Source organism: Nelumbo nucifera, chromosome 1, assembly GCF_055504915.1.
Source record: "Nelumbo nucifera cultivar China Antique chromosome 1, China Antique-T2T, whole genome shotgun sequence".
Lineage (NCBI taxonomy): Eukaryota > Viridiplantae > Streptophyta > Magnoliopsida > Proteales > Nelumbonaceae > Nelumbo > Nelumbo nucifera.
Genome location: NC_142649.1, coordinates 101,042,405 through 101,186,583, shown reverse-complemented (window position 1 = coordinate 101,186,583; position 144,179 = coordinate 101,042,405). Strand labels below are relative to the sequence as shown.

At 38.9% G+C, this 144,179-nt stretch overlaps 2 protein-coding genes and 1 long non-coding RNA gene across 10 annotated transcripts; 2 read left to right on the top strand and 1 right to left on the bottom strand.

Moving 5' to 3' along the window:
* The first annotated feature begins 38,392 nt into the window (after positions 1 to 38,392).
* LOC104588459 (MADS-box transcription factor 23-like) lies at positions 38,393 to 84,463 on the top strand. Of its 7 annotated transcripts, none has more exons than XM_088890336.1 (9): positions 38,393 to 38,678; positions 38,798 to 39,022; positions 47,728 to 47,803; positions 81,264 to 81,325; positions 83,496 to 83,631; positions 83,717 to 83,758; positions 83,856 to 83,939; positions 84,094 to 84,248; positions 84,328 to 84,459. In XM_088890336.1, the coding sequence occupies exons 2-9, from the start codon at positions 38,841 to 38,843 to the stop codon at positions 84,344 to 84,346; spliced, it is 756 nt and encodes a 251-aa protein (XP_088746462.1). In that variant the 5' UTR covers positions 38,393 to 38,678; positions 38,798 to 38,840; the 3' UTR covers positions 84,347 to 84,459. The 7 variants fall into 7 exon arrangements, with proteins under 7 accessions (XP_088746462.1, XP_088746465.1, XP_088746459.1 ...); XM_088890339.1 differs by having other exon boundaries at positions 38,394 to 38,607; positions 84,331 to 84,463; XM_088890333.1 differs by having other exon boundaries at positions 38,394 to 38,607; positions 38,793 to 39,022.
* On the bottom strand, positions 82,807 to 130,574 carry LOC104588457 (uncharacterized). Of its 2 annotated transcripts, none has more exons than XR_016077676.1 (3): positions 130,225 to 130,574; positions 84,173 to 84,337; positions 82,807 to 83,004 (listed from the first exon to the last, which is right to left on the bottom strand). It is a non-coding gene; the product is annotated as an uncharacterized LOC104588457 (long non-coding RNA). The 2 variants fall into 2 exon arrangements; XR_016077675.1 differs by lacking the exon at positions 130,225 to 130,574 and adding an exon at positions 92,445 to 92,551 and having other exon boundaries at positions 84,173 to 92,403.
* An 11,170-nt stretch (positions 130,575 to 141,744) lies between these two features.
* LOC148803634 (uncharacterized) lies at positions 141,745 to 142,170 on the top strand. The gene has a single exon (XM_088896926.1). It carries the CDS (start codon positions 141,745 to 141,747, stop codon positions 142,168 to 142,170), a length of 426 nt encoding a protein of 141 aa, XP_088753052.1.
* The last annotated feature ends 2,009 nt before the right edge of the window (positions 142,171 to 144,179 follow it).

Here is a 144,179-nt window from a genome sequence, read left to right as displayed (position 1 = left end):
CCAGGTCGGTTTTTCTTAACACTGTATCGGTTTCGGTTTCTATGTCAGGTAACCCGACCAGGTCAGGTCAATTGGAAAAACCGCAATAAACCGACCCAACCCGATCCGTGAACAGCTCTAGTCCCAATAATGGAGACTTAAAGTTAAGAAATTACCCTTACATGCAATTTATTAAGACATTTTTCAATATAATTAAAAATGTCACTTTTGCCTTTCTAGACTTCACTATAGACCTAATGTTTTTGGGTATTTTAGTAAATTTCCATATGATTTGATAGGTATAAGAGTAAAGTTGGTACTCTTGAAGAATTAATATATTTGACCAGCATTTTCCATCCAAGACAATAAAAAGAAGTAACTGTAGGGTTTTTCAATGCTACAAGACCTTTTTGTGAAAACGAAACCTTAGGAGAGGTTTTCATGATTGTCAAAAACCTCAGGAGGGCCTGAGGTTTTTATATTTTACCAAAAAAGAGAAATTTGAGCCACCTTTTTTTAGTATATATGGTAAAAACGCACTCAACACCCTCTCAAGGAGAATCTTCCCCGCATCGGCAGGCATAAGTATGATAGATCATTATCCTTATGAGAATCTGTTGCCAAGATGATTTTGTTACCCTTCTTAGCAAGGTAGTCGGCTATAAAGTAGTTCCCTTATAAAGTGGAGTTCGGATCTATTCCTCACAAAATGCATTCACACCCATCTCACAACCTGTATTTATTATTCATAGGCGATGTTCTCAATACACTTTGTGTTCTTGAATTTCATCGTGACCTCATGAGTTTCTCGAGCTGCCCACATTTCTACTTCATTGATGGTGTAGAGAGCCACCTTTTTTTAAATTTTTAGGGTAAAATATCAAAACCTCCCCCGAAGTTTTTGACAATCATAAAAACTTTTCCTTTAACAAAAACATCCCCTGAATTTTTAAAGAATTGGACAAAAACCTCCCTTTCATCACTGACCTAGACAGTAAACACATAAAGTTACGAATTTGCCCCTAACTAATCGTCAGGGCTTCATTTAAAATATTTTAAAATGCCAGAATTACCCCTATTTGATTAATCTCTCTTTTACGCTTTGTTATGGTGCTTTTTTAGAGAGAAAAAAAAAAACTAACACCACTTGCAGTGACACCATTTCTAAGAATATTCCATTCGCCGGAGAATAGTTTCTGTTTTCCTACAATTGTTCTTCAACGGTGATTGTTCTATGGGAACAGATTGTGGGTAGATCCTGAGTACTAAAATAGTGTATTGTGTCCAATTCCCATTCCGATGACAATAACACTCACTCTTGATACACTAAGTACTAAAACAGTGTATTGTGCTAGCAATCCAAAAGCCATACCAGCCCTAAGCCCCGCACTGACTTCTCTCCTTTCACTTGCTCATCGTCCACATCCTCATCCTCTGCCTCACCTTCACTTTCTTCTTCCCTTCTCGATGTTAAGTTTGCCTCAGTTTGCACGATACACTGTTTTGGTTCATGTTAAGTTTGCCTCAGTTTGCGTAAGTGTGCTGTTTTTCGATGGAAGATCATATTGCACAAGTTTGGCAAAGCCACTGGAAGATCAGATTGAGTTGTTTACAAGCTATGTAAAAAGAAACTTCTTTCATCACTCTTTCACATCAAATTGACCGTAAGTACTTTTGTCAAAATGAAGTCATTGTTGAATATTGATAAGATTTATGAGTTAGTTAATTGGAATCCCAAAGAGATCCAATGTCACCTTTTTAAACAATTTCCTCCTTGTGACTCCATTTCGGATAATGAACTTGTGAATCGTGTTAAAATGCTACCAACCTGAAATGATTTAATTCCATGCAATTTCATACCATTATTGTGCCTCTTATTATGTTCCTGGAAATTTTCCTATAAAATTGGTTGGGATTTTGGAGACTAAGGATTGGGAATAGGCTTGAGAAAGTATTTCCTTATTTATGGTTAAATTATTCACAGATCGACTGCCAATTGAGTGACAAATTTACAACGGTGGTGGCGGCAACATCGAGAAGGGAAGAAAGTGAAGGTGAGGTAGAGACTGAGAATGTTGACGGAGAGTAGGCAAAAGGAGAAAAGTCGGTGTGGGATTTTTTGGAAGGTGAACATGCTCTACTTTCTCACTCTTGCTCTCTTTGTCTTTCTTTGCCATTATTGTTACCTCAAATTCTATTTCCTTTGAAGGGAGTTGCCGAGAAAGAAGCACGAAAGAGAAGCAGAGAAGGGGTGGGGGGGAGAGAAATGTTGAGGGAGGATGAAGATACAAGAGGTATGTTGACAAGGTGTGGTGGAATTGAATGAATGTGTAAGAAAGAATTAGTCAAGAGTGAGTGTTGTTGTCATTGGATTGGGATTTGGACACAGTACACTATTTTAGTACTTAGTCAAGGGTAATTTTGACATTATAAAATATTCAAATGAAGCCCTAATTCCAGTATTGTCTTGAACCTTGGAGATAGATGGGCAAAACTGGAATGTTACACCTGACCCCTAGACTCGATTATGATACTACACTAGGTGTTGAATTGGTCTATCTTTGATATGTCAATCAGTGAGATCTTTAGAGGGGGTCAAAACCAGGTTATGTTGGGACAGTCCGAGAATTCATCTGAGTGAGTGATCATAGTGACAAGATCAGCCCCTTTCTCGGACAAAGTGAATGATTGGGGACGTACTCTCTCTGATGAAAACCAAAACTGTCGGCAGTCGATTTCAACCATTGAAATTTGTTTTGCAAAATATATTTATATAGAAATATACATATATATATATATATATATATATTATGGTTTCAAAATGTTTATAAAAGGTTTTAATCCCCAAAATCCATGTGAGTAGAGAGTGCAACACTGTACTTTGCAACCGAGGGAGAGGTCCTCTCTTGTCGGACATTGTTTGATCATTATGGGTTGAGAGGTTAAGTATAAGACCATTGAGAGTAATACCTGATGGGCTAATCTTGCATCTGCCCACAATCCTTGGGTTTTTATAAGGTGGCTTGACCTTGGGACCATTTAGTGTAAATGTTGGGCCCATTAAGAGCCCATGGTGATGGACTCAGGGGTTCACTATGAAGGGATGAGAGATACATCGTATGGACGCCCAAATCTTGCGGAATAAGGTGGGTGAATTTCAAAAATTTCTCTCCCTTTCAACTGGGAATCGAATTCCCTATTTAGAAAATCATATTTTCAAGGATCAATCTTGAACCATAAACTGAACCAGATCTGAACCAAAAGGAGTAGGAGAGAGGTATACCTGATATAAAGAAATATTATCTCTCAATGAAGGTGTTCACGCCCAAGGAAGGATCCAAAGACTGCTCCCACTGAAAATGGCGCAGTGTAGGATGGAGTAGAATCAGCAGTGTTCTTCTCCAAGAACTCTGTCCTTCGCAAGAAACAGTAGGATGGCACGTGAGCACAGCTTCCTATCAATCATTTCACAAAGAACTGATGTCAAGATCGAATCTTGACTTCTCCCACAACTGGAGATCGAACTGGCAAACTGGGCGGCAAGAACAAGGAGGCGGCAAGAAAGAATTCTGCAGGGTTGCTTAATTCTTCCTTCTGTGTATTCAGCTCTGAAGAAGATGTGATTATCTGTTCTCCTAAAGGCTGCCGCCCTCTCCTTCTTTTGTAACCCCAAAGGATCAGCTCCTAATCTAATTAGGAGTTGTTGACCCAAATCATATTTGGATCAGACATCCCTTTAGGTGATAAGGATAAACCCTAATCTCATTAGGAGGTTTCTAGATCTGAATATAATTCAGATCTGGACTCTCTGATTGGATAGGGTCTTAACCCTATCCTATCTGCTGATCCATCTCAGAATTCGCCCATATTTAACTTATTAAATAAGTCTAGTTCGAAATGGGCTTTAGGCCCATTAAGCTTATGTGCTCACTTACCCTAAGGCATTTGTTACAAGGCCTGGCCGAATACACTGCTAAGGAAAGTGCACCCCCTGAAACCCATCAAATGGGCTCTATGGGCTCAACACTTACCCTAAGTGGTCCCTGGGCCAAGCCACCTTGTAACACCCAGGAACTGTGGGCAGATGCAAGATTAGCCCATCAGGCATTACCCTTAATGGTCTGACACTTAACCTCTCAGCCCATAATGATCAAACACTGCCCGACAAGAGAGGACCTCTCCCTCGGCTGCAAGGAACAGTGTTTCACTCTCTGCTTATATGGATCCCGGGAATTAAAACCTTTTGCAAACATTTTAGAAACCATAATATGTATACTTTTATATCTCATATAAAATATACTTTGCAAAAACAAATCTCAACGATTGAAATCGTCTGCCATCTGTCTTGGTTTCCATCAGTGAGAGTGCATCCCCGATCATTACCTTTGTCCGACAAAGGTGCTGATCCTGTCACTATGATCACCCACTCAAATGAATTCTCAGACAGTCCCAACATACCCAGGTTTTGACCCTGCTAAGGATCTCACTGATTGGTACATCAAAGACAGCCCAATCCGACACCTAGCGCAGTATCATAATCAAGTCTAGGGGTCGGGTGTAATTTTTCAGTTTTGCCCATTAATCTCCAAGGTCCAGGGCAATACTGGAAATCTGGTCTAATCGAAAAATTCAATTAATCCTACACTGTATGTGCCTAGGGTCTCACCCTGGCAGCTGAGACAGGCCACCCCAACCGACTTGGTGGCACAATAGTGTCAGCCTTATCAGGATAGGTCTCCCCAGACCGACCCACTGGCTGTGAACATTCTAAACTAACACGAGTCTCATTAAGTGTTCAGTTTAAGGGTATTACACAGAAACATACCAATGGAACATGAATCAAATATGTACTTTTATTCATTTACCATAAACTCATAATGTACATCATTCTGATTGAAGCTAAGAGCATACAAAACTGTCTAACACACTATCTCCTACAGTGAATTCGGCCAGGCCTTGTAACAGAGGCTGAGCTGAACCCATGTGGCTGATGTGTAGATCAATGTTTGGGTCCCACGCCATACAAGGATATCCAACTGGGCAGCAATTTGGAGGGTAAGTGAGTAGATGGACTTAATGGGCCTAAAGCCCAATTCGAACTGGCTTAATGAGATTAATTAAAAGAGGGTGGTTCTAGGATTTAGATCAGCAGATAGGATAAATGATTATCCCTATCCACTCAAAGAGTCCATATCCAAATAAAGATTTGGATCAGGAAACTCCTAATTAGATTAGGAGGGCTGATCTTTATCTGCAGATAAGATAAGGGATTATCCTTATCTCTTAAAGAGAGTGCAGATCCAAATACAAGATTTGGATTAGGAAACTCCTAATGGGATTAGGAGAACCTCTCTTTAAGGCTATAAATAGAAGAGCAGGGCAAAACCTTCATAACACAATTCTCAATTCAGAGGTTAAAAGTAGAGAAGAATTTGCAGTTCGACTGCTCCTGTCTTCTGCTGTTTCTTGCTCTTGCCGCCATACCAGCTCTCTCTCCACCTATGGGAGCGATCAAGAAGAGTTCTTGATATTAACTTTTGGCAGAAAAGGTAATCTAAAGGTGTACTCACTAGCCCTCCATCAGATTCTTGCTGAAGAATTCGGTTCTTGCTGAAGAACCATCATGCTGATTGTGCTTCATCTTGCACCGTGTCATCTTCGGTGGAAGTAGTCTTTGGATCTTTCCTTGGCCGTGAATACTTTCATTGGAGGTTATTACTATTTTGTATCAGGTATATCCCTCGACTCCCTTTTGGTTTCAGATCTGGTCTGGTTTAGGTTCAAGATTGATCATTAAAAATGTGGTTTTCTAAAATAGGGAATGTGATTATCACATCGAAGAGAGAAAAATTTTTGAAATTTCGCCCAACCTTCCTACAGGGTTTGGCCATCCATATGATGGATCTCTCATCCCTTCAAGGCAAACCTATAACTCTGTCCATCATCATTCTAGAGAGCACGTTAGTACACACAATGAAAAGGTATGGCGATAGGGGGCAACCTCTTGACTGAGGCCTCTCCCAAGCATGAAACTCCCCCTAGGTGGCCATTAAGAAGAATACGAAAAGAAGTTGTGAAAATATAGCAATGGATCAACTTACAAAACTGGGGAGAGAAGCCACGTTGTAATAAGACCTAATCCAAGAAATTCCACTCTATGTGGTCATAAGCCTTTGCTAGGTCGACTTTGAGGAGGAAATGACCAGATGGACCTTTCATTAATTCTTGAGAAGGAGTAAACCATTTCTGATGCAATTACCCGCGATTGTCTTGAATTTGTCTTCCTGGGTTGAAAGCATTCTGATAAGGGGTGATCATCCTACTTGGTAGTAGTGGTTTAAGTCTGTTAGTAATAATTTTGACCACTACTTTGTAGGGGACGTTGGTCAGTCCAATTGGTCGCAGATCCTTGGTCGATTCCACAGCTTCTTTCTTTGGCAGCAAAATTAAAGTGGTGTCATTTACCTTAGCCAATTATGGGTTCCTGAAAACATTTTGGATGAAATGCACAAACTTCGGTTGTATGTCCTTCCAACCTTTTTGATATAAAACTGCATGGATGCCATCAGGGCCTAGTTCCTTCGAAGGACCAATACTATTAAGTGCATTTAAAATCTCCTCTGTGCTCGGAACTGCACATAATTTTTGATTATATTCAAAAGAAACATCACTAGGTAGCACTATATCCTGAAGAGACGAAAGATCGGGGTGTTGAGAAGAGAAGAGTTGTTTACAGTGTAAGTGCAATATGAACGAGTCTATCGTTCAGACTTGGAGGAAAAGATCAGAGAAGCCTTATCTGAAGAGGAGAAAACGTCTTTATGCAAGTACCTCAAAACTAACTATTCTGATGCGTTGAGAAGTGATCCACCATTTTTCAATCAACGATAGGGGTGCAAGTCGGGCAGGTTGGGCCGGGTTTGTGGTCAACCCAGGCCCAGCCCTAAATTTTGGGCTTAAGGCCTGAGCCCAAGGTCAAGCCTGATTTTCCCAAACCAAGCCCAGCTCGCCCTATAATTTGATGCATTTGGGTTGGGCTTGGGTTCGACAATGAACCCACTCTAAAATTATACATATATAAATGTATTCATGAATATATATATATATATACATATATATATATATGTATGCAAATATGTATGCACCATTTACATATATACATATATATGTATAAATGTATACAATTGAACCGGGTTCAGGCTACCAAAGGGTTAGGCCCGAGCCTGGCCTGAAAAATAAAAAAAGCCTGACTTCTTGGGCCCGAGCCCAGCCTGAGGACCGAAAATCCAAGCCCAACTTGTGTAAAATTCCAGGTTGGGCTGGTTCGGGCTCGGGCTAGGCTTGCCCAAGTTGCACCCCTAATTAATGACCTTTAAAGTCTACATAAGGCAACACAGTGAAAAGAGTAGAGGATAGTTAAAACAAAAAGAAATAGAGAAAATAAGATAATAAATGAAGAAGGAACTCTAGGATTCAGTACGTATTTCAACTGATCCTAGGTATGTTTTTATATTGATTAGATTTAGAGTTTGATTACAATTATGATTGTACAGGATAAGGGAGATGTAACAACAAGTAGGATAGACTAGGGCTCTAAGTAGAGTGATTATCCTAGTCTTATCCTAATCCTGATAGAGGTTAACTCAGGATTATCTTAATCATGATCTAATACTGCGAACATGCCCCCTTAAGCTGAACGGGGCAATGTGAAGCTTGGACCGAAGTAGCTCAAACTAGGAAGATAAGAGTGGCTTTGTGAATACATCAGCAACCTGATTAGAAGTAGGAATTTATCGAATTTGAAACTACTTCTTGGTAGACAAGTCCCAGAGAAAGTGATAATCGACCTCTACATGTTTAGTGCGAGTATGAAAGATAGGATTAGCAGCCAAATAGGTAGCTCCAATGTTGTCACACCAAGCAACAGGAGTTGATATAGAATACCCAAATCAGCAAGGAGAGATTGAATCCATACTACTTCAGTGATGGAGTTAGCTAGAGCACAAAACTTAGATTCCGTGCTTGAACAAGCAATGGTAGCTTGCTTCTTTGAACTCCATGAAATGAGATTAGATCCAAGATAAACTAAATACCCGCCAGTAGAACACTAATCATTAAGACAGCTTGCCCAATGGCACCAGAGTAACTAGTGAGAACAATTGGACAATGGAGGAATTGGCAGACTTTGTTCACTGCAAAGGAGATGTCCGACCTTGTCAAAGTGTCGTATTTGAGAGCACCAACCACACTTTGATATTTTGTAGGATCAAAAAGAGGCGTGCTAGAGAACTTCGATTGTTTCACTAAAGTAGCCATAGAAGTATAGACAAGTTTGATGCCATCAAGATGAGTGCGATAAAGTAATTCAGCAATGTACTTCCATTGAGATAAATGTAAACTAGAAGAATTGTATTGAGCCTCAATGCCAAGAAAATAGTGTAGGGTACCCAAATCTTTCAATGGAAAGATAATAGATAAAGAGGCCAAAAAATGATCAATCGTAGTAGATGAGTTCTCGATGAGAATAATGTCATCAACATAAATGAGAATAAATAATTTAGTGCCACCACGATAAAAAATAAATAGAGAGGGATCAATAATAGAACTCTGAAAACCCATATGCAGAAGAGTGGTATTGAATCGAGAATACCAGGCTTTGGGAGCCTACTTGAGACCATACAGAGCCTTACGAAGTTTGCAGACATGATTAGGGCAGGAAGTGAAGGGATGAGAGATCCATCATATGGATGGCTGAACCCTACAAGAAGGTAGGGCAAATTTTCAAAAATTTCTCTCTCCCATCTGGGAATCACATTCCCTATTTTAGAAAAACTGCATTTTTCAAGGATCAATCTTGAACCAAGAACCGAACCAGATCTGAACCAAAACAATAGGAGAGGGATATACCTGATACGAAGAAACAATATCCTCCAATGAAGGTGTTCACGCCCAAAGAAGTCTCCAAAGGCTGCTCCCACTGAAGATGACACAATGTAGGGTGGAGCAGAATCAGTAGTGTTCTTCCCAAGAACCGAATACTTCAGCAAGAATTCGATGGAGGCTGTGAGTACGACTTCAGATAAGCCTTTCTCCAAAGACTGATATCAAGAACTATTTTTGATCGCTCCTACGAAACTGGAGATCGAACTGGCAGTAGGCGGCAACTGGAAGAGAACGCAGGGAGTAGATGGCGCAGTCACACTGTTGTTGTCTTCTCTCTAGGTGATCTAAGATTTGATGTCTAGATTTGGGATGAGATGTTGGGATGAACTGAATGGTTCTTCCCCTCCTCCTTTTATAGACTTAAAGTGATGAGCTCCTAATCCGATTAGGAGTTTCCTAATTCAAATCCTTATTTGAATCTAGATTCTCTTTAAGTGATAAGGATAAATCCTTATCTTATCTGTAGATTAGATCAGCTCTCTCCTAATCTCATTAGGTGGTTTCTAGATTCAAATTCAGATCTGGACTCTCTGAGTGGATAGGGATAACTCCCTATCCTATCTACTGATCCAATCCCAGATCCGCCCCTCTCTTTAATTAGTCTAACTAAACCAGTTCAAAATGGGCTTTAGGCCCAATAAGTCTATCTGCTCATTAACCTTCCAAAATGCTGCCCAGTTGGGCTTCTTTGTATGGTGTGGGACCCAAACATTGATCTACACATCAACCACATGGGTTCAGCCCAGCCTCTATTACAAGGCCTGGCCGAATTTACTGAAAAGACAGTAAACCCCCTGAAGCCCATCACATGGGATCCTAATGGGCCCAACACTTACACTAAGTGATCCCTGTGCCAAACTACCTTATAAAAACCCAGGGACTGTGGGCAGATGCAAGATTAGCCCAACAGGTATTACCCTCAATGGTCTTACACTTAACCTCTCAGCCCATAATGATCAAACATTATCCGACAAGAGAAGACCTCTCCCTCGGCTGCAAGGAACAGTTTTGCACTCTCTACTCACATGGATCCCGGGAATTAAAACCTTTTGCAAACATTTTGAAACCATAATATTTATGTATATCTTTATATAAATTTATTTTGCAAAACAAATTTCAACGATTGAAATCGGCTGCTGGCAGTCTTGGTTTTCATCAGAGAGAGTGCATCCCCGATCATTACCTTTGTCTGACAAAGGGGCTGATCCTGTCACTATGATCACCCACTCAGATGAATTCTCGGACTGTCCCAACATACCCAGGTTTTGACCCCCTCTAAGGATCTCACTGATTGGCCTGTCAAAGATAGCCCAATCCAACACCTAGTGCAATATCATAATCGAGTCTAGGGGTCAGGTGTAACTCTCCAGTTTTGCCCATCAATCTCCAAGGTCCAGGGCAATACTGGAAATCTAGCCTGGTTCAGGGTTTCAAGTAAACCTACACTACATGTACCTTGGGTCTCACCCTGGCAGTTGAGATAGGCTACCCAACACTTGGCAGCACATCAATGTCAATCTTGGTAGGATAAATCTCCCCAGACTTATCCAACGGCTGTGAACATTCTAAACTAACACGAGTCTCATAAGTGTCCAATTTAAGGGTATTACATAGAAACACACCACTATAACATGAATCAAATATGTACTTTATTCATTTACAATAAATGTCATAATGTACATCATTCTGATTGGAGCTAAGGGCATACACTGTCTAACAGGAAGGATCTTCAAACCCTTTGGGTTGTCGAACATAGATGTCCTCATTTAGAAGGCCATTCAAGAAAGCATTATTGATATCCAGTTGGCGAACTGACCAATTGTGAAAGAGAGGAAGGCAAGTATGGTACGAATAGTTATCGATTTAATGACCAGACTAAACATGTCAAAATAATCAAGACCTGGGATCTAATTAAAGCCTTGTGCTACAAGGTGAGATTTATAGTAGTTGAGGGTACCATTTGAATGTCTCTTTGTTTTAAATACCCACTTAGTGTTGACGACATTCATATTATAATTGTAAGGAACAAGTTCCCAAGCCTCGTTACTAATTAGAGCACTATATTCTTTCTGCATAGCATCACGCCAATGAGGGGATCTCATGGCCTCAATGTGAGAACGAGGTTCTACCTCTCGGGAAGTGAGAAAATAGATAATGGAGTTGGGGAGAGGGTACCTTGAGAAGACCTAATGAGAACATACTAGTAATGTGTCATCCACGAATCGTATGATCATAGAGTGGGAACAAGTCGAAGCCTGTGCATTATCAAGAATATCCTGAATATTGTGAAATCAAACTGGAGTAGTAGCAGAAGTGACAGATTGCTGAGTCGGAACAGATTCAGCCATGCTAGAAGGAGTCGGAGAAGAATTGAAAGATGCAATATGTTTAGAAAGTGGCAGATCGGCGGATGCTAGTGGGGGAGAAATATTTATAGAATGCTGGGGTGGTGCTGAAATAAAAGTCTCAGTGGAGAAAGGGACCTCCCGAGCAAAAGACGATGTTAAAATACCCAAAAATAAGGATTGATCAAAGATAACATGTCTTGGAATAAATAATTTACCAAAGGCCAGATAAAAACATTGATACCCCTTATGAGTGTGATTGTACCCAAGAAATAGGCACTGAAGTGATTGGAACAGAAACTTGTGGTTGTTGTAGGACCGGAGAAAGGGATAGCAAGCACATATCAAACATTTTAGCATAGAGTAATTCGGTGATCATTGAAAAAGCACCTCATAAGGAGATAGACCATGAAGAGGCATTAGGAAGCCTATTAATAAGATAAACTGTAGTTTCGACCACATCTACCTAGAAGGAAAATGAGAGTTTTGAGGAGGTCAATAGAGAGAGCGTCAATTCGATGATGTGGCGATGCTTCCATTGAACCGTTCTATTCTATTCATGAGTGTGGGGACAGGTGACACGATGAGTGATACCTTGCGAGTCCTAATATTTGGATAATTTGTGATATTCTCCTCCCTAGTCAGATTGAAAGGATCAAATTTTGGCATTAAATAACTCACTTCCGCATGCCACTTAAATTTTAGAAAAATATTAAACACTTTTGACTTTTGACTCATAGGATAAATCCATGAAAATTTTGAATAATCATCAAAAAACAAAACATAATAGAAATGTCCACTATTTGATTTAATTGGGGTTGGTTCCCATACATCTTAAAAAATCAATTCTAAAGGACTCCTAGACTGAAAAGAAGAAGACTGCAAGGATAACCTATGATTTTTACCCTTTTGACATGATTCACAAACTGAACTAAGTCACCTATCTGAACTGTAAGGAAGACCAAACTGAGGAATAACCTGTCGTACGATCCGAAGAGCTGCATGTCCTAACCGTTAATGCTAGCCTTGAACTACGGTTCGCTCCCCAATCAAAGCATGTGGAGATGATGTGGAGATGGTGGCAGCAGATAGAAAGCAGTATAGACCATCACTATTGACCCCTCGTAGGAGAATTCTCCCCATATAATCACGATGGAATTCAAAATACACACCATTATCTCTCGTGAAACAACTGACAGAGAGCAGATCTTTGTAGATAGCAAGAATATGAAAAATATCATTTAAACTAAAAGCAAACTGATTGAATTGAAGAGAAGAATTGTTAGTATGAAGTATGTGCAAACCTTGCCCATTACCAACTTTAGCACCTGGATTCGGATACCAAGTTGGGTCAAAAGTCAAATTCCCATTATGGTGAGTGACAAACTGGTATTGAGGAGCCTGCAAACCTCCATTGAATGCTGAAGGATCATTAGATGAATTATCATTCTAGAAACCAAATGCATACTTGGCTTTCCAACATTGTAGTGCACCATGACCATTTTTATTGCAAATTTGGCAAACAATAGTAGAACTTTTATTGAATGGGAAGGGTCCTCGATCCCTACCTTTGTCGTGGCCACTATTAAAATTAGGAAATTGTTGATTGGGCTTTCCTTGCTGCATGTGAGAAATTTTTATTTTTTGTACTAGCAAAATTAGCATTAATAGATCCATCACTCAGAGAACGAAATTGTTCATCGAGCCAATTTTCATGGTTGAGTAACGATCCCATAATGTCTTGGATACCAAGACTATCAGCATCAGGACGATTGGTAAGTGCAATAACAACCGGCTATTTGGAGACAGTGGAGAGAGACTATCTGCAATTGATTTTGCTCGCTGAATGTATGTAGAGATTGATAGAGATCCCTTTTTTAGACTCTGAAGTTGTCTTCTCAACTGTAGAATCCTTGACCTAGAGTAGGTCGAATAGCTTTTCGCCAGAGTTCTCCAAACTTTTGCTGACGTTGAGAGTCCGATTACTTGCACCATCACACCTTCAGTGAGTGATGAAATTAACCAACACAACCCGAGCTGATCAAGATCACACCATCATTCGAACTCTGTATTTGGAATGGTTCCAGTTCCATTTGGATTTTCAATCTCTTGAGGTGGTGGTTTCTTCTTGCCTTCTACCATCTCCATCAGTTGATGATGTTTGAAAATAGGTAGAAATTGTGCTCTTCAGAGTAGGTAATTATCACTTCCTAATTTAATTGGGAGATAATGTAGAACATTTTGAATTGAAGGGACTAAAGAGCTTCCATTTGGTGTAACTCCATTGCTACCCATATTGGAGGTCGCATTCCTCGCTTCTGGATCGGTGGCCATAGGCTCTGATACCAAGTTAAAACAAAAAGAAATAGATAAAAACAAGATAATAAATGAAGAAAGAATTCTAGGATTCAGTGTGTATTTGGATTGATCCGAGCTATGTATTTATATTGATTAGATTTAGAGTTTGATTACAAATATAATTGTACACGACAAGGGAGATGTAACAACAAGTAGGATAGACTAAGACTCTAAGGAGAGTGATTATCCTAGTCTTGATAGAAGTTAACTCAGGATTATCCTAATCCTAATCTAATACTGCTAACATGGATATCCGGCAGGATTTCTCCGGGGACCAACCGGAATTCATAAATCACTTGAGATGCTGTGAAGATTACCCATATCTAGGCCAGATACGCAGCACTTTAGTTTATGAAGACCATGTCGACATAGATGAACAGTTACTTATATGGGGCGTGTTTCTCAACAATCCGGATGAGCGAGAGACAAAATCATACACACCCGACTGAACAACCTATCACAGTTGAACATGCCAGTGCTCACTGTGGGCCCATCTGGGACCCAGCTATACTAAACATTGACGTGTTCAGCCGTGATAGGTTCAGCCGGGTGTATATATTTTTGTCTCCAGCTAATCCGCTCCGGTTTCTCAAAATGGACAGCCAGTGGATGAAGATGAAAATAGTAATAGTAATCCCGAGGAAACAACGAGATTGTTGGATGTTTTGTCTCTAGAGATTTAATGCACGTGACCAACCCTCTTAAGGAAAGTCTGTTGCGACAGACTTAGGAAGACATGACATGCCCAACACTAGACTTATAGTAAGTCCAGCTTTGCACCCAAGACCATTATTGATCATGACCTTGTTTCTCCATTGCACGTGGATAGCGACAGCATGCAAAACCCCGGAGATGCATGTCGGACGCGGAAAGCTGTCAGTGGACTCGATGCGGAATCTAATTTCACTTTCACCAGAATGTATGAGCTGAGGTGGCAGGCCCCAACGTGCCACCAAGAGCACCATGACCATTTTATCTTGGAACTGCCGGGGAGGAGGTGATCGTCCGGCAGTTCAACTTTGCACCTTTTAAGGACCATCAAACCAACGCTTTTATTTATTTTTGAAAATAGGTGTGAGAAAAATCTCTCTCTATATATATATATATAAATTAAAATTGGTTTGTCAACGTCACTATACCTCTCCTTCCTTCAAACCTGGCTTCTTAATTTTTTGTTTTTTTTTTAATTTTTAATTTTTTAATTCCACATAATTACCCATTAAACCAATAAAGAAATTACATATACTTAACTATTTTTAACAACCATAAAGAAAGAGGTATTTGCTTATCTAATGTTTAGCCAAGTGGAACCACTTTCCCCCACTTCCTCCTAAATTGTCTCTAATTCATATTTATCTCCTAAATTATCTCTAACTCCTATTTATCTCTTAAATTATCTATAATTTAGTAGAGAGATTCTCTCCTAAACTATCTCTGATTCCTATTTATCCTCTCCCCCACTTTTTATCCATATCTATCTAAAGAAAGTTTCAATTAAAAAAATTCAGAACTATTTAAATGTTATAACGAAATTACATACTAATTTAAAATATTTATTCAAAAAGAAAAAAATTAATAGATTTAATAATCATCATATTATTAGTAATTCGATATTTTACAAAATTCATCATGAAATTATGTAGTAACAATATAAATTATAATTTTACGAATTATTCAATTTAAATGTTATTCAAATAATAAAAGTTTAACATTAAATAATAAAACATTATTTAAATATTTCAATAACTAAAAATCTTAAATAAAAAACATCAAAAATAGATAAATAATATAAAAAAATATTTAATATTACGTAATAACATTAAAATAAATAAAATTCAAATAATGACAAATTTTAAATATTTTACATATTATTTAAATATTTAAATAACAAAATATTTAACATGACAAAATTTTAAATAGTTAAAATAACGAAGTTATGTAATAAATTTAAAAAAATTCTTAAAAGTAGAAAAATAATTACAATAGAATCCATAATATTCATATTAATAATAATTTAATATTTTACAAAATTAATAATGAATTATGTAATAATAGTACAAATATAATTTTATGGATTATTAAATTCAATAAATAATTACACTTATACCAATTAATAATTATAGAAAATAACTATCAATAAAATTATATTTATTAGTAATAATTTTACAATAATAGTGTATTTTCATTATATATGTATATATACTATGATTAATACTTATTTTTTTTAGTAGTTATTTATTGTTTTTTTATAAATATGCTTCCAATAATTATTTATAAATGTATTTTTATTTTTGTTATTTAATAGAAAATTAGCAATAATTATTGAAGATTAAACAACTATTATTTAAGTTTTGAAAATTAATTTGTCGTATTTATTGTATTTTTGTTATAAATTTTTTTTTAGTAATTATATATTTTTTATAATTTATAGATTAATTATTAGAGATTAAACTATTATTTAAGATTACAATATCTATTGTATTTTCATTATAAACTTATTTATTAGAGATTAGACTATAAATTTAGTTGAAATTAGGAGTGTTCAATTATTGGTTCAGTTCAGTTGCATGTTGTTTCACCAACAAAATTGATCTGGTGAAGTTTGTAGTTTGTCACTCGAAACTGATTGACCATTAGCGAAAACCCACCAACTCGGGTTGTATCGATTTGGGTCTATTTTCGGTTTAGTTTGTTAGTTCAAAAGATTTAAACTTAAAAAGTAACTTTAAATTTCATAAATTACAATGATATTATTAAAAAATAAATTACAAAAATTAAATCTATGATATAGACTAACAAATATGAGAATTTTCCTAATTTCCCGTATTAAAAAATTAAATTTAAAATATAAAATATTAATATATATTTATTAAACCAAAGTCAATCTGATGTACTAGAAAACCAACCAACTCATATTGAGTTTGATTGGATTGTTTATTAAAAAGTTAAAATATAAAACAATATATAAAATATTAATATATATTTATTCGATTGAGTTTGATTGAATTTTCCTGTACTTGCTTCATTATCCACACCCTGCATTTTCTTTGACTTTCTCTCCTCTCCCCTTCCCACCACTCCTATAAAGCCATGCCACCCAACTACCTAAAAATATTCCTATAATCTCTCTCCTAAGGTATCTCATTTAAACCAATAAGAAAGTATCATGTTGCCCCACTCCCTAATCAATTCCTTAAATGCATCCCCCCAATCTATATCCACTCTCCCTCATTTAAAATATTCATATTAATTAATAAATAGTTAAATATGGTTAATATTTAATCCAACCCATATTCAATGAATATTAAATAGTGTTATTACCAAAAGTTAATAAATACGGTTAGTAAATTACCAAAAATTAATAAATATTGTTATTAATTAACTCATTAACAACATTTTATAGAAATTGAAAACTCTTCAACTAATTTCTATAAAATTGAGAATTATATTTAACAATTATAAAAAAGTATAAAATTTTAGTTATTGTTATTATTATAATTAATAACCAAATACAAATGGGGGAACAAAATATTATAGTGTTAGAAAACGAAATTATTAATTAAGTTATATTGAAAAATAAAAGATGAATTAGTGTAATTTTGTTAGTAAACTACAAAAAAAAGTATATTTAATAACAATTTAAAAAATTTTCAATAAATCCCCATAGTTACACAAATGTAATAAATTTTCAAAAATTTTCATGAAACTACATTTTTGAAATTAAAAGATATAAAGTATTTGAAAGTTTATTTAAAATGCATTAAATAATTATTGAAAACTATTAGAATATTTTGAAAATTTTAGGAAAATTTATTACATTTGATAGATTTTTGAAAACCATTGAAAAATTATGTAATTTTCATTGCAAATTATTGAAAATTATTATAACAAATGACTATGGAAAATGGAAAACTATAATTTGAACAAATAATTAAACAAATTATTAAGATAAATTAGTATAATATTGGAAAAAGGAAATTATTGGTTAGTTTATATTAGAAATTATAAGATAAATTAGTATAATTCTATAAGTAAACCATTTAAAAAGAAAATAAATTGTTTAATAAAAATTTAAATAAATTTGAATAAATTTTCAAAATTACACAAGTACAATAAATTTTCCAAAATTGTCACAAAATTACATTTTTTAATATTAAAGATAATTTAGTGTAGTTTTAGAAATTTACCATGTGGTTGATACTCAATATATCATTTTGATCATTTCTATCATCAAATTGAATATTGGGTTGACAGGGACAGTGTTTTCAAAACTTGATCAAAGCAGATGGTTAGACCGGAAAAATTGGGATTTGGACACCGTTTCACGTAAAAACCGCTTTTTGTCCAAAAACCGTTTATTTGTTTAGCAAACGGCTAGCCTAGGCGGTCGAACCATCAACCCGGACAATAGTTATTACCTTTTATAACCATGAGTGCTTGGGCTCAAATCTTCACATCCTTAAAAATATTTTGGGGTTTATTTCAAAGAAGGTTTGGTTCCAAGGCCAGTTCCACCAAGGCCAACCAAGGCTGGTCCATTGGGTTGGTTTGAGTAAGGTAAACCTCTAGACCTTAGAACCGACTTGGGTGGGGGTCGGTTACAAGAATTTGGAGCCAGACCCTATCTTATAACAGATCGGGTAGGGTCGGTTCAAGGCTGATTTGAGGTTGGTTCCATTCGATTCCGGGTAGAACCTACCCATTTGCTCACCCATAATAGAGGTAGAGGAAAGACGTAAACAAATGGAACAAATTAAATAAAGAATGTTTTCCATAAGGCTTGGTTTGGAAAGAGTGTAAATACAAATATGTATGGTACAAAAGCCTTGTATTTTGTATTTCTAAACCAGTATTTGCACTTTACATATTGGTATTTACACTCTTTCCAAATTGAATCAAGGTTCAGTTTGGAAGGAGTATGATGTAGGGTGATTTGGCCCGACTTAGTAATAGGGGGACACATGGACACGACCTGACTAGTAGGATGACAACTCATTCCAACACGCCAAGTCTGCAACAAATCGAGCTCGGATAAGCAAACCACCTTGGGACAAGTCCACCTCGGGATGAGTTCACCTTGGTGCATGGTCACATCAGGACCACCTCGGTCCCAAGGCACATCAGCGTTATACCAGGTCGGATCTAAAGGGCACTAGCTCGGGTAATACTGACCGACCACTGCATGGCAATCCCGAAGATCTCGCCACCAGATTCCGCGCCTCACGGGATCACGCCTTGTAACAGCTAACAGTACCTCCCCCGTCCGATTCGGGTAGAAGTGATGAACTTTATCAGTTGGGAGCATTAGCCCCAATTAACGCGGAAACAGACCTCATCGTGACGATGATCCCAGAACTACTCCGCGAAACTCACGAGGACTCCACTATATAAAAGCTCCATCCCCCGAGGGTGAAAGGTACGCGTAATCTCTGCTCTCTAGCTCTCTTGCATTCTACACTATTATCAGCTCGCAACCAAGTACTAACTTAAGCATCGGAGTGACCTCGCCGGGTAAGCAACCCCGGGTTCTCTGATTCACTTTTTGCAGATCAACCAAGTCCGTCGTCTACTGGTAGCCAAATCATCTCCAGCAAGGAGCATCCGGATTGCGCAATATCATTTGGCGCCGTCTGTGGCAAACGCTACTAAAAGCTTCTTTCCACCAAAAGTTTCAAGCTCAAAATCAATGGCATCCTCCAACAATGCTAGACAGAACGGTGAAATGAACGTCTCCGGGGGGCAACCTCAGGTCCCAGCCGTGTGCATCGGTCAGTTCACCATGCCTCTCTCTGCAGATGGGGTTCCAATATTGAACATACCTCGAGTTATAGCACCAGTGAGTGCCCCACTCCCTCCTACGGTGGGTGCAACCTTTACTGAGCCCTTTGTGGTTCCCCTACAGTCGGGCAGAATCAACTTGACGACCTGGTACATTGCATGCGGACTATTCAGGTCCAAATGCAACAGGTCCAACAATTCCAGCAATACTAGCAGTAGGTCCTGCACCACTTTTACCAGTAGTAGTATCAGCAGCAGTTCCCTCCACTGCCGCAGAATCAACAGCCGGTTCCACCTCAGAATCCGACTCCATAGCAAAGCAGATCTCATCATTAGAACACTCGCCCTCCTCGCCGAGGACAGACTTCCCAGGTTCCACATCCCCTTAGGAGACAAGTCTCGTCTCGCGGCAGGAGGGACAGACAGATTACTCCTCCTACTTCGGAGAACATCAACAAATTGGGAGACACTCAGCCCTTTCACCTAGGTCATCGCATCAAGAAGGTCCACTCGCGGGGAATTGGTTCGGGGTTCTGCCCGCGGACTCTAGGCGAGGCCCCTCCATCCACAGTAGCTAGCACCAGCAGTCCGAACTGCCCCGTGCCCGCACCGTAAGGCATGCCGAGCTACAGTTCCAAGCCAGCTCGCCACTCCTGGTCAGACCGAGCAACCTAAAGTTAAAGAGGAGGCGAGTTCGAAAGCCACGAAGACAGCTCCCCTCCTCTTTGTGCCATCTCCTTTGTCCTCTGACTCCTGGCCACCCCGATGCCGAAGGACTTCAAAGTACCTTCGCTGGATAAATATGACAGGTCATTTGACGCGAATGATCATGTAGACTCCTTCCAGTCCCAAATGCACCTAGCTGGGGCTGATGAATCTTGCATGTGCATTGCTTTCTCTACGACCTTCAAAGGAGTAGCTCGCACGTGGTACAGGAATGTCACGCCTGGGATGATAAAGAGTTGGGCATAGTTCGTCCAGATGTTCACCTTGCACTTCATCACCAGCAAGAAGTGCCCGAAGTCACAAGAAAGCCTCCTCAACATAGTCCAGAGGGAAGGGGAGTCAATTCGAAGCTACATCAAACACTTCAACGACACATGTCTACAAATTCCCGATCTGGATCTCGCAGTAATACTCACGACAACGAAGAAATGTATCACTCACAGGGAGTTCAAGTGGCACGTGGTAGCCAACAAGCCCAAAGATATTACCGAGTTTCTCAAGCTCGCCGATCAGTTCATCAGGACAGAAAAGGAGATGAACCAGAAAAGTGAGAATCCAGTGGAGAAGAGGAAAGGAGAAGGTGACACCTTGAATAACGAGGACAACAAGCGAAGAAAGAGCAAGTCGCCAACCAGGGGAGGGAACAAGTCAGATCAACGTTCCCGAACTCCTCTGGTCGAAAGGACGAGCTATACGCCCCTCAATGCAAAGCAAGGAGAGATTCTCATGAAGATCAATGACTCCTCTTATGTGAAGTGGCCACCTCGGTTGAGGGGAGATCCCACCACTAAGAACAAAAATGCATACTGTCATTTCCATAGAGATCACAGTCACAGTACCGAAAATTGTAGAAATCTCCATGACGAGATAGAAGAACTCATCCGTCGCAGATACTTGAAAAATTTTGTACAAAAAGATAATAAAAACCAGACAGATCTGCAGGCCTAGCAAAGGAGAGATGCTCCTGAGTCCAGCCGCAGAGATAGCTGCCCGAAGAGAGACCGATCCGCGGAGTAATCAATATGATTACTGGCGGGTCTATTGTCGCGGGCTGCACCTCGGCAGTGGGGAAGACCTCGGTTCGCGAACTGGAATGAAAAGAGCAAAATCCTCCTAAGCAACCAAGGCTCGAAGATTCCATTTTCTTTACAGAGGATGATGCACGCGGGGTTCAGTATCCCCATGATGATGCCTTAGTTATAAAAATGAGGATCAACGACTTTGAAGTGAAGCATGTCCTGGTCGATTCAGGTAGTTTAGCGGACATCCTATTCAATGACGCATTCATCAAGCTCCAGCTCCAAGAAGGTGATCTCAAGCCAGCAGATACTCCCCTGGTGGGCTTCAGCGGAGAAGAGGTTAGACCACTAGGTCAAGTCTCAGTACTCGTAGAGGTCGGCACATAGCCTAGCATCACGAGGTTCGAGCATACATTCTTGGTCGCGACTCCCTCCTCATACAACGCTATAGTAGGTCGGCCTATTACCCATGCACTCCGCGCAGTGGTTTCCACCTACTATTTGTCTATGAAATTCCCAACGGACTTCGGAGTAGGGGTAGCGCGAGGCGACCAGCTCGAGTCTCGCAAATGCTATGTCGCCGCCCTTAAGGGGAAAGCCAAGTTAGCGGACACCGTCGAGCTAGAGCGACCTACAGAGTACACCGAGGAGCGAGCTACACTGACATAGGAGACAAACTATGTCCCTGTTTCAACAAAAGATCTAGTTAGAACTCTCTAGATCGGTGCATCGATCAAAGAACCTCTCCGTTCTCAGCTGGTAAGTTTTTTATTTAAAAATTTAGATATATTTGCATGGTCTGCGGCAAAAATGCCTAGTATAGATGCAAAGATAATAATTCATAAGTTAAATACTGATCTTGTAGTCATGCCCATTAGATAGAAGAAACGCAACATCGCCCCGGAGCGCTGGAGGATAGTTGACGAGGAGGTCGGGAAGCTCCTCGTAGCTGATTTCATAAGGGAGGTCCATTACCCGAGCTGGGTAGCTAACCCCGTTCTGGTAAAAAAGGCCAACAGTAAATGGCGCATATGTGCGTTGATTATACCGACCTGAATCGAGCTTGCCCGAAGGATTGTTTCCCACTCCCTAAGATCGACCGTCTAGTGGATGCGACCTCAGGGCACGAGTTGCTGAGTTTCCTGCACACGTACTCAGGATATAATCAGATCAAGATGGACCCTGCCGATGAGGAAAAAACGACATTCATAACCGAACTAGGATTGTACTGTTACAAGGTCATGCCCTTTGGGCTAAAAAATGCCGGGGCGACCTTACAAAGACTTGTAAACAGAATCTTTGAGCCGTTGATCGGAAACAATGTTGAGTGCTATGTAGACGACTTGGTCGTCAAAACCCATTTTTCAAATTGTTTAATAAATGATTTACATTGTGTCTTTGAAATTTTGCGCAAGTATAATATGAAGTTAAACCCTAACAAGTGTGTCTTCGGTGTCACATCGGGTAAATTCCGGGGTTACATAGTTAACCGACGTGGCATTGAAGCCAACCTTGAAAAAATAAAGGCCATCCTAGATATGAGGCCACCTTGTGAATTGAAGGAGGTTCAGAGGCTGAACAGTCGTATAGCCGCTCTGAGCCTATTCATGTCCAAGTCAGCAGATCGCTGCTTGCTTTTTTTTCAAGGCAATTAAGAAAAGTAAAGATTTTGAATGGACCGAAGAATGCCAGCTCGCCTTCGACGAGCTGAAAAAATACTTAGCTAGCATCCAGTTCTGACCCGACCTGAGGAGGGAGATGTTTTGAAGTTGTACCTCTCAGCGAGTGATGAGGTAGTCAGTTCGGTACTGATAATTGAAGTAGATCGGGTCCAATGACCTATCTACTACGTCATCAAAGTTTTATTGGACGCCGAAACTAGATACCCACAGATCGAGAAACTGGCATATGCGCTGGTCATTGCAGCTCGGAAGCTTCATCCGTACTTCAAAGCCCACACCGTTGTCATCCTCACCAACAAACCTCTGAGGCAAATCTTACTCAAGCCCGAGGTATCTGGAAGACTGACGAAGTGGGCCGTCGAACTCAGCGAGTACGACATCCGGTCTGAGCCTCGGACGGCGATTAAGGCCCAAGCCTTGGCAGACTTCGTTGCAGAATGCACCTTCAGCACCGTAGTCCTTGAGTTGATTGAGCTCGAGCACAGAGAGGAAGCTTCAACCAGTGCGGCACCAGTCCCAATTAGAGCAAGGCCAACTTGGGACGAGGAGCCCTAGATCCTCCATGTAGACAGTTCATCTAATCAACAAGGAAGTGGAGCCGGCGTTATTCTGTACGGGCCAAGCGGGGTGAAACTAAAGTATGCACTTCGGTTCGAGTTCATAGCATCTAATAACAAAGTGGAGTACAAAGCACTGATAGCCGGGCTCACTCTAGCGAATGAAGTACAAGAGAAACATGTTGTCATCTACAGCGACTCCCAGCTCGTGGTCAACCAGGTCACCGGCGATTACGAAGCTCGTGACCCCACCATGGCTTCCTATCTAGCCAAGGTAAGGGAAGTTTTGCACAACTTCCAATCATACTTCATCAAGCAGATCTGAAAACAGAAGCAGGAGAGGGATATTCCTGATACGGAGAAACAATATCTCCCAAAGGAGGTGTTCACGCCCAAGGTAGGAACCAAAGACTGTTCCCACTGAAGATGGCGTAGTGTAGGATGGAGCAAAATCAGCAGTGTTCTTCCAAAGAACTAGATCCTTCACAAGAATCAGCTGGACGGCACGTGAGTATGACTTCCAATAAGCCCTTTCACAAAGGACTGATATCAAGATCCAATCTTGATCACTCCTACTGTCGTGGAGATGCACTGGCAATGGCGGCGGTGGCAGGAAGAAGGCGGAAGGGAGAAATCAGCTCAGTCTTACTGAAAGTTGTTTTCTCTCTTTTGTAATCTCTTCTCTGTAGGTGAGAATGTGATCTTCTAATAGCTGCCGCCCCTTTCTTCTTTTATAACCTTAAAGGGATCAGCTCCTAATCCCATTAGGAGTTGTTGATCCAAATCATATTTGGATCTGAATTCCCCTTAAGTGATAAAGATAGGCCCTTATCTTATCTGCAGATTAGATCAACCCTCTACTAATCTTATTAGGAGGTTTCCAGATCTGAATCTGTATTCAGATTTGGACTCTCTGAGTGGATAGGGTAAGACCCTATCCTATCTGCTAATCTAATCTCAGATTAATTTGACTAATCAAATCAGCCCAGTTTGAAATGGGCTTTAGGCCTAATAAGTATATATGCTCACTTAGCCTTCCAACCTGTTGTCCAGTTGGGCTTCCTTGTATGGTGTGGGACCCAAGCATTGATCTACACATCATCCACAAGGGTTCAGCCCAGCCTTTGTTACAAGGCCTAGCCGAATTCACTAGAAAGTCCAGTGAACCCCCTGAGCCCATCACATGGACTCTATGGGCCCGACACTTACACTAAGTGGTCCCTTGGCCAAGCCACCTTGTAACACCCAGGGACTGTGGGCAGATGCAAGATTAGCCCATTAGGTATTACCCTCAATGGTCTTACATTTGACCTCTCAGCCCATAATGATCAACACTGCCCGACAAGAGAGGACCTCTTCCTCAGCTACAAGGAACAGTGTTGCACTCTCTACTCACATGGATCCCGGGAATTAAAACCTTTTTGCAAACAATTTGAAACCATAACATATATATTTATATCCGTATATAAAATATATTTTGCAAAAAAAATCTCAACGATTGAAATCTACTGTCGGCAGTCTTGGTTTCCATCAGAGAGAGTGCATCCCCGATCATTACCTTTGTCCGACAAAGGGGTTGATCCTGTCACTATGATCACCCACTCAGATGAATTCTCAGATTGTCCCAAATACCCAGGTTTTGACCCCCTCTAAGGATCTCACTAATTGGCATATCAAAAAGAGCCCAATCCGACACATAGTGTAGTATCATAATCGAGTCTAGGGGTTAGGTGTACTTTTCTAGTTTTGCCCACTAATCACCAAGGTCCAGGGAAATTCTGGAAATCTGGTCTGGTTCAGGGTTTCAAGTAAACCTACACTGCATGTACCTCGGCTCTCACCCTGGCAGTTGAGACAGGCCACCCCAATAGTTGACGACACATCAGTGTCAGCCTTAGCAGGATAAATCTCCCCAGACTTATCCAACGGTTGTGAACGTTCTAAACTAACACGAGTCTCATTAAGTGTCCAGTTTAAGGGTATTACACAGAAACACACCACTATAACACAAATCAAATATGTACTTTATTCATTTATAATAAATGTCATAATGTACATTAATCTGATTAGAGCTAAGGGCATACACTATCTAACAGTAAGTACATTTAAAAAATTGATAAGGAAATAAAATGTAAAGTAAGACACTTACCACCATGCAATAATTGGCAGCTTGGCCTCCGAGCCGGGCTGTAAACATGTCAGCCCACTTTGTGACCTCGTTACGAAAGACGGCATCCCTGCTCTTGCGCATCCTGAGCCAAAGTCATTATGCTTTCTTTGGAGGATTTGGGCCCCGGTGTAGAAGTGGTCTCTAGCTCGTGAGGCTGGACGCCTTCCTGCTCGGGTATAGAAGTGCTCCCTGGTTCATGAGCCTGAGCACCTTTCTCCTGGTCGTCATCCAGGTCCACTACAGGGGGTTGAGGACAGAGCTCCTCCTCTGGGAGCTCGGCAAAGATCGACTCCATGACAAGGACTTCAGATGGGGTGGGGGTGGAAGGACCGGCCTCCTAGCGAGGCTTCTTCGAAGCCTTCCTCTTTTTTCCTCTCTGAAAGCTTTTGAGAAGGTTCCTGGCATCAACCTCCGGCATGGTAACTGCAAGGGTAAAAGGTTAGCTGCGAACTAAACATAACCTTAAAGTAAAAAACCAAGGTGGAAACCTACTAGGAGGGCTCAGACCAGCTCGCACAAGCTTCTCCTCGGCCAAGAAATCTTTCATCTCGAGGTCGAGGTCCCTCAACGAGTTGATAACTGCCCTAGTTTCCACATCTAAGCTCACCCCGGGATCCTTGATAGCCACCCTCCAGTGAGTTGGAAAAGACCATCCTTCAGGATTTCGAACAATGAAATACTTCCTCTTCCAGGCCGGAACCTTGTTCAGACTGCCGAATAAGATTTTGAACCCAGGCCGAGGAGAGATGTAATAGCTTTGTCTGACGTTCCCACACAGACAAGCGAAGTTCTTCTTGATCGAATAGATCGAGCTGAAGATATCTAGGGACAGAGGTCGGTTATACGTGCAGAATAAGGAGATGGTGCCAACTATGTTTCGAATAGAGTTCGGGTGTTGTTGGTCGATGGTGATGTTAAAAAAATTGACTACCTTTATGATGAAGGGGTGAATCGGGAAGTGCAGCCTAACAGCAAGCTGCTCCTCAAAGACTGCGAGCTCATGGTGATCGTGAGCCCAAGGATATTGACCGAGAGGAAGACTAAAAACTAAGCTATTAGGAAGACGATAGCGAGCTACTAAGTACATTAGCCTATCTGAGGTCAAAGTAGAAGGACCGAAGTCATCTGGATCCCAACCCCGGGAAGAAGACCGGGCCTCCGTTCTAGAGGATGGTCCCTCTTTCTGAACCTCGGTCTCCCCAAGCCGAGATGGCTCAACTTCGGGCACCGAAGTTCCCTCCAAAGACCGAAGAGGGGAGTCGCCCAACAATGAGTTGACCTCCCCCGCAGGGGCCGCGGATTGCACCTCGGCACCCTCGACCTCACTAGAATCACCTAAAAGCCTATCTATGCTAGAGCTAGACATGATTAAAAACAAAGGAAGAACAAACTTGGGAAAACAGGAACTCACCGAAAGAAGAGTGACCTCGGGACAAGTCCACCTCGGAATGGGTTCACCTCGGTGCAAGGTCACATCAGGACCACCTCGGTCCCAAGGCACTTCGATGTTCATACCAGGTTGGATCTAAAGGGTACTAGCTCGGGTAATACTGACCGACCACTACATGGCAACCCCGAAGATCTCGCCACTAGATTCCACGCCTCACGGGTTCACGCCTCGTAACAGCTAACATTACCTCCCCTGTCTAATTCGGGTGAAAGTGATGAACGTTATCAGTTGGGAGCATTATCCCCAATTAATGCGGAAATGGACCTCATCGTGACGATGATCTCGAAACTATTCCGTGAAACTCACGAGGACTCCACTATACAAAGGCTCCACCCCCCGAGGGTGAAAAGTATGCGTAATCTTTGCTCTCTAGCTCTCTTGCATTCTACACTATTATCAGCTCGCAACCAAGTACTAACTTAAGCATCAGAGTGACCTCGCCGGTAAGCAACCCTGGGTTCTCTGATTCGCTTTTTGCAGATCAACCATGTCCGTCGTCTACTGGAAACCAAATCATCTCCAATAGGGAGCAACCGGATTGCACAATATCATAGTACAAATACAAATTTATTTAATACAAATATATAGGCTCAAATGCTCAATTTGGAAAGAATACAAATACAAATATAAAGACATAGAGTGCAAAACCTTATATTTTATATTATTTTGTATCTATTATAAATACATATATTTACAGTGCAATACCTAAGATTTAAATGACTCTTCTCGTTTCTATACAATAGGTTGGTTCTCTTTACACTACCCTAGTATATATGGAGCAAATCAGGACCTTCAACTAATACAGCTTCCAACATGATTTATAGCCATACATCTCAAACATGATTGCTATCTCAAAATTATGATCCCGTCAATGACAAATTTAGATCCGATCCCAACATCCATTGCAATGATACATCAAGAACATTTCACCAAAGACAAGGGAGATATTCCCTTACACTGCAATGGCTGTACATGTTTGAGATGTGCTGATATATTTTATTTTGCAAATTTTGTTGGTAGCATAGTTGAAACCTTTGATGTGACAAATAACACTTATTAAAGTACCCCTTTAATTTGGAACCTATTCAAATCCAAATGTGCCCTTGATTATAGTTCCGTGTTAAGCACGAAACCTTCATGTTATGAGCATGTTATCATGTACTATTCGTTTTGATTGATTTAATTTTGGGTTACCAGCTTAACAAGTTGTCTTTTTAGGAATTAATTAAGTTTTCAAAAACTACTGTCCCTTAATTAATTATAATTATAAAATAAGGCATAACTTCGAACCTGAACATGATTATCATCTGAATCTTGTAGATCTAGGAAAGGAATCCTGCCTTGTAATAAAGCTCTAATTTTAAAGACATCACTTATGATTGTTAAATATTAAAGGACACATGAATTTAATGAGGTTGCATAATTAATTAAAAAGTTGGCATTACTCACTTTAGACGTGTTAATTAGTTATAAGCCGGATCCATTACTAGATCTCCGATGGGAAGACACCTTCAAGCATGCAAGTACAGACTGTCGCATAAATACACGTGGTGATGCATCCCGCTAATACTGCTGATATACAACTTAAGTATGCTTTGTTTATGGTCAAAATCAAAGAGAAAAGTGGTTTTTAATCTTTTTCAAGTTAGATTGAAGGTGTTTCAAGCCTTTAAGGGATAGGTGTCAAAAAGTTTTTTAAGTGTTCAATGAACCTGCTAACAACGTTGTGCTTACCTGACAGAGTGATGGTTTATAATTTTTCTCTTCTTTTTCTAAGATATCAGGAATGCAATTCATTTTTTCAAGAGAAAATCTATAATATATTCTAAAATGCAGTTGTCTACATCAGAATCTTTGTATTGCTTCCCAACTCCTTCAGAATTTTGTGAATTTTATGAATTTGTAGAATTAAAAGAAATTAAATATGAGATTAATTAAGTTCACCCACCACCAATTCAATTAAGAAACTGAATGTCACATGGCTGTCCTTTTAACGGTACTTTGTAAATATTCTAACAACTATTAAAAGTTGTCTTTAATATTTTTTAAGGATAGATTGGGGGTATTTCATGGGATAGGTGTTAAAAAATTTTGAAAATATTCATTTAATGTGCTTACAATGACATGCCTACCTGATCCAAACTCCCTTTTAACACCTGTCTACCGTGTATAACGCATTGATATCTTCCAGTAATAGCTAATAAGGGGTAAGAATAAATCCTATACATCTCAAAACTAGCTTAAAAGTGTAAAACAGTGAACACATCAAACATAAGAATATGTTCTTCCCGTTCATCCATAAAATCCATGCAAACCCTAAATAAAATTTTATGGAACAACACGTAGTAGATGTACAACTTTCCATTTCATGCTCATGTAGTTGGACTGTAGAGGCATCGAAGAAGAACATGCCTCTCCTCAGCCTCCTCCCAAACAAAATAAAGCCAAATCTCCTTTCTTTGGGTGGGGGAATGGGAGCCATGATAAAGCTAAATTTTTTCTCATATTATATGACTTACTATTGAAATCAAGACTGCAAAAGAATCAATTTTCAAAAGCTGGTGACTCAGTGAAGGGACATTTCTATGGTTGGGATTTTAAATTAATGTAAATCTTTTATGGGCTTCACTTTTCTTCTCGATCTATGCACTAACATGATTTGGCGATGATTGACACTTGGCCAGGTGCTTAGTTGGGGGCATAAAAGCCCACTTATTATTTTAATCCTGGGCCTTGATTTGGGGGTTCTCCATAATCCTAGGGGCCTATTTTTTTTTGTTGATGTTGAGGTAAAGTGGAATCTCATTGGTCGACCGAATCCGTTCACGTGGGCTGGGCCAATTGAAGGGCAGGCTCACATGCAATCACCAAACCCAAGTTAGACCAATTTCCAAGCAATACCTTAATCTAGTTGAGATGCTTAATAAAATAATCGGGTTAGTGGGTCTCGAACTCTCAATAAGTGATAACGAGACCTACATGTTTACATATAAAAATGAGTCGTCTTTCAGGTGGCTTACTCGTTTTGGCCATCGCCAGATTGAGAGAGGGTCTGTGGAGTTGTGTTTGGTATTGGGCAAAGGTCGACAGAAGTGTGCCCAACACTGCCCTCGATCGGTGGATGCTATTGGTCTCTTCACGTGAGTGTCGGGCAACCGGGTATGGACACGTGGATCTGCATTCCCATGCGAAGTTTCATTGGAACTTTAATCCGATTCCCATGTTTCCACTTCTATACATAGGTCAAAGACAGAGAAGACATAATAGTCTATTAGTCTCCCCATTAGACATATAGCTTATTGCTTTATAGTATATATAGTACTCTTTGGAATTGGATGCCTGTGTGTGAATTGGGTCAGTCGCTTTTCATGGTTTCCCATGTAAATGCCTGAAGATGACCCACTGAAGGACACTAGGACAGGTTGAGTTGAACTCATCAAACAACACAGCTATCTAGGGTTTGTCTTTTCATCTCTTGTTTAGGTTTACTTAAAATGGAAGGGTAGCCCCTCTACCTAACAAACATCTGGCGTTGTCCCCCTTTCAATTCTAATTGTTTGACCTAGTGCCCTCCCATAATTCCTTGACCAAAGTTAATTCAAAAAACGAGTGATTTGGGAAATTAATTAAAGCACTAGTTGCTTTCAAGCACTAGAGTAATGACAGCATTACTGGGTAATTGTCTACCTCTTTTTTTTTTTTTTTTTTAATTTTTGTTTTTGTCCCTTAGTCAATGGTTGGTTATTGAGCCATATATATAATTAATATTGAATTCCGGTTGTGGATAGAATAGAACAATATAATATGTTGAACAACCTAAATCTCATACTCTCATTAAGGTTAATATTGATAATAAGTTCGTAAAATAGCTTTATTAAGATGGTATACTTTGTTTAGTTATTCTAGGTCCTAGGTTTGAAATGCATATCAAAATTCTATCTAAGGTATAGAAAGACCAAATTTCCACAGCTTCTCACATTTGCATCCAATAGACTAAAAAATAAATAAATAAATAGTGTTTAACAGGTGTATCTACCTATATATATATATATATATCCGAAATGTATGGCCCATGAACTATTGGTACCTTAATGTCAATGATAATTTAATTTTGTCCAATGTTTTGTGGTTTGACATTTTGAAGACCATTTGTTAGTATTATTTCGTTTTGTCTGATTCTCTTTTAGACTTTAGGTTGCTTCTGTCGAATCGGTAGGGGTTTGGTTACTGGGTCAAACAGTCGGTTCGTTCTGACAAAAAATAAAAAAATGGTCAAAATCGTTCGAACAGTTAACCACCTGGATCAGCAGTTTGTTGATCAAAATCAATGGTTTTTTGAGGAATCCTAATTTTTTCAGTCCGACCGTCCGGTCCAATCCAGTTTTAAAAACCATCATCTGTATTTACATAGAAACCAATCAAGTCCTTTCAGATTTCAAGTATAACCAAAACAGAAATTTCATACTCTATCATTAAAATGGATCAACTTATCTTTATTTTTGATCTATTGACAATGTTGAATATTACAAAGATCAATATAACAGTGGTATAACAGTTGTAATAACAGCATTGATAGCAGTTTCCATAATGGCAATTGGCATTATAGTGGACATAAAATCAAATTTAATACAAAAGTGACATTTTACTATGATGGGGTAATGTTTCTCACTTTTTTACTTGAATTCATTTCGTAGGTGTTCTACAACATCAGTGTTTTTTGTTTTCATTTGTTTTTGCAGTGTAGAAATTATATGATTTATGGAAAATAAATGTTATTAAACAACCAGGTGAAAACATGTTTTTGAAATCAGAAATTCAAAAACATGTTTTTTGTTTCAATTTTAATAATAGAAATACATACACAACCAAGAGCATTTTTTTTTTTGTTTTTAGAAAACAATTTGTTTTCAAAACAGATGGTTTTGATTTGTTTTTGAAACCAGCAACAAAAAAAAAATCATGTTGTAAAAGTTCCCTTAATTTGTTCATGTTTTATGAATTTTTGTTTCAAATTGTATAACATTTTAGGGGTTCTTTCTAACATATGGCATGATGTTGTTTTCAATTAGACAAAACATTGCCACGAAGAAGAAAAACAATTATATTGTATTATTGTTTCTTCTGACATGCCAAATTGCCAATTGCCTAATTTCAAAAAACAAAACCATACATATTGCAAACAGTTCCTTAATCATTTTTAAGCATAAACCACACAAATTGATCAAAAACAAAGTTGGAAAAGTATGTTGTTCTAATTACTGTTTAAAGTTTGAACTGTCAATAGTGAGAGGGGGTCATAGGTTATTGGCTAGCTGCTTGACTCTTATTTCTAGAGCCAAGTCTCTTGTTATGGTCTATATATGTGCTCACATGATACGATAAAAGATGATCTAGATCAATATATATAATAATGTATTTGAGTTCCAAAGTATAATGAACCACTTTCCACGGCATTAGTTAATGGTTAGTAGGTGACTGGAATGTGGTGAGCTCTGAGCTCTGCTTTGTCTGACCAATTCTAAAAAAAGAATGTAGAGAGGCTACTATTGACATGTGTCCTTTATGCAGTTGTATATATCAATATAGGTTAAAATAAGCTAATAATAGACATCAATTTACCATATCAAGTATGTATAGGAGAGATCGAATCAGTCCCCCACAACGTTCCATAGCACATTCCCGCCGTGTATTGAGAACATCTTCTGATGATGATATTATTATTCGTGATATTATTATTGGGAGATATTCACAATATACGACGAGAATGTATTGTGGAAAGTTGTGGGGGGCTGATTTGAACTCTGTATAGAAAGATTAATTAATTTTGGTTTCCTCTTTGATTCTTGTGCTTGACTTCATCTCCTTTGATATTTAAGACAATATTCCAAAAAGTTTTATGGCAAAAATTAGGGTTTAATTTGTTTGGTTTCATAAAAAGTAAGAGAGAAATAAAAATTTGAGGGATAGTTGTTAAAGGAATTTAATAAAATTTGTTAAGAACTTTCCACAACTTTTTATTTCTCTTCTCTTTTATATCAAACCAAATGCAGCCTGACAAGGTTTAATGCATCGATATACCCGATATACTACAAGGATTGATAATTTGAATCATGCACCCACCTTTTATTTTAGTTTTTTTTTTTTTTAATTTTTCAAAGATAGGTCAGGGGGTATGTTTCAGGCCTGTCTACGCCTGAAATACGTCAAAAACCCGAAACACCTATATTTTGTATATTGGTGACCCATTGATACAATACATATTTTTTATAAAAAACCTGCAGGCTAATTCATTGATTCAATCTCTGATATGATACATATTTACCAATACGAACTAATACATGACGGCGTTGATGCCAAAAATAAATCCCAAGTTTAAATTTGTCATTCGAATAGATTTACCAAATCTTAGATTGGTACATGCAGAATCCCATTTAAAAAGGAACTCACACAAGTGGATCCTTGATGGATCAGCCAAATTTGGAAGTCAAATTTAGCCAAATAAATCAAGAATTGCATGGATCCAACTCCTCTTTGCCAAGTGGCATTTGTCTTTAAATAGAAAAAGGGACAAATCCAACCCATTTCCCAATTAACTTCTAAATATGATCATAAATTGATCACAAGAGGATTGATTAATCAGCCAAGTTTGGAAGTCAAGTATAGTCAAATAAATTATTAGTTGCATGGGCCCAACCCCTTTTTGCCAAGTGGCATATGTCTTTAAATGGGAGGGGGCAAATCCAATTCCTTTCTTAATAAGCCTTTAAATCAGATCACAAATTAAAATCTTGTAGGTCATCCAAATTAAATGCTTGATCCCCAATCGGATCCGAATTGGGCAAACTCTTTGGCTATAAAAGGGGATGGGAGGTCTTCTTGTTCGGATGGTCTTTCTCCTATTCGGCTCTCCCCTTTCAACCACTACTTCCGTTCATTTCCGACTGCTTCCATTGCTTTTGAAAAAGGAAAGGAAATAAGTTGTACTAGGATCAAGAAAAAAGATTCTAACTCTTCAACTGCCGATGCACTGAAGTTGCTACAACTTCGTACCACATCAATAGGGGAAATTTCAATCTTCAAATTCCCATGATCCAAAAGGTTCCTGTCAATTATACAAGCGAGAATATTGCTTTCAGCCATTCACATCCTAATCATTGATTGAGTGTGAATAAATTTTCGTTCACACAAGATTGGGAGTTACTTGCTTCTCATAATTCCAAGTTTCAGTCGCGATTTCGGATTTTGTTCAAGACAAGAGAATTGAAGGGTTTTCTTTGCCAAAAAAAGAGTTTGTATCCCACTTAAATTTAAAAAAAAAAAGAATAAATTCCTTTGAATTTATCTGCATTAATTTCTGTGCTTCAAATTTAACACAAAATTTGTGTAAACAGAATTTTGAACCTTGATATAACCTTATTAAAGTCTTTTCATGATTAGAGACTAACCTCAGTTTTCAATTTGTTGGGGGTTTCATATAGGAGTTTATCTTTGCTCATTTCAGGAAAGCCACTTGTGATTTGTGAACACCTAACATCAGCCTTGAAAAGAACAAGAAAAACAATGCTGGGTATGTGTATCCATCATTAGAATGCTCGCCTTGAAAGAGAAATTTATTTTCCTCTTCAGATAGGGACTGCCATCCATCAGCAGGGCTGATTTGCACGAATCAGATAATCTATTTTTCCGGTTCCTTGTTGTGTCGATTCAACTCAATAATCCATCCAATATTGAACTTGATTTAACACAATGCGCTAAGGTTGTAAGGATTTATTCAAATTTAAAAAGAATAAAATACTGGAAACAAGTATATGGATCAAAAATACTTGGGGGGTGTTCTTTTTTTGGAATTTGAGAGTGGGGAAAGTTGGTCAATGGGATTTTGGTTCCCATTGACCAAGAATTTCTTGTTATTTTTTCAGATTTATGTAGGGACCAGGGAAAGTTTATTTTCCTGAGTACCACTTACCCGGGTAAGTGATACTCATCTCCTAGGTGAATAAATAACTTTTTCACTTAGGGGGAAATTTGAATACTTGAATGGGACAAAAATACCCCTTTTAATAATGGATTTTTATGACTAAAATGGTCATTGTCTTATTTATATGAGAAATAAAAGAACATGGGTAAATGCAGTTACCTGGGTAAGGAAATACTTACCCAGGTAACTGTATTTACCCGGATAAGTAACTTACAGAAAAGCGAATAAGGCCTTAAGTTTAGTTTGGAAAGAGTATAAATATAAATATGTATAATATAAAACCCTGTATTTTATATTATTTTGTATGTATTTGCATGATACATATTTACACTAGTTTTTTATATGAATTCATTTTTGTTATAACATACATTTGCACCCCACTCAGCATGCCCTATAAAAATCTCAAGTGCACATCTTAACATGCATTGGGAACATTTCTCTATTTACCATAGGAAAATGCTTCCAATACACGATTGAGATATGCTGTGGGGCACACTGTGTGGGGTGCCAATAATATCTCCTTTTAATATAGGGTGTTAAGTATGATATTTGATGTATTACTGTGGCTCCACCACAATTTAATTAAGATTGAGATACAGAAATGCATGGAAGGATTTGATTTCTGGTGAATTTTAACATTTAACATTGTTCTAAGTGATGACACCATATATGAACCATATATATCAAATAATGATGAGGATACAGAAAGAGCAAGAAATAGCTTAAAGAATGAAAGCTTGGAAAAATAAACAATTCCCACTTGCATATATATCTTATAGCCCATGATTTGCTGTCTCCGTCATGCTGAAAACAGTGCTTTTCATTGCCTCCTCCAAGAAGAGTGGATGATATTTAAATAGAAAGAGTTATGATGGGATACGAGTCTCATCTATGAATTGGACCTTGAAACGGGAAGGGGGAGTCCGGATTGAAAGCAGTTGATGGCTGGGCTCTTTAACCAATAAAAAAGCTCCACGTCAATCACATACAAAGTGAGGAATTGGAGTGACTGTAGAGAATATATATTTTATGGCTGACGTGGAGCGTTGTTATTGGTTAAAGAGTGTCTGACACAACCATCCATTGCCGCTAATACAGACTCGCGTCAATTCCGGGTTCGCTTTGGTAGTGGCGAGTTTTACACATTTTGATTTGTATGCGCGAATCGCGATCTACTCTTGCCTGCGAAACAATCGATCAATTGTTTTCACATGCCACGTGGCAGACCCACATTCCTGATGCATACATGATCCCCCACGAGCAGAAACTCGTATTTCTGACCTGGGAAAATCCGAAAGGCCACTCAGAGTCTGGCTTCCGTCAGGGTAAAGCCCCCCTGTTCCAACAACCTGCCTTACGTTGGGAATATCTCCGTATTTATGTAATTCATATGATGGAGATATATGCAAGGTTATAAGAAGCTACTCGAACGTTGCCCTGACAGAATACCCAGTCGCCTTCACACGCAATTCCCATCACAACCTCTTTCTTTCCCCTAAATGACTACTATCCCAGCTTGATGTGATTTTATGTGAAGCATTGAGAATCGATGTGGTAACCCTAGGTGGGTTAGGCCATCTTGACTCTTCACAGAAAAGGGAAAAAAAAGAAAAGTAATAATAAAAGGCTCTCACCTCTATGTATACGGTAGAATATTTGGCACGTATAATCCGTTATTTCACATGGATATTCTTGGGAGTGTATGATGAACTGTGTAGGCATCCTTTGGAAGAATATGCTCTTTAGGTTTTCATCTTTGGATGGTTCTTGATATCTAAGGTAGTGTTTGGTTTTATTGTTTTTTAAAAAGCGTTTTATATGGAAATTTTCCTGAAAAGTGGGTAAATGGGTGTATCCTACGCATAACCCAGTGCGCATGACAGTTAGGAGCCACTTAAGGTGATGTTTGGCATCGATGCTGATTCTTTTTATCTATATTTTCAAAAGTTGATTTTTGATAAAATTAATATCTTTTTTTTTAAATCGATAAAAAATTTGTTATTTGGTATTATTTCTGCCATGTAAGCTGATTTTTGAGAAATCAGCTTTGAATTTGTTTGGTGCTGATTCTCATGGGGTGATTCTTTTCTTTCTTTTTTTTTTGTATTAGAGTTATTATTCAGTGCCATGTTGGATCATATCATCCTCAAAAAATTAGAATCAGCTACAAGCCTACAAATCAGGAACTCACCTTAAGAGGTGATCCTTGAAAATGATTAATTTCAAGAATCGATTTTTGGTGATTTTTTTTGGCCGATTTCTTAAAAATCACCAAAATCGGCCAACCAAATAAAAATTTCAACACTGGATCCTCAAACGCTGACATGTCTTTGATATGGTAGTGATTTTCAAACAATCATCATGATGCCAAATATCACCTAAGTCAACAAGGAAAAAACGTTTTGTCATTTTAAGAAATATCATTTTGATGTTTTCTCTATAAAAGGATTTACGTAGGTCTTTGATTACATTGTTGTTTTCTCAAAACATAGCACTATATCGGAACCACATCAAAGATTCTCAAAAATGGCAAAAAATGCATCACAATCTGCTGTTTGGTTAGTCATTTTTCAAAAATCAATAAAAAGTGTCGATTCTCAAAAATTGGCTACACTTTTGGAAATGTCATTTTGACGTTATTTTTTGCTTTTTCCAAACATGGTAAGGGGTGGTCATTATTTTCATTGTTTCGAACATTGTTGTTTAGGCTCCATTTGGAAGGAGTACAAATATAAATATGTAAAGTGCAAAACATTGTATTTTGTATATATTTACACTGTACATATTTATATTTATACTCCTTCCAAACGAAGCCTTACCTGAAAAAACAATAAACCTTTGCATTATTATTTTTGGCAGTGGAACCAACACCACCCTAACCGAAGACAAATGTTTTGCTGATAAACAACTCAACCAAAAAAAAAGTAATGGAAGAAATAACTACATAATACTGGAGTGATTAAGAATAGTTTTTTGATAAATAATAATGGTACCAAACACGGCCTCTGTTATTGTCAAACGCCGAGTAGATGGATAGATTTATTATTTATTTATTTTGAAAGATAGATTTGTTATTTGTTTAATGCCAAATTCTCGTCTGGCCAAAAACTAAATAAAAATAATGCCCACTTGCAATTGGCCAATTCTCGTACCGTCCTAAACTGGAAAAAAGAAAGAAAACAATAATGTCATAGCGGCTAACTGCCGATGCCTGTTAGGGACAAGTTCGCCATTTCAAAAAAGGAGTAACTTTGTTGGGAAACAGGAGGTACGGAAAACCTGCTATTCCACACGTGTCAGTGTTCTATAAGGCAGACGGCGCGAATAGAAAAACTACGGAAATAAAAAAACTCCTGCAGCCCCTGATTCTGCCTCGGACCAACTTCGCTTTTGTTTCCTTCCCATTTTGAGACTTGAACAGGAAAACCACTAGCAGTTTAAGGAACCGAACTGGTCTTGTTTCACAAAATAAGTGGTTTCGAGCTCCTAAAACCGCTTTTGTAGCGTTCTTTGTAAAGCTGTTGATGCGAATAAAAGGACATTTAAGACATCTCAGGCCTACGACCTCCTCTATCTCTCTCTCTATCTCTGGTTTCCGCCATTAAACGTCGACGAGCTAAAGGTTTTCTTCGAATCTCTTCTCTTTCTGTTCTCCGATCTCTCACTTGATCTTCGTGGTTTCAAGTATTCTTCGTATGTTTGCTGATTATCGTTCGGCTTTCTTAGTTTTCTACCTTCTTAAGATTTTCTAGATCTTAAAACTTTGAGCTCAAGTTCACTAATTCACTCTCTTTCTGTCTCCGCAAGTTTAGGATAGAAGCCGGAGAAGAAACCCTAACACCCGAAGTAGTAAGGATGGGTAGAGGGAAGATCGTGATCCGAAGGATCGACAATTCGACCAGCAGGCAAGTCACTTTCTCGAAGCGGAGGAACGGGTTGCTGAAGAAGGCCAGGGAGCTCGCGATCCTGTGCGACGCGGAAGTAGGTTTGATGATCTTCTCCAGCACCGGAAAGCTCTATGATTTCGCAAGTACCAGGTCGGATCAAATATCTTCTTACATCTCTCTCTCTCTCTCTCTCTCTCCCTCTCCCTCTCTCTCTCTCTCTCTCTCGGTTATCTATTACCTGAAAATCTGAGTAGCTAGAGTCTATATTCTCAATAGTAATGGCGCTGCATCTGTAGGTTGGAATCTCTATATCGAATTATCATGTCTCATATAGTTCTATTGTTCTCCACTTTGTTTTTTCCTGAAATACGAGACTGATGTTGTTCAAGGAATACGATGAGTGAGTGACTGACGATTGACTAGTGTATGACTGTGCTAATTATTGGTATGCAAGATGTTTACAGTGAGATTGATACATAAGGTATATTGCATGGGAATGACCTAACGTAGTCTTCGCTCCTTTCGGACTTTGATATGTACTTGTTTCTGTTTTTTTTTTTGTTGTTTCATGGCTTGCACTTTGATTAATCGTCTCTATGATCACGCTGTGATTTCCTATAGAAGAATACTTCCGAAACCTTGAAGGATTCCACGGCTAGGATACAACTGTTAACGATGGCTTGAATTGTGAGCATGGTTAAGGGAATTTGCTCAACGTTTTGTCAGTCTTGAGACGTTAGAGGTTTCAGACTTTTCAGTGTTAGAGTCGCAGGCTCAATCCATTGGCTAGGTTCCTTGGAAAATAATAGCGGACTTTTTGAAGATGGGATTTTTTTTTCTTTGAGAGAAATAACAAGGTGTTATACTACTTCAAAAGATGAAGTAATATCAGCCCAAACAAAAACCAAGGCAAAGAATTACTGATATACAAAGAAGATCTATGCACACCTGATTTATCCAGAATCAGCAGTCGAGTTTAGCTCCTTAGGAATCCATTTGATTGAAACATGTAAGCAGCAATCAAGTCAGTAGCTTCGACCAAAAACTGATCCAGCCACCAAGGTCCTCCCTGGTTTACATTCAGCCACTTAACAGTGTTGTAGGAGTCACACTCAGCTAAAAATTAAAGAAGATGGGATTAACACTAGCGCTTCAACAGCAATTGTTTAAAGAGATTATATCTTATTATATATGTATCTAAAGAGTTGTATTTCTTCTTCTTTGGAAATTTCTTTTTCCAACGCTACTTATGAATCTCCCCCAAGTCTAGGAGGAATTCTGAGCTTAAAGTATCTTGAGCTTGTGTTTACTCCTAGGATGCTTATATGAGGCAACGAACTTTCCAATATTTGGAAAGATAAAAGCAGAAGATATTGTTGATCTTCCAGAGGAGGAAAAAGGGGGGGAGAGAGAGAGAGAACCTATTAACTAGGTTTATATTTTTCCTGGTAAAAACACATATATAGGTTGATTTTCTGGATGACGAAGGGCTCTATGCACCAAGGAATAGTTTGTGATGTCTGTTCGACTCGTGTGTGTGTTTGTGCGCTCGTAAGTTTTAACTCCACATAGAGTTAGGAGCGAAAGTCATGACCCTTGTTTCTTGGTATGTTATTTGAGCAAACTACTCACCCAACCCTATTTCATTATTTCGTGTCGAGATACCATGAAACTTGGAAGGATGAAAATTATATGACCAAAAAAAATGAAGGATGAATATTTTAACTGGTGTTAGGATTACTGAAAATTTCACTCCAAGTAAAATTAAATAATAAAAATATTGTTTTTAATTGTAAGAGAGGAGTGTCATCATGTCAGAAATGTTTATGTGCATACATACAGATGCAGATATGTATACTATACACTCTCTCAGTCAGAGGAACCGTTGCAATTCCAGCAGGAAACTTGGGCAAAGTTCAGTGTCAACCATTTTTTTTTCTGGTAGTGCCTACCATGCTGATCCCTAAAAATTGAACAATTAACACATAATTTGAAAAATTGAGGCATAGATAATGGTTTCTGCGGCTCCATGAAGTGTATTGGACACAACCTATCGGTTTGGATCCACAATTCATATTTGGAACCAACTCTTATTTCAACATTGGGAAGAGTTTTTTTTTTCCTCCTGTGGGATGACACCATGTTCTCCGAAAACTCAATGATTTTCTTCTTGGTAAAATGCCATACAGTTTTTACTTTTGTCCTTAAATAGTAATTGTAAATAAAGGGATCTCGCGAGTTCTATCTAGGTTAGATGAAGAAATTATAAGCACTTAGGCTATATTTGATTTGAAGGAAGAAGTAGGGAAAGGAAGGGAAATGTAAGGAGACCTATACAAGGTTTGTAAAGGTTTCCCTGCCTTTCCCTTCATAGCCGCAACCCTTAACACTCGCCCCTAGCCGCCGACTGGTTGTCTGCCAGACTTTTCCATCTATCTAAACAACAGAAGTGCTGATTGGGGCGGATCAAACACAAGCTATGATGCTTGCATCTACCCTAGGTTAATTTTTACTTTAACATGGTAGAATTTTAGTCTGGACAAACAACCTGCACCCTTGACAGAGTACATGACTCTACTTTTATGTTTATGCCCCTTACTTTGCGGGTGATGGTTGTGCACCTTATCATGTTGCTGCTACAACTATTAATGTTGGTTGGAATTGATGCCTTCCTTTGATTTGTAATGGCTTTGAAAGCGAAGTAGATGCTAAATACTGTGAAGTCTATGACTCCATATGTTAAATGCAATCACTTGGTGGTTAAATCCATTATATTTCTTTATTGAGAAAGGAAGTAGGGCAGCTGCTCCTTTGGTCCTAAAGCAGATCATAGTAATTCCAGACCGCCTGATGCATTAGGTAATATGTCATCGCTTAGAGCATGTTCTTAAGATTAATAGTCATTTTCCGTGTTTATAGTATAGAACCAATCATTATATTCTTTACTTTATCATAGTACTGTTTTAAATTGTTGTAATATAAAGGTAACTTTTTTAATCAACGCAAGACAAGCTATGACCGTATAATTAAAGATGAATGTTAAACTTCTGATTTAATAATAACATTCAATTTGAGTATTCTTTGCGATTAAATGTTAAATTTCTGATCTGACCATTATATTAAAGCCAAAACTACTAAGTTAGCTATCTAAAAATTACTGATTAATGTTAAAGACACAATGAAAAAGATTAATAATAAATGCAGAACATGCAAGCTCAAAAACATATATTCAACACTGACAACAATGCTCAAGCTCCAAACCAGAGATTAATTAATATAACAAAGAGAGGACCACAAAATCCAAATAATGGTTGGATTGTTTTTTACCATTTGCTATATATATCTGTGTGTGTGTGTAACCACCTGACCCATCATATAATCTCATCCAAGTTACAATTTATGTTGATGGTTTTGGGCCTGACCCAACACCAAACATCAGACAAGGACACATCAAAATAATTCAGAAGAGGACTATTTAAGCCCAACCTATCCAGCACTGAAATGCTTCTGAGCTCTCTTGGCAGTCTTATGTTCAGACTAAATATCAAAGACCTGTCTATCATCTTTATTTTTAGAAAGTTTGGTTTCCCTTTCTGAAGTAATATCATATAGTGTTTTCTTATTATCAATAATCTCAAAATGGATCTGCACCTTTTCTGGATCAACCATGGAAGTTCCTTTCCTCTTTTTAAGACATTCACTATGAGCTAAGAGTTGCTCTTAATAATCAGATGCCCAACTTGCAATATCAGACTACTATTATTTTGGTGAAATTATTCTCGTGGGGGCCCATTTAAATGTGTCCTCATAATATTTTTGAAACATCTATGTTTTAAAGCTAAAGGAAAATTTCCCTTATTTTACCTCAAGCTTTTTGCAACATTACTATAAAATTTTCTACATAAGATTTTTCATATTAAAATCGTTAATGATACTTGTTACGTATTTTAAAATAAAGTCCATGAACAGTTTATGTTTCGAATGCATATAATAAATCTAAACAAAACCAATAACTCAAACAGTCAAAAAAACCTCTAACAAATTACATCAACATTTTACAGATTTTAATAATTAATTAATAATTTCTTGTAATTTTTGAAGTTTAAAGATATTCAATACGTGGTAATTTATATAGATACAATTTAATAAATCAATGCAAATAGGTACGCATATCATGAATAGAAGGTTCGCAACTTGTTCAGATTTCTTTTTTGTAATTTTGAATATTTAAACACTATTCACATGTTGAAAAAAACATCAATTGAATTTTAAAAATATAAGAAATAAATGCAAAGTATAACTATTGAATGGAGTAAGAGAAACTCTTCCTAAAATATTCTCCAATTGCTATAAAATAACCAAATTGAGAAAAAAAAAACATTTTGGATGACTATTATAATATGAGGTATACTTTATGAAACAAAAAATTGGATGGCCAAGGCATGGTATGTTCTCATAATGGATAAGAATGATAAAAGATAGTATAGTATTGATGAATAGGTGTCTAGACCAGTAAAGGTGAAATTAAAAATAAATCTGTTTGAAGGTGGTTAAGGGGTTCAATACCACCACTGATTGATAATATGATAGTTAATGGAATGCTCTAATAATGTGCGACTGATGATTACACCATTTTTTTAAGCTGAAGGCATTAGATGAAAAGAGAACCCACTTAGACTCTACCAACTTAGTGAGAGACGCCAAATGGTTGGGATTAGGATTTATTGATCTCATGAGAACCTATAAACCTTCAGTATTAATGATTACACAAATTGGTTATCCCATCTTTTGCACAAAATTAAGGTGCATAACACAATCATCTTGTATAGACAACTTTTGAACTATATCATATGATTGATTCTGCTCTTCAACATTACTTATTGACTGTCAAACCTACTTGCTTACCATAAGGATTCAGCCATGCCATTTACCTAAATATGTGACTCGTAAGAAAGACCAACATGCTTAAATGTTCATTTCATGGGGCATGGCTTGAATATTCCTTGGATTATCAAGGGATTTACTGCAGCTCCTTTCAATCTCATTGAGTGATTAAAGTAAGGCCTGTATGTTTGATTAAGCATAAATTAAAATGAAAAAAAAAAGTTAAAAAAGCACCATTTTGGTTTCCTTAATACACTTTTGAAACATTTTTTATTTATTTTTTGTTATAAAATCCATCAGCTTAAGTATCTTCTATTAAGTCCATCATTCATAACATCATTAAAGAAAAAAAAAAATCAAATGTTCAATTTTTTATGTTATTATATCTTTTGGACTAGTATGTTAAAAGGTATTCATTCCAATTGATAGACTAAACTGATCTATTTCAAAGTATCCAATATAGAGTTTTAGATTATTTGTATGACCTGTCATAATCAAAAGGCTTGTTCAAGTATCTAAAAATATTTCATATGTTTAAACTTTTGTTTTAGTTTGTCAATATTTAAATATACTTGATTTTAACCTTTCTCTCTCTCAAAAAAAATAATAAAATAAAGAGAGAAGAACTTATTGGGTATTTAAAATACTTGAACAATAGATCTATTCACTTTTATATGATTTATGCAAAAATTTAAGTTATTAATAATTATTAAAATGTTATGTATATTTACTTTTTCTTTAATGTTAGTAGGTTAACTGTTACATTTGGACCTATAACGTATGAGTATGGAAATAGCAATTTTGCATAATGTCAACTAAACACAGTATATAAGATTCATATTATATATAAAGGTAGGACATGATTCCTTAACTTGATCCATGACTCCTCACTTACTCCACTTCTAGGTCATATAAGTCTAGATTAGCTACTAAGCCAGCAAGCAATGCTTTAAGAGCATACCAGTTTTTTCTTTTTTTCTTCTTCAAAATAATCTATCTCATTGCCTCATCATGATCTTTGGTTGTCTTGTAGCAATAATACCAGAAAGAGAAAGCAGTTACCTTACCCAACAACCAAATCATACCAATATCCTAAGGCTATGTTTGGTTTGAAGGAAAATGTAGGGAAAGGAAGGGAAAGGTGGGGAAACCTATACAAGATTTGTAAAGGTTTCCCCACCTTTCCCTTCCTTTCCCTACTTTTTCCTTCAAACCAAACATAGCCTAAAGTTTTACTTTGATGATCCAATATAGGATTTGAAATGTCATTTTTTTTCAATGCAAACAAAGAAGGGATTTCCTGGAAGTACTTGGAGGTTGTTTAAGATTGAGGGTCTGTTGATCTGCCCATCTTTTCACAAGCCCATCAGCAACCTCATTACACCCTGTGACTTCATGAACCGCCTGAAAGTTTGTACCTCTCATTAGCCGCCTTACTTTTCTCCGCCAATATCTGAAATTCCAGTAAATCCTTTCTTTCCAATGATGAAAGATACTACTTTCAAATTACTACTAATCATAGAGTCGGTTATTGAAGTGCAGTGCTATCTAATGTTTAAGCCCATGTCAAGCAATGACTAGACCTCTTCCTGATTATTCATATATTCATATCTGTGGCAAAATCCAAGTACAAGATCACCTTCATCATTCCTGATGCAAACGCCTACGCTTTCTCTCGAAGCTCAGCTATGTTTAATTAGATGTGACTAGTTGTGACTTGTGATTTGGCCTAGTGTTAATATGAGTTCTCGGTCTGCTCATCACAGAGTGCACCTCACACCATCCTCACATCGCATCGCATTGCAGCTGTGCCTTGGGAACATCTTCCCATAAATGATAACATTATGTACACGGGATGTTCTCAATCCTGCAATGCTCTGCGAAATTGGTGTGAGGAGCAAATTCAATGTCGTGTTAATATACAAATTGTTGTTGGGTGATTCTTATGATTAAAGGAATCCATATGACAAAAGAGAACTCAATTCATTGTTCCATTTTGGTCTAGGCTCTGCTTGCTTGCAGTGCAAATTTGAACTGGATGCATTTGCACCCAATTCAGATTAGCATATGTTTATTTGTGAGTATTGTTTGTACTCTTACCTGATGCAAAAATTGTACTATCTTAATTAGTTGTATCACCTTCTTCCTACTTGGATTTCTTCTCATAGAGTAGAGATCACATAATTCGTATTTTGTTTCTCCTAAATAAATAACCTTCCTATTACTTTCTTCTCTTTCATATAAGGTGGGGACCAAATCATTTTACTTCCCATTTTACTCGAGAAAAACATAACGTGATATCAAAATCAAACAAAAATAATAATAATAATAATAATCATAATCATAAAGAAAAAAGTAAACCAGAATTTGAACCAGCTCATTTGTATTCCCACACATTTACACCAATGTAAATTTCATTTTTCCCTGCAGTCTAGGAATGACATAGCCATGAGAATTATTTTTTTAACAAGCATATATCCTCGTATATTGTTATTATTATTATTATTATTGGAAAATAGAAGTGTATGATAATTTTTTTAACAAGTCATCGTCTTTTTATCTATCAAAAAGTCATATTCCTTTTGATAATTCAATAAAAGGTAAAAAGAGAAAACGTTCACAAGTCATAATTTGACAAAGGAAATGGCCGTTGATAAAGTAGAATGACAAAACAGAATTTGTGTAGTTAACCATGATAAGACTTTGGGGGGGGGGGGGATGTATGTAGCTTACTGCAACTCTCTCTATCATATTTTGTTAGCAAACTGGATGTACTTCTGAGACATCTGACAAACTTCCATACTAAAAGATGCTTCTCCCATGAATGCGTCCATTTTAAATGTTTCTGGCTATCTAAGAATCGGATTCGAAACGTTTGGTAACAGCTGAAATTGCTGAACTGAATAACTTATGCTTTGTCGTTTAGCTGATATGTTTTTATTGTGAACTCCATTTTTTTTCAAGGAAAAGAAAGTTTTATTTATGCAAATAAATAAGGTTGTGAAGATGAAATTTGGTTGATTTATATATGCTTAAATATTTTTTACTGAAATATTTTATTCATTAAAAGACAAATTAATAAGTTATTCAATTCAGCCACTTCAGCTGTCATCAAACATAAATAATAAGTCATTTAGTTCATGTACTTCAGCTGTCATCAAACATCCTTCCTAGGAAGATAGTAATGCCATTTTTTACTTGCATGGACAAATAATGACTCAAATAAGTACAATTTTATTTACCTCTATCATCACATTAAGTAGCAATATACAATTAACTTGAACTGCAAATGTTAGAAGAAATTAAGAATGGGTGGGGAAGGGGTTTACATATAATTCCCCAAAACCTGCATCAAACCTGGTGGTAAATTATGAAGATGTACCTAGGTTTAATATTAATTGCTAGAATACCTCTGAATTTCCCCCAAATTCCAAAAACCCCTAGGATCTTATGATCCGGATTCTAAAATGCCCCCAAATCTCCATAACTCATCTCTAAAATATCCCAGATTCCCATAATCCTATTTCTAAAATAACCATAAATATGTTGTAGGTACTAGGTAATTGTCTTAGGATAGAGAAAATTAGGGGATTCCCCCCGTCCTCAATAAGGAGGAAGTGCCCCCCAAATCCGCCCCAGGGAGGGGGTGCCCCGCCCCATTGCCATGTTACCTTGTATAAGAAATTCCATTTTTTACTTGTGTTCTCAACTTTCATAGAATAGCATGCAACAGTGTAGGGTTGAAAAAGATGGCTAATAATTAATAAAGGTAGAATATTTAGGATAGTTAAAATTAACAAAGGTAGAAAATTAGGATGGTTTGATATGCTTTGCTTGACATCTTCCTTTCTCACTGTGATGCCAATACCTTTTTTGTTGAATTTCCTTTTATGATGAAACATTTAACAATATATAATGAAATGTTCATAAATACAACATGAAGCTAACAGTTTTACCACTGCTGTTAACAGCATGAGATCAATAATTGAACGATATAACAAATTAAAGGAGGAGCATCAACTGCTGAATCCAACCTCAGAAGTCAAGGTATTCATTTGACAAGCATTTTCACATTTTTTTTTTCCACTGCGTATTCTTGCAATAATAGAAGTATGCTTGAAAAATAGCTATTGTTTCATCAATTTGCTCCAAGTGCTGAAAGGATACAAATGGAATTGTAAATACCTTGTAATAGGGAAATCTAAAACTTTTGCAATCAGATTCTTTTGGAACTGTTAAAAAATAATGGTGAAAAGTTAATAGAAAAAGCAAAAAGTAAAACAAGGAAAAAGTATATGATTGGAGGATGAAGACTATCCAGTCCATAAAAATCATATAAAAATGCCAAAAGGTGTAGGTAAAACAGCTATAAAATATGATAAGTGCCACAGGTTTGACAGTATCTGACTATCTGGCTAAAACCTACACCATTTATAGGTATAACATTTCTCAAACTTCATATAAAACCAATGTCATTTCACAAAGAAAAGCTGAGAACTAGAGTGTCCAAAAAGAACATGCTTGATCACTAAAAAGTTCTGTGCAGAGCCTTTATAGCCTGGTGGTCTACCCATGTTAGTCTAGTATTCCAATTAAATTCCACTTATTTGGTGAAGAAAAGTCACTCTAAGTTGATTATCCTCTGGTTTTTTCGTTATATTGCTGCTATTTTTATCACGAATCATCATCTAGCTGCTAAAATTAATGTGGAACATTCTAAAGCAAGAAATTCTGTAGAATGGGACATAGAAATGGAGAATCGTACAATTGATTGACAAAAGCAGAGAGGAATGGGGCTAAAGATGTTTCCAACTTATGGATATTGCTCGGTAAGAGGCTGAAATGGAAGTTTGTAGAGTAAGGCCAATAACATGGCAATTCATTCATGGAATAGGAGGTGAAAGAAATAATAAGGTGTTAAAGGGTTAGGCTTTGGAAGGAGTAAATAAATTTTCTAAAGATCTCAAGAAGTTTTCTTTCAAACTTGAGAGAGGAAATTGCGTCAGATTTCGGAGGAATCGAAGTGTAATGTACTAACGTGAGCACCCTTTACTGCCTAGCCATTGATCACAGATACTGAGAATCGCCACAGAACCGGATGGCTGCTAGGTACATTGGTGTGGGTCCCTTGATTTGCAAGAAGGTGAAAAGCTGCGAAGTTAAATACCTAGGATATACATGCCTTTGCATAGGATATAAATATAATGAAGAAAATACATGATACGGAAGACCAAATCATGGGCTTTCTTTGAATAGGGTATCTATTGTTATTAAATTTATTTAGAATCCCATATCCATATCAAAACAAGGTTCATAATCATAGCATCGGTAACATAAAGAGTAGAAGTCAAAGATATGAGTGGATATGGTAGGGAAATTCATATAAATCTGACATAGTATAAATATATACGAACACATTGTTGGGAGGAGGTATTGGACTGGATTAGGAGTGGTTTCTCCTCAAAAGAGGAAGGAGAGTCTCCGAAGGGAGCAAAAAGCCTTTTAGTATGGGGCTAGAAGAAGAATGAGAGAGTTGTAGGGGCTTGAGGGTATCGGTAGTGAAATGCTTGGGATTTGACGACCTCTAACGTGAGGGAGGTCCTCTATTTATCAAGAAGATCCCGGGATCTTAAAGGGTAGGAGGTGAGGATCTTTTCTCCGTATCGGGAAGGAAGTACATTCTTTATTGGCAATCACTGGATGTGTTATTGGGCATCGCCATGTGTCTCATGAAGATCTTCTCAGGGATCGACTTTCCTTATCCTCAAGATTCTTCATTACTCGCGTGTGTTACTACCTTTTTGCGCATCGTGACCAATCCTACGTGGTCAATGGTGACGTCACCCTTCAGAAACTGATGAGGCTCGGCCTACTGTCCTCTCTGACTCGTTATCCGAAGTGGGTTCGCAGGCTATGGGTTTATCGTGGTTTTGCTTAGCATGTTATGGGTTCATCACTATTTGTGATTGCTTCTATGGTGTTACTCTTGGTATATGAGTGTTCTTTGAGGGTCTGAATGAGGTGTATATCCCTACACTCTTGGTATATGATTGTACTTGTCAAAGAGCACATTGTCTTCTGTCTTTCCAATGTTTGGTCTGGTATTTTTGCTTGTCTTGGGCTTATGTGAAAATTGCATGCTTCCTATGCTCGCGCTTGGTGATTCATGATGATTGAAGGTTCAACCTCCCTGTCTTTTGATGATTTGATTTCTAATGGTAGTCAATGTTGCCTGTGTGGTTTAGCCCCCGCCTCCTTCTTATTGCTGTCAAGAAGGAAAATCATCAAAAGACAACGAGACGCCAGATGGGGAAGAAGGTGTTGGACGATGGGATCAGGGAGTATGTAGTAGCTAAGCTGCGGTCGTAATCATCATAGCTTCCAGTTGGATGTAAGGAGTGACACATGTGACATTGGGGTTTTGAAAGTTTGAACAACGGCATTGGGTACATAATTAAATCTCAATAGGTGTTGCGCGACGCTCCGTCTCCCTTTAGGTTTTATTTATGAGTCGTCATTATTTGAGACGATCCGTTTGAACATGCTTGTTTGGCTCCCCTTGTCACTTGGTCGTGGTAGTTTATAAAAGGGTTTCTTATGCCCTATCCGCGACATTATCAAAGTTCGGTTTGCGCTTGATAGCTCGATTGTCCCTTTGCTATGTTTCTATACTTCGAAGTTGGGAATGGCTCTTAACCATCACGATGCTCAATTGGTTGTCAACGAATTAGTGGGTTCCAATTCACCATCTCTGGAGGGGCCGGTACTGACATCAGAGTATGCCATAGTCCATCAAAGGCTCATGCAATATTTCGAGCAGAATGTGATAGCCTCTTTGGGGTATGAAGTCGTTGACGGCATTTATGTTCGGGGTGTGCGTTCGGGGGACTGATATTTGGTAACACGGAAAATAGTGACTTTTGCACAAACGATTGTCCAATTTGGTTGGCTGCCCCCAGTTGAACTGTTTGCTTGCATCATCAGTCCAACGTTGAACACGCTCGCGGCAATGATGTCTGAGATAATGAACCTCCCCCACGATCAGATTTCATGGAGTGTCCTAGCGCGGTGGTTGAAGACCTGTGAAAGCTTTGCTACGGTCGGCTTTCAAGTCATAGAAGTTGAGGATCGTGTCATTCGACTGGCGCACGTATTTTAGAGGGTGGGTCTCGGGGACTCTTCGTTGGTTTATAGGCGATCCATAGCGGATGTGCACCATCATGTGGAGGCAACGGAGGTCAGTTTGGAGGAGGCTACCAGGTGTCTTGCAGACCTCGAGGCATAGTGTGCTTATCAGTGTCGTATGGTGGCAGAGTGTGAGGTAGAGATCGGTGAGCTAACGACATATGTATCTTGGGACATCTGCTTGGGGGTATAGAAGCGACTCGGGAGGAGTGGATTGCATTGTAAATTCTTATATTATATGCTTTTTGCTTTTTGTTTTCTTTTTTGTTTTGATAATGTACACCGATTTTGAATGAACCCCAACGAAGTGTTATGTATTTAATGTTATTGAGTAGTCGTGTTGTGTGTTTACCCAAATCCGGATGGTTCGCAGCTAGCTCCGACAGCGATTTCAAACTGTTATCGTGGTCAAGGCCTCGCTGGCCGCTCTGTGTATGGTGGGCGTACTACTAGTTGTTTTCAAACTACCGGTGTGGGCGGTAGGCTTTCATGAGCAACGACTAGCTTAGTATTGCGTGTCTTTTTTGTATAGTGCATGCAATTTGATTGGTTGTCATCGTATCTTCGAGGGCTAGGAACAAAAGTTCTTTTTTGCGAGGAAAATCCATGTGGCATCCGGTAATGATTTACTCCCCATCGCCAACCCAAGATTACTGCGATTTAGTCACATGTGTGGGTTGGGATTGAAATATGATAGGATATGGTGACCATTACCGTCCATCGCTGTTACGGTACGGGGCAACGAATTTGCATTAAATGCGCCTTTGGTCTCGCCTCCGAAAGGGACCTTTGGGTAATTTCATGAGTTTAGTTGTTATAAAAGGGGCAGACGGGCTACTCCCATATTATATATAGTTGTTGCCATTATCTCCTCCATTCGACCTTTGGAAGGTTGTTCGCTAGGTGAGAAGAAACTCTTCTGCTTTGTACTGCTTTCAGGTCACTCAATCTATCCTCATAGCTACTCGAATCATTGGTGTTCACGCATGCATACTTTCTTGGGTGTGTTTGGCGAATTTACTATTACAGTGGAGGATGTGGTGGCGTTATTAGCATTGCCAGTTGGGGGTGCGGTGTCTACAAAGCACTTGCAACATATCGAGTCCATCCTGCCGAAGTTGAAGGAGTTGTGTGATGAGCTTATTGGGGAGGTTGCCCCTTACAAGGCGTTGGTGGACCGATCCTCTTCATGGGGAAAAATGCCACTGGATCAATGGATGGCTTACTGGTTCGAGTGTCGTGGCGATGGGAATGTCATGGTACGAGGTGCAGGTTCTTAGTACCACCTTGTTGCCTATATTCGGTATGTGGCCTCTCGCTTCTTGTTGTTAGGGATGTTGGATTATGGTCTCCGCACCGTTATGATCCCCTTGGCTGTATTTGCTACTAGCAGGTATCAACTCCCCTTGGCATCGATGTTTCTTGGCTACCTATACGAACAGCTGGACGACACTGTTCAACAGCAGAACGACCCTAGTTGTAGGAGGCGTGTGAGCTACGTCTTCGCTTTGTTTATTTGGATGTTCATATGTGAATGCTTTGAGCTCAATGTGAAGCCTTGAACCCTTCATCCTCTCTGACTTCAGATTGCTACTCTCAATGGTGATGAATCTAAGGAGAAGGTTGTGGAAGTGTGTAGGGGGAAATGGTGGCCTCACGCAAAGAGGCACAAAAATTTTTAAATTTATGAGATTAGTCTGAAATTGGCCTCTTTGGATGGATATATATGGAGACCATATGCTCGTATAGTCCGCTATGTTGTGCCGTTCTACATTGGCGTGCTTGTCCCGGAGGGTGGAGATAACCAGTGTGCTCTTGAGATGGGAAGTGCTGTTGTGAGAATGGTGCGAGTAATTTTGTGGCCTGGGGTGATCGCATATTTGGACCGTTCAGGTGAATCGCAACTCTCTATCTATCGTTCAAACCAAGTGCTCCGACAATTTGGGTACGACAACATAGGTGCCTAGTTTTTGAGAAACCTCGAAGAAGATGTATTTTGGGTTTGTCATCATAATCGAGTGTTCCTAGGATGCACTCGGTTTCGAATTGCTGGTTATGGCAGAACGCAAGTGTGTAAATCGCTCCATTTGTCGTACCTCTACTCATTGCTCGTCGGGTTCCAGGAATTATTGTGGGTGAACTCACAAGCCCGCCATGTGTTGGCCCCTCCCCCACCGCTCTAACTCATCGGAGAGATCGTCATCCAAACGTGCTGGAAAATGACCGGTTATCGAGGGTACAAATTGTAGTCACACTCCTCTGGTGAAGAGGGCTAAGTTTGCGAGGGTGCCATGCCCCTTTCATTCTGGCAATGCACCGTTGCCTTCTGATGTGTCTCCGGTACAGGGTCGTGAATGTGGTCATAGTTTTTTGGCCTCAGCTATCACAAGTGAGTCTGTAGCCATCCAGGATGTTTCGGCGGCAGCCCTCAGGAGTAGTATTGGTTCGGTGTTGGAGCATGCGGGGCTTGCAGATGAGTCGCCCTCCCCGGGTGGTGTTATGATTCACTTTTCAAGTGAATGATTGAAGAAAAGGGATTCCCATCGGCCAAGGTGGGGTCTGAAGAATGACGAGTCAGTAAATTTTGTTGAATGTCTATATGATTACTGAACTATGATTAGATGGAGTTATGTTACCTTTGTTGAGCGTGAATCCTATCACAGCCTTTTGTGAGTGAATGCAATCAAGCCGTCATAGGCGATCAAATAGTTTGTGTGGAACCGTCTGTTGGAGTTCCTATAATGACTCCCGGTGGGCGAGGTTTGGTAAGTGTATTGGCTTGTATTTTAGTTATAGCTTTCTACATCTATCTTATATTGTGATGATTGATTGTGAGACAGTCCTTCACTTTGAGGCGGGTTGATCACAATGAGGCAAATCCTGACGAGGGCGAGGTGGACTTAGAGGTGAGAAATGATTTGAGACTCATTGGTTTGTGTATGGTTCTGGTGTTCTAATTGCTTGGGTATGTCTTTATCGTAGAATCTCATATCTAAGTTCCCCCTTGGGGAGTCCTACACACCGTTCTTTTGGTGTATGGTTGAGGAATTGAGGGCGATGCAGCCCCCCATAATCGGGCCTGTGGTGATTGGAGACTTGGATAGTATTGTCAAGAGTACCAATGCAAATGCAGCCCCCCACACTGCTTCTCAAGCGTCCAACAACCAAGATTTATCGCATTTCTATTCCATTGAAGTAGGCAGCAACACATTGTGAAGACGCGTGCGGGCAGGCTTCTATGGAATCCATGTCTCCTAACGATGCTGGTATCCCCCCTGGGGGTGTTTGCCCATAGTCTGGATGCGATGATGTGCCAATAACTAGCTTTTCCATCGACGAGAGATACAACTCAGGGAATGAAGACACGGAGGGGGGGGTTTGCTTCCCCTCGGAGGTATCGTACGAGGAGGATTTGGACCAAATATGACAGCAACTATTGGGATACCGCAAGAATCATGATATCCCATTAATGCACTTCCTAGTGACAGATCCTGTGTATGTTCAAGGTGGGGAGGTGCGTTACAGCGTCTCCAGTATAGTTGCCCAATTTTCTTCTGCCACGATTCATTCGAATTGGTTGCCAGAAGGAAGACTGCATCCAAACGTGGTAGGTCCTGCCTTGAATGACGTTGCTACATTGATGAGCCTCGTGATGTGTTGCCCGCTAGAAGAGTTGTCATGGGCGGACTTCGCCTGCTGGTTGGAGGTTTGTCATGTTTTTTCGTCGATGGGCTTCTTTATGAATGAAGTTGAATGAGTCGTAATCTTGGCACATGCTTTTTGGAAAGCGAACAAAGATATACCACAAAATCATTTGTTTTGCTCCATGAACGATATTCGTAGGTGCCACAGGGTTGTTGAAGAGGGTGTCGCCCGAGTATCGAACAAACTCAAGAGTCTGAGAGAGGAGTGTGCATGGCAAGAGTGGATACTTGATGACTACACTTCTGAGCTAGAGAGTTTGAAGAAGTTTAAGGAAACTAGCAGGGTTGCAGAGTCTGTAGTCGCGATTCAGGAGGAGTGGAAGAAATGAAGAGTTTGTATTTAGAATTAATACTATCAGGGTTATTCCCCTACTTTAAATGTCGCTATTTTGTGTTGTGTTGTTTTCATTTTTTACCTGCAATATAGCTACATATCATAACGAGGGAAAATTGTTTGAATATCTTATCCATGTATTTTTGTAAGGGGTGCAGTGGTGTAGTGGGAAGAGTAATGCTGATTTTACCTTAAGCCTGTTGTCACTAGTAATGCAGGTGAATTGCATTAGGCGTAGTTGTTTGATGCGCAACTTTAATACAGTGCAATACGTTTATAGAGGCTAATCCCACGAGGGAGAGTATCTGTGTTGCACAGATTTGGCTAGGGCTGCCAGGAATGATCAAGTTACTGACTCGGTGGGCATAGCCCCCCTGTAGCTTTGATAGAATGCCCTTTGTCGAGAAAGTAGTGACATGCGAAATTTGTTTTGGCTTGTCGATATCAAATGGTGAGAAAAGAAAGATAGTAATAAGGATTAGTCGTAATTAAACATTGCTGCAAACGTAAGCGACTCTTAGTTGTAAACTACTATAAAAGGAAATTGTGTATGCCTCTTAGTTGAGACGCTCGACACTTGTGTACTCTGTCGGTCGCTCGTTGGGCATTACCGCAATCGGCACAGTCATGATCAACCTTATCGCAGATCGAATAGTGTTTTCTAACACGTGAGGTATTATCAGGTGCAATGATGTTATATATAAAATGAAATGTTCGAGATGAGTGTTATTGTCAATGAGTAAGATTTTCTTTTCTTAATCCATCGTGGAGTATCCGTGTTTATGAAGCGGACAGGGATCGTGTAAAGATTCCTAGGGTGTCGGGGCTTATCGTTGAGGTGCCCGGGGTGTCCAGGGCTTTGTGCTCGAGGTGGCAAATTGCTTAGGGTGTCCAGAGCTTTATAGAGATGCTTGGGGTGTTAGGGCTTATCGCTGAGGGGCCCGGGGTGTCCAGGGCTTTGTGCCCGGGGTGCTAGATTGTCTGGGTGTCCGAGGCTTTGTAGAGATGCCTGGGGTGCCGAGGCTTATTGTTGAGGTGCCCGAGGTGTCTAGGTCTTTGTGCTCAGGGTGCCAAATTGCCTGGGGTGTTCGGGGCTTTGTGTGGATGAGAGGTACATGTATGCAGTTGTATAAGCGAGACAAGCATATGTTCTCTTAATTAATAAAAGGTATTTGTCATGATAAGAAACCGTAAGGGAGAGAATCTGAAGTACACATCATAGATTTATTCAAACAAAGGATGTACATGCATACAAAACATGGTTACTCAAAGTAAGGTTTCAACCAGTAGCCATTTATGATTTCATCGTCGTCACCTGTCTATAGTTTTAAGCACATAATAACCCATCTTGTGAGCCTTTTTTATCAAGTATAGTCCTTTCCATGTCAGTGCAAACTTTCCTGCGGATCTGCTTTGTCTAACGCTGAGGGTTGTTTTCAACACTTTGTCCCCCTCATTGAAACTTTTGGGCCTTAGGTGTCTGTTGAAGTTAATTGCTAAAGCTTGTTTATATTTGTCTTGTCTTTCTGCCGCTCTGTCTCTAATTTCATCCACCACCTCAAGTTTGTTTGCGAGCAAATCATCCAGATCCTCTGGTCTAATCTTTTTATCCATTATCACAGCTATCCTAGCAGATACAACCTTAATCTCTTCTGGTAGTATTGCTTCCTGCCCATAAACTAAAGAATAGGGTGTCACTTGTGTGCTTTTCCTGATCGTCGTGCGATAAGCCCACAAGGTCTCTGATAGCTTTTCTGCCCAATCTGTCTAGTTGTCAGCTACTGTTTTGCTTAGCATTTTTAATAACGTCTTGTTCGTAGCTTCCGCTTGGCCATTACCTTGAGGGTAATATGTTGTTGATGTCCCTAATGTAGCCCCATATTGCCCTAAAAGGTCATGAACCTCATGGTTTTTGATGGACATGTCGTTGTCGGTCAGTATCCGCATTGGTACCCCGAACCTGTGGATGATGTTTTGTCTTAGAAAGTTTGCTATGTTAGCGGCGCAGACTCGTCACAATGGAACAGCCTCCGTCTACTTAGTGAAATAATCTATCGCCACGATGATGAAACAATACCCTTTAGAGGGTGGGTGTATCTTTTCTTTAAGGTCTACCCCCAAGTGTGAAAGGACCAGGGTGTGACAACAGGATGCAAGGCATTAGTAGGTTTGTGAATCCTTTCCCCATGAACATGGCATTTGTAATAGCTGCGCACGTACCATTACGTGTCCTCCATCATGGTTGGCCAATAAAAACCGAGGTGCAAGATGTGGTTATGTAAGGCGAGTTGCCGCACCTCTCTCTCTCTCTTAGATGTTGAAGTTGGTCGCGGCACCACCACCACCACCCTCTCTCTTACCACTCAATCTCTAATTTGAATTAGCCACCACATAGCCTGGGTCCTTTGGTTCGCAATTGGAATCGAAATCAAAATCCTTTGGAGTTGGAATTGGAATGGTCCATTCCCATAGTCTGTTTGGTTCAAACAGGAATAGGAATGGGAATTGAAATCAGTAGGAATGAGATTTCATTCCAAAGGGAGGGGCAGGAAATGGTCATTCCCTCAAATGGGGGAATGCCATCCCATCAGAAATGGGAATGGGATTCTGATTCCATCCAACCAAACAGTTGGAATCGGAATAGCTTATTCTAATTCCATTTCCAAACCCCTATTCCCACAAACCAAACAGGGCCTCAAATCTCCAAATTGAAGATTCAAATTTTCAAGATTAGAAATTCTAGCCACTAGTGTTTTTGAAATTGTAAATTTTGCAATTTGAATTTCGAAGTATATTTTACATCATTTATGCAAAAATATTTTTCTAAGCTTTTATCTTATTGACCGAGAAAATTTTCTTCAATCTTCGTTGGATGCAATGTTTTTTTTTTTGAAAAATTTTACCATTTTATTAGTTTATCTGTAATTTTTTCATCTTTTCTAATAGGTATTTTTTGTAGTTTCTAATTTTATCCGAAATATTTTTTTGATAAATTTATCATTTTCTTGTTCTTCTACATTTCATTTCATTTTTTGCAATAATATATAAATTTGATCATTCTATCATTTTATGTATTTTGAAAACTTCTATTTAATCCAAATTTTATATTTTTTTTAGTTTTTTTGTCTTTTCCATTTTTCTTGTTTTATTTTTTGCAATTCTTCATGTGTTATAGATCATTTTTCTGTGTTTTTATGTATTTTATTATTTTATATTTAAAATAATTTTGAACTTTTTATCTTTTCTTGTATCTGTTTAGTTGAAATATATATGTATATATGTATGTGCATATTTACATTTTCCTGCAATTTTCTACAAAATTTTACATTTTCTAAATTTTTATAATTTTGCTGTATTTTTTTTCAGTTTCTAGTATTTTACATGAAAAAAATTTTATTTACCATTTTCTGTGCTTTTTATAGGTTTTTATTTTTTACTTGAAAAATTGAAACCTTTTATATTCTTTTATTCTATGTTTTTATGCAATCAAAATAGAGAAAAAAAAAACTTAATTTAAATTAGAGGGTGAGTCAAGGTCAGAGTGGGTTGCGACCCACTTTGACCCACAAACATGGGTGGCAAATGAGTTTGCAGGTCAATATGGGTCGGCTGGTACTCAACCCACACCCAACCCAACCCAACCCACACATTTGCCACTCCTAATTGCTATTTCACAATTCGGTTTTGACCAGGTTACACATGGTGGTATATCTACCCTGCTTACACTACTAAGAGTGTCAATGGACCGGTTTTGGATTGAACCCTGTTCAAATTAACCAAAATCATCAATTTGAATGGATTGGATGAACCAATAAAACATATTAAATTGGACCAATCCAGACTTAATGGTCCAAAGTATTTATTGGATTGAACTGGACCTGATCCGTCCGTTTGGGTTTAGGTTGAATTCAATCTAAATTAAAATGAACTTGAACTGATTGAACAATCCAAATATTAAATTGAACCGGTCCAAAATATTCATTGGATTAGATTGGACCTGATCTCACATTGGACTGGACCAGATTAGACCAAATTCAGTCCAATTGGCAACCCTATACACTACCAAGATCTTCTAACATTGTGAAATATTAAAAGAATTTCATAAAACTGTTTTAAAAGTTAAAACTCAAAGGTCATCTCATGTTGTGATGTTAAAAATGTAATGTGATGGGAGAGAGTTGAATTAAAAAATTAAGATATAGGAGTAAATATAACACCGGAGTAATATAAGAGTTGCGATTTAATAGGAATTAATAGAAGGTTGCGATTTAATAGGAGTTAATAGAAGAGTTGTGATTTGATAGGAGTGAAGGGGTGGAATGATTTGAATAGGAACTTGTTCGGTCTTGGAAGCTGAGGCATCGGCTTTTATAGAGGAGATTAAGCTTGTTCTCTTCACGGCTACTCGATGTTAATTGTGGAAGGAGATCCAAGAAGTGTCACTCCTTGTTATTTTTTGGTGCTTCTTCCATCCTTTGTAGGCATTGTTCGTTTTCGGTAAATAGAGGGACAAAGTTGGAAAATGGGATTCTAGTTTTACTAACAATTCAATGTTTTTTTTTTATTGGTTTTACAATAAGTTTTTTTTTTTTTTTTTTTCTTATAAGTAACTTTCTTACTAGGTGAAAAATTGATAAAACGTAAAGGAAGAAAATTGTCTATCTTACTTAGGAAATACCTTTTGTACAAAAGAAATATGGGTAAGTGCATTTATTTGAGTGTTTCTTAGGTAGTGTTTGGAACTGTGGGTGTTTTTTCAATAAACACTATCACATTGGTACCATCTCAGTGTTTGGTTCGATAAACGTTATTAGAATTTAAGGCGGTGTTCAGCACAGTGTTTCTTAGGTAGTGCCGTGGATGAGAAATTTCGGTCCCATCCATGGGATGAACACCTGTTCTATAGGCTTTGGATGGGACCGGTTCATGCTATATCATGGACCAGTCCTGTCCACACCCCAATTTCTCATCCACGGCAAAATCCCATGGTTAGGGACCGTCCACACTTGATTTTTGATACCCCACTTCACACTTCCCTTGAAAGGCTGAAATCCTATTTTTTAAATTTTTAGTTATTTTACTATTATTTTTATAAAAAATTAATATTTATTGGTTAATATTAATTCATTGACGCATTTTTCAATATATTTATCATATATAATGCAAAAAATTAAATATTTATGATTAACTGTGTAGATCAAGGTTTCCAAACCGCCATTGACTTAGACGGTCGGACCGTTTGGCCCGAAAATCGTCTAGGCAAGCGGTTCCATTTTACCCCAAACCCGGTTTTTGGCCAAAAAACCGTTAAAAAAAGTCAACAACCCGTTGACCTAAGTGGTCAAACCATCGACCCGTTCAACGGTTTTTTATCGTTTTTTATTTTTAATTATTTTTTTTAATTTGTTTGTCAGAACAGGTTGTCCATTCGAACCGAACAGTCGAACTGTTGACCCCAAAACCAATGGCTAGAGCGGTTCCGTTTCCAGGTCATTTTTTAAAATGTTGGTGTAGATCATTCATAAATGTATATGAGATACATGGAATCAAAAAGTGTGGTGTAGAGTGCTCCACACCACGCCTACAGAACGCCACTGTGGGTATAGACTGGTCCAATCCACACAAATTATCCACAGTTCAAAACAGCTATGGACTGTGGTGTGGTGTAGATTGGTCCCTACCATTAGGATGTGGTATAGACCAATCCATACCTACCAATTTTTCATCCACACTATAAAACACATCCTAAATGGCTATTTGATGTGATCGTTTATTGAGAAAAACATCAATAAATGAAAATGGGTGGATTTTCATGCAAGGAGCTATTAGGGGAAGCAATAATGGCTTCGCGTTTCATGAAATGCGCATCTAATGCTTTGAAGATCATTGAAATTTTACAAAAAACACCCTGCCCCAAACCCTAACCACTGTGCGAGAGGGACTTTCGCAAAGATAGCTGTAGAGAGGGATAGACGCATAGAAGGACTTGCACTGGGAGATTGCTTCTCATACTGACCAAAGGGTGTGATGCCGATAAGTTTGCCACAGAGAGGGATAGTCACAAAGAGAGACTTGCATAGGGAGATTGCTTCTCGCATTGACCAAAGGGTGTGACACCGGTAAGTTTACTGTTGACAGCGTCAAATCCCCTGTCATTTTAGCCGTTGGATATGATTTTCATCCAAAATCAACCGTTGGATCTCAAAAATATGCAAGCAAGGGTAGTTTGGACCATTGGATCGATTCAGTGGCACTCAAATATCAAGGAAAGGTGCCACACCGAATCACGCATATGGCGCCCTTCCAAAAAAGCACAAGATAGGAAAAGTTTCTCATTGCTGAGTTGGCAAGTGCCTTTAAATGCTATTTCTTGAAACGCCCACAAATTAGCCCAACCAAACAACGAAGAGAGAAAATGTTTAAAAAAGTGGCGTTAAACAGATAAACGTTTATCCGATAAATGCCCCCTAAGTTAGAATAAGTAATTTGCTATTGGCATACCCAATGCTATGGGTTTATCAAAGTATCTTGTGAAGATCCTGAGAATGCGAAACCCTTGTTTGGTCTATGACGACCAGCAAAGCTATAATGCGTTAGCACTACTCAGCACATGTAAATGTAACTATAGAAACAAGGCCCAAGGTGGCAACTGGACCGGTTCATGGGCCTTGTTTATTTCTTCTAAAACACATTTTAGCTTTGCTGTATGGGCAAATTTATTTCTTCTAAACATGGGCCTTGTTTATTTCTTCTAAATGTATGTCCAGTCCCGACATACCCCATACTTGCTAATTTATTTCTTCTAAAACACATGCATCACATAGACGGCATACAAGTACAAGAAACGAAATATGAATGGATTTCTCTTAAAACATTGTTGGTTCGTATCCCTGAATTGAAAAGCTTGACTTATATTTTTTAGTGTTTAGATTTTAAGGAAAAAACTACTTTGGTAAGATTCTAACTAATATAAGGTTCAAAGTATTGATATGGTACATCTCATATTGGGCATATTGTATCATATCTTTAAGGGTATTAATACTCCTTTTTAAGCTATTTTTTAAAAATTCTTCTTTAATAATTAAATAACATAAAACTAACCTTACTATGAAATTTTGAAACAAAAAGCAAAAAAAAAAAAAAAAAAACAGATGTATATGGTTCAAAGTGTCAATACTCATGTACCCCTTGCAGCATATCGGTGTGTACCAATACATTGAACCATGAACATATGTCAAACTTATAAAAAAAGCCATATAAGATCTTAATTTTATGTTTTTCATGTCTCTATTTTTATCCTTTTCTTTCTGCTTAGACTCAACTGCCTCGCCTCCACCTTTAGGCTTTTAAAACCTTGCTTGGTGAAACCGGCCTTGGAGCCAAAATTGCCTAAAATAAATCCAAAAGACTTTGAGGATGAGAAGATTTTCCCAAGTACTCATATTTACAATGACCATGGTCTCACTTGACCACTGAGCCACTTAAATTGATAATTTTCTTCAATTTAACGTTTGAACATGTATCATCAAGATAATCACAGGTTCTATGTTGACATAATTTGTTGCAATTTTTATTACATTTTCTTTTATGTAGCAACTCTTGTCAAAAGAACGTGCATGGTTTGTATGATGGTATAGTTCAAGGTCATAAAACGTTAAATAATGAGTTAAACCCTCATAATAGTTTGGGAAAAGTATGAACCAACCCAATTCTGAATTTTGAATTCCAGCCCAGCCATAGAAGAATCGAGAAAGACACATAAATCCACTTTTTGTAAAGTTAGGATAGATTCCACCCTACGTAAGAATTATTGTCTTGACTGATTTGGTGTTAGGACAGCATTGCTTCTATGTCAATCTCCCATTTTCCCTTGAAAAGAGAAAAACTAAAATGCCCTTATCACAAAACATGACTCAAAAATGTTTGAAGAAAATGCAATCTCATCCTAGTAAATGTTTACTAGGTTGGCATTGTGGTCCCATATCTGCCAAATGGCCATTAAGGAGATAGTATATACATAATAACTAATACTATTATATTGCCTTTAGTTAATTGTGATGAAACAATATTACACCTTTGTGATAGTTTTTGCATCTTCTCAAATTTGAAATTAACCCCTTAATCCCTTATTGGTAAAATTTTACTAAGTTAACACATATGACCCATAATTGCCAAATAGCCATTAAGGGGATAGTGCACATAATAACGAATGCTATTATGTCCCTATATTTGAGTTAATTGTAATGAAACATGTTATCAAAATGAGGATGACCAAGTTCTCCCCAATGAACTTAACCAACACCCTAGACCCATCTTGATAAAATTTTACCAAACTATCAATTAGGGAATATAATGCCATTATAGGTAAATAACCAAAATATAATACCACCTTATATGCCTAATATATCTTTCTTTCATTATCAAATAATATTATGTATTTATAGTAGCTTTTGCATGTCTTTAGATTTAAAATTAACCTATTAATTCCATCCTGATAAAGTTTTACCAAGTTGGCTAATATAGCCCCATATCGCCAAATGGCCATTAAGGAGAAGCGAGCACACCTACTATCCAAGTGGCGATGGTCCTATCCTTTCCAATGAATTTAGCTAACATTTTGAATCTATTTTAGTAAATTTTTGCCATGATAATACTAAATTCATAGACGGTCATTATGGAAGAGCAATCAAAGTGTAACTAACACAATTATGTCTAGTATATGTTTGATTTATTATTAAACAAAATTAAACATTTGTTATGACCTCCACATGTCCTCGCACTTCTAATTAGTCCCATAGTTCCAATTTGGTAAAGTTCTAAGTTGGAAAATATAGCCTCTTGTTGCCAAATGAAATGTAAAGAGGAGTTAGCAAATGGGGCATTCAAGGCTAATGTGAATAGACAATAATCATCACTTTATATGATAAAAAACAAACCATTATGTTACAAAAAGAAATTAAAATGAGAATAGAAATTACTAATACCAATGGAATTGGCCAATGTTTTAGATCCATCTTTGTAAATGTCTACTTGATTCAAAATTTGGGCATTCAAGACTTCAAGGCTAATGTTATAAAGTAATTAATATGCAACTGATAATATAAAACATCACATAATAAAAATCAAGTAAATCTCTTCTATTTTGCTAAATTGGTAAATGCGTACTAAGATAGGTTAGTATAAATTGGTACATGTGTCCTCACTTATACCAATATTTGTAAATGTGTACTAAGATAGGTTGCAATATGACTTCACTATTGAAATCAGCTTCAACCTCAACCATTTCATTAACTAAGATAGATTGAACTTTCGTACAAAACATTTGACAAACACCTATTAGTCATACTTTTTAATATAGAGGCTAAGGTACAATTTATTACCAAAAGTTCTCTCATGCATATTCTCCTTATTCAAACATGGAAAATTCTCTTTAGAACTTTAAAAAGCTGTCTTCCGGTTCTTTCTTCTTTCAATATTTGTATTCAATGAAAATGTTTTGACGCCTATATTAGAACTACCTTTAATCAAGTAGGAGGACTAGAGGAAACTCCAGTGTAAATGTGTAATGAAAATGAGGGACAAAAAGGGAATGAAGGACAAGAGAGTTGAGATGTTGGTTAAATAAAGGGATAAAATTTGTCTCTAACAATAATAAGAAGGTGAAGGTGAAGTTAAAAGAAGAGAGAGCACTTGGTTGAGATTTTTGTGAGTTTAATCTGCAAGAGAGAGAGAGAGAGAGAGATTTGAATGAGTCATGTTTTGTAATAAGGGCATTTTAGTCTTTTTCTCTTCAAGGGGAAATTGGGTTTTGAAAAGGTTTATTTTGAAGAGTTCAGAACTCTTAATGGCCATTTGGTAGATATGGAGCATGTTTTGTAATAAACATTTACCAGGATGAGATTGCATTTTCTTTAAACTTTTTCTTCGAATAAGTCATGTTTTGTAATAAGGGCATTTTAGTCATTATCTTTTCAAGAAAAAATGGGAGACTAGCATGGTAGCAATGTTGTGCTAACACCAAATCGGTCAAGACAATAAATTCCTATGTGGTGTGGGAATCTATCCTAACTTTTTAAAAGGTGGATTTATGTCTTTCCCGATTTTGCTATGACGGCTAGAATTCAGAATTCTAAATTGGGCCTGTCCATACTTTTCCCTAAAGCTATGTTTGGTTTGAAGGAAAAAGTAGGGAAAGGAAAGGAAAGTTAGGAAAGCCTTCACAAATCTTATATAGGTTTCCCTACCTTTCCTTTCTTTTCCCTACTTTTTCCTTCAAACCAAACATAGCCTAAGGGTCATTTAATAAAGCACATCCCATATTTTCACAGATTTACTTAAACCTACCTATACTTTTCATTTTACTAGAATACCCACCCCTATAGTTTGCAACCTATTAACTTAATCAACCTTTCAGTAAGAAGTGTTTGCTTTTCCATCTAGAAATAGTAACATAATCACCTAAACTGAGTAGAAAATGTGGGGCCCATTATTGTTTACTCCAAAAGTACCCCTAATTTTCTTCCTATCAGAAAATAAAGTTGACCAAATAGAGCCCAATAGAGTGGTTGTTTGTATATTTATTAGAGGCAAAATCAGTGTTTTCTTTTTTATTTTCTTTTGATTAAATTTATTCAAATGGATATTAGGGTTAACGCTATCACTTTGCACTATCATCTAGTAAACCATTGCAAAGGGGGTGTTTTAATCAAAAGAGTCCAGATGTAGTGTAAGAGCTACAGATTTTCTTAAGTATTGCTATGGGAGTTGTGTTGGCCGAAATATGTTTGCTGAAGGCGTTTGTCCTACATTGTTCTGCTGAAGGCGTTTGTCCTACATTCCTGGTTCTCAGATTTATTTACAATTTAGACGAGTATCGGGGTATATACCATTGATTAGGGCTGTTCTTGGGTCGGGTTGGGTCGGTTTATTGGCGTTTTTTCAATCGATCCGACATGGTCGGTTTATCCAGAAATGAAACCGAAACCGACCCAGTACTAAGTAAAACTGACCTGACCAGTTTGAATCGGTTTGGGTCGGTTTGTGTCAGTTCCGTGAATGAGTCTCTTGGTGTAAACGATAAAGGATTCAAGTCTAAAAAAGCAAAGGCTGGATGCCTGAAAATTAGGCGAATATTGGGGTATATACCATTCGGGTAGTTTACCATTCACCTTTGTTTGGATTTTCTTATATTGGTTTGTGTTATGTTGTTTGTTCACCGTTTTGTAATGTTGTTTGTATTCTGGTATGTTGAGTATTATTCAATGAAGTTTTGTCATTTGGCTTAAAAACATCTTTACTCTATTCCCAAGCCAATGGGCTTTGGTAACTCAATTTGGGCAGAAATATGGGCAATGACATTTTATGGATCAAAGATGGGAAAATCTCTCAATTTCAGATTCAGAGATATAATTATTGGAGTCACACATAGTAGTAAGATGGACAAGAAAGAAATATACTGAGCCATGAAATACAGATAACATGATAAGCTGGCCATGAAATTGAGAACAGTCAGAAAACGGATACCATATACCAAGATCTTTCATCAATTTAGCTGACGTGCTACAGTGTTAACAAACCAAGGGGCTGACAAAGTCAGATGTATTGGTGATTAGTCCCATTTGGTGGAAATTCGTAGTTGGAAGAAAAATGTAATAGATATTTTTTTTCGGTAGAAAATGTAATTGAGTAGGTGGCTAGCCAAGGCTATCTGTAAGGGTGTGCCTGGCATATTACAGTATACAATTTTAACTTACACCAGTAAGATTTTAATTATTAGAGATCATATAATCTATACCATATAATGTTGACATTTGCTTTGATTTCTAGGTCGAAAAAGTTAAGCCAGAGTATTTTAAACATCATATCATATAAGATTAATACTTATATGCAGCAGTTGTCCAAATATTTTAATCTTTAAATCCTAGATGAGTTAAAACATTTAAACCAGTTAAAAAAATTGAAATCTGAATGTCATTTCATCTGTTTGTTTTTTTTTTTTTTACCCTTTTTTAACTTGTATTTGTTGCATGTCTTTGTGCCTTGTACTGGTAATCAAAGTGCACCAATCAAATTGACCAACTTTGAACCACACCATTCAGCCTCTATGGAAAGAACCCAATCCACAAACAAGGCTCAAAACCAGAGTAACTATCCAGCACTCCTGCAAACATCACGGGATAATCTCAAACACAACCTCAAGATGGGGTTGAACACCTATTCTCCTACTTTGTTGATTAGCCCCTGCTGTCTTCACCTTCTCATTGAATTGAGAGATTGTCCTCCCAATGTGATTAACTTTCCATTTCACATCCACAGTCTGCTTACCAATTTGCTTATTTCTAATTTCGGGCTTCCAATTTAACTCATTAGATTCTTGATCTGAACTTTGTCTCTCCTCTATCATCATCTTGCCTCATTCTGTTTCGTATAAAACTCAAGTAATCTTTGGTACCTCCCTGGCCCATCCTTCCCACCACTAACAACTAAAAACAAAGGAAAAAGTCCTCGTGAGTCATGAATTTTCTATTAAACTCAAATATATTTTTAACTGCCATCTAAGTCTACCATCTAAATTCTAAGGCCCCATTTGCATTTTGGTGAGTTACTTATCCATGTTCTATTTCACAGATAAGTAAGATAATGACCAATTTAACCATAAAAATCTATTATTTAAAGGGGCATTTTTGTCCCATTCAAGTTTGTCAACTTTCCTCAGGTGGAAAAGTTATTTATCCATTTCTCACTTACCCAGGTAAGTGATTCCCAGAAAAATAAATTTTCCATGTTCCCCACATAAATCTTAAAAAAGAGCATTGATTTTTTGGTCAATGGGAACCAAAATCCCATTGACCAACTTTCCCCCCTCTCAAAATCCAAAAAAGGAACACCCCCTAAAAAAACCTGCTGTCCCATTGACAAGGAATTTGATTTCTACCCACTATGATCATCACCAGCATCTAACTCAACATTTATGAGTTACCATAATCAATGCATCAGAAGGAATGAGCCTATTTACCCATTAGGCCACATTCATGGATATGAATTTACCACTGTAGGCAGGGATTGCATGCTGTAGCTCTCCCATAGCATCATGACCTACATCTCCAAAGCCCAAAGGAGATGAAGTACCTTGGATCACACTCAGCTGTATTTTGATCAAAATAACGTGATATAAGTTTGGTAGTAAGTAGAGAGAAAATGCCATAAATACAAGGTTAAAGCCTACTTGGATGTTAGGACTTAGGAGCAACTCCTTGTGCATAATCTGAGACTCTAAATAGCCTTTTCCTTTTTGTTGACAAGCCTGAGTAACCTTCAGTACAAGTGTATAACCCAAACTACCCACGACGACTCCCTTCTCAGTGCCAGAAGGTCCACAAGATTTTCTGCTTTAATGCCAAAACATACTCCTACCCCTACTGTCAAGGGTTACTTGTAGAAACCCTGATATATACAATCTGGTACTTGAGAATAGAAAAACATTCGGCTTAAGCAGATATGAATAATCGGATGTGCACCCATATAACAAATTAGGTGTGCTTATTTTTCCATTGGTTGTTGGTTATCTCACTTGTCAGGATAGGAATAATCAAGTGTCATGTGGTATCAATATTTATCAAACACCAATAAAAACATTCTGAAATGCAGATTCACAATATTTTTAAATCAACTTTTTTTATACAGATTCAAAAAATACAGTACAATAATGTGCCAAGCACCCCTAAGTCCTTGGCTAGACACCATGATCATTTTTCTTTTACACCTACCCCTATTGGGGGATTAAACCCTAGTACAACTGGATTCTGTTTGCCCCTTCTTGGCTAATCTAGCAGCCAAGTTGTTGGCTGATCATGATACCTGTAGATTGTTTTAGCTCCATCGTCAGCTTCTCGATCTCCCTCAGACTGCATCTATAGTTCCACGGCCGAGCGAAATTCCTTCTCAACCACCCAATAATCACTATAATCTAGAGACTTTTCCGGCCATAATCCTTGTAATACTGCACACAATTCTGCTCATGTTGAATCCATCATCCCAACAGAAGCAGGCCCAGAGTATAGAGCTAATATGTTTCCATCTCCTTCCCTAAATAACTCAGATTCACAATTCAAGAACCAGGCTCTTACAATGAGCTAATATCTAGAACAAATGCTACTTCGAGGGGTGCAACTAGGGCGATATCTGGATGGGCTTTTGTCAAAAACTCAAAATTCGAATAGGCCTGGCCGATAGCCCAAGCAAGTAGAGTGTAAAATAACAACTCGGGCCAACTTGAGTTGCGCCTCTATTCTTCCCCCCACAACAATCAGTAAGGAATTAATATTAGAAAAGTTGCAGCATTTCTGGAAACTACTCATCCAACGTTGACCAATCAATGGTAGGACAAAGCCAACTTTACATGTGAAGGGCATTGTGGAAATGGTTTCTCATTACCAAGCTTCTGCTGTAAAATATGCTAGTACAGAGATATCTATTTTTCGTTATTTCAGAGTCCAGGTATCTAAATAGGAACTAACTAGACAACATAACCAACCCAACCAGCAAGGGCGAAACACCTTAAAGAACTTCTAAGTGCAACATAGTTTCATGAGTATTTTGGCTCTTCTACAGTAATTCTCATCCTCAAAAGGCACAATCTAAGAATAGAAATCTTCCAACCAACCTGCAGTATTGCTTATTTGTGAGTTTGAGATCAGGCAAATGTAAAGTCACTGGTCACTACACAAAAGTTGCAGAAAGAACGATGAGGTTCCACAGAAGACGTCATTATCTTAAAGTGAAAGCTAGATTAGCAGGAAGGAAAAGCCTTTCAATATATGAAAGGGATTCAACTGATTCCCAGCTGTTACAAAAAATGCTGTAGGTAGTATACCAAAGTAGGGAATCTCTATTTATTTCTCCAGCCTGCTATAAGAGACTAATCCATGTACTATTATGGAAGATCTGCTAAGAAATTTTCTTCCCATGACACCATTTTCTTGAGTTCAATACAACTTGCAACAACTAAGGACCACCAAAGGACTACTGAATTTACTTGTGGCACTGAACCATTGTGCCAGAATAGGACCATGTAGCCAAACCTCATTTAATTGGAAAAAGGCTTGGTTAAATTGAGTTGATTTTTGCCAAGATGTGTTCAGAAGTACGACATAATTTGGCATTATGGTCCCTTCTGTGGTAAATCCTCATCCACAAGAGTATTTATATGGTAAGAAAATCTTCCAAGGACATCCGACCCATATTGACAGGTTCAGAAACACAGTATCCTCCTATGCAAGTTGAACTCTGGTGATTAAAATCCATCTCTAGGTATGCTGCAGTTATAGATAAATACCAGAACCTCCATTCTTCCTAACTCACACCTTTCACTTACATGATGGTTCATGACGCTTCTGCAGGTTCTGGTCTATCAGTGGATCGAGAATTGCTAGTTATCCACGGATCATTGCTTTAGATTCAAAGCTTCCACCATCAGCTATTGAATTTAAATCTAAGAGCCACAGATTCATTCCGTCGAGACATTCCACTCAACCATCTGCTATCTGTATTAGGTAGGTGCCTCCTCCCTTGTGACTCATTTTACCAAGTAACATTAGGTTGTTTCCCACAAAAAAGGGTCTAAAATGTTATCTTTGTTGCCAAAACATTTGATATGAAAAATAACATTCATCCTGTTCATTAGCTGTTCATTTGTATTAAAAAAGCTAGGAGACAAAAGAAAATGTTACAAAAAAGTGTCCTCAAGAATCCATGGGGTGTTGAAATCTAACATGTCCAAAAAGGACAAATCTATTTATGAGAGTCCATGTAATACTTAAGACCTTGTTTGGTTCGCAAGAATAGGGGTCTGGAATTGGAATCGGAATGGACTATTCCAATTCTAACTGTTTGATTGAGTGGAATCAGAATCCCATTTCCATTCCTGCTGGAATGACATTCTCCTATTTGAGGGAATGGCCATTCCTTGCCTCTCCCTTGGAAATGAAATCCCATTACTACTAATTTCACTTCTCATTCCCATTCCTGTCTGAACCAAACAGACTATGGAAATAGAAGATTCTGATTTTGATTCCGATTCCAGATGCAAACCAAACGGACCCTTATTAAACTAAGAATACAATTTAGACATGTTATCCTTGACAAAAACAATAAGAATACATCAAAAAGCTCAAAATTCTATGCGTGGTTACACAGATGGCTAAACAGACGTTGTGTTCAGCCAATCCCGATTCCCTTTATCCAGGCTTGGGACCAGCCATGTGGGTGTCAATGCTCTACATGTAAAATATTATTATTGGGTCAAAATGAAAATTATTAATTACACAAATTAATATGGAATAACAAATTTAATTGCAACACATTCTTCACCTCACTTTGACTGCTGAATCTATTGGCTTAACCCAATGCAATTATAACATTTCAATTACTGTGATAGTAAATAAAATATAATAAAGGACGAAACTAGGTATTGAGTTTTATGGAAATGATACAAATTTTTTTATTTGAACCCAATAATTTAGACCATGTGCCGGAGCAATACTTGAGCAAAAGGAGTTTGAATTAATGACACTATAACCATAAAAACAAAACATCAATTAATATATAAACTATTAATTATTTATGGATTTTGACTAAATTAGTGTCAAAATATTATAAATTATAACCATAAAAACAAAACATCAAAACAAAACATTATAACCATAAAAACAAAACATCAAAATATGTTGCATATTTTTGTGCGTTAAATAATTCCCAATTGCTCAAAACGAAGTCTAATTGTTATTTTGCATTGAAAAGTTGAGATCCCATACTTTTGCTCTTGAAAATTTCCACACTAGTCAAATTGGTATCAGGAAAAAATATTATAAATTACATATAGATAGCATGTCTATAAGGTAGGCAAAAACATTGAGCCTAGTTTTACAGGCTTAACAAGAAAATCATAGTATCTTGACAAATAGACCTGGAAGGAGACTAAACCAATGCAAAGCAACCGTCCAAATGGTCTATGAACAACAATTAAACTAGAGGGAAAGTTCCAACAAGTAGGACTGAGAGGAAGCATACTTGTCAAGGAACCAAGGCCAGGCTAGGCAACAAGGGGCACTTAGGCGATGGATTTTTTTTTAAGTAAACCATATATTCTAGGGTAGTTCCCTAGGTTTTATAACCATCTTTCCTTAATAATTATCCATAAATTTCATGTTTTTAGTTTATAAAATCAACATTTTATGAGAAGAAAATGAATAAATGAAAGAAAATTCAAAAAATATAGGGGCAGAACCCCTACTTGTGTTACAGGAAAAGAAGAAAAAAAAAGGTGGAAGAAGAAGAAGATCTGTAAGAAGAAAATATGTTGATTAGACAAAATTTTAAGTTCTTCCCTTGCTTATTGGTTCAGGTTCTGAAATCTTTGAGGATTCAATCAAGGATCAAAACTTCGATACGATAAGCCCTGTATCGGGTGTATTGTATTATATCTTTGGCACCCCAATACATGTTTATAGGTGTTTTTGGGAACCCATTTTTTAAAATAATATATATATATATATATATAATTTAAAAATGAAATTGAAAACCAAAGAAATAAAAAAAATAAGGGGAGTATCGTTATAAGTACTGATACACCTCTGTCGTTAGTAATGTTTGTGTGGATTAAACCCTAACAAATAAGAAAATAATAAAAAGAAATTAGTACATAAACACGTAAAATGAGTATTCTAGTTTAATAATGCCTATTTTATAATTATAATGTCAAAAAATTAAAAATATAGAAGTATTTTATAACATAGTGTACAAAACTGCTTGGCGACTGGGCGAGGCGAGCCTTCAAGGGTGCCTTGTCGCCTAGGCATTGCCTTGACAACTATGGAGCTGAAGGCAGTTTCCACCGACTTGTTTGTTGATCAAACCCAAATCAACAAGAAACTAATAAAAACAACTAGTATATGAAAATATTATAAACCCACAAAATGAATTATTTAATGTAACATCATCATCTAAGCCTTATCCAACTATATGGGGTCAGCAACATGAATCCTATTTCACCATTCTATTCTATTTATGAGTGCTAAAATCATCTATTACTAAATTGACCCATGTCCTTTTTGTTCTACCCTAGCCCTTCTAGCCCCTTAAACTTGCAACGGATCGATTTTTCTTATGGGTGCTATCAATGATCTTCAATGCACATGACCAAACCATCTTAATCTACTTTCTCTCATTTTACCACCTACTAGAGCTACTCTTATGTTGACTTCCTTTACGACCCTATCCTTTCTAGTTTTTTCACTCATCGATCTAAGCAAGCTCATTTATACTACACTCAACTCTTAGACATGTTCTTTCATGATTGCCCAACACTTTACTCTACACAACTTAGCTGACCTTACAACTGTTTTCCAAAATTTTGCTTCTAATCTATATTGTGCTCACATATCAAATAAGACTTTGGATGCATCACTTGCACATCCTGCTCTAATTCTATCGATGCCATCCCCAATCCCTCTTTTGTTAAGAATTATTGAACCAAGATACCTAAGTGGATTACATTAAGTTATCTCTTGGTTTCTAATCCTATGTTTACCCTGATTTGCACTCCTATTATTGTTAAATTTATGTAGCCCATATTCTATTTTAGTCCTTATTTTAAAACTTCTACTTTTAAGGTATTTGTCCATATACTTAATTTTGCTTTTAATTTTACATTAGTTTCATCAATTAAAATAATGTCATCAGCAAACAACAAGCACCACGGGATCCCCTCTTGAATATATTTAGTCGATTCATCTATTATTAGTGCAACTGCAAATAAATAAGGGCAAAGTGCTAAACCTTGATGACAATCCATCATAACTATAGAATCTATTGTCTATCCCATAGGTATTCTAGCATTGGTGTTGCATCCTCATACATATTCTTAATTATGCATGCATACCTATTTGAAACCCATTTCTTTTCCAAGAGTCACCTTATAAACTCTTTAGGGATTTTATCATATGCTTTCTCTAGATCAATGAACACCATATGAAGATTTCACTTCATCTCTCAAAATTTCCTCACCAATTGTCCCAAAAGAAAGATAGCATCCATGGTTGATCTCACTAGCATAAACCAAAATTGGTTCATTGAAATACCTGTATAATGTAATAACCTTTGCTCAATTATTCTCTCCCAAAGTTTTTATAGTGTAGTTCATGAATTTAATCCTTCCAATTGTCAATAGTCATTACAATTTTATATATCACATTTGTTCTTAAACAAATACAAAAACCATACTATTTTTTTTCCAATCATCAAGAATCTTCTTTTCTTTCATCATCTTATTAAATAGGTTAATTAGTCATAATGAGCCTACCTCTCCCAAGCCTTTTGCACACTCCTATTGGAAATACCAACAAATTCTAATGTCTTTCTCTTCATATTATTTAGCACCTCCTTTACTTAAATAATTCTAAGTTTACAAAGATAAGTGTGATTTCTAACACTATTATAGTTATTGATCTCTCCTTCATTTGCACCCTCTACATGTTCAATAATTTTTCAAAATAGTTTTCCCATCTTTCCTTGATAATCAAGTTGGGATTTTGAACTGACAATCTGGGTAAGTCGAATTAGAGTATCCGATTGGATATGTAATACAATGATTCAAATTTGATTTGAAATTTGAGAAATTATCAGATATTTGATGATAAATCCATTTCGATTCGTTTAATTTGATTGAAATTAAAAAAAAATAAAGAAAAAATCAAAGGAAAAAAAAAAAGAAAAGATGTTAGTTAGGGTTCGATGCATAACTTGCTCTTGTAATACCTTATATTTGGATCAATTCTCGTTGTTCATGTTTTGCAACCAAAACCCATTGTTATTCAAGATTTTTTGCAATGGTTAAGGAATGGACAATGAAAAATTTAGGTGAAATCCGCAACAATCCACTGAATGTTGGATTGAGTCAATTGGACAAGGTAGACAGTCAAGATGTCAATACCCGGCTTCCTCTCCTTGTTAATGAGGAGATAAAGCTTAACTCCATATTTTCTAAGCTCTTTGACATGGATCAAGCCATCAAGGGTGAGGAGAATTTTTTGGCAAAAACCTACCATACATAAACTTCCTTGTCAACATTTCCGCTTGAGTTCAAGAATTGATTTAGATTCAACATCTAAATCGTACAACTTGTCTGCTTCTGTCCAAGATTGAACGCCATTGTCATCCTTACCAAAGATTTCTAATGGTTGGAATTTCTTGCACTTCGCTGCAACGAGATTTCAAAGCTTTTCTTCTACTATTTATTTTAGATCTGGATTTCGATTTCTTTATTTGCTTGGTTTCTTTTTCATTGTGGATAAGAAGGAAAAAAAACAAAGAACAAAGATGAATGCTCTTTGTTTTGTCGCATTAGCTAAGGGTAGGGAAACCTAGCAACTTAGGGAATAGGGAATTATTAGGTTAGGGTTTCTTGTTTAGCCACTTAGGACCTGTTTGGCAATGTTCTGCAAGAGTGTTTCTCTCGTTCCCGATGCTCCCGTGGAACAAAAACATGTTTGGCAAAAAAAAAAACACGAGAAACGAGTCATTCACAAGTGAGAACAATGCCCAAAAAATGTGTTCTTTGGGAGTGACAAATCAACACTCCCGGAAAACACATTCTCAAGGAACATGTAGTTCCCACATCATCCCAGTTTATTTACAAACATGTATTCGCTCTTCCCACGTGAGAGAAGGGGTAATGTCATCATTTTGCATTGACGACATATACTCTCCATCCCTCCAAGCCCTAGTCTTTGAGCAATCTTCATTTGTTCTCGGTGCTCCCACTGTAAACCCACTATGCGTCAAAGACCAACAGCTAACGACCAGTTTATCATCTCTGACGACCATTTTCTAATCAAAATCTCATACATGGGTAAAGTTTTCTTTATTGTTGGCGTTTCTAACTTTGTATGCTTTGTTTTTTCATCCTAAAACTTTTTCCATGCTCTATTTTCTTCCTAAATGCATATCCTTTGTTGTTATCTTCACGATCTCATGCTACTACATGCCGGTTAGGTGAAACATCTACTATTGCACAGATCTTGTCTCAGGAAGTAGGTAAAATCGATGTGAGGATCATGATTGGAGTGCTAATTTAGATCCCCAGGCCTCCAACCCCCCTATACTCAAAATAACAAGGAATAGTTTTGCTATGAAACGCTATTTCTGTTTTTGTAAAACAAAAATCCGTTTTCAAAAAATAGTTTGCCAAACACCTCTGCTGCTTCCGAGGAACAAGAAATAAAATTCTTGTTCTAGATTAGGAATTTCTAAAAGAATAGGAACATGTGAGAAAATTGCCAAATAGGACCTTAGGAAAAAGGTAATTACTAGGCTAGATTTCTTTTGTCTTATCACCAAACAAAAACAGGTAAAGTTTATACGTGTATCTTATGGTTATACATACATATGTGTAAATATATAATGTAATATATCACGTATTAATCAAATCAAATCAGATTTTTTCACATTGAATCGGGGATATATTTGAATTCAATCCAATAAGTAAACGAATCGAATTTATTGATTTGATCCAATTCGATAGTCCGATTAGGTATATTCGAATCCGACATAATTAGATCAAAATCCAATCCATTTTCACCCCTATATAAGTTCCATTATCCCCCTCTTTAGTGCCTAATTTATGATAGATCTCATTGAATTCCTTAAACTAAACTTCACTTTCTTCCTAACTTCCTTTCTTATGGTTTTAATTTTTCAAGTGCTCTCTATTTTTAGTCTTGCCAATCTTTATGACATGCTCGTTTTAACATGACTATATTTTGAACCTCTTCATTCAACCAACCTCTTCCCTTTGGATCACCCTAAAATGTCCTTTCCTACTTTATATCTTCAATCACCTATCATTAGTTTTTCCATCTAACTCCACTTTCCTTCTACTAACAAGCTAACTCTAAATTGTGCTAGCTTTTTTTTCTTTTAGGTTTCCCCACCCAATTCTTCGACACCTACTTTCTTCCTTATTTCCCTTCCATTTCCTGATGCGCACATCTACCACCGCTATTCTATGTTGTGTTACTAAGCTTTCCCCTAGAATAACTTTAGATTCCTTATACACCATTCATTTTGTTCTCCTGGTAACGAAAAATCTATTTTACATATGTTTGGTCCACTTTTAAATGTTATTCAGTGTTCATCCTTCTTTTTAAAATATGTTTACTATTGCCATATCATACTATTACAAATTTAAAAATTGTATCTCATGTTTCATTCCTCTATCCAAGCACAAATCCTTTGTGCACCGTATTATATCCTACACTTCTTTTCCCGACAATCCCATTTAGGTCTCCTCCTATAAGAATCTTCTCTTCATTTGAAATTTCTTGAATTAATCCTTCTAATTTCCCCAAAATACTCTTAATCTTCTAAACCCACTTGTGGTGCATAATGTAACAATGTCTATTGTAATATAATAAACTCATAAAAATATAAATACAGTACCTTTTATAAAAACAAGCCATCACTATAGGTTCCTACCTAGGCATTGCCCTGACAACTAGGATTAGTCTCTGCAAGGCTAAAGATAGTACATAAAAATGAAGTTATATATCTAAAAACAAAGTAAACAAGGTAAAGCTCTAAGCACAACAATAGACTTGTGCCTTTCCATAGTAAGTGACCATGATTAAGGTAAAACTCAAGCACCTTGTCACATCTTGCTTGAGCAAAGGATAAAAGGAACTTGTAGCTAAAGGTTTATTGGCAATGGAGGAAGGTTCTAGTCAAGGATAGTGTTTTAAAAGCGCAAGGTGCAAAAATGGTGCAAGGGCCAATTTGCACCCGAGGCGCAAGGCGCAAGGCGAGGCACACACCTTTTTGAAGCAAGGCGCAAAACTACAAAAATTTGCTAAAAATAAAAAAAAAGGCCAAAATTTTTCAAAAAATGCAAAAAATAAAAAAAAAATATATTAAGCATAATATTAATAAGAAATCTAAACTTAAATTTTAAAATTAATGGTTTACAAACCTATTGTCTAAAATTAAAATACATAAACATGACATGTAAAGCATATTTAAATGAAAATTTAAAAATAAAACCACATATTAAACATTTTCTAGCATGTAAAGCCCATAATCTCTTTTTTTCCTCAATTGCATTACTTAAAGTAGCTAATGTGATATAAAACATATTATATTCTTAATTCTACGAGTCGCCTTTGTGCCACGCCCCTCGAGGCAAGCCCAAACAAGTCCATGTAAAACATATTACATTCTTGTTTGGGCTTGCGTCAAGGGGTGTGATTGAGGTTCAAGGGCGAAGCCCTCGGCCCAACCACTAGATTCAGAAAAGCGTACAATTTTCAAAAGGAACATATTTGGGCCAATGCGTATTAGGCTGGGTGAGGCGCCTATCCTAAAATGTGCCCTGCCTATGCGCTTCAGTGCACCTTTTAAATCACTGGTCAAGGCCAAAGTTTTTGGAGCCTTCTAGAGTGTTCTTCAATAGTCTAGAGTTCTCTAGAACTTTCTAGTCTTGTGGAGTAACATGGAGGGTTCTATGGCCTAGACCTAGAGATATCTAGAAGTATCTAGGCATGCTCTAGAGAATTCTATAAATAGGGACCCCTCCCTCGTTTGTAGCCATCCAAAGAGTGATCCAAAAGTCGTATGCCTTTGTAAAGCTTTGTGAGTGTAATACAAAGTTTATTTCCAACATCCCTTGTCCTGAATGTTAGTGTTCCTTAGTGTTCTCTTAACATTTGATCTCACCAAGAAAAGTAATCTTAAGTGGTTGTAATTCCGACTTGCTTGTGGGGACAAGTAACTTCCACATGACTTAGGTGAGGCAAGGTCAGGTTGTGACAACCACCTCTAAATCTCTTCTTTTCTCAAAAAATAACATATATTGTGAGACCATTTTGGAAAACACTCATGTTTTCTTAGAAAGAGCTTTTCCATATGACAAGATGTGAAACATGACTATTCGTTTTAATGCAAGATCAGCTATGTAATTTGACTTGTGCTCCTAAGGCATAAACTTAAGTTTTGATACATGTTCCCTGGATAACTAAGGCACCATAAAAGTTAGAGGGTCACCGAGGGATAGTGGGATCTACTAAACTCACCAATTCTGCTTATGGGTAAGGAACATTCATCCAAACAAGACTCTCTTTCTTTCAACATCTCTATATTGTTCCAATTTTACCGAATGTCTCCGAAGAGACATCCAATAAAATTTATAAATCAACTATGATTAAGTATTTTATGAAAAAATAAGCAATTGGAGATCTCTTACATTAGAAGTAGAACATTTTCTAATCAAAAATGAAAAATTTTTCCTATGCATCTAGAAGGAAGAACTTGTTTACTAGAGGCTGACTTTATTTCAAAGCCTAGCCGACTCCCTAGCAAATGACAAGCCTTGGGAAGCTAACTGTTTTGTGGGACACCTATACCATCTTGGCCCCCATTTCTTTGTCATATATGTATCCATATTGGGGATGATGACAGATAAATAATAGAAAGGAAAAAGGAGAAGATAAAAGGAAGTCCTCGTAATTAATGCTCCTAACAACACTGGATTTGGCTAAAGAATTCATCAAGCCTTTTCCCAAGCATGAAGCCAAGAGAACGAGATGTTCAACCTAGAAGCTGTAGTAAAGATCAACTTAATCAATCACCAAGTGGCATACTTCCTCCTCTTGGTTAGCCGAAAGATGGTACTCAAATGCTCAAACTATGATATGCTATTAATACAAGAAATACAAAGACAAGGAAGATTGAAGCCAACAAAAAGAAAATTGCTTTAGACCTATTAGGCTCCCCAATTTCTCTTTGTACAAAGAATTTTGTATATGACTTGCCTACTTTTACCAAACTCCCCAAATAATGCAAGGTCCTTGACTATCAAAAGAAAGCCCATGTAAGTAAACTTAATCCAAGCACAAGGGGAGGTATCAATAGCAACGTAACCGCTCAACACCAATACATAGAAACTCATGGGAATTAGTGCTACTGGGGATGAGGGGAATACTGAAACCTGTAGGTCTATTTTAAAACTAGAGAAATTGGAATCAGCTATTGTTATTTAAAAGAAGAGGAAAAAGGAGTAAATGTGGTCATAGAAGTAAAGAAAATGTGACAAGATGAAGGAAAAGGTATATGGGGGGAGAGCAACTGCTTGATCATCTGCATCTATTTAAGTACTTTGTTTGGACCATTTGTTTTGGAGGGAGGAGTTTCCAGATTTTGAAAGTGTCATTGCTAATGCTGATACATGTTATTGGCACGAATTCTAGCAGCATCAAGTTGGACTTTCAGGGGTTTCTTTTGGGTTTCTTCTATTGGGAATTCTTCTTGGTCAAGATAGTGAAGTGTTGAAACACTTTTTTTATTTTATATAAAACATAGGTGCATTCTAATATCTAAGGGGAGAATGGGGCTAAGGGATTTTCTTAATTTCCCTTGAATCCTTATCCTACTGTATACATTTGTATCTTCTTTGATGCAGGAGCTGATGAATCAAAATTGGAAATTTTGAATTTCTGTGTTTTTGGAGAATAGGGGTATTTTTGTCATTTTGATTATTGTATGTAGGGTGGTCCAGCCTATTGGTTTGATTTGTCGGTCATAGTTTAGTCATGTTTAAATTTTCAGTCATTGGTGAAGTAGTTTAAGAATTACTTAGTTTTCATAACTTGGTGTGGTAGAATGGTAATTTGAGTTCAATCCAATTGCAAACAAGTTCAGATCACTATAAGCAGATCACACCCAAATAAGAATTCAGACAAACAGATGCCATTTGCAACCCCAGAAAGAAAAATATGAACACATAAATTTACAAGTTACCCAAATATCCTGCATGGTAAAAATTATGCATAAAATGGCAACTGCAAACCAAGAAAATTTACACAGCTCATTAACAGAAACATCTACAGAGGAAATCTATGCATAATAAGAAATCCATTAATTAAAAGTTTTACAGAAAATGCAGACTTGACTTGACTCGACTTCCAGATCTTATTATGCTTTATTATCTGTATGTTATTAATTTGAATGGTACAAGGACAAGGTTACTAGGGGTCCACATTTGTTTCTAACTTGACTTCCAGATTCTAAAGCTTTAGGGATAAACCTAGGAATTACATTTTTCACTATATCATCTCGTGGGTATTCAAGTTTAGTTATATTCATGGCAATGGTTTAGATTAATTAAGAACTTTTCTTCCCCTATTCCACAGTGATGCTCAAATACATGCATGGACCTAATGTTTTCCTTCTTACATGCTAGTTCTGGCAAAGGGAGGCAGCAAACTTGAGGCAGCAGTTGCACAAGTTGCAAGAAAATCACCGGTACCATCTTCTCAGACTTTGAATTGACTGGATTTAACCATACAAAAAGCATGCCTAAAATGTTAGTCTATGAATGCAAGATCTAGAAGTAAGTTTTTGTTTACAATGTGTCTTCGTAATCCAATGAGAACATTGGCCTAAGCTATATTGTGGCCCCTCAAAAATAAGAACATATTGTAGTTAACAGGAATATAAATAACGGTAAGAAAACAGTAAAAAATCATTGGAAAGTTATAAGAACCCCATGGACATTAAAAAAAGGAGAAAATGAACATGAAAATGCAGTAATATTTTTGAAAATGAAAAAAAAAAACAAACAAGAAAGTAAAACTCATTTTACTACTATAAGCAAATCCTTTGGAAGATCCCTTGGTCAGACATTTGAATAGGAACTAGGGATAAGTAGTATTAGGGGGTAGGTGATGGTGATCATGCAAGCCTGGGATATTGCAGGTAGGCAGTTGCTGGTTTCTCTCAGCCCACCAACTGTATTTTCATGTATTCCTTCTTTCAATCCCATATTAAATAAAATTGCACTGACTTGTTTCCAATCAAAAACAAAAGTTGGGATTGACTTCACCTTACGGTGAAGCACACCAGTCGATGTCAAAAAACAATCTATACAAAGGATCAGGGCACAATCTATAGAAATTGCCACATTAGGAAATCAAACCCCAGAATAACTTAGCTCTAATTGCAACTTGTTTGGATAACCCATCTGCTAAACTTGTATATTCATCTTCCAAATGTTTAATTCCCCTTATGAAGTGCCTATATCCAGGAAGCAGTGCAATTGTCTCTTAGCCAATCCAGTACCTTATCCAGTATCAATCCTTGCAATACCAAGAGTACTTCTGCCCTAGTAAAATCACCAATACCAATATGTCCAGAAAACAAAGCAATTATATTCCTTTCACTGTTTCAAAAAGCTCCCCCTATGACTGAATTGCATGGCTTCCCCAAGTTGCAATTGTCAAGGTTTGAAAAATAAAATTAGGGATTGGCAGATGCCAAAGGGAATTAGAAATATTCCTTGCCAAAGAAATTGCTGCATCACATGCTGCCAAGTACTGATCATGTCATCTACAGAAAAAAGAGCGAAAAAAAAAATTATAGCCTTCACTTAATGTGAAACCTTTATGACATTGTTTTCAATTACATCTCCCTTACTTGAGTCTTTTCTTTAAGGTTTCTAGTATCTTCCCTATTTTGGATGGAGGGAAAACAAAAGAGGTATCAAATAACCTAGAGATGCCAAATAGGTGGTCTCCAGGTGGCAGTGAACAAATAATGCATGAGGTGTCCCAATATGGTCACAAAGTGCATGGGACAGAAACAACTGGTTTCATCATGATCCCTACATGGGCAGAAGGATAGAAGTCAGATGTTCCTTGTAAGCTGCAATAACTCACAAATGTTAACTCTCTGATGACATACAACAAAAGGCTCCAATTTTATGAAGGGTGGACCGTGGACCCAAATCCAAGAAAAGTCACTCCTTTCCCTTTATGATTCATAATGAAATATTCTCTATCAACCAAAGGAAAAAAAAAAAAAAACATGTTTTGCACATTGTAACAAAAAAGGAATGTTTGAACATTTTCAAAACAGAAATAGTCACTGCTGAGGCTACTAGGTTGCAGGTGAACCAATCCAATTGTTTGCGATGACCACTCAAGCTGCCCAAAGAAAAAATGAAAAACAAACTAAATCGAATTAAAAAATAGTAAAAAATCATAAGTCACGTTTTAAATCTATTTCATGTCAGTACAATTGTAAAGCAATAAATGTGGCACCTATAAATACAGTTATTGATGAAATCTTTAACCAAATAAATAGTTTGGGATTCAAAACCCAATTTTGGGATTGGTTTGTGAATCAACCAACCCATCAACTCCACTCCTGGTCCCAGAACACCGATTCCCAATTATTATCTACCAAAGATATGTTTTTAACCTGTTAGGAAACCTTAACGGATACACTGAAAGACTATAATTGTTGAAGAATCCACCTATTTCTCATAAATAAGCTCAAATCAAATCTGCCTTAACCCAAACTACTTGTATCTGGATTACAATAAATATAGTATATTTTCATGTAAATTATTTATAAATATATAACCAAAGATGTAGATGGTGTCTGTCTATATAAACCAAAGGTGTACATCAAGATGGTGTTTCCTACAACTCCACTATCTTACATGCAGGCAACTGATGGGAGAACAACTTTCTGGTTTGACTGTGAAAGATCTACAACATCTAGAGAACCAACTGGAAATGAGTTTGCGTGGTGTCCGTATGAGAAAGGTCAACAAATGCTAGTCTTCAATGCTTACTCAATAATCTTGCAATATTATCATATAAGAATTTAAATGGATTTTGCCTTCTACAGGACCAACTTTTAACTGATGAAATACAAGAACTGAACCGAAAGGTCTTCCCAGAAACAATAACCACCACATATCCCTTTTATTTGGCTTAACATTGGTTTCACTTGTAGGCTGTAGCTAACTTTATTGAGTTCATTGCAGGGAAACCTCATTCATCAAGAAAACATGGAACTTTACAAGAAGGTAAACCTCATTCGTCAAGAAAACATGGAATTGTATAAGAAGGTACTTGTTTCGATAATGAATAAAAACTACAAAAAAAAAAACTTATGAAACGTATATATCAAACTTATCCATTCGTTGGTATTTACAATCATCAAGTCCATGATAGAAAGAAAAGTTAACTAGATGAACCTGAGAATTAAGTTTCGGGTATCAGGTTTATGGAACACGGGATATCAATGGAGCAGACAAAAACACCATTATTCCAAGTGGTTTTAGAATTGGAGAGGACTTACATGTGCCCATCCATCTCCAGCTAAGCCAGCCACAGCAACAAAATTACGGCACACCAGCAAGTCCTACAAAGTTGGGGTAAAGTCTTCTCTTTGTTACTTTTGCAATAACTTCTCATTTTTATCTTGATCCCAATTACATTTCTCAAATATTGCAGCAGCTTACAACTGCAATAGGGAAGCAGAATGGTGAACTGTGGATGAATATTACAGGAATCTCCATCAACAGCATGCCCCATAGCTATGAAGTCATGCTTCTTCCAAAGAAATGTGGTATATGAGCAAGAAAGTTTATATTTCCATGGAAAGCATTAGAGTTCTGTGAAACTTGACCAGCAAGCAATCTATGTAAACTTCCATAACAATAAAAGTTCTTTGTGTGCTTGGTGTTCTCAGTTATCACTAACGTCTACTTGCATTTGGTATTAAGCGGTTTGAAACATGAACTGAACCATATAATGGTCACATGAACAACATTAACTAAAAATCTAGTAGAAACATAACCAACGGTGAAGCATCTGACACAGGAAAATCTTCACGTGTTAATCAAAACAAGTGAAGAAAGACAATACATCCACAATAAGATACTATATCAGAAACGACTTTGCAAGTAATCAATTGACAGGAAACTTTACCCAATGTTGGTTCTGGCCATCTGGGTTGAGGGCTGAACTGGACATGGACCTACCTTTTGCATTTTTTTTGCATAAAGTGACCACTCTCAGACTCAAACCCGCATTCTCGCCCTTGTCAGCCTTAACCTTTGTACCAAGCTATCGCCCCTAGAAGTCATCAATTGATACTAGCTAAAAATATGAAAAGATTTAGTTGTAGGGGCGATTACTTGGTTAATGGTAACACCTCAGGCCAGCAAGCGTGAGAATCTGGGTTCAAGTTTGAGAGCAACCACTTTGTGCAAAAAATGCCATGGTTAGGACCATATTCAGTCTACCCCTCCCAACACCCCAGATAGCTGGAACCAACATGGTGTAATGGCCTTTTATTTAGTTTTGAGTTTGTCTCAACTAAACACATTACGAACTTCAGAGGATTCTGATATGCAAAGTGCATCTCAAAGGAGTTACAGGTAAATAGATTAGAGGGAAAGCACAATATCTACTTTACTAGTTAGTATCCAGCTTAATTGATTATCCATCCATGCTGTAATATAACATCTTGGCATGTGCAGTCATGTAAACTGTGACCTTTCACAGAGAAACTGCATTTTTATTATAAATAAATGGAAGGAAATTTCTCCTAAAAAGAAACAAAAACTATTCTAAAAGCAGCAATTTCTCCATTTTAATGGAGAAAGTTAACATAGGTCTCTTATCTTATGTGGGTAATACTTGAATAGATTTCAGAGGTGAAGATTACCATGCTTTATGGTAAATTTTTATAATGCAGATTCATACGAGTAAACAATGAAACTTTCAATAGCCTTTCAAAATGCCAAGATAATTGATTAATTAGCATACTTCCCCAAATTGGAAATCATGCATATACATTTCCAGATGTTAACATAAATGGAAGAATTGACTTAGTAAAAGTGCCAAGAGCTCAGAGCAATTGGTACATAACATTTACCATCAAACCAGGAAGTTGATCAATGAAATTACAAAATCTGACTGCATAGTCAACATTTCAAGTGCTAAAAGGGGTAATCATAACTAACTAATGTTTCTTATAATACAATAACAAAAATTATACTATACACTTAAAAAAGGCCAATTGCGGGAGAAATGCACCAAATGCTAGACAACTTAATGAAAAATCTGTTGTCTGAGCAGGCTTAAGGGCATTTCATGATGTGATGGTAAAACTCAGGCTGACAAGAATAAATGCTAGCATTTCAACTATGGAACAGCCACTTTGTGAAAAAAAAAATGCTATCATTTAGGTTCATATCCAGCCCAGCCCTCCTAAGACTCCAGATAGCTAGGGCTGGCATGGGTAATGGACTTTTTTTTTGAGTGTGAACAGGCATAACAATGAGGAACAAACATTTAGACAATTCAACCTAGAAAATCTCCAAAATCCTATAGTGTTCCTTGGGGAAAAAAGTTCCTGTAGTGTTCCTTGGGGAAAAAAGTTCTTTAAATTATTAATGTACTTTTCATCACTGATCAAGAACAATAGAAATTATTAAATTATTAATGTACTTTTCATCTCCAAAGATTTGTCAGTGTAAAGGCACCTGAGTTTAAATCATTGACACGATTCACATCATTGACTGTCAATGCACATGCAGTACAGGAAACAGCAGTTACTATTTTTCTGGTAATCTCAAGTAGTTTTCTACATTAATAGAGATCCTCCATGGCAGATATAAAAGAAGAAAAAAACAGTACCATATTCCAATCTAAAGAATTTACCCCAGAATCAGCTTATCTATATATGTCTTTGTTCAGTAATACCTTAGCAATACTACATTTAAATTTGTACCCAAGAGGAAAAAGGAAAGACGGAATGAAAAAAAGAAAGAAAATCCCGAATTAATTTTTCCCACCTACCCAGACATGTCATGAAAGATATCGATCAGAAAAATCTAAATTAGGATGTAAAATTCTAAAAGAAGAAGGCAATCTTTGGGTCAAATGCTCAGAAACATGTATAAAGATCAACTTTATTTGAAACCCTAGATGATATAAATGCTTTATGGGCCAGGAGGGGAATTATATATTATAAAACATATCAGGAGAAAGGTCTAGTTTGGTAAGTCAGCAAGGGTGACAATAAATTCTTGACTGAGCCACAAACACAACCATCGAAGAGAGGATCCAAAACAGGGACTGGTTAACTGAAAATCTAGAGTTTAAAGTAGCCAATTAAAAAACCCACATAAAAAAATGTCAAACCTAAATACGACAGCAATTGATACCAACATCCATTCTAAAAGAAATTATGGCCAGACCTATCCCAAAGGAAAACAAAGATGATTATACCGGGGTCACTAATGTCAGGAAAACGATGATTCCACCTGATGATGCGCGATCCGGTCTGTCCTAGCTGCCGGTTACCTCGCTTCTGACGAGATCGGAGGTGCCTGAAACAAGGAAGAAAATGGAGGCTTCCGGGGAGGAACCCGGTTGGAATACTCCGAAGCTCAAGTTAGTGTTCTTCAGAAGGCAAGGGAAATGAGGAATTCTAAGACCAGAAAACGCAAGAATCACATGTCATCTTCTTTGTGAGATGGGGGCCTTTTATAATCACCCTGTGTGCTCACTTCCATGCCTCTGCCAGTTCGGGCATCATTACCTCTGCCAGATCGAGTCACTTCCTTCTGTCAACTACTAGTTCGGGTGTCATAACCTCCACTGCCAGTTGCCAGGGCCGCCTCTATCCGTCTAGGATGGCGGTGGCAGGTGGCCGTTGGATGGCGGCTGTCATGTGTCAGTCCTCTGATCAGTCAGGTGCGCCGCCTCCGTGTACGGTCTCCTAGGCATCAGGTACGGTTGCTCAGTCAGGTGATTTGGAGCCGAAGTGGTCTTTTAATGTGAAGTCTCAAGTTCGGAAAGGAGTATGGCCCCGAACTGCCCCTAGGTCGGTAGTTCGGGTTTTCTGCCTTTGGTGCTCCTTGTAAGGCTCAGGACCTCGAAGGGAGAGCTCGGGACTCTTTAGTTCGGAGCTCGGTTTGTAGGTTCCTTCGAGGGAGCTCGGTTCTCTTTAGTTTGGAGCTTGGGTTGCAGGTTCCTTCGAGGGAGCTCGGCTCTTTAGTTCGGAGCTCGGGTTGTGGGCCTACTGCCGTGCCGAGCTGGCGTTTCTGCCAGGTCACTCTCGGTTGCTTCCACGTGTCGCATGGCCTAGGGGTCGGGTCAAATCTTCCTCCATCAATTGCCCCCCACTCCCCGTGCTCGGGGTCTTGACCCGACGCGGGGAGTTCACGGGATGACAGGTGGATTTGCCTCGGGACACTTTGGCTTTGATCAGGAACTTTTCTGGTCCGGTCTGCTTGTGTTCTCGGCTCAACCAGGGTTGGCTTGGCTCGACCAGGGGTCAGTCCCGAGCTGCATGTGGCTCACGCACGCCAACGATTTCAAATTTTTAAATTTTGGAATGTGCGCACCAAAGTGTCTTTTCGTCGGGGAGTGCGCAGCTGACTTTGCGGGGAGCCGTTGGATGGTTTCGATCTTGGCCGTTGATGCGTGGGTACAGTGGCTTTAAATAGTGGGGGGGACCCCCAGTCACTTCCCTCTGTTATCCTTCAGTGTTTGTTCCTTGAGCTCGCGTCCAAACTGGCCAGCTTGCGTCACTCGTCCGTAGTTCGGTAGCTTTTCCTGGTGAGTCCTCAGCCCTTTGTTTCGATGTCTAGTTCGGGTATTTACGTAGTCTCCTGGGGGGGTCCGATGCTGGTTCTACGAACCGAGCTGCTGCCCCGACAGCCTTAGTGAGTCCGAGGCGGGGCCCGAGGTAGAGCTCGAGGAAGAGCTCGAGTTCGAGCCCGTATACCGAGTCACATCGGGTAGTTTGGCATCCACCTCCCGCCGAGGTCGGGTGCCAGATAAGTTCAGACCTTCCACTATGATGCCTGAAAGGCTTTGGTCCCTTATTGTCCAGTACAACCTGCTTGGGGAGTATACTTCATACCTTCGGGCGACTTTCCTTGGGAACACGGTCCAAATGAGATCGTGATATTCCGGGAGCAGCTTGTTGTCGGGCTGCGCCTTCCCTTTCATCCTCTTATCGTCGAAATCATGAACCACTTCGGCGTTACTATAGGTCAGCTCCACCCGAACTCTGTTCGTAACCTTGTTGGGACTATCTCCCTGTGTTGCGAGCACTGCCTTCCTTTAGACCTGGAAGTCTTTTCAGCTATCCTCATGCTCAAAAAATAGGCGGGTCCCCTGCCCGGGCGTAGGAGAGCGTACTACTTGTCACCTCGCCCGAGCTTCAAGCTTTTACACGACCTTCCAAACAAGGTCCCGGCATGGAAGCGGGACTACTTCGTGGTTCGAAGTGCTACCAGGTGGCCGTTTCCTACTGAGTGGGATTTGGCCGCTCCTGACCCCGGTGTCATATTAGATGAAGACACGGTGAAGGGCCTCTAGGACTGGAACCGGCAAGGACTCAAATGCGAAGTCTATCTGACGGAGGATAAACTCATTCAGGCCGGTCTGAGTTCGGGTAGGTTTCTTGCTCAGATAAAGATACTGTTGTTTGTGCTTTTATTCCCGTCTTTTGACGCCGAGCTCCTTTTTGCAGGTGTTATGGAGGCAGACAAGACTCGAGGTGCGAACTTGTTAGATGGCATGAAGCGGAAGAAGCGAGCTGCTAAGCGAGTTCGCGCTGATCCTTCCCGGGTGGCGGAGCCCGAGGTATTGAGGACGGAGCCTCCTGGGGAGCCCGAGGTGCCCCCTTCAGTTCAGGAGGCGGCAGGGGCTCCCTATGCTGACTCTGCCTATACCCGGGCTGCACCTTCGGGCTTGGGAAGCCACGGTGGGATTGGGAGCATGCTGACGCCGGGCTACGCTCTCCGAAAAAGCAAGGCCGCCACTTGTCCTGAAGAGGTCGCGCAGTGGGCCGATCTCCCTACCAATCTCATAGGTGCTCGGGCTGCAACTCACGCCATTGTGGTAAGTCGGAGTGGGTTTTTTTTTTTTTTTGCCGAGCTGATTTGTCCTCGTTCTGGCAGGTGAACTCCTCTATCCACGCCTTGGCGATCCAGGTGGAGAGACGCTTGAGACGGGCAGAAGCGCCGAGGCTGAGCTATCGAGGTCTCAGAGAGATAAAGAGGCCTTAGGAATGGTGGTGAGACGTATGGCCGATCTGAAGTTGGACCTGGAGCACCTGGTCGAGTACCTTCAAGAAGACATTAGGGAGAAGACGCAGATCTTTTCTCAAGCTGTTGAGGAGGCGAAGGCGAAAGCCGTTGAGGATTATATCGCCTCGCCACGCTTTGACGACACGATGGTGGGCTCGTATAGACGGGGTTTCAAGTTGAGCCGATGGATGATAAGGAACACGTACCCCGACCTTGATATCAGTGCCATAACCACCTCGCGCATCACTGAGGAGATGGCTGCCGCAGCTGATGACGATGCGGATTCCGAAGACGAAGTCCCTTCTGAAGGCGAGGAAGATTGACCTCTGGGCTTGTGAGCTCGTTCGTGTTTTTTGTTTGTTTTTTTTTTTCCTTTTAAACACTGTAAAGCAAACATTTAGCAATGAAGTACTTTTTCTGTTCAAAAGTTGTGCAAATATCCTCTTCTTGCCGAAGTGAGTATATACCCGAGCTGCTAGACTTAAGCCCCGAGGCAAGTTAACATAGTAAGGCTATGTGCCCGATCTGTTCTCCGCCCGGGCTATGTACTTCGGGTTCCATACTTGTGCAGATTGCTTTCGTTGATGAGGTGCCGAGGTCATCTTTAGCTCGGTATTCCGCCCCTTTCGGTGCCGAGGTCCTTGTTAGCTCGGCATTCTGGGCTTTATGCTCTGGTAGTTGCTCAGGGCCTGCTTAGTTTGATGATTTATAGGTAAAATCGTCTTAAGTTGACGATGTTCCATGCCCGGGGTATCTGTTTACCCTCCAGGGTCTCAAGCTCGTATGCTCCCCCGAGTACTCTCTTTACTTGGTAGGGTCTTTCCCAGTTCGGCCCGAGTTTGCCAACGCCGGGCTCAGGTACCATGATTTTGCGGAGGACCAGGTCGCCAACGCGAAAGTTTCGTTTCTTAACTCTGGCGTTGTAGTACCGAGCTACCCTTTGCTGGTATGCTGCGGTTCTAATGTATCCGAGGTCCCTCACCTCGTCAAGTAGGTTGAGGTTGGTACGTAGCTCGTCGTTATTAGTATTGTCGTTGTATGCTTCCAACCGAAGTGAGGGGATTTCGATTTCAGCTGGGATGACTGCCTCCGTGTCGTAGGTGAGGTTGAAGGGAGTTTCTCCAGTGGCAGTCTTCTCTGTAGTTCAGTATGCCCATAGGACACTAGGCAGCTTGTCTGCCCATAACCCTTTAGCTCGGTCTAGCCTGGCTTTTAGTCCGCGGAGGATAGCTCTGTTTGTGACTTTTGCCTGACCGTTTGCTTGTGGGTGCGCAACCGACGTGAAGTTTTGCCGGATCCCGATGCCTTGGCACCACTCTTGGAATTTGATGTCTTCGAACTGCTTTCCATTATCGGAGATCAACACCCGAGGTAGCCCGAAGCGGCACACTATGTTCTTCCAGAAGAAGTTCTGAACGTTTCGAGCTATGATGGTTACGAGAGTCTCAGCTTCAACCCACTTGGTGAAGTAGTCTACTGCCACTACTAGGAACTTTCTTCCTCCTGTTGTTGGCAGGAATGGCCCGAGTAGGTCGATACCCCATTGTGCGAAGGGCCATGGGTTGGTGAGGTACTTGAGGTCGGCGGCAGGCTGATGGTGAATATTGGCATGCTTCTAGCACTTCTCGCACTTCCTGATTAGCCCGACGGCGTCTGCTTTCATTGTTGGCCAATAGTACCCCTATCGTAGTGCCTTCTGAGCGACGGCCCTGCCCCCCAAGTGTCCGCCACATAGGCCTTCATGAATGTCGCGGAGTACGAGCTCAGCTTCGGGAGGTCGCAAGCAGCGCAGGTAGGGGAGCGTGTAGGATCTTCGGTACAGCTATCCGTCTATCATGACGTACTTGGCTGCCTGACGCTCTACCCTCCTGGTGGCGTTGCGTTCCGCGGGGAGGGTTCCATGTAGCAGGAAGCTCGCGAGTGGATCAATCCAGCTCGGTTCTGCTTGGGCAACAGGAGCGACCTCCTCTACCCCACGGAGAATGCTAGGCCGTGGTAACTCCTCTATGTACACAGTTCTCATGGTGTTGTCACTAGTGCTGGCTAGCCGGGACAGGGCGTCGGCCTCAATGTTCTCTGACCTTGGGATTTGCTTGATGAAGTGTGACTAGAAGCTAAGCAGTGCCTCTCTTACCTTTGCCAAGTAGGCGACCATAGCCGATTCGCGGGCTTCGTATTCCCCTGTAACTTGGTTGACCACGAGCTGGGAACCATTGCAGATAACTATGTGTTTTGCCTTCACCTCTTGTGCCAGAGCTAGCCCTGCTATCAACGCCTCGTATTCCGCCTCATTGTTGGATGTCGCGAACTCAAAGCGTAGTGCGTACTCCAGTTTCGTGCCACTCGGACCGCGGAGAACTACACCGGCTCCGTTACCTTGCTGGTTTGAGGAGCCATCTACGTGAAGGATCCAGGGCTCTTCATCCCAGTTCGCGCTTGAACTAACCAGGAGAGATACCGAACTGGGTGCGACCTCACAGGCCTAACCAGGAGAGATACCGAACTGGGTGCGACCTCACAGGCCTAACCAGGAGAGATACCGAACTGGGAGCCCTGTGCTCAACCAGGCCAAGGTCCTCGGAGCAGAACGTGCATTCTGCAACGAAATCCGCCAAGGCTTGGGCTTTGATGGCGGTCCGGGGCTTGTACTGGAGGTCGTACTCACTGAGTTCGATGGCCCACTTTGTCAATCGTCCAGAGACCTCGGGCCTGAGTAATACTTGCCTCAGGGGTTTGTCGGTGAGGACGGTGATGGTATGAGCTTGGAAATACGGGCGGAGTTTACGGGCCGCAATGACTAGAGCATAGGCCAGCTTTTCTATCTCTGGATATCTCGTTTCTGCTCCCTGCAATATCTTACTAACATAGTAGATGGGTCGTTGGACCCGATCTGCTTCCTTTATGAGTACCGAACTGACCACTTCGTCGTTTGTCGAAAGGTACAGCTCTAAAACATCGTCCTCTTCGGGCCGGGTCAACACCGGGATGCTGGCAAGGTATTTCTTGAGCTCGTCAAATGCGAGCTGGCAGTTCGGGTTCCACTCGAACCCTTTGCCTTTTATTGCCTTGAAGAAGGGCAGGCAACGGTCTGCTGACTTAGACATGAAGTGACTCAGAGCGGCTATCCTGCCGTTAGCCTCTGAACCTCTTTAACTTTTCGGGGTGGTCTCATATCTAGGATGGCCTTTATTTTGTCTGAGTTGGCCTCAATACCGCGCCGGTTGACGATGTACCCTAGGAACTTACCCGAGGTGACACCTAAGACACACTTGTTTGGGTTTAGTTTCATGCTAAATTGACGCAGAATTTGGAAGACAGAGTGTAAGTCTTGTATTAATTCACGCGAAAACTATGTCTTGACGACCATGTCGTCTACATAGCATTCTATCTTCGTGCTAATTAAGGGCTGAAACAACTTATTCACGAGTCTTTGGAAGGTCGCCCTAGCATTTTTCAGTCCGAAGGGCATGACCTTGTAGCAGTACAGGCCGAACTCGGTTATGAAGGTGGTTTTTTCCTCGTCAGACGGGTCCATCCTGATTTGGTTGTAGCCCGAGTAGGCATCCAGGAAGCTTAGCAACTCATGTCCCGAGGTCGCGTCCACTAGGCGGTCAATCCTGGGGAGGGGGAAGCAATCTTTTGGGCAAGCTCGGTTCAGGTCGGTGTAGTCGACGCACATGCGCCACTTGCCGTTTGCCTTTTTTACCAGAACTGGGTTGGCTACCCAGCTCAAGTAATGAACTTCCCTTATGAAGTCTGCTGCGAGGAGCTTCTCGACCTCCTCATCGACCGCCCTCTAGCGTTCTGGGGCTAAGTTGCATTTCTTCTGTCTAACAGGTCTGACTAAAGGGTCAGTACTGAACTTGTGAGTTATGAGCATAGGGTCTATGCCGGGCATTTCTGCCGCGGACCAAGCAAAAACATCTAAGTTACTGAGTAAGAAGCATACCAGTTCGGATCGCAGGGGTTCTTCAGGGGATGCTCCGACCTGAAGTAGTCTGACGGGGTCCTCTGCCGAGACAGAAATGGGAACAGTTTCCTCTATTGGTGCAACTCGTTCCTCCTTCTGTTCCGTAGGTCACTCCAGTTCGAGGTCGCTGGTTATCTTGGCCTTTCCCTTGAGGGCGGCAACGTAGCACTTGCGGGACTCGAGCTGGTCGCCCCGCACTACCCTGATGCCGAAGTCCGTTGGGAACTTCATGGCCAAATAGTAAGTGGACACCACAGCTTTTAAAGCGTGGGTGATCGGCCGACCTACTATGGCATTGTAGGGGGAGGGGGTCGCGACCACCAGAAAATCGTGACTGAGTCTTACCGTGCTAGGCCACGTGCCGACTTCCACAGGTACTGTGACCTTTCCCAGGGGTCTGACCTCTTCTCCACTGAAGCCGACCAACGGGGTGTTTGCGGGATTTAAGTCACTCTCTCGGAACTGGAGCTTGTCGAAGGCCGCTTTAAAGAGGATGTTTGCCGAACTGCCGGAGTCGATGAGTACCCGTCGAACTTCGATGTCGTTGATCTTCATCTTTATGACAAGTGCGTCGTCGTGGGGATAGTGGACCCCGCGCGCATCGTCTTCGGTGAAGAATATAGGGTCTTCCGTCCTAGGCCGCTTCGGGGGATTTTGTTCTTCTCTGGCGGCTTCCCGGGTTGACGCGCGAGCTGCTGCCGAGGTGCACCCTGCCACGATCGATCCTCCAACGATCACGTGGATTGTTCCCCAAACTGGTCTTTCCTCCGGGGGCTGCTTCTGTGGTTCCGCTGGCCGGCTGCTGGACTCGGGAGCGTCTTTGTTGTGCTCTCCCTGCCGACCCGGCTTATTACTATTATTATTATTATTGTGTTGTACAAAATTTCGTAGATATCCGTGACGGATAAGTTCCTCTATCTCGTCGCGGAGATTATTACAATGTTTGGTGCTATGACCGTGATCCCTATGGAAACTGCAATACAAGTTTTTATTCCTCTCGTTCGGGTTTCCCTTCAGACGAGGTGGCCACTTCACATATGAGGCGTCTTTGATCGTCATTAAGATCTCGGCCTGCTTCGCGTTCAAGGGTGTGTAGTCCGCCCGAGCTGCTAAGGGAGCTCGGAACGGCTGGCTTGGCTTCGTCTCCCGAGCTGGGTCTTTCCTTCTTCTATCGTCTGGGTTGGAGGGCTCGCCTTCCCTCTTCCTTTTCTCGATCCCGCTTTCAGTCCTTTGGTTGATCTCCTCCTCTGTTCTCATGAATTTGTCTGCGAGCTTGAGGAATTCAACCACGGTCGCGGGCTGGTTAACTACCATGTGCCACTTGAACTCCTTGTGTGTCACTCCTCTCTTGGCTGCCGCGAGCTGCACCGCAGGGTCCAGGCGCGGTATCTGCAAGCATGCGTCATTGAACCGCTTGATGTAGCCCCAGACGGACTCTCCTTCTCTCTGGACTACTCCGAAGATGCTCTCCTCGGTTCGGGGGCACCGTTTGCTGGTAACAAAGTGCGCGGTGAAGACGTGCACGAACTGGGTCTAGCTTCTTATTGACCCGGGGGCCAAGTTCCTGTACCAGGTGCGGGCCACCCCCCTGAAGGTGGTAGTGAAGGCCATGCACATGCAGGATTCACTGGCCCTTGCTAGGTGCATTTGGGTCTGGAAGGCATCGACGTGGTCGTTGGGGTCGAAGGACCCACCATACTTGTCTAGAGAGGGGAGTTTGAAATCTCTGGGCATGGGGACTGAAAGGAGTTCTGATGAGAGGGGGGAAGGGACTGAGAGAATAGGGGCAGCTTTTACCTCGTCCGAGCTTGTCTCTTCTTTACCTCGGAGCTTGGGCAGGATGCGGGTGGTAGTTCGGCGACTTTGCCGGCGTCTTCGTTGCTGCTTAGAGGGCCTGGTATTGGTGCTGCTGGCCTCGATGTTGCCAAGCTCGACGGGCCCGGACTGTTGTTAGTCCGCCGCTAGGACGCCGAATTGGTTCTCTGTGAGCGGGAGCTCAAACTTGGAGTGCCAAGGTGCTGACTTGACTAGCAAGGAGGTTCCCGATCCGCCGGCGAGCTGCGAGGCGGGGGTGGTTAGTCTTTCCCTCCTGCCCGGGGATGAGGCCTGGCTCTTGGAGGGGTTCTGAAGTTGGGAGGCTTCTCCTCAGTGAAGGCGTCCACCCTGAGGGGAGGGCTTAACCGGCTTCGGAGCGGGGTGCCGAGGCAGTTGGGGGAACTGCTGTTGATAGTGATACTGAGAGATGTGGTGCAGTACTTGATGCTGATGGAGCTGATGCTGATGGAACTGCTGCATTTGGGCTTGCATTGCCCGCATGCACTGCATCAAGTCGTCAAACTGGTTTTGGCTAGTCGCCAGGGGGACAGCAGTTGGTTCGGCAAAGGTTGTCTCGACAGGGAGAGGAAGGGGAATGTTCACAGGTGCCACCATGTTTGGTGTGTTGAGGCTAGGGATTCCGTCCGTCGATAGGGGAACGATGAACTGTCCTATGCACACAGTGGCGGAATGGGGGTGTTCCCCTACAGCATTCAAGTCGGCGTTGTGCCTACTGTTGTTGGGAGAAGCCATGGAAGCTAAGGTTTCTTTGAGAGAGAGAGAGAGTGTGTGTTAGAGGTTAGGGGAGGCTTTTTGAAGTCTTCCCACAGATGGCGCCAAATGATGATGCGCGATCCGGTCTGTCCTAGCTGCCGGTTACATTGCTTTTGACATGATCGGAGGTGCTTGAAACAAGGAAGAAAATGGAGGCTTCCGGGGAGGAACCCAGTTGGAACACTCTGAAGCTCAAGTTAGTGTTCTTCAGAAGGAAAGGGAAATGAGGAATTCTAAGACCAGAAAACGCAAGAATCACATGTCCTCTTCTTTGTGAGATCGGGGCCTTTTATAATCACCCTGTGTGCTCACTTCCATGCCTCTGCCAGCTCGGGCATCATTACCTCTGCTAGATCGGGTCACTTCCTTCTGTCAACTGCCAGTTCGGGTGTCATAACCTCCACTGCTAGTTGCCAGGGCCGCCTCTGTCCATCTGGGATGGCGGTTGTCATGGGTCAGTCCTCTGATCAGTCAGGTGCGCCGCCTCCGTGTACGGTCTCCTAGGCGTCAGGTACGGTTGCTCAGTCAGGTGATTTGGAGCCGAAGTGGTCTTTTATTGTGAAGTCTCGAGTTCGGATAGGAGTATGGCCCGAACTGCCCCTAGGTGGGTAGTTCGGTTTTTCTGCCTTTGGTGCTCCTTGTAAGGCTCAGGACCTCGAAGGGAGAGCTCGGGACTCTTTAGTTCGGAGCTCGGTTTGTAGGTTCCTTCGAGGGAGCTCGGCTCTCTTTAGTTTGGAGCTCGGATTGCAGGTTCCTTCGAGGGAGCTCGGCTCTTTAGTTCGGAGCTCGGGTTGTGGGCCTGCTGCCGTGCCGAGCTGGCGTTTCTACCAAGTCACTCTCGGTTGCTTCCACGTGTCGCATGGCCGAGGGGTCGGGTCAAATCTTCCTCCATCACCACCCATTTTCATTTCGTGGAAGTCTCCAATAGAGGAAAGGACTGCAGGTGATGGCACATTCTGCTTCTTATCTAGAGAGGTCCACAGAAATGGTTCCTATTGGGTCATTCGTGGCAGCTGGTATAGATGAATAAAGATGGACCACTTCAACGGAACCTATTCTCTTAATAGGCTGCAAAGCTGAATAGGAAAGGGAGCCAAGCTGACTGATGAGCCATTTGGGTGATGAATTCATAAAGAATCTTCAGTGAAATCAGCCTAAGAACATGCCTCAAGAGACACAAAGGAGGACCTAATGGAAAATAAAGCAACTAGGAGGGATTTATAAAACCCACTGCCCTCCAAATATCAAAGTCTTCCTATGGCTTATCCAGATATCAACCTGGAATGTCCCAGGAAAAGCCATAGGAAGTGTCCGTAGTTCGGTCACTTGTCCGTAGTTCGGTAGCTTATCCAGATATCAACCTGGATTTACCATGTCTTCAAGAACTGTTTATTTGTAAAATAGATCTGGACGATCGTAAATCCTCAAATCCCTCATCTTACGGAAAATGGCAAAAATATTTTAGAATAGAGAAAATATATGATTAGTTGTGAAATGGGGAAGCAGTTTGAAACTATTGGGAAAAATAGCTAATTTAATGTGGTATATATGATAGAACAGAAATGGGAAACTGTTTACTAACTTAGAGTTGAGCCTTCCAGTGGTGATAAGAGTAGGAACAATGTTTTCAGGATTTCTAACAGTCAACAAGGAAATCACCAATAACCAGAAAGATAAAAAATTTAATTGGATAAAATAGAATCCCCCCAAGCAAGGTACAATCAAAATTAATTGTGATGCATCAAAGCTCCCAAATGGATAAAGTGTGGTTGGATGTATGCCTAGGGATGAGAAAACTTCTAAAATCAAAGGCTCAATTCATAGGAGTGACTACAATTAATGTATCCAAAGCGTTAGAATCCAAGGAAGCACATGTTATGGCAAGTTAATGTGACTATGAGGAGGTATGAATAGGAATATGTCGAAAAAAAAGTATGGATTACTGGTACCGGATAAGCTGGCAGTTGAAGTAAATGCAAGATTTATTTGGAATTACAGGTCAGCAAATGGCCTAGCTGATGCAATGGCTAGGCAAGGGGTAAACAGGGTACAAATGTCATAATCTATTGTAAGGATGAAAATGTCTGGGCAAATGTAATCAACCCCTTTGGCTTGGTTAGGTCACTCAGGAAATGTTTTGTTTTCTTCTGATTTCCCATGGTTTTCTTATTATATTAGTCATGGATTATTTGGGGTGTGCTACTCCCATCTTATGTAGCACCTCCTTTTCCCTTTAAATTAACAAAAAAAAAGAGGATTGAACCAGAAATGGCTGTCATAATAAGTGTTGTGAGACTAGGGGTGATCATTTTCAGCCCAGCCTGGAAATTCCAGGCTTGAGACAAATTTCAGGGTCGGGCTTGGGCCCAATACTTCAGGCCCAGCCTACAAATATTTACACATAATTTATAATGTATGTATGTATATATATATATATATGTATATATATGTTATTTTATGTAATATTTTATATTTTATATATAAATGTTATAATATTTTATATTATAAAATGTATAAAATAAATTTTATACACATTATATAATATTATATATAATGCTTTATACATAAAAGCTATAGGCATGGAATCAGGCTGGCCTAGACTATAGCCCTCATCACAGGTGCAAAGCCCGGCCCATGATCTCTGAAACCCAGCACAGTGAAGATGGTGAAACTGTCTGACACTACATTCGGTTAAAATTCTGCTCCAAAGAATCACTATTTGGAGAAGGGTTCAACTATGATATGGAAAAGATATCATATCTGAAAAACTTCTGACCAGTCAACTGGAATCAAAACCTGGTAGCCAATCAGGTGTTATTTATCAAAATTCATGGGTGGGTTTTGATTGATCAAAACTCCTCCCATACCATATCTTTTCCACATCATAGATTTTCCCTTTGGAGAATGAGATCCAATTCAAATATGATTCTTTGTTTAAGCTAAATTTTATCCTCCAAGAACCAATTCCTAGAATGAGTTTTGAGCCCAGAAAAAGAATTGGTTCCAACTCTGTTTATAAATACGAACTTCAAAGTGATTCTTAGAATTTAATGAAAAAGGAGATCGGCAAATGGGATGGCAGACTATTTAGCTAAGTAAAGGTTGAGTAGGGGTCAACTGTACTACGCTCAATTGTAATATATCTTATGTAGTTAAGGCTGTATCTTGTGCCTCTGGTTGGAAGTATTTTTTTTATCAGTGGCCTCTGGTTGGGAAGTCTTAATTGTATATTACTTTCTTATTGCTTGATTTAATAAAATTTCTATTAGTTATCCAAAAAAAAAAGTGATTCTTAAAATCATAATGTTCAGAATTAATTCTAAAAAAAGCATTCCAAACATAGCAACCAAGCTGGCAAGCCCCAAATTAGAACAGCAGTTAGGTATTTGGCCAAACTTATATGACAAGGTAATACTAAAGCAGTTGAAGAATCTATAAATTCAAGTACTACAGTGTTTTAACATATAATACCATAGGCACTTCACTTATTAAGAATTTTTTACATCATTCCTTTTGTCTAGGCTATGTTGGCTGTAATTTTTATCAGTTCAACCAAAATATATTCATGCATAATGCATTCCCAAATGTTTGTCTTATAATAGTAAAAATAAAATTCATAGGAAGAAAACCTTCTAAATGTTTGTCTCTTTCCAGTGTGTTCTGCCGCACCTCTCAACATGACACCAAATACAGGTCATTAATCCATAACATGTTCATCTAAACAAAGATAAAGTGAGAGGGTATTATACCAGGTTAATATGATAATTTTTTATCAGTGGTAATAAGATACATTTTAAGGAACAAAAAGATATGGCACCAGTTCCATTTTCTATAACAGTTTAATTTTTGGGTCCCAAATGTTTTTCTTCAGGCACATGCAAGTATGACTACATGCATAATGTTAAATGTAAAAGAAAATAACCCACCAGGATTAAAACATTAGTCATTACTCAGTCCACAACACCATCATCAGGATATCAATGGACATGTACGTCATGGATCCAAATAATGACTGCTATCAATAAATGGAGTAAAAAAAATAGCAAAAGAAAGTATTGGGTATCAATAAACTTCAATACACTTACATTGGGGAATGTCAGGATCATGTTCACTTAACACACACAACCCAGAAGCATGCCCCAAAACTACAAAAGGTGCAATATTCTATCGGTCACACACGAGTTATTTATTGCAAACTAAGTATAACACACCAGATAGGTTGTGTTTCTAGCATGATTAGAGACTCTGTGCATTGATTACATATAATTTTGGAATTCCCGAATCTGTATAGGATGCTCCTGTGAGCAAAAAAGTTCTGCAGGTCAATCTACAAGATATAATGAGACAATTATGGATTATGGAATTACCTGTCTAGAATACAACAGAAACTGCAGTCTCAGACATTGCAGATGATCAAAATAAAGACCAGAGTTAAGGCACAGAAATGTATTAGGGCTTTAGAAGCTTTGAGCAAATAGTGGAATTTGAGGAACCATGCTCAAAATATCAAGTGATGGACAACTACCATTACAATACCATACTTCTGCACAACTTGATTCCATAACAATTGGTGCAGATTTCTGATTTTCAGAAAAGATCCACAGTCCTAATGCAATCAAACAACTATAACTGCTAAAGGAAAAAAATAAATGCAACCAACCTGCCTGTGAAGAAAGCACCTCTGACAAATAAAATCAAGTACCTCATCATTGTATGCAAGCAAACACATAACAGTCATCTACAGTGCAGCATTTTATATGAGTTGATAAATGTAAGGGTCTTCATGGATTAATCAAAAAGAAGGATTATTGAAGAGAAATTCTGCCCCTTGCATGGGATGTCATCAGCTCGTACATCATGGACTGGACCACAGCCCACAAAGATTTCAAAAACTATAAATCTGACCTTGATTCCAATTTCCAAGTGCAAGAGTTTTTAAGATATAAAAAGAAGACTAGTGGTTTTGTTTGCTCTTTTTGTCATCTTTTTGTAAAGATCCTCATATAGCAGGACTTCCACCCAACCTCCTTGTATTAGTAGCCCTGTAATATATTTTATTTTAATGATTAAGTTTTTCACCAATCAAACAAGTAAATCCTCATTTAGATTGAGGTTTCAATGAAGGCCAGATATAAATAGAGATCAAGATTCAAGACACAAATAAAAAACACTTAGAATAAATTTCAAAATCAATTTCAAAAATGGGCTTACAAAAGAACTTCATCAAGGTCAGCCATTAGTCCATATTTGTTTGTATTTTTTTTATCAGCAGGAAAATACTTTTATTGATGTAAACTTAGGAGTCAAAGAGATTGTGTGTAAGTTCCAGCCAAAGCAACAAAAGATTACAGATTTTCCCAAAACATTTGCTGTCTTACAGCCCCTTGTTTGGCCAAAGAGTCTGTCATTCTGTTTGCTGTTCTTCTCACCCACTTAAAGGCAACATTTAGCTCCCTTGTTAGGCTTACAATCCCCCCGAATTTATACCAGAAGACCCAAGGAATCTGGGTACTGTTTCTTGTCCATGAGATGACTACTTGAGAATCCCCTTTCCACCTCTAAATTGTGGAAACCCAATTGTTTAGCAAGCCTTAACCCCTGCAGTAGACTGACCAGTTCTGTTGACAATGCATCACCATGCTCCAAAGGTCTGGAATACAAGGCCACCACTCTACCTTCTGTATCTCTGAAAACACCCCTACCATAACTATCCTTGCCTTTTCTTGAGCCGATAAAGCCACCTTTTCCAGGTACTCAAAATACCATTCAGTGAAAAGACTTGGAAATCATCCAATGTTTTCACCCAATGTGCTGTTAGACAGTTTTGTATGCCCTTAGCTTCAATCAGAATGATGTACTTTATGAGTTTATTGTAAATGAATAAAGATACATATTTGATTCATGTTCCCTTGATATGTTTCTGTGTAATACCCTTAAACTGGACACTTAATGAGACTCGTGTTAGTTTAGAATGTTCACAGCCAGTGGGTCGGTCTGGGGAGACCTATCCTGACAAGGCTGACACTGTGGTGCCACCAAGTCGGTTGGGGTGGCCTGTCTCAGCTGCCAGGGTGAGACCCTAGGCACATACAGTGTAGGATTAATTGAATCTTTGAACTGGACCAGATTTCCAGTATTGCCCTGGACCTTGGAGATTGATGGGCAAAACTGGAAAGTTACACCCGATCCCTAGACTCGATTATGATACTACACTAGGTGTCGGATTGGGCTGTCTTTGATGTACCAATCAGTGAGATCCTTAGCGGGGGTCAAAACCTGGGTATGTTGGGACAGTCCGAGAATTCATCTGAGTGGGTGATCATAGTGACAGGATCAGCCCCTTTGTCGGACAAAGGTAATGATCGGGGATGCACTCTCACTGATGGAAACCAAGACTGCCGGCAGCCGATTTCAACCGTTGAGATTTGTTTTGCAAAATATATTTTATATAAGATATAAAAGTATATATATATGGTTTCTAAATTGTTTGCAAGAAGGTTTTAATTCCCGGGATCCATATAAGTGGAGAGTGCAACACTGTTCCTTGCAGCCGAGGGAGAGGTCCTCTCTTGTCGGGCAGTGTATGATCATTATGGGCTGAGAGGTTAAGTGTAAGACCATTGAGGATAATGCCTGATGGGCTAATCTTGCATCTGCCCACAGTCCCTGGGTGTTACAAGGTGGCTTGGCCCAGGGACCACTTAGTGCAAGTGTTGGGCCCATAGAGCTCATTTGATGGGTTTCAGGGGGTACACTGTCTTCAGCAGTGCATTCGGCTAGGCCTTGTAACAAAGGCTGGGCTGAACCCATGTGGCTGATGTGTAGATCAATGCTTGGGTCCAACGCCATACAAGGAAGCCCAACTGGGCAGCAATTTGGAAGGTTTTTGAGTACATAACCTTAATGGGCCTTAAGCCCATTTCGAACTGGGCTGATTTGATCAGTCATTTAAAGGGGGCGAATTCTGAAGTGGGTCAGCTAAAAGGATTGGGCTTAGACCCTATCCACTCAGAGAGTCCAAGATCTAAATAAGATTTAGATCTGGAAACCTCCTAATTAGATTAGGAGACAGCTGATCTGATTTGCAGATAAGATAAGGATTATCCCTTATCACTAAGGGACTTCTAACCCAAATATGATTTGGATTAGCAACTCCTAATCTGATTAGGAGCTGATCCCTTTGAGATTATAAAAGGGGAAGGGGGCGGCAGCCTTTTACATCATCAACAGCATTCTTCTCTTAAAGAAAGAGAGATTGAGAGATTTCCTGCATACTGCGAATTCTCTTCTGCCACCACCTTCCTGCCATTGCCATTCCTTCAGTTCGATCTCCAGTTCTTGGGAGCAATCAAGATTGGATCTTGATTTCAATCTTTTGGGAAAAGATTGATTGGAGCTGTACTCACAAGCCGTCCAGTTGATTCTTGCGAAGGGTCAAGTTCTTTTGAAGAACATTGCTGATTCTGCTCCATCCTTCACTGCGCCATCTTCAGTGGGAGCAGATTTTGGATCCTTCCTTGGGCGTGAACACCTCCATTGGGAGATAGTATTTCTCCGTATCAGGTATAATCCTCTCCCACTCCTTTTGGTTCAGATCTGGTTCAGTTTATGGTTCAAGATTGATCCTTGAAAATATGATTTTCTAAATAGGGAATACAAATCCCAGTTGAAGGGAGAGATAAAATTTTTGAAATTCGCCCCTTATTCCGCAATCTTTGGGCGTCCATAGGATGGATCTCTCATCCCTTCATGTGCAGCTTTTAAGCTTAACTAAATCAATGATTTCTGCCTAAGCCCTACTCTTATCATTGAAAATTCTTCCATTTCTTTCTTCCCAAATAGTCCAAACCATAGCTTCTCTCACTACTTTGCAAAGTGATCTACCTCTTTTTGTTGGTTGTCTCAAGAAATTAGGATCAAAAGGGCTCACCACATCTTGAGGAGGAGTCTATCTGCACCCAAATAGAAAACATAGATGCTCCCAAATACAATGCACAAAGGAACAAGTAATAAAAATATGGGAAATTGTTTCACCACTATTCAAGCAAAGAGAACACATGCGAGGAGAGAGGCATTTATTCGACCTTCTTTTCTACAGCACATCACAGGTATTGATCTTTCCAAGAAAGACCTCCCAACAGAGGGCCTGAATTTTAGAAGAGATAGGCTTGCTCCAAGTTTCTTTTACCAAAAAATTCGCCCCCAAGGTAGTAGGTTGTATTAAAAAGTTAAAAAAATAAATAAAGAAAAAGAAGCACAAGTGAAAGAGCCAACCAAGGATATTGACCACACCCTATTGTCCTCCAGATTTTGACTCAAATAAACTGACTCAAGTATAGCCAACAAAAGCATGTGAGTTTCACATTCTGAATACCTGAGCCCTCTTCTAAAGCCAAAGTCCCAAATTAAACCCAATTCAGAGAAGGCCACAAATTTTGAGATTGTTAGTGGAGAGTGAAAAGAGCAAGGGATACTGGACTTTTAGAGGAGTGTCCCCCAACCATAGATCCTCCCAAAACAAGACTTTTAGTCCTTTTTCCCACAACATACCAAATGAGATTAAGGAAGAAGGGATATACCTCATAGATGGCTTTCCAAGGGGAGGTTGAAGTTGCATTAAAAGCTACGTTTGCATCCCAGCCAAAGTCCAATTGCCCATGTATGCTTTTAATAACCTTGTTCCAAAGCCTTTCTCTTTCTAGTGGGAATCTCCACAACCGCTTCCCTACGAGGGCTAGATTCTTCTAAACCAAATTACCTAACCCAAGTCCCCCCTTCTCTTTTGGCCTACTAACTTGTTCCCAATTAATCAATTGATCCTTGTTCTCAACCTCTGGTTGCCAAAAAAATCCCTCATGATCTTTTCTAACTACCCAACAATCTTAACAGGGATACAGAAAGTAGAGTGGAAATAAATTGGGAGATTTGCTAGAGTGGCCTTGATCAAGGTTATTGTTCCACCCAAGGAGATATAATTCCTTTTCCAATATGCCAACTTTTTAGTAAATCTCTCCACTTCCACCGCTGGTTCCCAAAACCCCTCAGACCTTGGATTCCCACCCAACAAGAGAGCTAAGTACTCTATGGGCCAATTTTTTACTGCAATTAACACCTACAATACAGATCTTTCCCCAATTTACCCTTAGATTAGATCTATCCTCAATCTCTTATTAGTGCTTCTAGATTACTAAGGGAATCAGTGCTGTCATCGTCACAAAATAGAATTATATCATCCGCAAACTACAAGTGTGTAATCACAACCTCCTCCATACCCAATCTTCACTCTCTTAATGAGTTGTCCAAGTTCACCTTGATGATCATTCTACTAAACACCTCAACAATCAAGGTGAACAAGAACGGGGAAAGAGGGCTACTTTGCCTCAAACCTCTCCTAGCAGGAAGCACTCCTTAACCCACAATCTCCACCTCTCCCCAATCCAAATATTTCCATGACCTCTAGGAGAAAGGACCAATCCACTAAATCGTAAGCCTTTTCAAGGTCCAACTTATAGATAATTCCCTTCTCACCTCTTCTCTTCTTCTCTACTAAACATTCATCTGCCATTAGGATCCAGTCCACTATTTGTCTGCCCTCTACAAAGGCCCCTTGGAATGGTGAGATAACCGTTGGTAATATCTTCTTTAGTCTACTTAAAAGGACTTTTGCAATTATTTTGTAGGGGGCTACCCACTAAACTGATCGACATAAAATCCTTTGGGATTTTAGCTTCCTTCTTAGGGACTAAGGCAATGAAGGTCGAATTAGTTCCTAGAGAAATTTCCCCAATTTGGTGGAACTCATCAAAAACTTCTTTCAAATCATTCTTCATAGTCTCCCAACAATCTTGATAAAAGGTCCCTGTAAATCCATCTGGTACCAGGGTTTTAGATCTATTCATAAAAAATACAGCCTCTTTAATTTACTCAATGCTAAAGTTGCTCTCCAAAGCTTTGGACTGGATATCTATCACCCAAGCCCACTCCAGATTGGGGAGGCTTCATCTTCTCCCCACAAAACTGTATAGAATTCCTTGAAATGATCCACAAACACCTGTACTATCTCCTCTTCCCTTTTGAGTTCATGCCCATTTACCTCTATAGTCATTATGAAAGTCTTCCTTCTTCTCCCATCCGCTAGAAAATGAATCTTGTGTTGCCATCCCCTTCTTGAAGGCATTTATATCTTGATTTTTGTCTCTGTGAGATTTCTTCTTTTTGAAGATCTTACAGCTCCACTTTCTACTTCCACCTTCTTCTCTTTCCTACTCACTAATTTCCCTCAAAGCTTCCTTTTTGGCTAGGGCCTCCATTCTAGAGGAGATTCTTTCTTCCATTTCTTCAAGTCTTCCAAAGTGTTCCTTGTTCTAAGTTGTGATCTTCCCTTTTAGAGCTTTAAGCTTCCTCATGAACCTAACACCTTTCTTTCTATTCCTTTCCTCATCCCACCAAGTCTTAATCCTTTCCTTGAAGGAGGGCTCCTCCAACCACACGTTCTCAATGCTAAAAGGTGAGGGCCCACTGTAGAGAAACAGTATAGTAGTAGTTATTTCTTTAAGTTTGGGCCTGTTCTATATTTTATCAGCTCGGACCTGTTAGTTGGGCCTACATTAGTTATTATTATATTCTGTTAAGCAGAGTCTTAGTCAACAGGGGTATAGTGGTCTTTGTAAGTTACTTTATGATAGAAACCTATAAATACAAAATCTGGGCAGCAGAATAGAGATTATAGCTCCCTTTCTTTTCATTCTTCTTCTCTCCTCTTCTCTTCTCTTCTTCTCTTCTCTCTTCTCTTTTTCTCTCTCTATGTTTTCTTGCAGAAATCTGAACCTGACTACAGGCCGAAGGTGATCAACATCAGCCTTCTTGGTATCAGAGCAAGGTGTAAGGCCTACTAGGGTTCTCATGTAGTCCTATTCCAGCAGGCTACATGAAGATAGACTAGGGCTGGATTTTTCAGTTAGGTTTACTTGATAATTGGAGTTTTGCTGGAGGAGTTTGTGCTGCCCAAGATCTGGAGTCTTAAAGATCATCAACAAATCAGGAAGGATCATGGTTGTCTTGGATCAGACTAGGGTTTAGGAGCTAAACCTTCAGTAGGTGCTGGCTCATAGGATCTTTTTGAGAAAAAATAGTTTTTTTTTCTGAGACCAGCAGCTTGGAAAAGGAGACTAGGCTCTCCTGGAAGGTGCGACTAGGGTTTTCAGATCAGAAATCAATCTTTTTGAGATAGACAGCTATAAGGAGGTTGGGCTCTCCTGGAAGGTAGGGTTGATTATTTCTTTGGTTATTTCAAGGGTTGGTTCCAGTTTTTACTAAAAAAGAAGGTGCGGCTGAACTTTCCTGATTATCTCTAGGATCTTGGTATGAAAAATATCAATTTTTTTAGTGTAGCAGAATTTTTCCCTTGACAATCTCTAGGGATAGGGCCAGACTTTATTCAAATCATATCTGGTTTAGGGTTCTGGGTATTTCAAAACTGTTTCTTTGTGCTGGATTGATATAACCTACTGAGAACAGATCAGCTCTAGGGTTCTAGGCATTCCAGAACTTTTTTTTTGTTTGGTTAAACTGCTATACAGACTCTTTTTCAGCCTCTTTTTGAATAACTGTGAATCTTGGTGGTATAGTTAGCATGGAGGCAGCTTGGAAGGAACCAAAAGCAGTTGGGGATGTATCTATGGGGTCTGGAAGTATGTCAAAGAACACTTTTCAAATAACTACTGTTAAGTTTGATGGGATAAATTACCTAGAATGGACCCAATCGGCCATGATAGCCATAGGAGGAAGGGTGAAATTGGGATATGTAACTGGAGACACAAAGCTACCAGCAAAGGAAGATCCAACTTATCCTAAGTGGGTACAGGAAAACTATCTAGTGATGACTTGGCTGTGCAAATCTATGCAGCCTCACATCAGTAGAAATTAGTTATGGGTGAAAACTGCTAAGGAAATTTGGGAGAATATGAAGGAAACCTACTCACCGCCCCTGAATGTTGCTAGGGCCTATGAATTGAAAAATGAGGTGAATAACCTTAAACAAGGGGTGAAACCTGTATCTGTATATTTCTCCACTCTGAAATCTCTATAGCATGAGATTGATCACTTGGAGACCATTGAATGGGAAAGCCAAAAGGATGCAACAACATATAAGAAACTTTTTGAAACAAATAGAGTGTTTGAATTCCTTGCTGGATTGAATTCAGAACATGACACTGTGAGGCAACAGTTACTTACTAGGGAAAGTGTCAGTTTGTCTCGAGCCTATTCACTAGCACATAATGAAGAGAGTAGAAGGAAGGTTATGTTACAGATCCCACCCATGGAATCAGCCTTGGCAGTAGTGAAACCTAAGCCTATTGGTAATAAGGAGAAAAAAATAAAGATGGAAGGCAAGAGGGAGATGGTTTGTGATTATTGTAAGAAGCCAAAGCACACTAAGGACTCCTGTTGGAAGTTGTATCCCCATCTTATTTCAACAAAACTCAGAAATAAGAAGGGTGGTGCCAATGCAGTTGTTACTTCTGATAGTGCATCTTCCTCTACTACAAAATCTACATCCCTAGATGCCTTAGCTACGGTCAGAGCTGCCTTAACTCAATTAGAGTGTAAAGTTGGAGCCTCAGGATCAGCCCAGTCATCCAGATCAGCTACTACCACTACTCCCAGCTTAGCTTTTGCTCACTCAGGTACAAGAGCTACCGCCTATCATGCTTCAGCCCCAGGTAACTCTAGCCCCCTATAGATTATTGATTCAGGAGATTTTGACCACATGACTAGTTTATCTTCTGCATTTACTTCCTACTCATTATCTTCAGGTAGAGACAAGGTTTCTATTGATAATGGCTCCCTTGTACCTATTTCTGGCAAGGGAGATATCAGAGTGTTTGATTCCATCTCCTTGTCTTCTATCCTTCATGTCCCCAAACTAAGCACTAACCTGATTTCAATGAGTAGCATTACTAAAAATCAGAATTGTTCAGTAACCTTCTTCCTTAATCATTGTGTCTTTCAGGATCTGGCGACAATGAAGGTGATTGGGACTAGTCATGAGGCGAATGGAATCTACTTGCTTGAGAATCCACCTGGGAAGAGGAAAGAGGTTGGAAAGTCTTGTTTCTCAGTCTATGAGTCAGATTATGCTCTAGCATAATCAGTTGGGTTATTTGTCTTTTGGGTCTTTGAAGAGTCGTTTTCCTACTTTGTTTGAACCAACCCAAGTGTCTAGTTTGAAGTGTGGGAGTTGTGAACTTGCAAAGAATTGTAGATCAACTTATTCCTTGAGTAATAAAAGAAGCATTGTTCCTTTTGAACTTGTGCATACCAATGTTGGGGACCATATCACATTGCTGCAATGGGTGGGTACAGATATTTTCTTCTATTTGTGGATGATTACTCTCGGTTTTCTTGGGTTTATCTTATGTGTTCTCGAATGAGGTACCCACTTTGACCCATGCATTCCACCAGGTGGTTTTGACCCAATTTGTAATCAGAACAAAAAATCTTAGATCTGTTAATGCCAAGGAGTATTTTGCAAAACCCCTGGCCTCATATCTCCTTGAGTATGGGGTTATTCATCAAAGTACTTGTTGTTCGACAGTTTTGTATGCCCTTAGCTTCAATCAGAATGATGTACTTTATGAGTTTATTGTAAATGAATAAAAGTGCATATTTGATTCATATTCCCTTGGTATGTTTCTATGTAATACCCTTAAACTAGACACTTAATGAGACTCGTGTTAGTTTAGAATGTTCACAGCCAGTGGGTCGGTCTGGGAAGACCTATCCTGACAAGGCTGACACTGTGGTGCCACCAAATCGGTTGGGGTGGCCTGTCTCAGCTGCCAGAGTGAGACCCTAGGCACATACAGTGTAGGATTAATTGAATCTATGAACTGGACTAGATTTCCAATATTGCCTTGGACCTTTGAGATTGATGGGCAAAACTGGAAAGTTACACCCGACCCCTAGACTCGATTATGATACTGTACTAGGTGTTGGATTGGGCTGTCTTTGATATACCAATCAGTGAGATCCTAAGCGGGGGTCAAAACCTGGGTATGTTGGGACAGTCCGAGAATTCATCTGAGTGGGTGATCATAGTGACAGGATCAACCCCTTTGTTGGACAAAGGTAATGATCGGGGATGCACTCTCACTGATGGAAACCAAGACTGCCGGCAGCCAATTTCAACCGTTGAGATTTGTTTTGCAAAGTATATTTTATATGAGATATAAAAGTATATATATTATGGTTTCTCAAATGTTTGCAAAAAGGTTTTAATTCCCGGGATCCATATAAGTGGAGAGTGCAACACTGTTCCTTGCAGCTGAGGGAGAGGTTCTCTCTTGTCGGGCAGTGTGTAATCATTATGGGCTGAGAGGTTAAGTGTAAGACCATTGAGGATAATACCTGATGGGCTAATCTTGCATCTGCCCACAGTCCCTGGGTGTTACAAGGTGGCTTGGCCCAGGGACCACTTAGGGTAAGTGTTGGGCCTATAGAGCCCATTCGATGGGTTTCAGGGGGTGCACTGTCTTTAACAGTGTATTCGGCCAGGCCTTGTAACAAAGGCTGGGCCGAACCCATGTGGCTGATGTGTAGATCAATGCTTGGGTCCCACGCCATACAAGGAAGCCCAACTGGGCAGCAGTTAGGAAGGTTAAGTGAGCACATAAGCTTAATGGGCCTAAAGCCCATTTCGAACTGGGCTATTCATTTAGTTAATTAAAGGGGCGAATTCTGAGTTGGATTAGCAGATAGGATAGGGCCTTCACCCTATCCACTCAGAGAGTCCAGATCTGAATGTGATTCAGATTTAGAAACCTCCTAATGAGATTAGAAGAAAGCTAATCTAATCTGCAGATAAGATAAGGGTTTATCCCTATCACCTAAAGAGAAGTCTCATCCAAATATGATTTGGATAAGTTGTTCCTAATTGGATTAGGAGCTGATTTTTTAGGTTAACAAAAAGAATGGGGCGGCAGCCAAGAGACAAGACATCAGATTTCCTTTAGTGCTGAAAACAAGAAGAGAGAATTCTGCACCCTGCGAATACTCTCTTGCCGCCTTCCTGTTCTTGTCGCCCTGTTTGCCAGTTCGATCTCTAGTTGTGGGAGAAGTCAAGATTGGATCTTGACATCAGTTCTTTGAGAAAGGATTGAAAGGAAGTTGTGCTCACGTACAATTCTACTGATTCTTGCGAAGGACAGAGTTCTTGGGGAAGAACACTGCTGATTCTGCTCCATCCTACACTGCGCCATATTCAGTGGGAGCAGTCTTTGGATCCTTCCTTGGGCGTGAACACCTTCGTTGGGAGATGTTACTTCTCCGTATCAGGTATAATTCTCTCCTACTCCTTTTGGTTCAGATCTGGTTCAGTTTAAAGTTCAAGAATGACCCTTGAAAATATGATTTTCTAAATAGAGAATGCGATTTCCAATTGAAGGGAGAGAAAAATTTTTGAAATTCGCCCCTTATTCCGCAATCTTTGGGCGTCCATGGGATTGATCTCTCATCCATTCACTTGTCCTCATACACCCGGCAGAATGGAGTAGCTGAGAGAAAGAATAGACACATTCTGGAAGTTGTTAGGAGCATCATGCTGAATTCTAATGTTCCTATTCATTTTTGGGGGGATGCCATCCACCCTGCTGTTTATCTTATTAACAAAGTTCCTTCACGGGTTTTAGACATGAAAGCTCCTTTTGACCTATTGTACTTGTACCCTGATAAAGACCAATTCACCATTCCCCTTAAGACCTTTGGATGCACTTGTTTTGATCAAATCCTTGGACCTCACCATTCCCCTTAAGACCTTTGGATGCACTTGTTTTGTTCAAATCCTTGGACCTCACCATTCCAAATTTGATCCTAAGGCAGCCAAGTGTATTTTTCTTGGGTATGCACAAAATCAAAAGGAGTATTGTTGTTATGATCCTGTCACTAGGACTCGTTTTGTGTCTATGGATGTTACTTTCTTTGAAGATATCCCTTATTATTCTAGGATTTCTTCTTAGGGGAGTGGTGAGCAGGGTGTTTTTGCTCAAGAAGTCCCTTTGCCTATTCTTGTCACTGAGGGGGAGAGTAGTGAGGGGGTTGTCAGAAGTGCAAGGAGTTGAGAGTATTTCACAGACGATGGTGGAAGCAAGTTCGTTCCAATGATGAGCAATCCAAACCACTTCCAATCACTTTTGAGGCTCTAGATTCAGGCATTACACCCTTTGTACCCACAACAGCTGCAGAAGATATGCCTACCACCACCAATGAACCTCAACCACCCACAGATGATTTTGACCTTCCTATTGCAATATGCAAAGGGAAACGTCATTGCACCTCATCAACTGCCCATTGCATCTTTCAGTTTCTTTCTTATGACCACCTCTTACCATCATACAAGTCCTTTTGGTGTCCATTGTTGTTGTACCCATTCCTAGAACAATGCATGAAGCCCTGGTAGTACCTAAGTCGAAAGAAGTAATGAAGGTAGAGATGGATGCACTTATCAAAATTGATACTTGGGAACTGTTGTGAGGATTATTTTATTGTTATTTTATAGTTGTTGTTAGTGTTAAGATGTTGTCAGCCAGTTATTTTCTTTCTTTCTTATTAGTTTGTTTCTAGGGAGTGCCGCCAGGGGCATACTTGTAATCTCCCATTCCTTTTATATTAAGTTAATATAAATAACTAAACCGGCGACAGCCAGTAGTAGTAGGTTTTTGTCTCTCAATCATATCTTCCTCTTCTTCTCTTTCTCTCTCTCTCGTCTCTCTCTCTCTCTCTCTCCATGAATGATTACATGGTATCAGAGCATAATTCTGGGCTATAAAGAACCGTTACTCTCATCTGAACCAAGCTCTATTCTCAGTTTCTTTTTTTTTTTCTCTTGATCTCTTGGACGTTGAAGACAAAGAAACCTAATCGAACTGGTCAGGTCACTTACGGCTGCTTTCTTTGGGTTCTTCCTTGGTCATAACACCAAGGAAACCCTAGTGGAAGAGGGGCGATGCTGTAAAGACTCTCCTCTTTGTTCGATGCTGTGAAAATTGATTTTTGGGTTTGCACCTTCGTACAGGTGCTGGACAGGGTACGCGTTCCTTGTTTTTTCTGTGGTCAATGGTGTGAAGGCCTTGTTTTTTGGGTTTACACCTTTGTACAGACGCTGGACTGTTAGTAAGCATGTACTGTAGTCAAACTGCTAATAGACTGTTTTAATGACTGGTTGCTGGACTGATTACTGGGCTGTTCTGATAGCCAAACTAGCACAGGGCTGATTTCAGCAGTTTTTTTTTTCTCTTTCCAGAAGTAAAATTCTTGGGGGTTTAACACTCTGATTGTGGTTGTGGTTGTGTGGGATCTGGTCTGGTACACTTGTGATTCTGGTTCTTGTAGTGTAGACTCTCTCCCTCAATGGCAAACTATGATTCAGCTTCATCTGGGGTTACACCAACCCGTAGCACAGCTGGTATGGGAGGTGAAAACATGATGTTTCCCATGCCCATTACCCCTTTAAATGGCCTAAACTACCTGGAGTGGGCTAAAAGTGTAAAACTTTATGTAACGGGAAGGGGAAAAGCTGGTTACATAAATGGGAGGGTGAAAGAACCCAAGAGTGAGACAGTTGAACATGATAGGTGGGACCAAGAAAACAGTATGGTGATGTCTTGGCTCCTTGCAGCCATGGAACCTGATGTGAAGAAGAACTTTATGTGGGCAGGCACCGCTAGTGAGATTTGGGAACATGCCAAAACCACCTATTCTGAGCAAAGGAATTATGCCAAGGTTTACCAGTTGCAAGCTGAATCCTCAACCTGTAAACATGACGACGATGCTAAGGCCTACAGGAAGTTGGTTTCTCAGCAGCGTGTGTTTGCCTTCTTGTTGGGACTGAACCCTGCCTATGAACCCTTGAGAGTTCAGATCTTAGGAAGCAAAGAGTTGCCGTCGGTTCACGAGGTATATGCCCTTGTTCAATCAGAAGAAAGTAGACGGAGTGTGATGGTTATAACCGACGGGGAGTAACAAGTTGCTTTGGCTGCAATGAGTAATAACAACATGGGGAAGAAAAGTGACACCAAGAAGGCTGATGATAAAGACAAGTTGTTTTGTACCCACTGTCGACGCTCACGGCATACACGTGACACATGTTGGGACATTCATGCGAAACCCAAGTGGGCAGTGAAGAACCAAGAACAAAGTAAAGGACAAGGTCAGAAGAAGATGAACACAGCACATAATGCAGCACATGTGGCAACCCAAGATACTCAGGTTGCCGGTACTACCCGGGACCACCTTACTAATTCTGACCCCAAGGAAGATATAATGAATTCTTTCAGAGACCACTTGGAGTCGTATGGTAGGGCTTTGCGACAGATGGATAGTTCAGTTACTGGTACTCCTACTTCATTTGCATCTACGTCAGGTAATGTGGCTTTTGCATTCCATGTCACTCCCACTGGTTCCCCTTTGATCATTGACTCAGGGGCCTCCAACCACATGACCGGTAAGCCGAACTTGTTTCAAACTTATAGCCTTTTGTCAGGAAGGGATAAAGCGAGGCTTGCAGATGGATTATTCTCCTCAATGATCAATATCTCTTCCCCATGGCCTTAACCTGAACTATGTATTGCATGTCCCTCAACTTCCCATAAATTTGCTTTCAATTAGTAGTATCACAAGCTCTTTAAACTGTAGTGTAACCTTTTTTCCTAGTTCATGTGTTTTTCAGGATCTAACTTCTGGGAGGACGATTGGTAGAGGGAGCCTAGTGGATGGTCTCTACGTTCTCGACAACAAAGTTGGTCTCTCAGTGTCATCCTCAGAGTCACATAGTCAATCAAATAAGAGTCAATTTTTTTTGTGGCATAGTCGGTTAGGTCATGTTTCTTTTGAAATAGTAAAGTCTTTGTTCCCGGTTTTATTTAAGTCATGTTCAATGTCAGAGTTCCAGTGTCAAACATCTCAATTGAGCAAACAATGTAGAACAACTTTTCACTCAAATAATAAAAAATCAAGTGTTCCTTTTCATGCTATGTATTTTGATGTATGGGGGCCTACTGCTATAATCTCTGAGAACGGATACAAGTACTTTATCACATTGATTGATGACTACTCTCACTATACATGGGTATTCCCTATGCGTAGTAGAGACGAAATTCCAAAGATTGTGAAAGACTTCCAGATGATGGTATTTACGCAATTCCATGTTGAAATACAGATCTTCCAATCCGACAATGCAAAAGAATATTTCCATTATGAGCTCAACGAGTTCTTTGCCTCCCACGGATCTATTCATAGGAGCTCATGCACAAGAATACCACAACAAAATGGTGTTGCAAAAAGAAAAAACAAACACCTCCTTGAGGTAGCTCACGGGATGATGTTACACATGAATGTTCCAAAAAGGTTTTGGATGGATGCTATACTTGCAGCTGCTTATGTCATCAATCGCATGCCCTCCGGAGTGCTGAACTACATGGCCCCTCATCAGTTGTTGTTCCCTCAGTCCCCTTTATTTTCCATTCCCATGAGAGTTTTTGGTTGTCGTGCCTTTGTCCATGATCTGTCTCTGTCTCGAGGTAAGTTAGACCCTCGGTCCATTCCTTGTATCTTCCTAGGGTATGCCTCCTCTTAAAAAGGGTATCGGTGCTTTGATCCCGTTAGTCATAAGTTTTTTGTGTCTATGGATGTGTCCTTCTTTGAATCTGAGCCATTCTTCCCTGCTTCTCCTCAGGGGGAGAGTAGTAGTGTGGAAGAGGAGAAGCAGGTTCAAGTCCACCAAGTCTCTCTTTCTTCTATTCCAGACCCTGCTCCCTTCCGTGTCTTCCAACGTACATGCCGTAGAGATCAGCAATGTCATAGAGATGTGGAGCAACCGACACCGTTAGACTCTCAGGAGGTAAGTCCAATCCCTATTGCACCTACTGATACCCCTACTCCTACTATGGATGACCTTGACATTCCTATTGCTCAAAGAAAGGGAGCCAGGTCATGCACTACCAAACACCGCATTACCCAGTATGTCTCCTATGATCACATTTCCCCTCATACTGAGCCTTTCTATCCGCAGTTGATTGCATCCCTGTTCCCAGAAATGTTGTAGAAGCCTTAAAATGCCCCGAATGGACAGATGCCATGAAGGAAGAGATTAATGCTCTTCATAAAATCAAACTTGGGAATTGGTGGATCTTCCAAAGGAAAAAGACCCCGTGGGGTGTAAGTGGGTGTTTATAGTTAAACACAAGGCAGACGGGACAGTTGAAAGGTACAAAGCAAGATTATTAGCCAAAGGGTACACTCAAGTGTACGGGATTGACTATGATGAGACTTTTGCTCCAGTAGCTAAGATGAACTCATTAGGGTTCTCCTGTCATTAGATGCTAACCTTGACTGGGAATTGCATCAACTGGACATAAAGAATGTTTTTTTAAATGGTGACCTAGAGGAGGAAGTATACATGGTTCAACCCCCTGGATTCTGTGCCAAGGGAAGTGAAAATAAGGTGTGCAAGCTGAGAAAGTCTCTTTATGGTTTAAAACAATCTCCTAGAGCTTGGTTCAGTAAGTTTCAAATGGCAGTTCAGCAAGTAGGCTTCAAACAATGTCAGTCTGATCATACACTCTTTGTGAAGAGATGTCAGGAGCAGGTTGCTGTATTGATAGTGTATGTGGATGATATCATCATTACAGGAAATTGGAGTTCATAAATACAAAAATTGAAACAATTCCTTGCATCTAAATTTGAAGTGAAAGATTTAGGTCCCCTAAAGTATTTCCTTGGAATTAAAGTCGTCCGCTCAGAAAGGGGTGTCTTCATTTCTCAAAGAAAATACACCCTTGGTCTATTACAAGACACAGGCAAATTAGGTGCAAGGCCAGCAGATACTCCCATGGATGTTGACCACAAGTTGGGTGACTGTGATGGTGAACCTCTGAAAGATGTGAAACAGTTCCAAAGGTTGGTGGGAAAGCTGATCTATTTGCCCATGACCCGTCCAGACATTGCCTATTTAGTTGGGGTTCTAAGCCAATTCATGCACCCTCCTAAGAAACCACACATGGAGGCGGCAAAGAGAGTTCTTAGATACTTGAAAAAGTATCCTGGAACAGGTCTACTATTCAGTAAACATAATCACCTAAAGGTGGAAGTCTTTACAGATGCTGATTGGGTAGGTGCTGTGGATGATAGAAAGTCCACGAGCGGGTATTGCACATTTGTGGGAGGAAACCTAGTGACTTGAAAAAGCAAGAAACAAAGTGTGGTAGCAAGGTCAAGTGTTGAAGCTGAATATAGAGCTATGGCACATGGGGTGGCTTAAGTTCTTTGGCTAAAAAATCTTCCAGGGGAACTTGAAGTTGTTGTTCATAATCCTATGTCTCTTTACTGTGACAACAAGGCAGCCATAAACATCGCCAACAACCCTGTCCTACATGAGAGGACCAAGCACATTGAGGTGGACAAACACTTCATAAGGGAAAAATTGGAAAAAAAAAAGGAAATTTGCATCTCTTATGTCATCTCCAAGGAACAACTCGCTGATGTCATCACAAAAGGGCTTCCATACTCGCAGCACAATGAGTTATGTGACAAGCTGCGCATGATAGACATATTCAGCCCAACTTGAGGGGGAGTGTTGTGAGGATTATTTAATTGTTATTTTATAGTTGTTGTTAGTGTTAAGATGTTGTCAGTCAATTATTTTCTTTCTTTCTTATTAGTTTGTTTCTAGGGAGTGCCACCAGGGGCATACTTGTAATCTCCCATTCCTTTTATATTAAGTTAATATAAATAACTAAACTGGCGGCAGCCAGTAGTAGTAGGTTTTTGTCTCTCAATCATATCTTCCCCTTCTTCTCTTTCTCTCTCTCTCCATGAATGATTACAGGAACAAGTAGATCAACCAAGAGGGAAGAAACCGGTTGGGTGCAGATGGATATTTACTGTAAAGTACAATGCAGATGGCTCAATTGAAAGATACAAAGCCCGACTGATTGCTAAGGGATACACACAGACTTATGGTATTGTTAAGAATGCTTTTTTGAATGGTGATCTCCAAGAAGAAGTATATATGTAGTTGTTGCCCCCTAGTTTCTATGATGAAGATAATGGAAAGAAAGTTTACCGACTTAAAAAAGGCTTTGTATGCTTGAAACAGTCCCAAGGGCATGATTTGTTTACTAAAGGGTTGAGTAGTGGGAGAGTGGACTACATATGTAACAAGCTGGGATTATATGATATATATTCTCCAGCTTGAGGGGGAGTGTTAGTGTCGAGTATGTAGGGGTATTTTTGTCTTTGTGCTTGTGTTTATGTGCTGATGTGTAAGTTTATGTTAGATTTAATGTCCCTAACTTAAGTAGAGACATATGTGACTTTTCCACATTATTTTAGTAATATAAAATACATCTGGCCAAATGAGAGAGTGTGCTTTTATCTCATTCAAACCAGAATCTTTCCTCCTTGTTTCTCTTCTGCTCTTCTCCTTTCTCTCTTTCTCTCTCTCTCTCTTTCTCTCCTCTCTTCTCTCTCTCTTCCTTGATTGTTATCAGTCTAACAGGCAGACCAAACACTAACAAGGCTCAATTAAACAACACCCTATTTTTTAAGAAAACAAGTTCAGCCCTAACTCTCTTGGTTGTATATGTTGATGATATTGTGGTAATAGGCAGTGACAGTGATGAGATTGATTCCCTCGAGAAGTTACTTAGTAAGGAGTTTCAAGTGAAAGATTTGGGTGATTTGCGGTATTTCTAGGGAATTGAAGCATGGCATCTTCGTTTCTTAGAGGAAATATGCCTTTGATCTCCTAGAAGAGACTGGAAAATTTGGAGTTAAACCAACAAACACACCAACTGAACCGACTCACATGATAAATGCAGAAGGAGGTGATCCACTTGAAGATAAAACCATGGCATCTTATGATGTCAGTGTAATCAGTCAGTATATGCAGTCTCCCAGAACATCCCACCTTGTGGTTTGAAAGGATACTTGCTGATTATGTGGATGATAGGAGATTTTCCTTAGGGTACTGTGCTCTTGTTGGAGGCAATCTGGTTTCCTGGAAAAGTAAAAAACAAAATGTTATTGCCCACTCTAGTGTTGAATCAAAGCACAGATCTATGGCTAATGGGGTGGCTGAAGTGTTATGGCTAAGATCACTACTTGAGGAGTTAGAGATTTCTTAACAAAAGAGGAATAATAGAAAGTAAGGGGGAGAAGGAAAGAGAGGAATAAGGGAGAAGGTAGAAGAGAAGAAGAATGATTAGCGGGCAATAATAACCTCTAGCGGCACCAGAATATATTAATATTTATAGGGCAACCATAAATAAAAGGGAAAAGACGCTTATGCCCTTGTTGTAACTAAAGTACAATAACAGCCATAAAATAATTACTTTAAACAGACCAAACAGACCCTAACTAGGCAAAATAAGAAAAAAGAAATAAAGTAAACTATTTCAACACTCCCCCTCAAGTTGGGGCATAGATGTCAATCATGCCCAACTTGTCACACAAATTGTTATGCCACACATGATGAAGGCCCTCGGTGAAGATGTCTGCAAGTTGTTCTTCCAAGCTGACATATGGAGTGCACACTTCTCCACTCACAAGTTTTTCTATAATAAAATGCTTGTCCACTTCAATGTGTTCTGTCTTATCATGGAAGACTGAATTAGTAGCAATGTTGATAGCAACTTTATTATCATAATAAAGTGACATGGGGTTGTTAACTGCAAAACCCAGTTCACCTAACATGTTTCTTATCCACATGATTTCAGCAACTCCATGAGACAAAGCGTTGTATTCTGCTTCAGCACAGGACTTAACCACCACACTTTGCTTCTTACTTCTCCAAGTGACTACGTTTCCTCCCACAAAGGTACAATACCCACTGGTAGATTTTCAGTCATCGACTACCCTTGCACAATCAACATCTGTATAGACTTCCACTGTCAAATGCCGATGTTTCTGAAATAGCAAACCAGCCCCTAGAAACTTCTTGAGGCATCTAGAGATCCTCTCTGCAGGTTCAAAGTGAGTTGTCCTAGGATTATGCATGAACTGACTAAGGACACACACTACATAAGCAATATCAGGCCTAGTCATAGACAAATATAAGAGTCTCCCTACAAGTCTCTAGAACTTCTTCACATCTTTCAAGAACTCCCCTTGACCGTCTCCCAGCTGATGGTTAGGTTCAGTTGGTGAATCAATTGGCTTCACCCTTAACTTGCTTGTATCCTCTAATAGATCTAGTACATATTTCCATTAGGAAATAAAGATGCCCTTTTGAGAGCGGGCAACTTCAATCCTAAGGAAATAACATAAAGGTCTTAGATCTTTCACCTCGAATTGAGTGGCTAAGAATTTCTTTAGCCTCTGTATTTCAGTCTTCCAGTCTCCTGTGACCACTATGTCATCAACATACACAATTAAAGCTGCAATTTTCCCTTCACCTTTCTTCACAAACAGAGTGTGATCTGACTGGCATTGTTTGAACCCCATCCAATGAACAACTAAGTGAAACTTACTAAACCAGGCCCAAGGTGATTGTTTCAACCCATATATTGATTTTTTTAACCTGCACACCTTTTGCTCACTGCCTTTGGTGCAAAAACCTAGAAGTTGAGTCATGTGAACCTCCTCCTCTAAGTCACCATTCAAAAATGCATTTTTAATATCCAAATGGTGAAGTTCCCAGTCAAGATTAACTACCAATGAAAGGAGAGTCCTGATAGAATTCATCTTGGCTACTGGAGCAAATGTCTTTGCATAGTCTACTCCATATACTTGTGTAAATCCTTTTGCCACCAATCTGGCCTTGTACCTTTCAACTGTACCATCAGCCTTATGCTTCACTATGAACACCCACTTGCATCCCACCGGTTCCTTTCCTTCAAGAAGATCCACCAACTCCCAAGTGCCATTTTTATGCAATGCATCAATTTCTTTCTTCATATGCATCTGTCCATTCAGGTTTGGATAAAGCTTCTGCCACATTCTTAGGAATAGAAGCACTGTCAACGGATGAAAGGAATGCACAATATGAAGGTGAAATATGATCATAAGACACAAAGAGAGAGATAGGATGATTAGTAGTACAAGATCTAGCATCCTTTCTCTTAGCAATAGGAACATCAAGATCATTAGTAACAGGGGGATCAATATTAAGAGATTCAGGCATATCAATGAGAACAAGTGTACCTAGTTGATGAGGAATATCTACCTTTGGAGAATCTAATGGTGTTGGTTGCATAGTTTCAGGTTCCATAGCTCTTGAACTCTACTGGCTCTTATGGCGGCGAAGAAAGACACGAAATTGAGGAGGATCAGTAAGAGGAGGTAATTGAGTCTGAGCCTAGGTGTGTTTCTCCTCAACCCTACTCTCCCCTAAGGAGAAACCAAGAAGAAATGTTGACTCTCAAAGAATGATACATCCATGGAGACATAGTACTTGTGCAAGGCAGGGTCATAGTAATGGTAACCCTTTTGAGATAAAGAGTAACCAAGAAAAACACAAGGAATGGCATGAGGATCGAGCTTACTACGAGTAGGGGACAAGTCATGAACGAAGCAACGACACCCAAAGACACGCATTGGAATTGGGGACAGTGGAGCCGTAAGAAACAAAAGTTGATATGGGGCCTTATACTCTAGTAACTGAGATGGCATACAGTTGATGATATATGCAGCACACTGCACACATAACAACATCCATCCAAACGCGCTTTGGAACATTCATATGGAGCAATAAACTACGAGCTACTTCGAGAAGATGATTTTTTTCTTTCAGCAACACCATTTTGCTAGGGTGTCCTAGCACAAGAACTTCGATGAAGAGACCTACATGAAGAAAAGAACTCCGTAAGATCACTATGGAAGTACTCTTTTGCATTGTCTGACTGGAAAATTGAGTGAAAATAATGCATTAAAAGTCTTTAACAATCTTTGGCACTTCATATCTAGATCGCATAAGATAAACCCAAGTATATTTAGAGTAGTCATCAATCAAAGTAATGAAATACTTATATCCAGTCTCAATGGGTAGAGTAACAGAGCCCTAAACGTCATAATAGACAATATGAAATGGAAATTCAGACCTTTTATTATCTTAAAGGAAAAGAACTTCTACAATGTTTGCTTAATTGACATGTCTGACACTACAACTCACTAACTAACAAAGACTTAAATAATTTTTGAAACATAAGTTTTAATGACTCAAAAGAAAGATGACCAAGATGACTATGCCATAAGTAGGCTTAACTCTCACTAGATGAATAAGGACTCAGTAGCCACAAGATCGGCTTTATTCTCCAACATGTAGAAACCATCCACCATGCTTCCTCTACCAATCGTCTTCCCCGAGGCCAAATCCTAAAACACATAAAGAAGGAAAGAAAGTAACTGAGCAATTCAAGGAGTGAGTAATACTGCTAATGGAAAGTAAATTGATAGGTAATTTAGGGACATGCAACACATTAGAGAGGGTAAGGCTGAATAGAAAAGATATGGTTCCTTGGCTGGCTATCATTGAGAATGAACGATCAGTTAGTCTTACCTTATCTCTCCTAGAGAAAAGGTGGTATGCCTGAAATAAAGTTGATTTACCAATCATGTGGTTTGAGGCTTCATGATCAATTATCCAAGGGGAATCAGAAGTATGAGATGACACATGGAAAACAGTGGCAATATTACCTAATGTAGATGCAAAGGAGGTAGAAGGAGTAGGGCCAGAATCCATCTGGTGAAGAGTCCTACCATATAACTCCAAATGGACACAAAAAGAATTCATAATCTCTTCCTTATGGTCAAAACTAGGGTGTTGCTCCTGAGGTACCATGGGACTAATCTCTTGAGATGCCACATTAGTTGAGTTATATTTTTTCTGATTCTGCTAGATTGGCTTCTTACTCTAATCAGTTGTTGATTTCTTACTCAATTCCTATGCCCATTTAGGTTTCCTATGGAGTTCTCAACATGTATCTCTAGTGTGTCTGGTCTTCTAACAGTGAGTGCACCAAAGTTTGTCCTTGTTGTCCACTCTCTTCTAAGAATCACCATTCTTAAAGGAGTCTTCGACATTTGAACTTGTACCTCCTCAGACAGCTAGGGCAACTGACTCCCCCTCTATACAATTCATCACACTTCTACTCTCTTCAAACTGAACTACAGCATAACCTCCTGAACTGATGGTAAGTCTTTACTTCCCAAGATCTGTACCCTAATAGACTCATATGTAGGGTTCAATCCCAAAAGAAAAGGAAATACTTGTTGCTAAGAAACGAGTGATTTGAAGGCCCTTGCATCTTCATTGCACTTCCAATTCACATTTTGATAATGATCCAATTCCTTCCAGATTGATGCCAAATCTAAATAGTACACTGAGAGACTTCTCTCCCCCTACTTGCAAGTACAGGATTCAGCTTGCAGTTGGTATATCTTGGCATAGTGCCTTTGCTCTGAATAAGTAGATTTCGCTTGTTCCCATATTTTACAAGCTATTTCAGCCCACATGAATGTCTTCCTTACTTGTGGCAGCATGGAAACCAAGAGCCATGACATCGCCATACTATTTTCTTGGCTGCACCTATCATATTCAGCACTTCCAGTCTTCAGTTCCTTCACTTTACCATTAATATATCCTATTTTCCCCCTAGCAGTAATGTAGAGTTTAATTCCCCTAGACCATTCATGGTAGTTAGTCCATCAAAGGGAATCACAGCCATGGGAAAGCTCATATCCATCCCCCCATTCATTCCGTTTTGACTTCCTGAAACCACAGAAGTTGCAAAATTCTCAGAGCACAAGGTTAAAAAAAAAACTATTCAGTCTCAACACACAACTTAGGATTCCTCCTTACACCAAAAAAAAACATCCAAACACCACACCAAATAAGCAGTCCACATACACACTTTGGTTTGGACACAAACTGAGCACAAAAAGCACCAATTTCCAAACAAAAAGCAAGTTCAGATTGATTTCAGACCTATACGGAGTTAACAATTCCAACCTACCAATCTTCTAGAATGTCTAAGTGCATTAACCATCAGGAGAGATCATTAAAAATTTGTAATCACATCAAAACTAGGAAATAACAGGTCATCTGTGACCTACATTCATCCCTTTCACAAGTACAGGATCACACAATCCAAGAAAAAAAGGTCTAAATCTCACAAATTTCTGACAACATTCAGTAGACCAAATTCATTGAGTTTCCTCTTGGTACACGACCAAGATAAGAGAAAAAAAAAAGGAAGGCTTGTACCAATCGTAGGTTAGTGTTTTCATTCTCAGTCTGGAGAAGACAACAAGTTAAAGTGGGAAGACTTTGTTCGATTTGCTCTCACATCAAGTAAACCTGCCCTGGTACCATCTTAACAGAAGAGGAACAACAGAAAGTATAGGGGAGAAGAAAAGAGAGGAAGAAGGGTGCAGAAGAGTAGAAGAATAAATGGTGAGCAATAATAACCTCTAGCAGCACCAGAATATATTAATATTTATAGGGTGACCATAAATAAAAGGGAAAAGACCCTTGTGCCCCTGTTGTAATTAAAGTACAATAACAACCATAAAATAATTACTTTAAATAGACCAAATAGACCCTAACTAGGCAAAATAAGAAAAAAGAAATAAAGTAAACTATTTCAACAAGGTTGAATATGAAAGGCCACTAATGATGTATTGTGATAACTAGGCCGCTATTAATATTGTTCATAATCCCATACAACATGATAGAATCAAACATATTGAGGTAGATCGACATTTTATTAGAGAAAGAATTTCCTCCCAAGAAGTTTGCCTTCCGTATGTTGCCTCCGATATGCAACTTGTTGGTGTCTTCACCAAAGCAATTACAAAGGGTCAAGTGAAAGACAGATTTATGCAAGTTGGGAATGACCAATATCTATTCCCAACTTGAGGGGGAGTGTAGAGAAGCAGTATAGTAGTTATTTCTTTAAGTTTGGGCCTGTTCTTTATTTTATCATTTGGGCCTTGTCATGGACCTGTTAGTTAGGCCTACATTAGTTGCATAGTTTTCAAGGTGACACCTAGGTGACAAGGCGCCCTTGGAGGCTCGCCTTGCCTAATTGCCAAGCAATTTTCTATAGCATGTTATAAAAAACTTTTATATTCTTAATTTTTTGAGGTTATAATTATAATATAGACATTTTTAAACTAAAATATTCATTTTGTGTTTATATACTAATTTATTTTTATTATTTTCTTATTTATTAGGGTTTAATCGATACAAACATTGCTAAATGTTGTATTGAACCCTCAAAGACTTCAAAACTTGAACCAATAAGTAAGGAAGAACTTAAAATGTTGTCCAATCAACACATTTTCTTCTTTTTCTTTACTAATTTTGTTTGTATATCTTCTTCACCTTTTCTTTTCTTCTTTTCCTATAACAAAAATAGGGGTTCAGCCCTTACATCTTTTGAATTTTCTTTTCTTTCTTCTTTTTCTTCTCATGAATATGTTGGAATATGTTGATTTTCTATATTTTAACATAAAGTTTATACTTTTCTTATGAAAATTATGGATATTTATTAAGGAAATAGGATTATGGAACCTAGGGAACTATCCTAGGATGCATGTTTTTACTTAAAAAAATCCATCACCTAGGCAACTAGGCAACAAGGCCCCCCCTATCGCCTAGCCTCGCCTTGGCGCCTTGAAAACTATGATTAGTTATTTATTATATTATGTTAAGTAGAGTCTAGGCGGGGGTATAGTGATCTTTGTAAGTTACTTTATGATAGAAACCTATAAATACAAAATCTGGGCGGCAGAATAGAGATTACTGCTCCCTTTCTTTTCATTCTTCTTCTCTCCTCTTCTCTTCTTCTCTTCCTCTCTTCTCTCTTCTGTTTCTCTCTCTCTCTCTCTCTCTCTCTCTCTCTCTCTCTGTGTTTTCTTGCAGAAATCTGAACCTGAGTACAGGCCGAAGGTGATCAACATCAGCCTTCTCCCACCAAATAGAATATCCTGGCCAAAAGAAATGGGACAATGGTTTGAGGTTACCTTTGGCATGGCGTTTGCTGTTAGGTTCTACCACAAAGCTTCCCAATCAACCGAGAACAAGAATTTATCAAGTTTGGAGCAAATTAGGTTAGCTTGAAAGTTTGACCAAGTGAACTCTACTTGTAGCAATGGTGGTTCTTTCAATTCAAAGGACTCAATCAAGTTGTTAAAATTCCTCAGACTATGGGTGAGACCCTGCTTCGGGTTGTTTGTTTCTCTCAAGAATCTAAGGATATTGAAATCCCCTAAGACACCAAGGCCCCTCCCAAAGTCCTCCAACTACACTCAACTCCTCCCAAAAATATTCCCTTTCTATATAGGAGTCAGGGCCATAAAATTGATCAACACCTACACTTTCCCACCACTAATTCTTTTAAAATTAGTTGAGACTGAGTAAGTCCCAATAAGTTCCTCCATGCACTCCAATTCTTCATTTCTCCAAATAATGAGGATTCCCCCTGAGGCTCCCCAAGAAAATGCGTAAGTCCCACTTAGGCCTCTAATGCCCTATATGCTTCTAATCCACCTTCTATCTAACTCTGTCAATTTGGCTTCCTGAATTTGGAAGATATCCAGCTTCTCTTTCCTCAGAACACTCCTTATTAACCTTCCTTCTTTTCCCACTGACAAAAGCCCCACTATCCATTTTGTTTGTATTAGAATATGCTCGTTTCAAAGGAGCTCCCACAGCTTATGTAGTTTGCTAACAGAAATATTATAGATTGGTGAAACTAGAATGGGATTACATGCAAAAATATAACTTTAGTAACCTAGAGAGAGAGATTGAGGATGTCACCTTTAAAAATAAAGAGGGTAAACAAAATGGAAAGGTGCACTCCAAGTTCTGTTTGACTAGATAATACCAATCAGGCATTCAGGCTAAAAGTAAAATGTTATAAAAGACTATTATGCTCATAATAATGTATGAAGTAGAGTGTCGGGCAGTCAAGAAGCAACATGTTCAACAGAAAAATGACAAAAATGCAAATGTTACGATGTATGAGTAGTAAAACCAAAAGCGTGGAATAGAAATGAATGTATCTTTGAGAGTCTAGGAATAGCCTTAAAGAGTGACAAAACAAGGGAAAATAGGCTTAAGATGATTTAGGCATGTGCATAGAAATATCACCTACTGCACCAAGAAGAAATGGCATATTGTAAGTTGAAGAAACTGCAAGAGCTAGAGGTAGGCCAATAGGGAGTGAGGGACATAGGTAAGGTAGTGAGTAATAATCCAAAGGGCTTGCAATTTAACATTGAATGTGGTCCTTGAAAGAGTGGGATAGCAAAATAAGATTCTTGTAACGAGCCTATATGGTTGCATAAAGCTTTATTGAGTTAAGGGATTTCATAAAAGAGCCTAAAAATTCCCAAAAAAAGGTCAAAACCTATTGATAAATAAATCTTCATCCAGTTATTAAAAGTAACATTATCATTTGCAAGAAATATGTTAAAAAAACACACAATCCAACCAAAGGGCAACAAAATAGTCCAAACTGTTATACGACAACCTAAAAGCTTAAAATTACCTACTGTGTATCACCAACATACCCCAATATCATGTCACCAGCACTATATACAAATTTCGACCCCATTTTTAGGCCCAAGACAAATAAGGAATCAATTTTTAGCCCAGAAAAATAAATCCTACCAACAGATATCCTCTAAAATTCTGAACAATCTTTTCCTGTGCTTATGATGGTTCCTTGATTGGATATTTGAGTGAAAAAGCAGGCAATATTAAAAGTTTGTACCTAGTTCAAGTTGCAGAATATCTAAGAGCACCTCTATGACACTTTCATGGATTGGTGGTGCTTCAATGTTGACATTGTTGATGCTTCAACCAAAACCCAGAAAGCCCCTCATCAACGACTGTTGCAGAAAAACCCAAGAAAACAGATTCGAAATGGCACTCAAATGAAAATAAAATAGAGACAAAGAGAAAGCAAACACAGAGAACACACAGATTTACCTGGTCCGGCTTATAGCCTACGTCAACGGGTGAAGGAGGAATAGAAATCCACTATGTAGTAGGCAATGGAAAAGAAATAGAGTTGTGCTCTCACAGAAAACCCTAAGCCCCAAAATACACCCAATGTCTCTCAAGACTCCGCCTTCTGTATACAAGAGAGAACCCCCGAAAATACATGACTCTTCATATTCGGTTCGGACCTATAAGATGAATATGGGTCGAGTTACGCATCCACCACAAACCACTATGAAATTTTGCCTTCAGGTTTTTCTCAAATTAATTCAGAGTGGATTCATGAAGCGGGTCGCTGCAAAGAATGCAAGGCACAAACATAACAACGACGAATACAGAAAATGCACAATAACACAAACCCAAGGAGGAAGGAGCAAGGAGCTTCAGAAATTACTCTAAAGAATGGGGGGATCAGAAAAGGCTATTAACGAAACCTCTTCAAAATTCAATAATATGAACAACCATTCCGGATACAACATTAGTTCAAAATATGCCACAAGCAAGAACCCTCGTCAAAACAATCACCAGAATTCCTGGAAGAGTGAATTCATTCACTCAATCACAACTACCAGCTGCAGGTTAATCCAAACCCCTATAAAAAGGAAAAACAGTGGGGGACCCTCCACTAGCACTAGACAACAACAGTTTTATGGCATCAGTATTACCACAATCGCAGATTTGCATTGGCTAATGTCACCTCGACCTCCCGAAGCTAAAAATCTTCGGTGACTAAATTACCGTTACTAACTCAAATTAGAATGAGAAGTACGGTCTTTTCCGCAGTGTTTCGGTGCTCTACTAGGAGGGCAATAAACCGTAGGTTTTACAGGAAAACCATCGACTATCCATTAGAACAAAGATTAGCAGTTAGTTGCGTGCAGTATCATGTCTAATGTAGGACAAGTCACAACTCACAAGATGTAGCAATTATGTACATGTCAGATTTTTTAGCATAATAAACAAAAAGAAAAAAAGGAACACGCATTAAAAAGAGAAGCGTAATTATTCCTCCCAACATTTGCTTACCCATTTGCAACTAAACTATAACAAAATTGCACACAAAAATGATAAAACATCAACTATCTGTAACAAATAATGAAAGACAAGTGGAACGAAGAGCATGCGAGATCCAATGAGCAAAGGTTTTAGAACAAACTGCAGTCATAAAAACAGTAAAACCGTCGAGCTAAAAAGGTTAGGTACTGTACGTAAAGCACCCGAAAAAACAAAGAAGAGAAAAGAAGGTAGAAAGAAAAAGTGGGAGACCCATCCTCTTCACCCGGAGTTCGAAACTTAAAGCTAGAAAGCATATCGAAGCACATTTAATTCTCAATGCTTTCTTCGATCTGTGAAGGATCAAGAAATAGAATTGAAACAACTGAATGGAAAAAAAAAATAGCTACTGATTTATTTATCCTACTACAAATTCTACTGTTCTCAAATTTCATGCAAAATGAAATCTCAGAAACACCTACCGGCAAGAAGCAGGATGGAACGGAGAGATCAGAAGCTTTACACGATAATAATCAAAAGAGAGATCTATGCCAAATTGGCAAAATAAAAAAATAAAAATTCGCGGTAAAATAGTAATTAGCATATGGCAAAAGTAAGCTCGCTAGAATTGCAAAGCAGACGAGAAGTTGCAGATATTTTACGAAAACTAAGACAATCAAAGAAAAAGAAAAAAGAAAAACGAGACACAGCCGAAGAAGAGTAGATCTGATTCTTACATGGAAATGGAACCAAGGAAACCATCGTAACCGGAAGCCGGAAGTCTGGATATCGAAGTTGGAGAGAACATAGAAGAAAATTCCTGGAGAAGTCCTCGTGTTGTTGTATGTCTTTCAGAACTTAAATATTTTATATGTATTTCTTCAGGTTTTGCGTGTCGTGGATCAGCTGATTATCTGCTGCTTGGACACGATGCTGCTGTGGCGCCGATGCGGCTTGCTGCGCCCGTACGATATGTCGTATGCATCGTCAGTGTACGTACTGGATGTTTGGTTGTAAGGGTATGGTTAGAGATTGTCAACGAAACTAGCGTGAGGAGAAACCAGCTACTACGCCAACCGACGTAGCCTTGGGCTTAAACCGTGAGTTTACGGCTTATGAAGTTATGATGTTCGCTTTGCCCTCGTCTATCTCATTTCGTCCGATTCAAGGTGGAATCCGGATTGCTCCTCATTAAGCGCGTCAATGGACGGATCAATAAGAAATATTGAATTGGATTAGTCTCGCTCCTAAAAATATTTATTAGATTGGATTGGACCTGGGTACAATTTGTAATGGATTTATATTGAACTGAATTGAATTGAATCAATATCCCGGCCATTGATATAAATATAAGATGAGAGTACGAGTGTCAATAGATCAAGTTTGGGTTGAACCCAATCTAAATTAAAACCAAATTGAACAGTTTAGATGGTCATTGGATTGGACATGCAGGTCCATCTATAATCCGAGACTGGATCGGATTGGACCAATATCCAATCCATCGAGAGCCTGACTCCTCACATAGAACTTCTCACACCAATCTCACAGCACATTCAGGGCTGCAAATGAATCGGGTCAGATTGGATATATTCAGTCGGATCATATCCATTGGATATCTAGCATATTTGAATTGAATTCAGATTATAATAATTGGATATTAAATTGTATAAATAAATTTGACTAAAAATGATCAAAGTATTGTATAATATTAATAAAAATGAACTAAAAATGACTTTAATGTTATATTTTATGAACAAAATGAATTGAAAATTACTTGTATAAAATATGCACCTATGACAATTTAGTGAAAAATACCACATCCAAACCATCTTTAATGATATATAATATAAATTTTAAATATATATATGAGCATATATACTTAAATCAAATTTGAATTGGACTATATCAGATTAGGTAAAGGTGGATCCATATTTGCTCCAATTATAAAGGAAACAAACTAGATCATCCTTAATAAGATCAAATTCAAATTTGAATAATTGAATACCATTTTCCGTCCTAAACATCCAGCCATACATTACAAACACCTCCTCATAAATGACAACATACAAGTATGGAAAATGTTCTCAATGTGCATCTGAAATGTGCTTGATGTTAGTGTGAAGAGTGATATACTTATAGTACATCCAATCATGTATCGGGAATATCTCATGAATCACAAGAAATACAACCAACGTGTAATTTCAAAAATTCAAATCTATTTTTCACAAAATGCTTCTAACACTAACCTCACAGCACATCCAACTGTGCATTTAAAACATTTGCTCATGAATGACAACATACAAGTATCAAGCCACAACTAGGGGTGGCCACAAATCGAGCTTCTCATGAGCTATTTGAGCTTAGCTCGGTTTAAATCGAGCTTTGAGCCGAGCTCGAGCTTAATATATAGGCTCATTTGCTAATCGAGCTAAGCTCGACCCCATTGAAGCTCAGCTCATGAGGCTCACGAGCCTTGTATAATAAATAAATATTTTTTATTATATACATACATACATACATACATACATACATACATACATACATACATACATACATATATACATACATATGCATATACATATAAATATATATAATAAATAATTTTTATTATATAATAAGATTTTATATATAATATTTTTATTTTTTATGTATAATGGTAAATAATTTTTATAAATCTTTTTTTTGTATGTAAAATAAAAACATTATTTATATGTATATTTTATTTTTTATATGTATAATAATAAATGGTTTTTATAATTCTTAATTTTTTGTATGTAAAATAGAAAAAAAATATTTTTAAATGTATACTTTTTATTTTTTAGAAAAAAACATGGCTTGTAGTTGAGCTCGAGCTCAAATCTCTAGCTCGAATCAAGCTCGAACCTAATACAGTTTCAGTGAGTCAAGCTCGAATAGCCAAGTATTTGGCTTGGCTCGGCTCGAATCCACCCCTAGACACAACAATGTTATGCCAATGGAAGAAGCTAATTTTTACCGAGCTGAGTGTGCCTAGTTTTAACGGCTTGAATTGTTTAAGCTTGAATCTCCCATTTGGCTCGACTAAAGTAGCAGAACGTCTTAAGCTCTCAGGCATATATCAGCGTGCATTGAGAACATCCCCCATACTTGTCATTGGGAGATGTTCCCAATACATGGCTACATGGGATGTGTTGTGGGACGTTTTTGGGGCGCATTCTCTATGGGGGCAGATTTTAGAGATGGCAATTTGACCACTAATCGGGGTTCGAAGAAAATCCAAAACTCTGGGGTCGGGGGTGGTATTTATCCACCCCGCCCCAATTATATTATATAACATAATACATATAAAATTGTTAATATATGTTAATATATATTATTTTATATTATAATATATTATTTATATATTATATTATATAAATACATAATATAAAATAGTTCTAGATAGGTTTTAAAAAAATAAAAAAACAAAGTAGGAGATCCTCATTCCCCGCAAGGAATGGAGTTAAGATTTTTATCCCCATCGAGGTTTGGGGCAAGGACGGGGCGGAGAATTTCAATTTGGGGTCATTTGGTGTCGGGTACAGGGCAGGCAAAACCTGGCCCCCGCCCCGTTCGTTGCCATTCCTAACAAATTAGAACTACTTTTTCATATTTTAAACTAAGCTACTTTCAGCCAATACAGTTCCACCACGAAGTCAATGTTCTCGCCTTGTATTTTCAGCGTTCTTTGCCCTTTTTTTATTCATTTTAGCTATCGAGGCAGTAGGATAAACAACTCACAAAATCCCATAAGTCACTACGTGTCAAAAAATCGAAATTCAAGTAGAAGATATTTTCATCGGCATGTTGGAATCAAAGGAATAAATTAGGGAAAAGTATGGGCAGGTCCATTGTAGAAATCTGAACACCATGCCAGCCCATACAGAATTTACAATGACATTCAAGTTCGAATTTTGAAATTAAAAGACAGATTCCCACACCAATTAAGCATTACACTCTTACCAATGTTTTTCTTGTGAGGTGGCAATCTAGCTCAGATCCATGTCATAATAATATTTATTTAAATTTTTATTTGAAAATTAACCTTAAGTTGTAAAGGCTAAAATGACCCTACCAGGGCCCACCCTCTTCTCTCTCGCCCTCCTTCTTCTCTCTCTTTCGTTGTCTCTCACAATCTTAACTCTCATCACATTTCTTCCTGCAACTTTTCCCTCGACGACTGAACTTCAGCTGCTCTCCCTCCTCTCTCACTCTCTTTCATTGTTTTCATAGTATCAGCTCTCTTCTCTTCGGTTGCTTCCTTCCAACTACAAGTTCTCCTCCCCAGTGGCGCCCCTTGTTCTCACTCTCATTTTCTCCTCCCTCGCTCCCCTTGTCTCCAGTTCTCAGTCTCTCTTGCTCTCACTTTCTCCCGTTCTCTCTATCCCTTTTTCACACTCTCATTTTCTCCTCCCTCGCCCCCCTCAGTCTTGCTCTCCCTCTCCCGCTCTCCCTCTATCAGTCTCTCTCGCTCTCGCTTTCTCCCGTTCTCTCTCTCCTTCTCTCCCACTCTCCCTCCCTCTCACTATCACTTTCTCCCATACTCCCTCTGTCTCGCTCTCCCTCTCTCCTGTTCTCCCTCCTCGTTCTCACTCTCTAACTCTCTCCTGTTCTCCCTCTATCTCGCCCCCACTCTCTCTCTTTCTCTCTCCTGGTCTCCCTCCCCCTCTCTATCGCTCTCCTACTCTCCCTCTATCTCGTTGTCCCTCTCCTACAAATTTGTGGTCGAGGTCGAATCTAGAGGCATTAGAACTTGTCAGCTAGAGAACATTTCTTGTTGTTACATAAGTTGAATTTTCCAGGTAGCATTATTGATTTTTTCACTTCTATTCCTATCTCAATATATACCATGTGAAGGCTCATCTTAACCGTTTTTGTTTGTTGCGCAGCATTTGTCATTGCTCCATCATTTTGTTTGCCTTATCCATCAGACTAAAGTTTTGGCCAATACATTGAGGCCTTCCCTAACCGGAGGAAGTCATCATTTTGAACACCTATGTCACTAATAGGTATTTGACAATTTCTTTGTATTATAGTTTAATTTGTTATAGTCAATCAAAAAGTCCTTTCAACTAAATTTGATTTTTGGTTCTCTTTGCATTTCTATCACAATAAATAGGTTGTTGTTTTTATATAAAAAATTTTGTTAAGTTGTGTTTGATGCTAATTCATTCCTGTTGAATGTGCATTAGAGAATGAGTGCACATTAGTTTACACATGGAAAAGAAGATCAAGCAAGTGTGTATTTGTAAAATTTCTTCTATGGAAGGTCAATCTACTTTGGTTATAAAAATGTCTCTCCAAAATTAAGATGATAGTTTAGTGATAATCACTCATAACGAACATTAATAATCACATATTGTTTTGTTGTAGACTTTAGGAAGGTGTTTGCCTTCTCAGCATGCTGCTATTCAAATTCCTCTTATAAAGAGCCAAATTGAGTTGATGAGAAACACTAATTTGTAAGTTGAATGTCCTCAAATCAAAGAAACCTGAATTTACTTACCTAAGGTGAGAATTCTGGGTAAAATTAAAATAGTAATTAAAAGTGATGTTGATAAAACTTAAATGGGAATAATAACCTCATAACCTTAATATGGAAGGATGCTAAAGTAATTACAACGAAGGCCAGCAATAAGCATGGAATAAAGCAAACAAACATGTTTTGAATAGAGGAAAAGAAATTTATGATAAAAATAAATTTATAACAAATAGGCAGTAACCATGGAACAAAGCAAATCAGTGGAAAAAAAATTAAACAAACAAAAGTTTGAGAACAAAACAGAAGTTAATTCCATCACACCATTCGTAACCTATTGTCATTCCAAAACCACAACCAAAGAGTGTGAGGCAAAATGAAGATAAGTTATAGATTGATATTGAAGATACACTAGCATGAAAATCCAAAAAATTGAGATATGTGACTGATGAAATACCAAGGTTAAGAATCTCCTCAACCCAAACATTACCATCCCCATGGGATACAAATAACTAAATAAGGGAGGGTACTGCAGTGAATATTACACTGAATTGAATCTTGGTTTTCATATTCCAGACATAAGTTCTTATCCAACCACCCAATAAAGGGACTTTACCTTACAATGATCCCAAGGCTTGGCATTCCAAAATTAAGTCCTAATCTTTGGCAGTTTTGGACAAGACTGAAGCCAGCATTCTCTTGCTTGGCAGTCTAGGACTTTACCATTGCATTGCCAATGGCCCCCTCATACAACCAATTCAATGGCTTGGACTAAGCACCAACTTTTAAGTTCAATCATTTCTTGGAGCTAGATTTTCCATAAAAGTAAATGAAATAATATCCTAGATGATGGTTACTAGGTTGGCACATTTAGCCCATATCTGCCAATGGGCCATTAAAATACTTTTATCTTGAAAAATAAGATAAAATTCATTTGGAAAAAGAATACATTAGGAAGGTGATAAAGCAACACCCAAAATGGAAATAAACACAAGAACAAAACTTTGATCTCATAGATCTCATGCTAATACCAGTAGAACCGAATGACAAAATGTTATAATCTTTTCTCTAAATAACCTTTATCATAGTCTTATAAAACAAAACGAGATATTCCTTTATTGTCAACTGATATTACTTATTTGCAATGGATTTTGCAGCTCCTTATGTTAAAAGTTATCATTTTAATTTCATCTTGGTAATTTTTTACCAAGTTAGATGATGTTTACTAGGTTGACACGTTTTGCCCTATATTTGCCAAGGGGCCATTAAGATTTTTTTTTGAAAAATAAGATAAAATTCATTAGGAAAGTGATAAGGCATCACTCCAATAGGAAATAAACCCAAGAGTCCAACTTCGATCTTACAGATCCCATACTAATACCCCTAGAACCGAATGTCAAAATCTTATAATCATTTCTCCAAACAACCTCTATCACAGTCCAAGAAAACAATCCAAGATATTCCTTTATTTATTGTCAAATGATATTGCTTGTATGTAATTGCTTTTGGAGGTCGTTATATTAAAAATTGTCATTTTAAGTCCATCTTCATAACTTTTTATCAAGTTAGTTCATGGTTAACAGGTTGACACATTTGGCCTCATATCTGCCAAGAAGCCATTAAGATATTTTGTTTTGAAAAATAAGATAAAATTTATTAGGAAAAAGAGCACATTAGCAAGGTGATAAGGCATCACCTAAGCAGAAATAAACCCAATAGCCCAGCAATGATTCCACTGGTCCCATATTAATACCCCTAGAACCGAATGACAAAATCTTATAATCTTTTCTCAAAACAACCTCTATCACAATCTATTAAAACAAACCAAGATATTCCTTTATTGTCAAATGATATTGCTTGTTTGCAATGGCTTTTGCATTTCTTTATATTTAAAATTGTCATTTTAATTCCATTGTGGCAAGTTTTTACCAAGTTAGTTGATGCTTACCATGTTGGCACATTTGGTCCTATATCTGCCAAGGGGCCATTAAGATTTTCCTTTTTTTTTTGAGAAATAAGATAAAATTCATTAGGAAGATGATAAGGCATCACCCAAGAGGAAATAAACCCAAGAGCCCAACAATGATCCCATTGGTCCCATATTAATACCCCTAGAACTGAATGACAAAATTTAATAATCTTTTCTCCAAACGACCACTATCACAGTCGAATAAAACAAACTAAGGTATTCCTTTATTGTCAAATGATATTACTTGTTTGCAATGGCTTTCGAATGTCTTTATATTAAAAATTGTCATTTTAACTCCATCTTGGTAAATTTTTACCAAGTGAGTTGATGGTTAATAGGTTGGCACATTTGGCACCATATTTGCCAAGGGGCCATTAAGATGTTTTTTTGTTGAAGAATAAGATAAAATTCATTAGGAAAAAAATACATTAGGACGGTGATAAGCCATCACCCAAAGAGGAAATAATTCCAAAAGCCCAACATTGATCTCATAGATTCCATACTAATACCCGTAGAACCGAATGACAAAATCTTATCATCTTTTCTCTAAGCAACCTCTATCACAGTCCAAAAAACAAATCAAAATATTCATTTATTGTCATATGATATTACTTCTGTTCTATAGCTTTTTCATGCCTTTATATTTAAAATTATGATTTTATTTCCATCCTGGTAAATTTTTACCAAGTTAGTTGATGGTTACCAAGTTGGCATATTTTGCCCCATAACTGCCAATGGGTCATTAAGATTTTTTTTTTGAAAAATAAGATAAAATTCATTAGGAAGGTGATAAGACATCACCCAAGCGGAAATAAACCCAAGACCCCAATAATGATCCCACTAGTCTCATATTAATACCCCTAAAACTGAATGACAAAATGTTATTATATTTTCTCTAGACAACCTCTATCATAGCCCAATAAAACAAATCAAGATGTTCCTCTATTGTGAACTGATATTGCTTGTATGCAATGGATTTTGGAGGTCTTTATATTAAAAATTATCATTTTAAGTCCATCTTGGTAAATTATTACCAAGTTAGTTGATGGTTACCAGTTTGGCACATTTGGAACCATATCTACGAAGAGGCTATTAAGATTTTCTTTTTGAAAAATAAGATAAAATTCATTAGGAAAAAGAATACATTATGATGGTGATAAGCCATCACCTAAAGAGGAAATAAACCCAAGAGCACAACAATGACTTCTAGAGGTCTTTATATTAAAAATTGTTATCTTAAGTCCATCTTGATAAATTTTTACTAAGTTATTTGATGGTTACCAGGTTGGCACATTTGGCACCATATCTGCCAAGGGGCCATTAAGATGTTTTTTGTTGAAGAATTAAGATAAAGTTCATTAAGAAAAAGAATACATTAGGGTGGTGATAAGCCATCACCCAAAGAGGAAATAATTCTAAAAACCCAACTTTGATCTCACAGATCACATACTAATACCTGTAGAACCGAATGGCAAAATCTTATAATCTTTTCTCCAAACAACCTCTATCATAGTCCAAAAAACAAACCAAGATATTTTTTTATTGTCAAATGATATTGCTTTTTTTTTCTATGGCTTTTGCATGCCTTTACATTTAAAATTGTCATTTTAATTCCATCCTGGTAAAGTTTTACCAAGTTAGATGATGCTTACCAAGTTGGCACATTTGGCCCTGTCTCTGCTAATGGTTTATTAAGATACTTTTTTTTTTTTTTAAATTAAGATAAAATTCGTTTGGAAATAGAATACCTTAGGAAGTTAATAAAGCATCACCCAAAGAGGAAATAAACCCAAGAGCCCAACTTTGATCTCACAGATCCCATACTAATACCCGTAGAACCGAATGAAAAAATCTTATCATCTTTTCTCCAAACAACCTCTATTACAGTCCTATAAAACAAAACAAGATATTCCTTTATTGTGAAATGATATTGCTTGGATGCAATAGCTTTTAGAGGTCTTTATATTAAAAATTGTCATTTTAAGTCCATCTTGGTAAATTTTTACCAAATTAATTTATAGTTACCAGGTTGGCACATTTGGCACCATATCTGCCAAGGGGCCACTAAGATGTTTTTTGTTGAAGAATAAGATAAAATTCATTAGGAAAAAAGTACATTAGGATGGTGATAAATCATCACCCAAAGAGGAAATAATTCCAAAAGCCTAACTTTGATATCACAGATCCCATACTAATACCCGTAGAATTGAATGACAAAATCTTATAATCTTTTCTCCAAAAAACCTCTATCACAATCCCAAAAAACAAACCAAGATATTCCTTTATTGTCAAATGATATTGCTTGTTTGCAATGGCTTTTGCATTCCTTTATATTTAAAATTGTTATTTAATTCCATCCTGGTAAAGTTTTACCAAGTTAGATGATGCTTACCAAGTTGGCATATTTGGCCCCGTCTCTGCCAATGGGCCATTAAGATATTTTTTTTTTTGAAAAATAAGATAAAAATCATTTGGAAAAAGAATACCTTAAGAAGTTGATAAAGCATCACCCAAAGAGGAAATAAACCTAAGAACCCCACAATCATCTCTCTGGTCCATATTAATACCCCTAAAACCGAATGAAAAAATTTGATAATGTTTTTTCCAAACAACCTCTATCACAGTCCAATACAACAAACCTAGGTATTCCTTTATTATCAAATGATATTGCTTGTTTGCAATGGCTTTTGGAGGTCTTTATATTAAAAGTTGTCATTTTAATTCCACCAGAGATCCCAATGGGTTGGTGATATATGTTTTCAGTTCTCCTTATGAAGAAAATTGGTTATTGCAATGGTTCTCTCTATCAAAAACATTGGTTCCCAAGGCTGTTGTTGATGATCCCTACTATATGTAAGTAAAGCCTCCCCACTTATATTTTCTTGTTGATGGTTGTCGAAGCAATTATGAAGCGAATGTTTAGAGATCACTTTTACATCTGTTTCATTGCTTTGATTGGTTTCTATTTTTTTTAATTTAATAGAAAGAGTGTTGGGATGAGTATGTTTAGCTCAATGTTGTTGGAGAAGTCAAACTGCTTGAGAAACTTTAAGATTTGGAGTGAAATTTCTGTAAAGGATTGGAAATTGGGTTTGGTGTTTGTGGAATGGATCATACATTTGTAACTTGGCCCGGATTGGAAGTTGGGGACCCGAACTAGATCTTTCACCTGCATATCCTACATTCATGTCTTTATTCACACTAGCCCAAGTTGTTGATCTGCTAAGTTTGCTTCAATACCAAACAACTAACCTTTAATCTTATGGACTAATTTCAAATACAACCCATCTACAAATATTTGGTATCATCTCAAGGATTTTTTTAACATAAGGGTAACATGGTGTAGAAGGTGATGGTTAAGTATAAGTATGAGTATGAGTTTGTAAGCATCTCAGGTGGGATTTGCATAGGCATATTATAGATATGAATATGTGATGGTTGAGTATGAATTTGTAACAACCGGGTATTAGGTTATGAAAGTTAATTTGACATGCTAATGGATATCATTCAATGCAATTCATATACATGCTTGTTGTACTTTATTTTGTGCCTTGCTGAATTATGTACTAATTCATTTATCTGTATTAGTTGTAAAAAAAGATTGGGAACTACTTTCAACTGCTCATATATTGATGCTAATCAATTTTTATTGGTCACAGGTGGTGGTGCTCTATGGAATGTATCAAGTGATTTGGAAAGGGAGCTTCAATCTACATGCAAAACTTGGTTCTTCCCAATGGAGGTGGATGTAAAAGCAATATCATACTTTCAGATGTAGCATTTATTTTGATATCTCTTAATGAAGAACAAAGATCATGTTTGGTGTTTTTTGGATAGGCATATCATATCTACTAGGGATGTGAAGTGTTGAATGGAAAAGTAAGACATGGTACCATGCTCACCCCCTCCTAAATGAACATTTATCAAATAAGGAGGCTATGTAAGTGGATGTGAAGGCTTGATGGGCTAAAATGCCCAACTTCATTCACGTAATGGTCATATATGCCTTAACAACCACCTTTGTAAAGATTTACCAAGATGGAATTGGAGGTGTTGGTTAAGTTTATTTGAGAGAATATATCATCCGCAATTGAAATATTTGTTTCGTATGAATTAACTATAACAAATGGTGAAATAGTGTCTATTATTATGTGTTTACTCTTTTCTTAATGACCATTTTCCAAGGACCCTATATTATTGAAATTTACCAAGTTGAATCATATGACCACAAGTTGCCAAATAGCCATCTAGCAACAGATGTTGATCATGGCATCAACTACCCCCACCCCCAATGGCCACGAAGAAGAGTAAATAAATAATTTTGTTGGTAGTGCCCCATCCTGGAATTGTTATCCTAATCCCATTCAATGAAAAGAAAGCTTTGCTAGATGTTGGGGAGGAAGCGGTTGAATTCACCACAATGGAAACAAAGGAAGGCACTATGGTGATCGAAAACTGGTGTCCGTTGGCTAACACAACAATTTCTATTGTTGGAAGATTCAAATTGAAACTTTTGGGCTTACCTTTTCACCTATGGAAGAAAACCATTCTAGAGAAATTAGTCACAGCGATGGATGGTGTTTTACTCTTGTATAAAACCTTAGACTTGAGAGTAATTCATTTAAAGATTGTTGGTATAATGGCTGAAGTTGTGCCGATAATGATCAACCTTTGCATAGATGGATACTGGTAAAAGATTTGGGTCACTTCAAAAGTTGAAGAGGCCAAAGCTTGAAGATGACGATGACTTGGCAAGATGGATAAAACTTGGGGGGAACAAAGAAAAGCTGGATGGACACATCAGCACTAGGGGAAGTTCTTTCTAGAGAAAAGGTGAAGCTTTTGTTGGAAACTAAAAAGGCTGTCTCAAAAAATCAAGCAGTAATTGTGGAGAAATTTTCCCCTTTTCAATTTACCCTGATTGCTGAAGTTTTGGGGAGGATTATTGAGAGGGTAGACTCTAGAGGTTTGGTAAGTGGTTGGAGAGTTGGGAGGAGTGGGGTTCCAGTCACTCATTTACAGTTTGCAGATGACACAATTCTATTTTGTGGAGGGGATGAGATTAGGTGGGTTAGAAACTTGAAACGAATGACAAATGTGTTTGAACAAGTGACCAACCTCAAAGTCAACCTTGACAAGAGTTGTGTGATTGGCATTAATATGAAGGCTGGAGAGGTGGAAGAAAGGGCCCAAATATTGGGATGCGAGATTGCATAGTGGTAATTGAGGTATTTGGGGCTTCCCTTAGGGGATAATCCTAGCAAAAGGGGCTTTAGGAATTCGGTGATTGAGAAGTTCACAAAAAGGCTTGCTTCATGGAAGAAAAACTATCTATCTTTGGGTGGTAGGATAACTTTGATCAAAGCAACCTTGGCGAACCTCCCGATCTACTTTCTGTATGTATTTAAAATTCCTAAGGGAGTGTGTAGGGTGCTGGAGAAACTTATGAGAGATTTTATATGGGAACCTGGGGAGGAGAAAAGGGATCATAGAGTTAGGTGGGATGTAGTCACTAAAGCTAAAAATGTTGTTGGGACACAGGTGTATAACATAGGGCCACAAGAGATTCTCTCCGAAAGTCTATTATGCTATTCTTCCATCCTTCCTTCCTTTTATCAGGTATGATCTTTGCTCTGGGAGGGTGACACACTTTTGAAAGAGTAGTTTCCTTTATGTTATCTCTATCAAGGTTTAAAAATGAGCCTGTTGCTACCTTTTTAACCATTTCTAGTTCTAACTTTGATTGGAACCTGGGCTTTTGAAGGGCTCTTAGAGACTCTGAATTGGATTCCATTTCTAATTTGCTTAAGATCCTGGAGGAGGTAGTTGTTGACCCCTTTAGACTAGACAGTAGGAATTAACCCAATCCTAATCGGCCCTTGATTTTCCTTTCCTAATTCCGAAAGTTTGGGGTAGACCAATTCCTCCCAGAGTAGGTGCTTTTTGTTGGGAAACTATCATAGGAAAGTGTAACACTTGTGACCTACTTCAAAAGAAAGGGCCAAGTTGGTATTTATCCCCGCACTGGTGCATCTTACGTAAGAAGAATGGTAAGAGATGTTGTCACTTATTAGTTTTATGTCATTTTGTATAAAAAATCTGGTGTTGTTTTTCTCTCTCTTTGGTTGCAAGTGGCCCACCCCTCCAAGTGTGCAAAGCTTGTTTATCACTACTAGGGATTTAAAAAGGAGAGGTAAAATCTTGTGGAGATGTGTAAGAACAGTTATATGATGGACAATGTGGGAGGAAAGGAATCAACATAATTTCCATGAAAAAGAAAAGAACAAAAAAGCCATCATTAACTTAATCAATGTTAGGGTGATTCATTGGGTCAAGTCTATGAAGCTATTTGAAGGCAAGAGATATCATTAGAAATTGGAAAGAAGTAGCCTGGTCCGCTCATTTGATTAATTCCCCTATTCCGACTTGCTTTCCTCAAACACGGGGTGCTTTACTAAATTGAACTTTGATGGCAACAGCAAAGGAAACCCAAGCCCTTCAGGTATAGGTGGAGTGTTCAAGGACGAAGAAGGTTGGGTTTTGGCTATGTTTTCAGGGTCTATAGGTTGGGGGATTCTTTGAGAGCTGAAACTTCAGTAGTATTAGAAGGAATAAAAAGAGCCAAACAGCTGAATAGTAGGAAGTTGCTGGTGGGGGTGCTCTAGATTAGCTATTAACTGGCTGCAACAGGAAGATGTTAGTTTGTGGAAATTCGTGAATGAAAAAAAAAAAGAAAATTTAGCAGCTCACTCAAGACATGCAAATTAAGTTTCAGTGGTCCAAGAGGAGCTACATTTTAGCTAAACAAGGGGTGAGAAGAGCTACTTTCTTTTGGGCTGTGTTGTAATGTGATGTTATACTTTTAGGGTGGGGTAAGAGTTTTTACCCCCCCACCCCCTCCTCTTATATGTTCTTCCTTCTCCTTTATTAATAAAAGTTTCCATTATCGATAAAAAAAATAGTTAGGCATACAAGTCCACTGTGGATGGGTGATCGAAATATAACTACCACCACCATGGATAGTAAAATATCCTTTTATTTAACTTCAAATAAAATCACCACTGTGTATCTTGTTATCCTAACGTGGCTGATCATGTTAGCGCCAGAGAAATAAGACAACACAGTTGACTCATTTGGTAAGCTTTTACCAATATTGCTATTAGAGCATGGAAGGCTAGCTACGTTAGAAGGAGAGATAAATGTAAACACAACCCCAATGTATAGAA

Excerpts from the sequence above, each read along its gene's own strand:
- LOC148803634 (XM_088896926.1), top strand. The coding sequence starts at position 141,745 with ATGGACACATCAGCACTAGGGGAAGTTCTTTCTAGAGAAAAGGTGAAG.
- LOC104588459 (XM_088890336.1), top strand. The coding sequence starts at position 38,841 with ATGGGTAGAGGGAAGATCGTGATCCGAAGGATCGACAATTCGACCAGC. Across the intron at positions 83,632-83,716 it reads GTGGTGTCCGTATGAGAAAG|GACCAACTTTTAACTGATGA; the intron begins GTCAACAAATGC and ends TGCCTTCTACAG. Across the intron at positions 83,940-84,093 it reads ACATGGAATTGTATAAGAAG|GTTTATGGAACACGGGATAT; the intron begins GTACTTGTTTCG and ends TTCGGGTATCAG.